Source organism: Rhinopithecus roxellana, chromosome 22 (assembly GCF_007565055.1).
Source record: "Rhinopithecus roxellana isolate Shanxi Qingling chromosome 22, ASM756505v1, whole genome shotgun sequence".
Lineage (NCBI taxonomy): Eukaryota > Metazoa > Chordata > Mammalia > Primates > Cercopithecidae > Rhinopithecus > Rhinopithecus roxellana.
In genome coordinates this window covers 14,432,269-14,576,447 of record NC_044570.1, presented here as the reverse complement: position 1 = coordinate 14,576,447, position 144,179 = coordinate 14,432,269, and the positions used below count along the sequence as shown (strand labels likewise).

Genomic DNA, 144,179 nt, shown 5'->3' with positions numbered 1-144,179 from the left:
AGGCTGAGGCAGGAGAATGGCGTAAACCCGGGAGGCGGAGCTTGCAGTGAGCTGAGCTGAGATCCGGCCACTGCACTCCAGCCCGGGAGACAGAGCAAGACTCTGTCCTCAAAAAAAAAAAAAAAAAAAAAAAAGAAAAGAAAAAGAATAAAGCACACTAAATGATTTTAGAAATTAATCTAACATTGCAATCCAGAGATGTGAAAATATCACGTGTAGAAAACATATACAAACATACATACAAACAGATCCAAATAGAGAACCCACGGCATCATTCTAAAATTGTAGGCACAAATCAGGCAGGAATACTGTGATGGTTAATTTAGGTGTTCACCTGTCAGGAATAAGGGGATACTCACATAGCTGGAAAAGTGCCATTTCTAGGTATATTTGTGAGGGTGTTTCTGGACATCTTTTAATAAGAACTTCCATTGATTTAGTTATCATTCTTTTCTTGGTACTGGGAGGGAGTCTCCATTAAAATGAAGATTTCCTTAGTAGATGTAAATTTTTCTTATAAAAGGGTAACTTCTACTCTGTTTCCAGAAATCCCCTTGTGTCTGCTGCTTCTGAAAATAATGACTTCAAAATAATCTTTATACCAAAGGAGCATATTTTGGGGGTAATGTATTATGATCTCCTATGGGCATATTTTGTGGTGACATGTTCTGGTCTTTTACACTGTCTTCAAAAATTTCCGTACCGAGGAGCATCCTCCTCTAGCAACTGATGAATTCCTGTTTTTCCTCCAAAAATCATTTGTCATGTTTTAAGAACAATTTAGCAGTTCTCACAAATATTAATGGGCCATGCTATCTCAGTGTTGCAATTTTCAGTCGCTTAATGTCATACAAGTTTGAATATCTTTTTATTTGCTTGCCATTGTGTATCTTCGTTGGTGAGTTGTCTGCCTAGTTCTTTAGCAATTTTTAATTTGGAACCTATTTTATTATTGAGTTTCAAGACTTCCTTGTATATTTTGAGTGCAATTTTTTGCTTCAATCTATATTTTGCAGATATTTCTTTTCAGTGTGTGGCTTGTCTTTCTATTTACTGAATAAAATTTTTCACAAAGTGTAAACTTTTAATTGAAGAAAGCTTACATTGTTAATTATTATTTCTGTTATGAATCGGCTTTGGTGTTATATGTTAAAACTCATGACCCAATCCAAGGTCACATAGTTTTCTCTCTGTGCTTACTTCTGGAATTTGTGTAGTTTTACATTTTAAGTCTCAAGACTATGTTAAGGAAATTTTTGTATAAGTTGTAAAGTTTCCATATGCATTCATTTCATTTTCTGTGGTTTCCAGTTAATGGTTTCTTCATTTCTGGAAAACAAAAATAAGCAAACAAAAACACACAGGAGGATAGGCTCCATTTCAGTTTGAGTTTCCAAAATGTATGGCTGCCGCACCATGACCACGTGGGTACTTCAGTTCCACCGGCGACCAGGAGGGGGCCCGCGAACCTGTCTTTTCAGACCCTGGGAGTGCGTCGTGTTCAGGGCCTGCAGCCTGAAAGGAGGAAAACTGCGTTCTCCTCTGCACAGACCCAAGCAACACCTCTGGCTCCTGCCCAGCTGGAGTAGACATAAGTAAAAACCTTCCTCTGACTGCTGAGGAACAAGATCCAGTTAGAATTTCTTGTGTGGAAATTTAGAAATAAAAAATCCCCACCGCTTGCTGTGGCTCAAGCCTGTAATTCCAGCAATTTGGGAGGCTGAGGCTGGCGGATCACGAAGTCAGAAAATCGAGAACATCCTGGCTAACCCGGTGAAACATGGTCTCTACTAAAAATCCAAAAAAAAAAAAAAAAGAAAGAAAGGAAAGAAAAAGAAAATTACCCGGGCGTGGTGGCAGGTGCCCCCAGTCCCAGCTACATAGGAGGCTGAGGCAGGAGAATGGCATGAACCCGGGAAATGGAGCTTACAGTGAGCCAGACTGTGCCATTGTACTCCAGCCCGGGCGACAGAGCGAGACTCTGTCTCCAGAAACAGCCAACCAACCAAACAAACAAAAACCCTTGGTTTCCAGTACTCCCCAAGGTCCTTGCCTACACTCAAGGCTTGGTGGCCACAATGCAAGGTCAACACCATGGCGTCCTGACACAAAAGTAACATTCTTCATAAAATCTTAACATCCATAATACAAATATAATATTGGTAAACTAATATAACACCCATAATACAGATGTAACAGCCATAATACATATGTAAAACCTGTGATACTAACCTATTATAATACAACTGCAACATTTGTAACAGCAATAAAACACTCATAATAACAGTGTATTACCTGCGGTACAAATGTAGCACTCACAATACCAATATATGATCCACAATACAAACAAAACATCCGTAAAACTGATGTTCTACCTGTAATGCTCTTCTGACACCTGTGATACAACTGCAATACTCATAATGCAAATATACCACTCATAATTCCAACATAACATCCAAATTCAATTATAACTACTGTAATACTGACATAATGTGTGTAAAACTGATGTAACTCCAGGTGAAACTAATGTAACACTCATAATACTAATATAACTTGTGTAATACAAATAGAACAACCATAACACTAATGTATCACTCATAATTACTGATGTAACACCCATCATAGAGATGTAATACCTGTAATAGTGACACAAAATTTCTACTCTTACCAATGAGCTTGGTTTGACAGGTTGCACTGAACTGGATTTCGGTTGCTTTTGGTCCCTATAGTGAAGTTTCTTGTTGTTGTTTCTGCATTAGTGACATGGCATTGACATGGTTATTATTATCAAAAATTAGTTTGCTTTCTAAAAATTTTGTAGTTCTAGGAAACTTGCAATAACAGTTAGTGTATTTGATCCTTTTTTCCAGATTTCCTAGTGGTTATTGTTGTGCCAGATTTGCATTTTCATGCAAAATCTCACAGTGTGTTTTACCAAAAGGGGGAACACTCTCCCACATTACCATCACGTAACTACCAAATCAGGAAATACACAGTTTCTGTATGAAAATCCAATCCACATACCTATTTCACTTTAATACCTATGTCAGTGAGGAGAGAAATGTCTTTCTATGCAGACCCAATTGTTATTTTCTGGAACTATACCTGAGAATCCATCTCAGTTTTTACAACCTTGACAGTTGTAAAGAGCAATGATAACTCTAAGCTGGGTCTGTCCAGCATTTTCTCCTGAACAGATACGTTCTTGACTGGAACACCAGTGCTTCTTGCTGTACTCCATTCAGTGCAACCAACCTAGAGGATTACAGACTCATCCTGCCACCACTGGTTATCTCAGTTGGTAATGGCAAAAGATTCATTTACAAACACAGATTTTATCCTGTCACTCTCCTGATTTAATTTTGCCAATGGTTTTCCACTGACCTTAGAACAAGGACCACGGTACTCACCATGACTGAAGACACCAAGCGCTCCTGCCTTTTGTTCTCTCCTATTCAGTCTACTCAACTGTCTGCAGTCTCTTTTGCTCCCACTTGGGAGGACACAGGCTCTTGGATATATCAGGGATTTCATGTGCATTTCCTCAATCCATTCACCCAGTGTCCACCCTTATCTAATTTTTCAAGGTTTTGTGTAGCTAAATTTTTAAAGTCACAGCAGTTGTGATATCTAATTGTAGAAAAGTTCATAGTGTGTTGTGACTAAAGATAAAGAAGTAGTTCATTATTTGTGAGATCATTGATCAGATCACTCTCAATTTACAAACCAAGGAACAACAGTAAATAAAATGAAAGTCCATGTTTTGAATAATTATTAAAGAAAATGTCTCAGAGCTGAAGACAAGTGGCACAATTGATTATTGATATTACACAAAAATTTATTGGACAGGCTATTTCCTCACTGTATTCTCTAACCATGTGTTATTAATTACAAGGTATTTTAGGTTTAACCACTCATATTTAGGTAGTCCACAAACCTTATTCTTCCTGGACATGGGACAAGAACTCAGAAATCACTTTAGAGCAAAACTATAAGATTAGTAACAAAAACAGATGTGAAACATACAAACACCCACTTGCCACATTTTTGGTTACTGGGATTTAAACAATAAAAAAGGATAGAAGAGGTTCAATCCTTAATGGGGCCCAGAGGTAAGCCTTTTCAAAGCCAGGGATGTGACACCATTTTGGGAGTTTTGCAGTTTCTGCCATTTTTAAGCTTCTGGATGCCACTGTATTCCCGAGTGGTGTGGAAAGAAAAGCTTTTGCTATGCCTGATTCAGGCAAAGGCCTGCAGGGAGATAGCAACTATGCTGTCACCAGGGCTTTCTCACCTTGTCATAGCCAATGCACCTAGCGGTGTGAAGTGGCTGGACTCAATGGTCACTCACTCAGGCAGTTCTCTCTACTCTGGTCCTGTCCCACCCATAGCAAAAATTGAATCTGAGCACATAGTTTGAGTTAATTGCAACCTGTCAAAATGAGAGATAAAATTGCCCAGCAGGCCCAAGAGAAATTTTGGCAAATGTGCCACCATCAACTGAGATTGATCACAAGGGACCAGTAGATTATTCATATTATTTGGATCAAGGAGAGGTAAAGCTGCATGTCTCCTTACATTGTGGTTGGCAGCATGCATCTGGCTGTGTTTCAATGTGTGGTGTTTTCCAGTCATTAGCATTTCTTGAAGCTGCACCATTTGAAGCACATGTTGCACATGTTTGGAAAATGAAACAATAACTGTTCACCACTGTCAGGACCTCCGTAAAAGAAACAGCAATCGGATCACAAGTCCTCCTGAGATTTGGAGAATGAGTTGATTTTTGTTTATTTACGACTATTGCCAGCCACTCCTGAAGTATTTGTAAGGCTGCACACCACTGCAGGAGTTGATGAGAATAAATAACTCCTGTTGATCGATGCTATAAAATTCATAGAATTTAATTGTTTACTCTACAAATCATCTTTTAAAGCCTTAAACCTTCAGACAGGCTCTAGAGTTCCAAACTTATTGGATCATAGTGATTCTGCCAGTGCACATATTGAATAATTGAAGGGATAATACATGGTGCCTTGTAGTCCATTGTCACACTTTTCCAAGAACCTGTATCATTTTACTTTCAATTTCTCTGTCTTTTCACCTGAAGTAACACTTGCAGGAAAATCATACAAGTGAACCCTTCTTTTTAAGGTGCGTTTACACCATTCTGTGACTTTTTAATGCAAGAGCTCACATTTAAAGGTATGACAAGTAAAAAACTATTCACTCTGACATTTAATTACTTGCTCTCCATATGTCGTTTATCTTATTTGATTGTTTAATTTCTCCTTTGATCTTCAAGAAAAATTTGTTAATTTCTCAAAACTTCCTTTTTCTGTATTTTTTTATGTTATAATTAGTTTTGGGGACCTCAATGAATATTCAAAACTTAAAGTAGCCTATTTTGTATAATATTAACTTGTTTAAATAATCTAAAGTTTAAGCTCAACGATATAAAACTACTCTGCTCCTGTACTTTCTATTCTTCTCAATGTATATTATTGTTTCAGATTATGTCTCTACACACTGAGTGTCCATTAAATTAGATGTGTGTATTTTTTGTGTAATAGCTGACTACAATAACTGTAATGGTAATAATTACCTTTGCTAGGTAATAGTAATAGCTTAGTAGCTTTGTTTTTTGGGGGGAGCGTTAGACACACATTTCTGTAGTTTCTTTTTATCTAGACTTTTTTTGTTTGCGTATTATTTTTAAAGTTGTAACTTTTCTTCATTTCTCCAAGGCGTTTTCTTCATTATTGATAGCTTAGTATCATTTCAATAACATTTTGTATAAGAGCAATATACAAGCTAGTATTAGAAAAATACTGAATATGTATTAACAGATTGTCAATTATATGATATAACTGCATTGTTTTCTCTCAGGACCTTAAATGTTTGTGATCAATGCCTGGCATTTTCAACCAAGAGTGACTTCTGAGTTTGGAAAACAGAAATAAATATAATTAATCAATTCATCATTTATCCTCTAGAAAGACTAGAATAAATACAATAAATTAGCACATAAGGGCTGTTTTACTCCTTCCAGAATTGGGAATCAGGTCCTCAACCTGAACATATGGATTTCAGTTTTGAAGGCTTCACCTGTGTCTGGGAGGCAGTATGGCAATTGAAACAATTTACAATTATAAAGTTGTCTCTCTTGATTAAGTGTTTGCTTGGTTGATATGAAATATTATTTTCCTGGCTGTATAGAATTTTTGATTGGTTTGAGGTCTCTTTGAATGCTTTGAGCCTGCCTGTTCTGCAATTTGGGGGTCAGTTTTATTTGTGAAGTGCTATTTTTTCTCCTCTCAGAGTTTACTTTTATTTAGGAGATCTACATTTTTGTCACATGAAAATGTTGCTTCAAATGCTGACATTAAATGTTACATTTTGAATTTCGGTTTATAGACATTACTTTTTCTTGTTTTAGTGGTTATAGCATAAAGTTTTTTGTTTTCTTTGTATTCATTGATACAGTCAATTTCATATAAAAATGAGACAAAATTCTCTATTGTGAGTACACCTTGGTTTCAAGTGAAACAAGCATACAATAATTTGTCTCCAAAGTGACTTTGAAGTAAATATCTAAATAAAACAATATGGGAATAATCATGTAAGCATGCATCAAGATCGACAAGTGTGGTGATCCCCACCAGAAGCCTGCTCAAATTGTTTGTTAAACATCCAGGTTACTGCAGCTAGAGCAGAGTGTGGAAGGGAAAGAGTTGTAGACAATGAGCTCATAGAGGTAACAGAAAGTCCATGTGACTGGCTAGGGTTTCTATAGTTCAGTAGTTTTTAACTAACTTTACCCTGGGCCTTGTTCATGACTGGAAGTGGAGTTGGTAAGGTTGTTACTAGCATCTAGCCCTGAGAGGCTAGAAATGCTGCTAAATATCTTAAAATCTAGAGTCTCAGTCCTCTCTTTGAGAAATTAACAGTGATAAACCATCTTTCCAGAAAAAAATTTACAAAAAATCCCACACTTTGATTTTATATATATATATATATATAATATATATTTATTATTATTATTATTATTATTATTATACTTTAAGTTCTAGGGTACAGGGGCCCAACGTGCAGGTTTGTTATGTATGTATACTTGTGCCATGTTGGTGTGTTGCACCTATCAACTCGTCAGCACCCATCAACTCGTCATTTACATCAGGTATAACTCCCAATACCATCCCTCCCCCCTCCCCGCTCCCCATAATAGGCTCCAGTGTGTGATGTTACCCTTCCAGAGTCCAAGTGATCTCATTTTTCAATTCCCACCTATGAGTGAGAACATGCGGTGTTTGGTTTTCTGTTCTTGTGATAGTTTGCTGAGAATGATGGTTTCCAGTTGCATCCAAGTCCCTGCAAATGATACAAACTCATCTTTTTTATGGTTGCATAGTATTCCACAGTGTGTATGTGCCACATTTTCTAAATCTCGTCTGTCACTGATGGACATTTGGGTTGATTCTAAGTCTTTGCTATTGTGATTTTATATTTTCAATATTACTTAAGTCAGTCTTTGGTTTCTGTAAATCAGAAGAATTTTAAGAACATTTTGTAAAGTTCAGTTGATTCCAGTTGTGGTGTGTGTTGGTAAAGTGAAGTCAGTTCAGTTAATTTATGATTAGAAAGTAAACCAAACATTTCTTTTTCTCTTCTATTCTTTCCCATTTCTTTTTAAATATTTCCATAAAACACTAACATCACAAAATAAAACACTGAGCAGCCTCTATTTTTGGAGTGCCAATAAAGAAAACTCAATGAATGGCTTTTGGAATAGAACTAAGCTTGACTACAGCAGGAAGGACATATAGAAAAGACTATGCGCACATGTGGATTGATGCACTACATTATGCATACACATTGGGCATAATATTTGTCCTAAGGCAAATATTAAATGTGTCTTATGACATAAAATTTGCTACGGCATTTTAATAAGCAAGCCAAATGAAAATAAAGATTTCAGGGATTATAGTCGGTGTTAGAGAAGTCTTACTTTTGCTAAAGTTGTTGAGTAGAATTAATACTCAAGTATCTTCTACTGTTTTAAAATTGTATTTGATAGAAGACTTTAGTAGTGGGAATCTTTGATCACAATTACTGATGCTCCGTCATGTTCTAAACTAACCAGAAATAAATACATTCACAAAAATTTACATTAGCCAATGAGAAAATAAAGCAAGTTAATGAGGAAGCAGCTGTAATAGAAAAATATATGTGGAAATGTTAAGATAAATCCAAAAAGGAGGGAATTCATACAGTGTCAAATCTTTCATATTTGATTAAAATATTCGTTTGTGAACTTTAGCAGCTAGCAACTACATGGTAGTTAACATTGGCTTGGAGGCTAGGCCCTTCCCACCAATTTACATTTTTCTGCCTGATTTATATTTGCTAAAAACTGAAAGATTGTGCCCACCAGATTAAGGTGAATCTGCCTTCCCCAGCTCACTGCTTGAAAGATTAATTGTTTTGGGGAAAATATCCAAGGTTAGTACCATGTATACTTCAAACAAATGAAGTCGACACTCAGTATTAACCATCACAAATCCACCCCTTGACAACTTCAACCTATACACATCTCTTAAGATCATACCTAATCTTCAAGTAAATACAATGATAACATCATAATTACACCTAATGTAATACAACTGTCTTTACTACAATCAGTAATTCACCAATCCAAAACCCAAACACTACTATGTGAAGTTAACAATACTCTAATACTGATTTGTCATCAGCAAATCTTATGTCACATGGTAAAGAAAAAGAAAGGATGAATATATTGTTACATGAGTATACACATACAAACTTTTTTTTTCACAAAAGTAGGAACTACTTAGGACAATTAAAGTCCTCATTTCTGTAGCTGGTCACGAGCCTGTAACTGGTGTTGACGTCTACCTTCTACCAAGCCTTGTGTGTTCCCTTTGCTTTCAGCAAGCACCTCAGCAAGGATTCCTGAATCCCTTTCCTTCCTTCCCTCCTTCTTTCTTCCTTCTTTCCTTCCTTCCTTCTTTTTCCTTCTTTTCCTTTTTTCCTTTTCATTTATTTCCTTTTTTAATTTCTTTCTCTTTTCTTTCTGTTCTTTTCATTTTCTCTTTTCTTCCTTTGTTCGTCTCTCTTTTTTCTGTCCTTTTCTTCTTCCTTCATTCCTCTCTTTTTTATTTTCTTTGCTTTCCTTTCCTTCTCATTTCTGTTCTTCCTTTTCTTCTTTCCTTCCTTCCTTCTAGTCTTCCTCTCTCTTTTCTTTCCTTTCCTTTTCTTTCTGTTCTTTTCTTTTTTCTTTCCTTCCTCACTCGGTACCTGGTCACATGGCTGTAACTGGTGTTGATGTCTGCCTTCTTCTATCAAGCTTTGTGTGTTCCTCTGCCTTCAACAAGCACCTCAGCAGGGATTTCTTATCCTTCCTTCCTTACATGCATCCTTCCTTCCTTTCTTTCCATTCCTTTCTTTTTCATTTATTTTCTTTCCTTCTTTTTTCTGTTGTTATTTTCCTCTATCCTTCCTTTCCTCTTTCTTTCTTTCCTTTTAATTTTTCTCTTTTCTTCTTTCATTACTTCCTTTATCCTTTCTCATTTATTTCATTTTCTCTTCTTTCTATTCTATCTCTTCTTCTTTCCTTCCTTTTATCCTCTCTCTTTTACTTCTTTTTCTTTTCTTTCTTTCCTTCTCACTTCTGTTCCTTCCTTTTCTTCTTTCTTTCTTCCCTCTATTCTTCCTCTCTTTTCTTTCCTTTTATTTTTTCTTTTTTTCTTTTTTCTTTCCTTCCTCACTCTCTCTTTCTTGTCTCTTCATTTCTCTTCTCTTTCCTTCTCTGCTCTTCTCTTCTCTTCTCTCTTTCCTTTCCTTGCTTTCCTTTCTTTCTTTCCTTCTCACTTCTGTTGTTTCCTTTTCTTCATTCCTTTCTTCCTTCTATACTTCCTCTCTTTTCTTTCCTTTTATTTTCTTTCTGTTCTTTTCTTTTTTCTTTCCTTCCTCACTCCCTCTTTTCTCTTCACTTTCTCTTCTCTTCTTTCTTTCCTTTCCTTTTATTTACTTTCTTTTCTTTTCTTACTTTCTTTTCTTTTCTTTTCTTTCGGTTATTTTCTTTCCCCCATCTCCTCTCCTCTTCTTCCTTCCTTCCTTTTCTCCCTTTCTTCTCTTTCTTTCTTTCTCTTTCTTTCTTTCTTTCTTTTCTTTCTTTCTTTCTTTCTTTCTTTCTTTCTTTCTTTCTTTCTTTCTTTCTTCTCTTCCTTGTCTTCTCTCTCTCTCTCTCTCTTTCCTTCCTTCCTCCCTCCCTTCCTTCCTTCCTTCTGTCCTTCCTTCCTTCCTCCTTTCTTTTCTGGAAGGGTAAACCAAAACTTAATTCCTGAAGAGTCTGGATAATTTACAGTCCTGCCAAATTAGGCTGTAGTAGTTTTCCACTGACTTTAATCTCAGGGCACTTAAAAACTGTCAGGGACCCTAATGGATCTCCTGTGTTCTATGCCTACTCTTCCATACCTCCATTTTGGAGTAGTAATCTGATTTTATCTTGATAACCCCAGGTGAATCACCACAGCCAACACTCACACACCCTTCTTAGCCTATTGCCTGAATGGTAGGAGTACACCAAAATGCCAAGGGGGCAATCTTCACTGTCACTTTAATGGATTTGTCATTATGTCTCCTGGTGGCAGCATTTCTCCCTCTGAAACTAAGACCTCTAAGCCAGGGGAACATAATGTCATGGAAACAGGAAGCAAACATTTTGCTAGTGGATCACTAGGGGTAATGATGGGTGAGGACATTTTCACTTGTACTACTTGACTTCTGTACCCATTAATTCTGGCTATGGCAGAAAGCACTATTTGATGGACATTGATTCAGAACATACGTTACCTTCTGGAGAACTTTGTCCCAGGTTTGCAAAGTCTTGTCACATAGTTGGTATTGTAATTGTAACTTCAAAAGGCCGTTTCACCATTCTATTAATCCAGTTGCTTTAGGATGATGGGAAACATGATAAGACCAGTGAATTCCATAAGCAAGTGCCCACTGCCACACTTCTTTATCCAAAAGGTGAGTGCCTTGGTCTGAGGGAATGCTGTGTGGAATGCTATGATGGTGGATGAGGTATCTAGTGAGTCCACAGATGACAGTCTTGTCAGAAACATTGCATGCAGGATAGGCGAACCCATATCCAGTGTAAGCGCCCTGAGAAATGGTGCCATATCGAAAGATCAGTGTTGGTCTCTGCTGCTGGCAAATTGGGCAGTCAGCAGTGGGCATAGCCAGGTTAGTCTTGGTGAGTAAAAGTCCATTTCACTGAAGTCATGCATATATGCATACCTGCCATAGTGGCCACTTTGATTATGGGTCCATTGGGCGATGACAGGAGTGAATCGAGAGAGAGGTTGAGTGGTATCCAGAGAATGGTTTATTCTATGCATTTGCTTATTGAATTTCTCCTCTTCTGGGGTCACCATTGTTGAGCACTCACAGGAAATATAAATATCCTCACAGTTTTTGACCACTCAGAGAGACCCATCTATATAAGTCTCCCTCAAACTACTTTGCCACCTATTTACTGATAATGCTTTTTCTGATTTCCTGATCATACAGCCAAACTACTGGCTATGGCCCACGAACAAGTATATCATCTCATGTCTTGCCATTTCCCCTTGAAGTTCTGTCCACGGAGAAGATGTCCTTTCACCGCTGTCCTTCAGGGATATCTCAGAAAAAAAGCTGTAGTACTGCAGCCATTCATTTTTGGGTGGTGGCTGCATATATTGTGCAGAACCATCTGGAGCCAGGCTATAGTCTTCTCTTATTCTGTCAACTGATCATAAGGAACCATCCAAGAGACCATCAGTGCAGGTTGGAGGGTAGAAGGCAAGGTGGCAGGATTGGAGACCATGGGCACTTGAGCCACTTACACATGTAACTTACTTGTGCCTTCAGGACTGGCTTGAGACTGGACACATATATACCACTTCCATTTCATGATGAACTACTGCTATGGACAACCCACTTTATGGCTAGGTGGGTCAGAAAGCACCCAGTTCATGGTAGGTATTTCAGTTTACTTGGTGACTTGATGACCTACAGACAAGTGTCCAGCTAAAACCAAACCCAGTAACAGGCCAAGAGCTGTCTCTCAAATGTGAGTGCTTATCTGCAGAAGATGGCAGGGCCTTGCTTCAAAATCCTAGAGATCTATGCTGTGATTCACCTGGGGTAACCTGGCATTAGACTCCAAAGAGCGCCCCATCTACCACTGACACCTCAATCACCATTAGATCTTCTGAGTCATATGGCCCAAGTGTCAGAGAAGGTTGCCTTGACCTGCTGCAGAACTTTCTCATGTTCTGGACACTACTGAAGTCTGGTAGCCTCTTAAGTCACTCAATATATGGGGGAGAGTAAAAACCTCACATAAGGACTGTGTTTTCCCCAATACCCAAAGAAACCCACTAGACATTGTCACCCATTTTTTGTTTGTATGAGGGGCCAAATACAGCAAATTTTTCTTTACATTAGAAGGAATATGTCAACAGGCTGAACTCCAAGAAATTTTACTGAAGTAGAAGGTCTCTGAATCTTAGTCAGATTTCTTTCCTATAATGTGGTATAAACATGCCTCACCAGTAAGTCCAGTGGGTTTGCTGCTTCTTGCTCACTGGATCAAATCTGCATAATATCATCAATGCAATGGACAATGGACAAGTGTGATGTCTTGCAGCAGCCAAAAGTGATCAAAGTCTCTCTGAATAATATTAAGACAAAAAGGTAGAGAGTTGGCATACTCTTGAGGTAGGAGAGTCAAGGTATATTGCCGGTGTTGTCAGGTGGAGGCAAATTGCCTCTGGTGGGTCTCATGGACAGGAATGAAGAAAAAGGTGTTTGCCAAGTCAATGGCTGCATACCAGATACCAGGAGAGATATTAATTTTCTCAAGCAATAAAACCACATTTGGTACAGCAGCTGCAATTCGAGTCACCACACGGTCAAGCTTACAAAAATCTCCTGTCATTCTCCAAGATCCACTTGTCTTCTGCACAGATTAAATGGGAGAGTTGCATTCAGATGTGCTGGTAATGACCAACTCTGTCTTTCAAGTCCTTAACTGTGCTAATAATCACTGAAGTCTCTCCGGGGCTGTGATATTGTTTTTGATCTACTGTATTTCCAGGTAGAGGCAGCTCAAATGGCTTCCATTTGACTTTTCCCATTATAGTAACTTCACCGTACAGGTCAGGAAGCAAATGTGCGGTTCTGCCAGCAGCCACCTGTGTCTATGTCAATAACACATTCTGGCAGGGGAAAATGACTTTAATTTGCCACCTATATTGCATTTCTGGTCCAGAGATATTTTTTGAATCTTCTTCCTCTTCTTCTTCTTCCTCCTCTCCCCCTCCTCCTCCTCCTCCTCCTCCTCCTCCTCCTCCTCCTTCTTCTCTTCTTCTCCTTCTCCTTCTCCTTCTCCTTCTCCTTCTCCTTCTCCTTCTCCTTCTCCTTCTCCTTCTCCTTCTCCTTCTCCTTCTCCTTCTCTTCTCCTTCTCCTTCTCCTTCTTCTTCTTCTTCTTCTTCTTCTTCCTTCTTCTTCTTCTTCTTGGTTGTTTGTTTTTACTTAGTCACACACCCATCAGTATATGGAGCTCTGTTTATTTCTGCTATTTTTCAGCTACATAACAGTTCGATGTGCTCTAATTTGTGCCATCCACATCTATGATGGATTGATGTGTAAGTTGTATTCAATTTCACAAAAGAGAGAAGCATTTACAGTTCTCACAGGTATTTTAAATACACTCTCTAAGTGACTTTATCTCACAATTAAATAAATATAAAACAATCATTAAAACTATTTAATGAGAAAAAAGATATTTATGTGAAGATTATACTTGTTAGGTTTCAGAACAATATTTCTTATGAAGTGTTCAATTTAAACTGAGAAAATGCTAATGCTCTCTTTATATAAATTTCTGATGACGGTGTATTGAACACACTTTTTTAAGTAAAAAGGTTTTTTAATCAGTAAACTCACAATGGTTAAAGTGAAGTGTGTGTTAGCCCATGAAAATTTAATACTTTACCATATTATATAACTTTTTCAAAGAAAACTGTTACAGAAGCAATTCCATTAAAAATGCTGACTTAAGGTATCTCTAGTTAATGACCTGTATATTGGATCACATTGCTGATGATATAAAAGTTTAAAGTGCTATTTCAAAATTGCTGTGTTAGCCTGATAAAATGAACTTCCCAGCCTGATTAGAAGAATAAGGGACAGAATCATCACTTTTGTAGCATAAGTGTATTTCTTCTTCTCTCAGGTTGAGAAACAGTCAGTTACTAGGAATATCTGCCCCCAATTAGACTCTGCCCACAAAAATGACTTGTGGGACTCAAAGAAGCTGGCACTACTAGTAACATAAATTGTGTGAGTGAGCAACTATACATAATCTGAGACATCAGAAACAGTATTTCTAACAATTGAAAACAACACGTGGTGATGTAGACAATGACTGCTCAAAGATGAGAAACAAAAAAGTGTGAGGTAACTTAATTATTTATTTGTTTTTAATATTCTGATACCGGCTACTGTTTTTCTTCCTGGCGTTACAGTACTTTCATGAGATTTTGTCAGGAATGCATTTCGATGATATGGTTAGAATATCTGAGATACTATGACTGGCACATTTGTCGTGCTCACTATCTAATAACTTGAAATTTTACTAGACAATGTTTACTATTTTTTCTTTGTTTTCAAATCACGTTTGTATGACATGGTAAATGCAATTCAGAATTTCAAGAGTAAGAAATATTTATTTCTTAATAAGTGCGTTCTTATCTTTTATGTAAAGTATGCCTTTTTTAAAAAACTTTTATCCTACCTGTGTTATACAAGTTGTGTATGCTTTTAGGATTATCTGGGTATTTTTCTCAAATTAGGCATTTTTCTGTTAAAGAAAAAAATTGTTTCCGGGTAATGTGACATAGACCTTTTATCTTAATTATTTCACAGTTACAATAACTCTGTTAAAGTTATAAAATCACCTGGTGGAAAATAAAAATTGTTTGGTTGATAATAAGACAGCAAAATGTTAAGCTTTATTGACAGATCACATATTAAAGATGTAGCAATTAAGTAAGTGAATATAGAAAACGAATTTTGGAAAATGTTTGTAGTCAAACTGTTTATCCTTCATTTACTTTTTTACATAGATATTGATAGATACTAAAGAAATAAATTAGAATATTTTAATTGTAGTAAACAGTTCTAAAATTTCTACATTTCTTTTCCTCAGTGGTGAGAAAGAATTTGGCTTTCAAACAGCATCTCAGCACTTATCATATGTAGTCCTATTCCTCCTCCTCCTCCTCCTCCTCCTCCTCCTCCTCCTCCTCCTCCTCCTCCTCCTCCTTCCTTCCTTCCTTCCTTCCTTCCTTCTTCTTCCTTCTTCTTCTGTGTGTCTGGATTTAGTAGATGACACCATGCAGGCATTACAATCTGGGTAGAGTTCCTTTTAGTAGAGTCTCCTTATGGGATGTCCACTCTTGGCTTCGATATCCAGTAGCGGTTTGGTTAAAAGCCACTACTAGACCAAAACCTAGAATTTAAGTCCTCATCCTGTAGCTGTTTTTTCTCCTAGGGTTTGGAACTTAAAACAGATAGAGATGGAGGATGGTACTGGCAAGAAGCAAATCAGGTAGACAAAACAGAACATTTCAGTTAAGGCCCCACCATTGTGCTTTGCTGCTTGTGCTTTATGTTGTCTCCGTCATTCACTGTGACACACATGTCTGCCTAGTTACTTTTTCTATGGGTGAACTTCATCAGGACATGAAGCAGATATTTTTTATCTCTGTATCAAAAACCTCAGATGCAAACCAAAGCATAGAAACATGTTGTATATACATAAAACAACTGTATTTTACTCTGTAGCTACAAGGAAATTGTGACATTTGGAGCTTCTGTGTATGCTCTCAATCCTTCAACAGCTACTCTTAATAGCTCTATTTATTGATTAGTAATAATTCTCAATACATCATATAATTATATCATATAAACTGCAAAAATGTATTATACAGACAAGAAAACACTGAATTCTACAAAAACAAATAAATTCGTTTTCGCATGGTATTTATGAAAGAGCATTGATTTCTTTCTTATCCTGTCTACTTGACAAGATTGTAATCTATTTTATTACCTGTGATGTATGTTGGTTTTTCATTATTTCTAATGATAACTTTTCTGTGTACTCTTCCTGTGAAATAAACACTAACGCTAAACATTAAAAACAATAAGTTCTTTGAAAACACTAGGAACAATTTCATATCATTTTATTAACTCAGTTTTGGCATAAATTTGATTCAACTATATTCATCATACTTTAAAGTTAGATGAATGCACCACTGTCTTTCGACCTCTAGAATAAGGCTCATCCTCACGATGATGTATTTTCATATTATCATAAATTTGAAGACAAACTAGCATCAAACAAGACAGAAGATTGAAAAGAGTACAATTATAGTATACTAAGACAATTTCACATCATCTTTTTGATTTAGCTGCTTTTTGACTACAGTTCTATGTGCCAAAAATTTTTGGAAAAAACTCAGGTAAGTTATGGGTGAGTTATCATTTCATTTTTATAAAATCATCTCTACACAAGCTAAAATTTTAAAATATATCTTAAAATCCATAATGAATTTGATGTTAAATATTTAAACAATAGTAATGTTATAATGGTCTTTCCTGGTAATTTCTACTATTCTTATCCCAATAGAAAGAGGCTAAAATTGTCACAACAAAGACAGGCCATGTATACTTTCATCTCTTAAGGCATAATTAACTTCTTATTATAAGAAAATTTATACTCTCTGTATAAACAGAACATGAAAATATGGCCATTTTCTTGATTTAACAGTTCTCTAATGAAGCAAATCTCAAGGATATCATTTTATTTGTATAAATGCTTCAATGTATCTCTAAAGTTTTTCCTTAAAAAGTTGACTATGGTGCTGTCATCACACATAATAAAAATCATTGTATAAGCTTGGGGAACATGGCAAAACCGTGTCTCCACAAAAAATGCAAAAACATATTCAAGTGTGGTGGTTTGAGCCTGTAGTGTCAGCCACTTGGTAAGGTAAAATGCCATTTTATTCAGTGACTTTCGGTATTCACTTAAAGTTCCTTCATTACAGTTTTCAAATTAGATTTCTCCATCAATGATGTCTTTTAGTTTCTAAAGTATTGTTTTCCATGAGATTATGTATAATAATCATCTCAAAGATCAGCATTACTCATCATCAAATAAGCGTCTTTTTTAACAAATGAACATTTTCTTCACTGACAAGAAAGTACCCCTTTCTAGCCATGAAAGAAAAAATATATATGAAATACGTATAGATGCATATATAGTGTATAACTTTATATATGTGTATTTGTATACATATGCATATATGTGTGCTTATATATAATATATATGTATATTTTCAAACTTGTAATCTTACAGGTATTCAGCATCATACAAAAGCCACCAACCACACTAGGACCTTCTTTAGATTTGAAAAATTCAATTAGGCCAGGCACTTTCCTTCACACTGGTAGTCTTAGCACTTTGGGGAGCCAAAACAGGCAGATTACTTGATTTCAGGAATTCAAAACCAGCCTGAGCAATATGGTGATATCTATTAGGATGCGCAAAGTCAGTCGAGTGTAATTGTCTGCACCAGTATTCCCTGCTACCTGGGACACTAAGGTGAAAACATTTCCTGAGCTGTGATTGTGTTGCTGTACTCCAACCTTAGCAGTGAAGAGAAGCGCTGACCCTCTCCACCCTTACACACACACACAGAATTTTTTGCGTTGTTATGCTCATTTTATCAAAGCCTAATTTGTGGCATGTATGAAAATAAAACACTGTCACACAACTTTTTACTATGTATTCTAGTATATAGCTCTTTCTAGTTCCTAAAACAAGCTGCACCCCCTCATAAGAATTTATTGTTCTTTCAAGAAGGTACCTCTTAGATATCTCAGAGGTAGAAAGAACACAAGATCTTCTGATTTCTGGGCTGCTTTGTGTTTCACTCATAGCAGCTCCCTTCCCTGTATTAGCGTATCACTTAGATTTCTTTTAAATATCTGTAGTACACCTGTAATGCAGACTGCCCATTATATCTCTCAGTACAAGTTTCTAGATTCCATAGCTAAACTGTAAACCTAGGCTTGTAAGTGTAACTTGCTTATGTAATTCTTATTTACCCATTTCAGTTCCACAGCCTTAAGGGTGACTAACGCTCCTTTTTCCTTGGTCAACAAGATAATTTCATTTCCTTGATCTACTCAAAACAATTTTGTTCCTGAAATCTAGTCATTTCTGTTCTTGTTCATTCAAATTCTTATAACACTATGAGTTTCTGTCTTGAATCTTTGGAACAGTATATCCAATGAAAGGGACAAATCTACATTGCTGTAAAATGTGATAGAAGGTATGCTTTGTTCAGTTTTCAGGAAAAAAAAGATGTCATTGAACAGAACCAGAAGACAATAGTGTTGTTTGTGCTCATCTGCAAAATGAACTTCTGGTTTCTCTTTACTGTTTCAATGGTAACAGACAGGTAGTCAAGATGATAACTGGTTTAAAGGAAAATAATATTGACAAAACATGTTGACTGACTTGAAGAAAAACAATTCTTGTTAAATGAATAATTTTGGATATAAACTATCTCACAAATTGTTTTCATCTCTCATCTAAAATAAATTTCAATTTAATGATTGAATATTGAAGAGTTGATAGAAGAAAAACTTACATGTTTTCTACTAGAGATGTCTGTTAAAGTAAAAAGTGCCTTCCTCGTTTGTGGCTACAACAGATTTTAACAACCACGTATAGTTTCACAAACAGATTTCATTCTTTAGGCCTACCCTTTCCACTTTGTCTCTTTGGAACTTGTTCGGGAGATGGAAAGATAAAATATCTTGGCCTTCATAAATTCTCACCTTCAAGCTACGTGTATTGTTGTGAACCTTGCTGCCATTTAGATTATGGTTTATTTAGAACATCATACTGTCTGCTATTGACATCTCTCAGAATTGGAACAATTTCTTTTCACCCTTTCTCTCACTCTTAATACACACCACTTAAAGTAACTATACATAGATCTTAACATTTTTCATAAGACACTGAGACTGGCCTGGTCAAAAGGGTGAAACCCCATCTCTACTAAAAATACAAAATTAGCCAGGCCTTGTGCCAGATGCCTGTAAAATTAGCTACTGGGGAGGTTGAGGCAGTTTAATTCCTTGAATCTGGGAGGCATAGTTTACAGTGAGCAGAGATCCTACCTAGTGTAAGCATTTACATTTGCTTCTTATGACAAGTAATTTCTCTTGGCTTGTAGGATTTTTTCTTACCAGGTATCAAATGTGTTTAACCTCTTTCTTCAGTCTTCTTCCTTTTTTGTAAAATCATAAGCTCTAATTTATATGAATGTGTTGCCTTTTTGGTTTAGTTGTTTCAAGGTAAAATATTGGTTTTTAATATATGGAAATATGGAAGAGCATTTATTTATTATATTACTATTTTTTATTCATGCAGTTTGAAATATGAGTTAGTGAAGTGTTGGGATAATCACAAAGATTTAGTCTTAACTAACATATACTTTATTAAGAACTTTTATAATGTGAATAGAGCTGTAATAGGCATACACATGCATGCGTCCTTGTAATGGAATGACTTTTTTTTGGGAGGGGGTTGGGGATCTATACACCCAGTAATGAAATTGCTGAGTCCAGTAGTATTTCTCATTCTAGATACTTGATGAATTGCCACACACTTTTCCACATTGACTGTACTAATTTACATTCCAAACAACAGTGAGAAAGCATTCCTATAAATTCACTACCTCACTACCATCTGTTGTTTTGTGGGTTTTTCGTAATCACCGTTTATACTGGCCCAGGATGGTATCTCATTACAGTTCAGATTTCTGTTTCCTTCATATTTAGGGATGTTGAACTTTTTGAGATGAAGATGGAAGACCTGTAACTCTTTTCTTACCCCAATTTGGCCTTTTTATACCAACTCTTAAATGCCCATTTCACCCGTGTTTCTACACTATCATGCAAGTAGAAAAAGTATTATGGGCTTAATCTATACGATAGAGATAGTCATCGATTTTGCTTCCACAAGACACAAACATATTTGGGTATTTCTTCCATGTAAAAAGGAGATACAATTCCACTTAATAGAAGAGCAGCCTAGATTGCTAATTAGCATAGATTTAATGCTCTAGGTTGTTTATACATCAGGAACATCAAAAAGAAGTTACCAAGGGTCTACCTGTCTGCTCTTTGGATACACTGGAAACCAGTTAAAACTTAATTCCTAAGAAGACATTTCCCACTGTGTTCAGATTTAAATGCTTGAAGAGTAATGCTCCTGGGCTCAAAATGAAAAAAGCTGGTCAACAGAGCAATACTGTGTGTCTCAAAAACAAACAAACCAAAACAAGGTAGACCTTACGGATCTTTCCCTGGGAGCCTACCATAGAGTGGTGGTTGCTACAAACAGCAGGGATGCGAGACAAACCATCTAAGCCCCTGAAATAGGAGTCTTGAAAATGGCTGTGGACAAGGAAAATCAGTGAAATAACAGTGACACCAGCACCCCACTCTCTCTAGGACTCTTAAAAGTTCTTAGACTCTTTTCCAATCCACTCCAGCCTTCTTTTTCTTTGAATTTGAAAATGAACTTTGAAATTTTAAAATAAGCAGTATACAAAATATGCACCCAAAATAAAAATATGCGAATTTTCCCTTGGTTGTATTTCTAGTAACACAATTTATCTTTTTTGAAACTGTATGAATTTCCTTTACTTTTGTGAGTGACCTTGCATACATTACATGCCCTAGTATATGATGAGTCATAATTCCAGTCATTATTTTAAATACTGTATGCCACAGAATAAGACACATTTCCTTATCAATTGTTATAGGATGCTCTCTCATTAGAATTTTTAACCATGATCACCTTACACCTTTTGTAATTTGCAGGTAGGTATTGTTTCAATGTCATGTGTTCCTGAGAGCTTCTCCATCTGCATTGGCTACAGGTCAGAATGTTTTTCTCCAACAAAGAACAGTCTCTGAGACCCAAGGAAACAACTATGGTGGGTCTTCTGGGTACAAGCATCTGATGTCAATGTTTAAATAACTTTAAGATGATGCCACGGAACTGAGTAATGACATCCATAACTCGAGTTGAGAAACTAATGGACTCATGAAACTGCTAACCCCAAATCAAGCAAGACTGAAATTGATTACATGGCACTGAATGAACTAATGAAGAATGAAAACTTTATGAATATTTCTCTGTCTCTCTCTCTTTTTTTTTTTTTCAATGTTATATTTTTCTGGATTTAATAAATTTCTTTTTTTTCTTTTATTGACAAGAAAATGTCACCGTGTTTATCTTCAGCTATTTAGGCATGGGCACTGGCCATCACCCCCGCTCATGGAATGCCATCTTTTTTTTAGTACTGGGTCGCCGTTGGCATTGTTAACTGAAGCACATGTTGTACATCCACGTATCTCCTTGGGAAGGAAATTAAAGGACCAATTGAAGGAAGAATTAGAAACACTGATCCACAGAAACGCAGCCACACTCTGTAATTAATTTTTGAAGAAAAGAAAATGAAGTGCTTGCCAATGGTGAACCTCTCCAGCATGTTCATTAGATATTTGCATTTTCTGCCAATTCCATTAAAAGTACCTCTAATCAGACAGTCAATCAAAAGTACTTATCCAGACATCTTCTTTTTAGAGCTTGAATCATTCCACGTTCTGTGACATTTTATACTCATATAATTTCTTTTATGAGAAGCTTTGACTGGGCATTGCAGGATGATGAGCAGCATTTCAGGCCTCTTCCATTAGGTTGACTATCATAACAGTTTGTTTGTTTGTTTGTTTGTTTGTTTTTTCTTTTCTTTTTTTTTTTTTTTTTTTTGAGACGAAGTATCGCTCTGTCACCCAGGCTGGAGTGCAGTGGCCGGATCTCAGCTCACTGCAAGCTCCACCTCCCGGGTTTATGCCATTCTTCTGCCTCAGCCTCCTGAGTAGCTGGGACTACAGGCGCCCGCCACCTCGCCCGGCTAGTTTTCTGTATTTTTTAGTAGCGACGGGGTTTCACCATGTTAGCCAGGATGGTCTCGATCTCCTGACCTCGTGATCCGCCCGTCTCGGCCTCCCAGAGTGCCAGGATTACAGGCTTGAGCCACCGCGCCCGGCCTCATAACCGTTTAATAGAGTGTGTATTAGTAAACAAGTAAAACCCTTGTAATCAAAAAATAAAATTTAAACTCCCTCCCACCCACCCACCACAGCCATCTAAATGGACCCCTACTTTGGTAAAAGAGCATTACAAAGTTGGTTTCCGTCCTGCTAAGAAAGAGATCTATACATGCTTCGTTACACAATCTTCACTTTTGAAATTGAGAAAAATTGACCACCATTAACAGCATCACATACCTTAAGTCTGATGGCAAATCATCTATTCTCTCTGAAACCTGCTACGAGGAGGCTTCATCATTATCGTAAAACTTTGGTTTTTGCACTCCTTATTATGAACTGGAACTCAGTCATTCCTAGATAGGAATGACTAGATTTCTACAAAAGTGATATTGTTTCCAGGTGTTTAGATACTATCTCTTTCAACCACTGCCAATCACAATGTATTTAAATCTACCTATAACTTAAAAGTCCGGCCCTGCACCACTGCTACCTTTATGTTGCCCCCCTTTCTGGACCAAACCAATGTACATCTTACATGTACATGATTGGTGTCTCATGTCTCCCTCAAATGCACAAATGTAGTCTGTATCCAGACCATCTGGGGCACATGTTCTTGGGATCTCCTGAGAATGGTTGTGTCATGGCTTATTTGTCATTCATATTTGGCTTAGAATCAAACTTTTTCAAGATTTTACAGTTTGAGTCTTTTCATGAGCGCATTTACCATTTATTGTCCCTGTCTATTCCTCCAGAATTTAGAATCCCTTATGTTAATTTTTATGCCAATATTGTTATTTGTAAAAGTTCAATAAACGTTCGTACACCTTGAAATAGGACATACTTGGGAAACTGGTTTATATTATCAAGACTTTAACTAGAAGTTACATCTGAACCACACGGACTCATAGCTGAGCACTAAGTGAAATTTAACAGGTTCTAATTGTACTTAAAATCATGAAAAATGAGAGAAATATTGGGCAATTAGTATATCTCAGTTAATATAAGATGTCAGTCTTTATTTAACAGACATAATTTACAGTACCACTATAAAGACACTCACAATTAAACTCTGACTGTTTCAATAAATGAAGAAAATGTTGCTAAAAGACATCCTTCACGTTTAAACTTAAACAATGATTCAAGTTCTAACATGCCTACTTAAAATTTTTCTATACTGTTTCAACTACTTTGGTGTTGCATGAAAAATGAGTCATTAAAGCAAGCATCAAAGTTTTGATGGAGGGTGTGGTATCTTTCCTTGTCTCGGCCTGTTATGGTGGCTCTTATCAACGCCTCTCCTTTGTCTATCCTAGAATCTCCCCCAGAAACAAACCCAGATCATCTGCAAACCACGCTTTCGTAGCTGTGATGATTCATTGTCACTACCTCACTCAAGGGACCCTTTTGTAAAGTCAGCTTTGAAGGCCAGGGCTGGGAAGTAAGGATCAGGGCAGCTGCCTTCCTCACTATGGGGTGCTGCAAACATGGCATCTTTTCTTCACGTTTCCTCACCTGGTCATCAGCTGTCCTAATGCCACGCCCTCTCCTAGGAGGGTTTGGAGGATAAGGCTCATCATGTGTCCCTTAGAGATGTCCTCTCCTGGGCGGGTCCTGAAGAGAAGGAGGCTTCCTCCTTATTGTGGATGTCACCCTGGTGTCCAGAAGCCACAACTTCCTCTGGGTGTGTCTTGAGGAGACGCAGGCTTAGTCCTCCCCGTGGACACATGGTCCCAGGTGTCCTCAGGAGACCGAGAGGTACCCTGAAGCCACGGCCCACTCCTGGGTGTGTCTTGAAGAGAAAGAAGCATTGTCAGAAGCACTGGGAGGCTGCCTTGCTCCTGAGATAGGCGGTTCGCGGGCGCGGGGCTGAAGCTCCAGTATGCCCTCTTGCGGTTGACCTGGAGACTCTCTGGAATTGAGGCTGGATTCATCCCAGCAGTAATCTCAGGAAGTAGAAGACAAAGAGAACCCATCTGCCCATACCATGATGAGAATGGAGATAAGAAGAAGCAAAGAACAGTGTCAAAAGACAAAACTCAATTGATTTTCTCTACATTGGCAATAATGAATAGAAATAATTGGAATTGGATATATTAAAACACCATTCACTGAGTACCCCAAAAATTGAATCCATTAACTATAAATGTAACAAAATACACAAAATGCTTTCCGAAAACAATGATTCGCCGTTGAGAGAAGTCAAAACAAATACCAGCAAATGCAGAGAGCTCAGACACGGTAGAACATGCCTATAATCCCAGCATTTGGGAAGGCTGTGGCATGGGTTTGGGGAGGCTTGATCCCATGGGTTGGAAACCAACCTGGTGAAATCTCCTCTCTACCAAAAATACAAAAAATAAGCCAAACGGGGTGGTGTGCATCTGTAATCTCAGCTACTCTGAGCTTTGAAATGGGAGAATCCCCACGAAATGAGATCTTGCGGCTGCACTTCAACCTGAGTGACACAGTGAGTCTCTTTCTCAATAAATAAGCAAAGGCAGGGATGTTTCCTGTTAAGCAGAAGTACACTCATTATTATTTCAGCCAAATCCCAATCAAATTCCAGGCAAAGATATTAACAAACTCTTCTTAGACCTAGGATAGATGAACTAAAACTGAAAAAAACAAAGCTAAAGGACTTACACATCTGAATGTGAATGCTTCCACTAAAGCGAGTGTAATGGAGTGTGGCTTTCATGCTTTAATAGACAGGTAGTAAGTGGAACAGAATAGGCAGCCCCCAAACAGACGAAAGTCAACCAATTTTGTCCAAGGCACAAACACTAATCTTTAGAAATGATAATTCTGTTCCACATGCAGCAAGAGAAAAACTGGATATTAAATATAAAATATATATATATGACATATATAACATACTTCATCGATTTACAAACAAATAACTAGTCAAAAATATTGATACCTTGAAGTTTTCCAATACAAAATTGTAACAGGAGAATATCTTCATGGTTTGGGATTGATTCACAGCATTCCTCGATAAAAAAAAAAAAAAAAAAAAAAAATGTTAATTCTATCAAAAGAATGCCCACAACAGAAAGCACTTTCTCAGAAAGTGGCTAGGTAGTTTTTCTCTGAAAATATGTTTTCTCACGAAAGCATCAATGTGCTACCCTGTATTCTCACACACTTTCCACAAAAAGAGGGTTTCCAAACTGCTCAATCAAAAGAAAGGTTTAACTCAGCCAGGTGAGTGCATACATCACAAGGCAGTTTCTCAGAAAGATTCTTTACAGTTTAATCTAAAGATATTTCCTTTTTCACCATGGGGCTCAATGCACTCCCAAACACGAATTCCCAAAATAAGGAGCTTCACAGATTCATTTTACAAAAGCAGTGTTTGCAAACTGCTCACATAAAAGTTTAACTCTATGAGGTGAAAAAGCGATTTCCTAGATAATTCTTGGTAGTTTTCATCTGAAAATATTTCCTTTGTGACTGTAGGAATCAATACGCTCCACCATATCCATTAACAGATTCTACAAAAGCACAGTTTCAAGGGTAAAAAATCAAAAGAAAAGTTTAACACTGTGAGACGAAAGCCCACTTCACAAAGCAGTTTCTCACAGAGCTTCCTTCTAGCCTTTGTTCTGAAGATATTGCTCCTCTTTCACCATAGGCCTCAATGCACTCCCAACTCATCCCTCTGCATAGTCTAGAAAACAGTTTCTCCAAACTCCTCCATCCAAAGAGAGGTTTAACTCAGTCCGAGGAGTCACAAGGCAGTTTCTCAGAAAGATTCTTTCTAGTTTTCATCTGAAGATGTTTTCCTTTCCACCACAGGCTTCAATACGGCCCAAATAGCCCTTTGTAGACTCGACAGAAACACTGTTTCCAAACTGCTCAACCAAAGAACGGTTTCTCTGGGAGATGAAGGCACGCATCACAAAACAGTTCCTCAGAAAGCTTGTTTCTCATACTGTGAGAGGAAGGTACACGTCACGAAAGAGCTTCCCGCAAAACTTGCTTCCAGTTTCCATCTGAAGGTAACTCCTTTGCCACAACAGGCGTGATAGTGCGCTCCCTCATGTCCCATCGCAAACTCTCCCAAAACAGTGATTCCAAACTGCTGAACCAAGAGAAAGGTTTCAGTCGGCGAGATGAACGCTAACGTCACGAACAAGTGTCTCAGAAGGCTTCTTTCTAGTTTCTTTCTGAGGATATTCCCGTTTCCCCCACAGGCCTCAATGCGCTCCCAAATATCCCTCTGGAGGTACTACGAAAACAGCATTTCCAATCTGCTCTGCTCAAGAATAAGAAAATTGTACCTCTGTGAGATTGAATGCACAGTTCACAAAGCAGTTTCTCAGAAAGTATCTTTGCAATTCTTCTACGAAGATATTTCCTTTTTCACCATAGGCCTCTATGCTCTCCCAAGTATCCCTTCGCAGAGTCCACAAAAAGAGCATTTCCAAACTCCTGGATCAAAAAGCCGGATAAACTCAGTGTGGCGAATGCACACCTCTGAAAGCAATTTCTCTGAAAGCTTCTTTCAAGTTCTTCTCGGAAGCGATTTCCCTTTCCGCCGCAGGCCTCAGTGCGATCTCTAATACCCCTCCGCAGACTCCACGAAAGCAGATTTTCCAAACTGCTCACTCAATCAATCCAAAAAAAAGTTTAACTCTGTGACTAGAAGAGGTTTTCCCTGAACCTATTCTATTTCACCATAGGCCTCAGTGCTCTCCCAGATATGCCTTCGCATATTTACAAACACAGTGTTTCCAAACGGATGTATCAAAGAAAGGTTTCTGTCTCTCAGGTGAATGCACTCATCACAATCACTTCCTCAAAAGTCGGTTTGTAGCTTTTCTCTGAAGACATCTCCTTGTTCTCCGTAGACCTCCATGCATGCCCAAACATCCCTTCGCAGATTCTACAAAAACAGTGTTTCCAAGCTTCTCAATCACAGAGACTTTCATCAAACTGTCTTCCATAGTGGCTACACCATTTTAACTTCTCACCAGCAAAGTAGGAGAATTCTAATTCTAATTCTAATGTCTCCACATTCTTGCCAATAATTCCTTTCCTTCTTTGTAAAAACAATTATCAGAATTCTAGTGATGCTTTGAGGATTTAAACGTTGCTCAGGCCTGGCATGGTGGCTCACACCTGTTATCCCAACAACTTTGGGAGGCCGCATGGGTGGATCACCTGAGGTTAGGAGTTCAAGACCACCCTGGCCAACATGTGAAAGCCTGTCTCTACTAAAAATACAAAAAATTACCCAGGTGTGGTGTCACATGCCTATAATCCCAGCTGCTCGGGAGGCTGAGGTGGGAGAATCACTTGAACCTGGGAGGCAGAGGTTACAATGAGCTGAGATCGCACCATTGCACCCAGCCTGGGTGACAAGAGCAAAACTCCATCTCAAAAGCAAACAAACAAACAAACAAAAACATCGTTCAGAACTCTGGTTCTGTGCATTCAGGAGTGTGGGCAACAAAGGCTCAGGTTGTCTTATTTTTAGTCCCATTATAAGAACTGAAAATACAGAACTGTGGACAGGTAGTCAAACATATGTTTCTATCTTGGTAATCTGAAATCTAAACCACTTGAAGGGCACATACAGAATCTGCTGCCCTGGGTTTGCACAGTTAACTCTGCAGAAAAGCTATTTTGAACACAAGAGTCTATAGTCACAGACCCCATAGTTAGCAATTTACGTATTATCAGCCTTTATTTATTTATTTATTTATTTATTTATTTATTTATTTATTTTTTTGAGGTGGAGTCTCACTCTGTCACCCGGGCTGGAGTGCAGTGGCCGGATCTCAGCTCACTGCAAGCTCTGCCTCCCGGATTTACGCCATTCTCCTGCCTCAGCCTCCCCAGTAGCTGGGACTACAGGCGCCCCCCACCTCGCCGGGCTAGTTTTTGCATTTTTTAGTAGAGACGAGGTTTCACCGTGTTAGCCAGGATGGTCTCGATCTCCTGACCTCGTGATCCGCCCGTCTCGGCCTCCCAAAGTGCTGGGATTACAGGCTTGAGCCACCGCGCCCGGCCAACCTTTATTTATTTGTTCATTGATTTTATGAACTTATTTATTGATGTATTTATTGATGTATTTATTGATGTATTAATTAATTAATTAATTAATTTATTTATTTATTTATTTATTTATTTATTTTTGAGATGGAGTTTCCCTCTTGTTGCCCAGGCTGGAGTGCAATGGCACGATCCTGGCTCACCGTAACCTCTGCCTCCCTGGTTCATGTGATTCACCTGTCTCAGCCTCCCCAGTAGCTGGGATTACAGGCATCCACCACCACGCCTGGCTAATTTTGTACTTTTAGTAGAGACGGGGTTTCTCCATGTTGGTCAGGCTCAATTCGAGACCTCAGGTGATCCGCCTGCCTTGGCCTCCCAAAGTGCTGGAATTACAGGTGTGAGCCACCACGCCCAGCCTTATCAGCCTTTTATAATCAACTCAGTGTGTGGTGCATCCATCAAAAATAAAGTGAAGTAGGAGAGGCCAACAGCCAGGATATGTCTGTGCCATCATTATCCACCTGCATCATGTGACCTGCCACAGCAGGCACCACGGGGGGGGAAAGCACACACACGGACCCCCAAACACTGGAGTCTCCTTGTCCTTCTGCAGCCCCCTGGACCAGCAAGAGGAAAATACACCTTGTCATCCACCAGAGATGAAAAAGGATCCCCAGCCAGGAGAGGTGGCTCACGCCTGTCACCCCAGCACTTTGGGAGGCTGAAGCAGGTGGATCACTTGAAGTCAGGAGTTCAAGACAAACCTGGCCAACATGGTGAAACCCCATCTCTACTAAAACTACAAAAATTAGTCGGCGTGGTGGCGGGCACCTGTAATCCCAGCTACTCGGGAGGCTGAGGCAGGAGAATGGCGTGAACCAGGGAGGTGGAGGTGGCAGTGAGCCGAGATCACACCACTGCACTCCAGCCTGGGCAACAGAGTTAGATTCCATCTCAAAATAAAAAGAGAGAGAGAAAGAAGATGGGGGAGGGGGTATGGCAGGAGTTTCCTTGAAGAGACCAGCATCATTAGTTTGTTCTCACATTGCTATAAAGAAATAACTAAGACTGGATAATATAAAGAAAAGAGACTCCGTCTCAAAGAAAAAAAAAAAATAAGAAAATGAAAAAGGAGCCCCAAAGCTTCAGGAGATCCAGAGTATGAAACTGCAAATCCACTGGGCAAGGAAGATGATGCCTCAGTATCCCAATTCTTCAGATCCTCTTCTTCTTTTTTTCTTTTTGTTTGAGATACAGTCTCGCTCTGTCACCCAGGCTGGAGTGCAATGACACGATCTCAGCTCAATGCAACCTCCACCTCCCGGGTTCAAGTGAAACTCCTGCCTCAGCCTCCCGAGTAGCTGGGATTACAGGTGTGTGCCACCATGGCCAGCTAATTTTTGTATTTTTAGTAGAATACTAAAATTTTTGTATTTTACTATTTTCACCATGTTGGCCAGGATGGTCTCGATCTCCTGACTGATCCACCTGCCTCAGCCTCCAAAAGTGCTGGGATTACAGGCGTGAGCCACCGCACCCGACCTAGACCTTCCTCTTATCAGTCACCAACTCAGCTTCCCCTGGGACCGGTTCAAAAATCTGCTGTTCATGAGCCCCAGTGCCAAATGCCTGGCTTCTGAGAGATACATGAAGACCCTGATTCCTCTTTTCATGGGGAAGACGTCTCTGTCCACCCAGTGGAGGGCACAGACAGCTCCTAGCACCAGAATGGCAGGGCAAGGGTAAGAGCGTGCCCAGTGGGGAGGCGGGAATGTATACACGTGCTTCCAGACAGGATGTACAAGACAAAGAATTTGAATGACTTTTTGAAACAATGTCATACGGTCACCTATGCCAAGCCAATTCCCATAGAGGAGACAGCACCTACTCAGCGTGCTGGAACAAGCATCCCTGTGTGAAGAAGTGACTGCTGCTGGCAGGGGCAGCTCACTTGGCAGAGAGGAGAGGCTGGAATGAAGGCTGAAGGAATTTTCAGGGTGTGGACTCCCATCAGTGACTTTTACAGAGGAACCCTGAGCCCAATCTGGGGTCTGGAGTGGGGGCTAAAGGGACAGAGGGGAGGCAGGAAGGGGCTCTCTGGGAGACTTGGTGGATGACACAGAACCACAGACACAGAAAAGGCAAAGCCTTGAAGCTACCGTTTGAAAATCAAGGTTAGGGAGACCCAACACAGGAGAGGATTTGGTAAAGGTGACCCAGGACAGGAGGATTTGGTAAAGGTGACCCAGGACAGGAGGATTTGGTAAAGGTGACCCAGGCAGTGCTCCCTCATCAGAGCTCTCTAAACCTGCATTTCTCTTTGTCCTGGTCACCAGAAGAGAGAAAAGAGAGCCTCCGCCTGATGTCAATGAAAGATGTCTCTGTGGGTAAGGATTTAGTTTTCCCCTGATTACCTAAGGAGAAAAATTCTCTCTTTCTTTTTTTTTTTCTTTTGAGATGGAGTCTCGCTCTGTTGCTCAGAATGGAGTGCAGTGGCGCAATCTCGGCTGTGTCTCCTGGGTTCACGCCATTCTCCTGCCTCAGCCTCCCGAGTGGCTGGGACTACCCGCCACCACGCCTGGCTAATTTTTTTGTATTTTTAGTAGAGATGGGGTTTCACCGTGTTAGCCAGGATGGTCTCGATCTCCTGACCTCGTGATCCGCCCGCCTCGGACTGCCAAAGTGCTGGGATTACAGGCATGAGCCATCACGCCCAGCACAAAATTCTTTTTTCGTCATAAATCTACCCTTCTCTTTGCATTCACCTTTGCATCTATCTACATATCTAGCCAGCCACCCACATTCATCTATGCATCCATCCATCCATCCATCCACCCACCCACCCACCTATCCACTCATCCACCCATCCATGAACCTGTTTATTCATGTATCCATCCATCCATTCAATCATTCACTTATCTACCTATCCATCTATTCATCCATCCATTCATCCACCCATCTACTCATTCACTCATCCACCTAACCATCCATCCGTCCATCTACCCATCCATCCACTCATCTACCAAACTAATCATTCATCCCTCCATCTATACATCCACCTATTCAATACATCTATTCACTCATCCATCTGTCCATCTACCCATCCATCCACCCATGAAACTGTCTATCCATCCCCCTTTCCACCTACACATCCACCCAAACACCTGTCTATCCATGTATGCATCTATTCATCCATCAAACACTCATCCATCTCTCCATTCATCCACCTGTCTACCCATCCACTCATCCATCCATCCATCCATCCACCCATCTACCCATCCACCCAAATATCCATCCAAACATCCATCTATCCCTCCATTTTACCCACCAATTCACCATCCATTCATGCAACTATCTATTCGTTCACCTTTCCATCCATTTATCTATCCATCCCTTGACCTATCCCTCCCTCCCTCTTTCTCACTTTCCCTCAGTTCCTGGATATGGACACCTAGACATGTCTAGACATCCATGTAGCCATGAGCCCACTTGTAACATCATTCATGCCCAGCCTTGCCTGCTGTTTTGTAGCCAGATGATCGCGACTATGGGTGGCAGAATATCAATAGCAGGGTGCGAAACCTGGGGCCACTGAAATTGGGCATATCTGAAAATGTCCCTGGAGTCTTTCCTTTTTGTCTCATTTCTTAGAGGACTCAGAAATTGCAGCACTTGTGTTATTTATTAAGTTTCTCTACTGCTGGCCTCTGCTCAAGTGAGTTAGGACAAATGGCAGGAGGGAGTCTATGAAAGCCCTTACCGCAGAGCCCCACACAGATCTGGTCTTAAGACACTGGTCTTAATTGAGACCTCAAATAATAATTATTATGTGAAAATAGATCAAAGCAATATCTCTGCCCTGCAAAATATTGAGAGGGGAAAAATCACATATTACAGATGTTGCAAAGATACAAACACTATTTTCCAGTGGGTAAAATAAAGTATAGAAAGCAAGGCCAAGTCTAAAGTCTACTTCAAAGAGCCAGATAATGTTGTAAGATTTATTTGCCTGAAAGAGGGTCCCAGAAAATCTTGTTTTTCTGTTTACACTGTTCCCCGCTATACTGGACAATAATAATTCCAATGTACTACTTGCTGGGGGTCCAGGAAGGGCAACTGAAACTGATTCACCCCTAGGATATCAGGGCCATAATCTAGTTGCAAGCAGAGACTTTTGAGGACAAATGTCTTAATATTTGAATTTCACTTCTGCTGTTTATTAGCAGTGCATTGGTGACCACGTCACCAATCTGATCTTTGACTTGTAGAATGAGAGCGATCATTCTTACTATAAGGTTTGGTGCAGATCTTCTGAAAGTGTTTGCAAAGCAGCTGCCATCTAGAAAGGGCTCCATCAAGCAGCATGGCTGTTGTTATAAATTTCATTCCAAAAAAGGGAATTCTTGACAAGACATCCGCAGCCCATGACTTGTGGATTGAGCCTGCTGATGTTCAGTCAGTGGTGGAAAATGAGACCTGCTAATGGGACCCTGTATCAGCACCAAGGTGCTGAGCCGTTGGGAAGAACAGGAAGGAGAAGTCAGACAAGGTCTGGTAAGCCAGCGGACTCACCATGAAAAAGATCTACAAAGAGCTCTCATGTACTTGAACTAAATTCTGAACCTACGCATGAGTTAAAAAGAAAACCAGGCTGGGCACAGTGGCTCACACCTGTAATCCCAGCACTTTGGGAGGCCGACGCGGGTGGATCACGAGGTCAAGAGTTCAAGACTAGCCTGGCAAAGATGCTGAAACCCCATCTCTACTAAAAATACAAAAATTAGCCAGGCGTGGTGGTGGATGCCTATAATCCCAGCTACTCGGGAGGCTGAGGCAGGGAACTGCTTGAACCCGGGAGGCAGAGGTCGCAGTGAGCTGAGATTGTGCCACTGCATTCCAGCCTGGACGACAGAGTGAGACTCCGTCTCAAAACAAACAAACAAAAAATATGCTAGTGGAGATAACTGCATACTCCTTGTACCCATAAAAATAAGCTATACAAGCTCATGTTTGCCCATATCTGTGCAGAAACAATAGACCTTGTTGGATCATTTAAAATTTTGCTAAGATTTCTGCATGATTTCTTCAGCCATGGAGTATTTTTTTTTCTTGGTTAGCAAGTGTTCATTGGTTTTGTTTTATAGCATTTTGAATTTATCAGCCTACTGCCTTCTGACTTCCAAAGTTTCCGAAGGGAAGTCTGATGATAACCTTCTTTAGGACCCCTCAGATGGGATCAGCCACTTCTGTCTTGTGGTTTTCAACAGTTGAATCATACTGTGCTTCAGGGGGGGTCTCTGACTTCATCCTACCTGAAGTTTGCTGACTTTCTTGGATGTTTATGTTAAATAGTTACACTGACAGGTCTAAGAATTTCCCCTGTACCGTGGTGAGCGAAATGGATGATGACGCCCATGAGAGTACTCAGATCTTCCAACCACCCAACACCTGTGGGTTGTGCTCCATTTCCTCTTCCTACAACCCTTTTCCTTCCTAACGAAAACAACTGCGTCACCTCCCAATGTAATCACATGACTGAATCTGGTCACACATCCTATGCTTGGCACCGGTCACATCTACTTTGCCCCCAGCCTTTGGGGTCCCTACTCTTGATGTCCTGAACATTCATAGAGAACAGATCTCATTCGGCACAGGAGAGGGGCAGAAAGGATTTGCAAGATGAAGTAGGCCAAGTCTTGTAACACCTGTTGTAGGTAGAAGCAATAATGCGCCCCAAAGATATCCATGTCCTGATTCCCAGAACCTGTGCATATATTGCCTTCCACAGCAAGGGAAATAAAGGTTGCGGATGGAATGAAGGTTGCTGATCAGCTGAGCTTGAGATGAGAAGACATTACTGGATTACCCAGGTAGGACCAATGTTATCACGTGGGTCTTTATCATTGAAAAAGAGAAGCAAGAGGGTCAGAGTTAGAGAGAGATTAGGAGATGCTACACTGCTGGCTTTGAAGATGGAGGCAGCAGCCACATAACAAGATGTGCAGGCAGCCTCTAGAAGCTGGAAATGTCAAGCAAACCCTTTCTCTCCTAGAGCCTCCGGAAGGGAGCCAGCCCTGGTGACACCTTGATGGGAGCCCCAGGAAACTAATTTCAGACTTCTTACCTCCAGAACTGAAAGCAAAGAAATGTGCATTGTTTTAAGCTGCAAAGTCTGTGACGCTTTGTCCTAGAAGCAAGAGGAAACTGAGCTAACCCCCTTAAGCAGCTGAAGGAAATCAAGTCAACAGCAACTGAAGTCATTAGAGTGACTCAGATTCCCATGGGGGATATTTTTCCTTGCTCTTGGTTTTGCTCAAGACCTAGGATCTGATTTTGGTTGGTGCAAAAGCCACTAAAGTTACCAAGATTAGGGGGAATGGGATTCAGGCTGAGGGGGGATGTACGAAGCCCAGAGCAGGAGCTGAAGAGCAAACAGATATTGATTTGAAACACAGCACATTCTTAGCAACGGGGGATGTACCTGCAACTGAAGGATCAGATGGTGTGTGTTTTCCATGTCTTTTTCAACATCTTAAAGGCAAAATCACAATAGCGCGTAAGGGTGACCGCACAGCAAAACTATTCTTCTAGAATCATCTTGCACCACAGCAGCAGCTGCAGGGATTGTGCACCGCGACGCATCCCTGTGTTCAGGAAAGGCTCCCAGGATGACTGGGAGCTGAACGAGGTGGTAAATGACGGTGCTGGTGCTGGAGAGAAGTACAGGGTAGGCATTCCAGGTGACAGGAAGGAAATAAGGAAGTCAAGCAGTGTGGTGGTGAGAATAAGCACAGGTTCACCCGTGTGTGTGGACCTCTGCTTCTTCACACCCAGGTCACCAGCTTTGAACACGACAGAATGTCCAGGAACCCAGCCAGTCCTGGAGGTGCACAGATGAGCAAACCATGGCCACTCACTCACTTTCATGTTGTTTAGCGTCTAACCGAGGAAAGCAGACATTTAAACAAAACTGCCCACAGGACATAAAAGTAGTGCTGTGGTCAGAGCAGCAGTAAGAAGGTGAGACTTGTGGATGCTTACAATGTGGTCAGCTTGGGTCAGGCAGGGACACAGATGTGAACTTTTTAATTTTTTTTTTTTTATATTTTTGAGACAGTCTTGCTGTGTCACCTAGGATGGAGTGCAGTGGCGCAATCTCCACTCACTGCAACCTCTGCCTCCTGTGTTCAAGCGATTCTCCTGCCTCAGCCTCCTGAGTAGCTGGGATCACAGGCATATGCCACTAAAACCAGCTAATTTTTTTGTGTTTTTAGTAGAGCTGGGGTTTCACCGTGTTAGGCAGGATGGTCTCGACCCCCTGACCTCGTGATCTGCCTGCCTTGGCCTCCCAAAGTGCTGGGATTACAGGAGTAAGCCACAGCGCCCAGCCACAGATGTGAACTTTTAAGGGGAAGTGACAGTGGAGCTGACAGTGGAGCTGACAACTCAAGAATGAAGATGGCACAAGATACAGGCAGAAGGGAGTTTTGTGTAGCAAGTGTGGTAAGTGCAAAGGACCTGTGGTCAATGGAACTGAGGATCCCGTGGGGCTCAGTGAGGAGGGAAAGAGGAGTTCAGGTATAGCGTGGCATGGAGGGGAACACAGTGAGGCCACAGTCAGTCCTCAACCTTGAAAATGGCCCTTTGACCGTCCTCACGGGCTAGTCTTGCTTGCCATGTTCATTGTGCCTGGCACCCTCTGCTTGCTCCCAGAGAGCTCTCTCCTGCCTCCCAGCTCTGCGTCTCTCAGATTCTGGCTCTGATCCCACACTGCTGTTGCTTCCACTCACGTACCCATTGCTAACGGCATCATTTCTTGGAGTAATTCATTGCAAAGTTCATATCCCACTATAAACGCTGTCTGTGCTCATTATAGTCAACAGGGTGGCCCAACACAGTTCAATTAAAGGAAAAAAAAATCAAATTTTACCTTGAAAAGAAGCCAGTGATATGGCTTGGGTCCACCTCCCTGAGGTTCTCTGTTAGTGTAAGTTGCTTTTAGGCCTAGTCCTGCTGCATATACAAGGTGTGTCTTTCTCTTTTTTTCCCCCCCTTTTTGAGATGGAGTCTCACTGTTAACCAGTCTGCAGTGCAGTGGCGTGAGCTTGGGTCACTGCAACTTCCGCCTCCCGAGTTTAAGCAATTCTCATGCCTCAGCCTCCCAAGTAGCTGGGATTGCAGGCGTGTGCCACCACACCCAGCTAGTTTTGTTTTTGTTTTGTTTTGAATACTGAGCCTCAGTTTATTGCCCGGGCTGGAGGGCAGTGGCGTGACCTTGGCTCACTGCAACCTCCACCTTCTGGGTTCAAGCAATTCTCCTGCCTCAGCCTCCCAAGTAACTGGGATTACAGGCACCCGCCACCAAGCCTGGCTAATTTTTGTATTTTTGGTAGAGATGGGGTGGCGCCATGTTGGCCAGGCTGTTCTCGAACTCCTGACGTCCGCTGGTCTCGAACTCCTGACCTCAGGTGATCTACCCGCCTCACCTTCCCAAAGTGCTGGGATTACAGGCAGGAGCCACTGCACCCAGCCTATCTTTCTATGTAGATGGTGCCCTCTGCTGGTGGGAGGCTCTCAGTGCCTGGCTCCAAATTCATGACGCTAGAGGTGGAGAGGTCCCCAGCTGCCCCCCTTACTTCTCCCAAGCTGGAGCCTAGGGAATCACCAACTTCCTGTGACCAACTGTTCTAGCTACTTGGTTCACTTTGACCCAGCCCCTCAGGGGTGACACCCTCCCTCATCAGGCTCCCAGATCCCATCAAGTGTTGAAACCCTATGTGGCAGGTACAATCCTGGTCCCCAGAGATCCCCATATCCTAATTCTTAGAATGTGTGGCCTTTTAGGACAAAGAGGAATGTGCAGATAGGATTCAGGTACGGATCTTAAGATGGGGACATTTTTTGAATGATCCATGTAATCACAGTGGGGTCCCAGGGCTTTTATAAGAGAGAGGAAGTGAGATATTTAACCACAGAAAAAGGGATGTGAGGATGGAAGCAGAGGTCGGAGTGATGTGCTTTGAAGATGGGGTAACGGCTAATGAGCCAAGGATGGCAGGTGGCTTCTAAAAACTAGAGAAAGCAAGGAATCAATTCTCTCCTAGAGATTCTGGAGGGACCGCAAGCCTCCCAACACCTTGATTTTAAAATAGTGAAATCCATTTCAGACTCCAGACCTACAGAAATGTAAGAAAATAAACGTGTTGTTTTCAGTGTTGGCAGTTCGTTACCACAGCAACAAGAAAGTAATGCACGCACTTCCTCAATTCATCTTTCTTCAACTGCCCACTCAGGAATAAGGCTCCGTCTCTTCTAAATGGCATTTGTTTGCAGTGTATGAGGAGTGTAAATACAGGCGCCATGATTTTTTTATTTTTCTTATTTTTTGTTTGTTTCTTTGTTTTGTTTTTTTTAGAGATGGGGTGTCACTATGTTGCTCGGGCTGGCCTTGAATTTCTGGTCTCAAGCAATCCTCCTGCCTTAACCTCCCAAAGTGCTAGGATTACAGGCATGAGCAACTGTGCTCAACCTATATCTTTTTTTTTTGTTTGTTTGTTTGTTTTTTGAGACAGAGTATCACTCTGTTGCCCAGGCTGGAGTGCAATGCTGCGATCTCAGGTCACTGCAACTTCCGCCTCCTGGGTTCAAGCAATTTTCCTGCTTCAGCCTCCCAAGTAGCTGGGATTACAGGTGCCCACCAGCCTACCCAGCCATGTTTTGTATTTTTGGTAGAGACAGAATTTCACCATGTTGCCCAGGCTGATCTCAAACTCCTGGTCTCAGGTGATCCTCGTCTCTCACCCTCTTGAGTAGCTGGGGTTAGTGACATAAGCCACTGCATCTGGCCTTTGAATCCTTTTGAGAATTAAGTCAATGGTCTGTTTCCGCAATTCTACTCACTTATTTCCCCACAGCCCTTCTCCTCCTCTTTCGCTTTTTCCACCTCCCACATGCTTCGCCCCTCACATGCCCTTCCTATGAGCCTTGCACCAAAGCGTGAGAGACATGGGGTCAGTCTTGGATGGAAAAGGAGCTCCCTTCTACACTTTCCTGAGCTCCTGGAGCTGATGTTACTGGTGTCCCGTCCTCCCTTTCAATCACCTTTGCCTTCTGCCAGCCCTCGGCCCCACCTCCTTTACCACTTCTGTGCACGCCTCCAGCCCTGTGCTCATTGCTTCTCACGCTCTATACCTGCAATCTTTGACCGTCGCCCTTGAATTGCTGGATTTGCTCTTTCCTGTGATCTGAAAAAGCTGGAAAAGCACAGGGGTTTTCCTTCCTCCCCTTTGCTGTGGCGTGAACCCCCGCTCCCTTGCCACGCAGGCCTGGAGGGTCTGCCTCAGTAAACCATTTGCATGATTGCATGCCAGAGTTGCATACTGTCGTGAGTCATAAAAAGATATGTGGGGCCGGGCGCGGTGGCTCACGCCTGTAATCCCAGCACTTTGTGAGGCTGCAGCGGACAGATCACGAGGTCAGGAGTTCGAGACCAGCCTGACCAACATGACAGAACCCCATCTCTACTAAAAATACAAAAATTAGTGTGGTGGTGGATGCCTGTAATCCCAGACTACTCGGGAGGCTGAGGCAGGAGAATCGATTGAACCCAGGAAGCGGAGGCTGCAGTGAGCCGAGATCATGCCATTGCACTCCAGCTTGGGTGACAACAGCAAGACTCCATCTCAAACAACAACAACAAAAAAAAGTGTATCATGTCCTCGCCCTCAAAATGTAGACATAGGATCTTATTTAGAAATAGGATCCTTGTAGATGGGCCCTAAATCTAATTAGTAGTGTATCTGCAAGGAGAGAGAGATTTGGAGACACAGAGGAGGAGGCCAAGTGGTGATGGAGGCAGGGACTAGTGATGTAGCCACAAGCCCAGGGACAGCTGGAGACCCCAGGAGGTGAGAGGCAAGAAGAATCCTCCACTAGAGCCTCCAGGAGGAACGCAGCGCTGCTCACACCTAGATCTCAGACTTCTGGTCTTTGGAATGGTGACGTCAATTTCCTTTGTCTCAAGTCACCGAGTGAGTGGTGATCAGCTGTGGTAATGTGATAAATTCTCATCTCAGAAGGCATCAGAATGGGCCCATCTGGGTCAAGGTATCCTGAGGTCTGTATGGCATTTCTTCTAATCATACCCGTGAATGAGCAGGCGTGAAAAGCTTCTGTAGTTTGCCCTCCCTAAAATGATAATTTCTTCCCTTGTGAAACTCTCCAGGGTATCTCATAGTGTGGTATCCGTTGTGGCATCTCCTCTTTTCTTAATTAGGATGTTTGAGCCCAAAAATGTGATCATTAGTATTAAGTGTTTTTTGCTTTTTTGTTTCTTTTCTGAAATGGAGTCTTGCTCTGTTGCCAGGCTGGAGCACGGTGGCATGATCTCGGCTCACCGCAACCTCTGCCTCCTGGGCTCAAGTGATTCTTCTGCCTCAACCTCCTGAGTAGCTGGAACTACAGGTGCCCGCCACCACACCTGGCTAATTTTTTGTGTTTTTTTACTAGAGATGGGATTTCGCCATGTTGGCCAGGATGGTCTCGATCTCCTGACCTCAGGATCTGCCAGCCTTGGCCTCCCAAAGTGCTGGGATTACAGGCGTGAGCCACAGGGCCCAGCCAGCATTCGGCGTTTTTAATAAATAAAACTGCAGAAGCATTACTGTAGCTACAGGATACTAAGAAAAAGTTCATTCTTGAGCTGAGAAAAAAAAAAAAAAAAACCTGGCTGTGCATGGTGGCTCAAGCCTGTAATCCCAGCACTTTTGGAGGCTGAGGCAGGCAGATCACCTGAGGTCAGTGGTTCAAGACCAGCCTGGCCAACATGGTAAAGCCCTGTCTCTACAAAATACAAAAATTAGTCAGACGTGATGGCAGGTGCCTGTAATCTCAGCTACTCAGGAGGCTGAGGCGGGCGAATCACTTGAACCTGGGAGGCAGAGGTTGCAATGAGCCGAGATCATGCCACTGCACTCCAGCCTGAGGGACAGAGAGAGACTCCATCTCCAAAACAAAACAAAACAAAATCCTGACACAATTGTGTTGTCAAGTAAATTAGAGGATGCTGGGACAGTGACATTCCTTCCCTCTCTCCTGGACCCTGGCAGTAAAGCACTAGAGGGGTTCAGATGCACCTGAATCATGGGGCGTGTGACCCAGGGGCCGCTTTTTCACCCAAGGACATTTCCAACCTCACAATGGCACTCTGGTTAGAACTTCATCAAGAAGAGACACGCGTAACACCAAGGAACGCGGCACAATTCAGCAGTCCCGAATACAGCAGCATGAATGGTGCCTTCTAAGAGCCTTCAGAGCAGCTAACAAGCAAGAGATGATGGCTGGGATTTCTCAATGAACAACTGCAGTATATTAGCCTTCGTACATCAATCAATATTTTTCAACATCTCCTGGTAAGAAACTTAGCTAATGCCTAATAAGAACACACATGCCATCACAGAATCAGTTCTTCCATTTGTTTCTTTCAGGCAGGGATGTTTTCTGCTCTTGGAACTGACCCGACCCCAGAGTTCTAGCAGAGGCCTCATTAAGTGGGGTGGGATGGAGAATTGGTAAGAAACACTAATGACCAAGGCATGTATTTTCACATTTGTATTTGTTCTCTCTGGAGCTACTAGACACTCACTGCAACAAAACCCGCCCAACTCTGTGGAAAGGAAGGGAAATGTATTAGCCACATGCCCGTACCTCCAGGATTCTGTAGCTGCCTGAATTCCAAAGTAAAAGCTGCAGTTAGGACAGGAGCAGTGGCTCACGCCTGTAATCCCAGCACTTTGGGAGGCCGAGACAGGTGGATCACCTGAGGTTGGGAGTTCGAGACCAGCCTGACCAACATGGAGAAACCCCATCTCTACTCAAAATACAAAATTAGCTGGGTGGTGCATGCCTGTAATCCCAACTACTCAGGAGGCTGAGGCAGGAGAATCACTTGAACCCAAGAGGCGGGGGTTGCAGTGAGCCAAGATCACGCCACTGCACTCCAGCCTGGGCAACAAGAGCGAAATTCCATCTCACAAAGAAAAAAAAGAAAAAGAAAAAGAAAAAGAGTTGCAGTCACTCAGATCTTCTGTCCTTACTCGGTTGCATGTTTCTCCAAGTTATGTGGTTCCATAGATGTTGAGATGTTTGTGACATCCATGTCCCCTTCGATTTTGGTCCTCTGTTTCTGATAGGGACTGTATGGTTGACTCCAATGAACAATCATCGAATTTCCTTTACGCTAAATTTGCCTGTGCATGTGTGTGTGCGTGTACAACTATATGTGAGTATGTACATGTGTATGTAGGTATTTGTGTGCATGTGCATATCTCTGTGTATGTGTGTTTGTGTATATGTGTTCGTGTATGTGTGTAGGTATAAGTATGCATGTATATTTGGTATGTATGTACATGTGTATCTGTGTGTATGTGTCTGTGTGTATGTATTTGTGTTCATGTGCATATGTGTATATCTTTGTGTGTTTCTGTATGTGTGTGTATAGGTGTAAGTATGAATGTATGTTTGGTATATATGAATATGCATATCTGTGTGTACATGTGTATATCTGCAGGCTTGTGGATATCTGTGTGCATGCATGTGTACATGTGTATATGTGTGTAGGCACATATCTGTGTATATGTTTGTATGTATACCTGTGTATGTATGTTATATATGTGTATATCTGTGTTTGGTTTATGTGCATAGGTATATATGTGTATCTGTGTATGTCTGCATACATGTGCATGAGAATGTATCTGTGTATGTATGTCTGTATATTTGTGCATGTGTGTGTTTATATCTGCATATACATGTGCAGTATGTATTTGTAAGATGTGTCTAACTGTGTGTATGCACGTGTATGTGTGATATATGTGTGTGTTACTGTGTACACACAAGGGTTTAAAAGTTAGTGCAATAGAACCTTTGTGACTAACCACAGGAAAACACAATTGTGCTTCCTATTGGTACAGGAGAGCAAGAGGAAGAACATTTTATAAAACTCTCTTTTGTTAGTTTTAATCGTATAATGGTAGGAAGAAGTATGGCTTGGAGGAGAGTTTTGTACATACTGCAGGAATTTCTACCCATCCAGGAGAAAGCTGGGACCACATAAATCTCAAAGATAACCAAGGAAATATCTGACTCATATTTTAGACCCATATTTAGACATATTTTGGTCATATTCTGACCAAAGAAGAAAAACTTCAATTTTATAAGCTCTTCAATGTACCTCTAGTGTACATTAATGCTTTTTATGCTTATATGCCTGATAACAAAAACTATCATAAGAGATTGCAAAAATCTCACCCTTGCAAAAAAAATAATTCCACAAGGACATCTGCCCAACAACTGGCTGTCCAACTCAGACTGCTGTCACCATGTTATTGATCTTTTTAGCCAAGGATAATCATTTCAAAATAATTATGGAATCCTCTTCATTATTTCCTTTAAAATCCTTTTTCCCCTTGATCTCCCTGAATATGTACATATTTTAAAATGGCACATCTATTCTCATGGCACTACTATACTCCCAAATAAACATCTTTTCTATTACAGAGTATATTAGTCAGTCCTTACACTGCTATAAAGACATACCTGAGACAGGGTAATTTATAAAGAAAAAGAGGTTTAATTGGCTCACAGTTCCACAGGTAGTACAGGAAGCATGGCTGGGGAGGCCTCAGGAAACTTAAAATCAGGGCAGAAGGCAAAGGGGAAACAGGCACGTTTTCCATGGCCAGAGCAGGAGCAGGACGGGGGTGGGGAAGCTGTTGCACACTTTTAAACAACCAGATTGGATGATAACTCACTCTCACCACAACAGCACCATGGGGAATGGTGGTAAACCAGCCAACGGAAACCACCCCCATAATGCAGTCATCTCCCAACAGGCCCCACCTCCAAACTGGGGATTCCAACTCAACCTAAGATTTGGTGGGGAACCAGATCCAAACCATCTCTGTGTTTACTTAGGTTGACACCATACTCTGTATCTGTACCTGTTTCACCCAGTTTTATTCTCTTTCATAAAAGCAATGCAGTAAAGACGCAACTAAATGTGGACCCTGGGAACAAGGAGTCCAGAGGTCGCCCAAAGAGTTGCAAAGTGAATCCGGAAACCTGAATGTGAAGATAGGTGACTGAGAGCCTGATGCCAGCCTCCTCTTGGGTCCTGATTGAAATCTTATATTGGGGACTGTGCCGGGGGTGGTGGAGAACTGAACAGACACAAGAGACAAAGACAAACAGAGAACATGGCGGCCACGCCTAGAGCCTCCGCCTCACTTTATTTATACTCCATAAATCCCACATCAGCAAAAATAACACAACGCAAAACAAACTTTCTGCACCCAGATATAACCTTCTGCTTAGTTCCTTGTCTCTAAGTTCTTTCTTATTTTGTCTGCCTTCTTGGAGCCTAGTAGAGTTCATTAAAAGTTCAACTAGAGATACTGTCCTTGACTACTGGAGTTCATTGAAAGTGCAACTAGCTAGAGATACTGTCCTTGAGTCTTATCTATTCTTAGCATATTATTTTCAATGGCCCCTGCAATAGGGACATTATAACACTACCTGGTTCATACGGATAATTGTAGCACTTCCTGGTTCATAGGGAAATTGTGACACTTTCTGGTTCATAGTGACATTGGCACACTTCCTGGTTCATATGGATAATTGTATCACTTCCTGGTTCATAGGGAGATAGCCACACTTCCTGGTTCATCTGGATAATTGTAGTACTTCCTGGTTCATAGAGACATTGTGATACTTTCTGGTTCATAGTGACATTGCCACACTTCCTGGTTCATATGGATAATTGTAGCACTTCCAGGGTTCACATGGATAATAGCACTTTCTGGTTCCTTTGAATAATTGTAGAACTTCCTGGTTTGCAGGGACATTAGCACACTTTCTGGTTCATATGGGTAAATGTAAGCACTTCCTGGTTTATAGGGACATTGTAACATTTCCTGTTTCATACAGATAATGGTAGCACTTCCAGGCTCATAAAGACATTTGCAAACCTCTGGTTCATAGGAATAATTAGCTACTTCCTGGTTCACAGGAATATTGCTACACTTCCTGGTTCGTTGGGATAATTGTAGCACTTCCTGGTTCATAGGGAAAGTGTGACACTTTCTGGTTCACAGTGACATTGCCACACTTCCTGATTCATGTTGATAATTGTATCACTTACTGGTTCATAGGAACATTGCCACACTTCCTGGTACATCGGATAGTTGTAGCGCTTCATGGTTCACAGGGACATTGCTACACTTCCTGGTTCATCTGGATAATTGTAGCACTTCCTGGTTCATAGGAAAAGACTGACACTTTCTGGTTCATAGTGACATTGCCGCACTTCCTAATTCATGTGGATAATTTTACACATCCTGGTTCATAGGGACATTGTAACAGTTCAAGGTTCATACGCATAATTGAAGCACTTCCTGGTTCATAGGGACATTGTAACACTTCCTGGTTCATCCGGATATTTGTAGCACTTCCTGGTTCATGGGGACATTACACTCCCTGGTTCGTGTGGATAATTGTAATACTTCCTGGTTTGCAGGGACATTGTGACGCTGTCTGGTTCATAGTGACACTACAACACTTTCTGGTTCATATGGATAATTATAGAACTTCCTGGTTCATAAAGACATTTGCAACCTCTGGTTCATAGGAATAATTGTAGCACTTCCTGGTTTGTAGGGACATTGCCACACTTCCTTGTTCATCTGGATAATTGTATCACCTCCTGGTACACAGGGACATTGCCACACTTCCTGGTTCATCTGAATAATTGTAGCACTTCCTGGTTCATAGGGAGATAGTGAAACTTCCAGCTTCATAGTGGCATTGCCACACTTCCTGATTCATATGGATAATTGTATCACCTCCTGGTTTTTAGGGACATTGCCACACTTCCTGGTTCATCTCAATAATTGTATCACTTCCTGCTTCATAGGGAAATTGTGACACTTTCGACTTCATAGTGGCATTGCCACACTTCCTGATTCATATGGATAATTGTATCACCTCCTGGTTCATAGGAACATTGACACACTTCCTGGATCATCTGAATAATTGTAGCACTTCCTGGTTCATAGGGAAATTGTGACACTTTCTGGTTCATAGTGACATTGGCACACTTCCTGATTCATGTGGATAATTGTATCACTTCCTGGTTCATAGGGAGATAGCCACACTTCCTGGTTCATCTGGATAATTGTAGTACTTCCTGGTTCATAGAGACATTGTGATACTTTCTGGTTCATAGTAACATTGCCACACTTCCTGGTTTATATGGATAATTGTAGCACTTCCTGCTTCATATGGATAATAGCACTTTCTGGTTCCTTTGAATAATTGTAGAACATCCTGGTTAGCAGGGACATTGTCATACTTCCTGGTTCATATGGGTAAATGTAGCACTTCCTGGTTTATAGGGACATTGTAACATTTCCTGGTTCATACAGATAATGGTAGCACTTCCAGGCTCATAAAGACATTTGCAACCCTCTGGTTCATAGGAATAATTAGCACTTCCTGGTTCACAGGAATATTGCTACACTTCCTGGTTCATCTGGATAATTGTAGCACTTCCTGGTTCATAGGGAAAGTGTGACTCTTTCTGGTTCATAGTGACATTGCCACACTTCCTGATTCATGTTGATAATTGTATCACTTACTAGTTCATAGGAACATTGCCACACTTCCTGGTACATCTGGATAGTTGTAGCACTTCCTGGTTCACAGAGACATTGCTACACTTCCTGGTTCATCTGGATAATTGTAGCACTTCCTGGTTCACAGGGATAGTGTGACACTTTCTGGTTCATAGTGACATTGCTGCACTTCCTGATTCATGTGGATAATTTTAACACTTCCTGGTTCATAGGGACATTGTAACAGTTCAAGGTTCATATGGATAATTGTAGCACTTCCTGGTTCATAGGGACGTTGTAACACTTCCTGGTTCTTCTGGATATTTGTAGCACTTCCTGGTTCATAGGGACATTGTAACACTTCCTGGTTCATGTGGATAATTGTAGTACTTCCTGGTTTGCAGGGACATTGTGACACTTCCTGATTCATAGTGACACTACAACACTTTCTGGTTCATATGGATAATTATAGAACTTCCTGGTTCATAAAGACATTTGCAACCCTCTGGTTCATAGGAATAATTGTAGCACTTCCTGGTTCATAAAGACATTTGCAACACTCTGGTTCATAGGAATAATTGTAGCACTTCCTGGTTCATAAAGACATTTGCAACCCTCTGGTTCATGGGAATAATTGTAGCACTTCCTGGTTCATAGGGATATTGCCACACTTCCTGGTTCATCTGGATAATTGTAGCACTTCCTGGTTCATAGGGAAAGTGTGACACTTTCTGGTTCATAATGACATTGTCATACTTCCTGATTCATATGGATGATTGTATCACTTTCTGGTTCATTGTGACATTGCCACACTTCCTGATTCATATGGATAATTGTATCACTTACTGGTTCACAGGGACATTGCCACACTTCCTGGTTCATCCGGATAGTCGTAGCACTTCCTGGTTCATAGGGATATTGCAACGCTTTCTGGTTCATCTGGATAATTGTAGCACTTCCTGGTTCATATGGATAATAGTAGCACTTCCTGGTTTACAGGGACTTTGCAACATTTCCTCGTTCATCCGGATAGTTGTAGCACTTCCTGGTTCACAGGGATATTGCTACACTTCCTGGTTCATCTGGATAATTGTAGCACTTCCTGGTTCATAGGGAAAGTGTGACATTTTCTGGTTCATGGTGACATTGCCACACTTCCTGATTCATGTGGATAATTGTATCAGTTACTGGTTCATAGGGACATTGCCACTCTTCCTGATTCATCCGGATAGTTGTAGCACTTCCTGGTTCACAGGGATATTGCTACACTTCCTGGTTCATCTGGATAATTGTAGCACTTCCTGGTTCATAGGGAAAGTGTGACATTTTCTGGTTCATGGTGACATTGCCACACTTCCTGATTCATGTGGATAATTGTATCAGTTACTGGTTCATAGGGACATTGCCACTCTTCCTGATTCATCCGGATAGTTGTAGCACTTCCTGGTTCATAGGGACATTGTAACACTTCCTGGTTCATACGGATAATTGTAGTACTTCATAGTTTGCAGGGACATTGTGATGCTTCCTGGGTCATAGTGACACTGTAACACTTTCTGGTTCATATGGATATTTGTAGAACTTCCTGGTTTATAGAGACATTTGCAACCCTCTGGTCCATGGGAATAATTGTAGCACTTCCTGGTTCATAGGGACATTGCCACCCTTCCTGATTCATATGGATAACTGTATCACTTACTGGTTCATAGGGACATTGCCATACTTCCTGGTTCATCAGGATAGTTCTAGCACTTCCTGGTTCATAAGCATATTGCAACACTGTATCTACCAGATATAGAGCTCAGGACAAAGGACAGAGCTGTGAAGACAATGCCTGGAGGATCTAATTCCTCTCAGCATGGCCAAGAGACACAGCTAGACTAGGGAGGATGGGTCCCAGATATACCCAGGTCTCACCGTGGCCACTTGTCTAGACGTCAAAATCTAAAGGCTCAAATCCAAAGACATTAGCTCACAGAGAAATTAAGCAAGTATTAAAAGTAATATAGTGATGAAACCATGTTGGTGAAATCCTGTGTCTTCTAAAAATACAAAAACTAGCTGGGCATGGTGGTGTGTGCCTGTAATCCCAGCTACTCCGGAGGGTGAGGCAGGAGAATTGCTTAAACCCGGGAGGTGGAGGTTGCAGTACACCAAGATCACGCCACTGCACCCCAGCCTGGGTGAGAGTCCACAAAAAGAGCATTTCCAAACTCCTGGATCAAAAAGCCGGATAAACTCAGTGTGGTGAATGCACACCTCTGAAATCAATTTCTCCGAAAGCTTCTTCTTTCAAGTTCTTCTCGGAAGCGATTTCCCTTTCCGCCTCAGGCCTCAGTGCGATCTCTAATATCCCTCCGCAGACTCCACGAAAGCAGATTTTCCAAACTGCTCACTCAATCAATCCAAAAAAATTGTTTAACTCTGACTAGAAGAGGTTTTCCCTGAACCTATTCTATTTCACCATAGGCCTCAGTGCTCTCTCAGATATGCCTTCGCATATTTACAAACACAGTGTCTCCAAACGGATGTATCAAAGAAAGGTTTCTGTCTCTCAGGTGAATGCACTCATCACAATCACTTCCTCAAAAGTCGGTTTGTAGCTTTTCTCTGAAGACATCTCCTTGTTCTCCGTAGACCTCCATGCATGCCCAAACATCCCTTCGCAGATTCTACAAAAACAGTGTTTCCAAGCTTCTCAATCACAGAGACTTTCAACAAGGAGAGTCGAAGGCACACATCAAAAATCAGTTTCTCCGAGATATTCTTTCTACCTTCTATCTGAGGGTATGTCCTTTTCCACCGTAGATCTCAACGTGTTCTCGAGTATCCATCCACAGATTCTACAAACAGTTTTTCCAACTACTCAATGCAAAGAAAGGTTTCCCTCTGTCAGATGAATGCACACATCACGAATTCAGCAGGAAATCCAACAGGGCTTAGTCTTTCCAGCAGAAATCTTCCCTTAATTCCTCTGGAGAATGGAATCCTCAAGCCACAGGAAGCAAAAGCATGAAATGTCCAGGAAGCCTTACTGAAGAACTTCACAGGGTAGGGGTATAAAGTTTTATGTCTCACTTCACAGTTTCCTTTCTTCAAATTCATGTCATATTTTCTGAACTCATATCTTTCAGTCCCAACAGTATCCTTTCTCCCTTCCCTGCTTTAAAAACATTGTCTGCCCTGTGGATAAGTGTTACTGACACCCTATTCTCTTTGAGATTTTTGACTCAAAATTCTCAAAATTAAGAATTGATAAATTCTTAATGCATAAGAATTTATAAGCTGGCTTTCAAGACACCACAGGAACATTGCACAATTTTGTACACATTGCTTTGTCCTACTAGAATAAAAACATAAGTGTACAATAGTTAAAGGAAAGGGTTTAAGTGATAACAATTGATTTTCTGTTAAGTGTTTTCTTAGAACACCCTTCACAGAACAGCAGGGGTCCCCTCACTTCCCAAGTGTTCTCAGAACTGTTCTTTTATCTTGCAAGTGGAGGCATCAAGTCACATGGGAGAGATGTGGGGCTCAGCCCCAACCTTCACCATCTATTGCAGGAGGACAGTGGACCACTCTCTAAAAGTTGCCTGAACCTAGCTTTAATGGCACATAGCAGCAGCATTTAGTCAGATAAAGTGTACCTGATTATTTCCTTCAATTGAGTAGCTAGGTGAAAAATGACCGATCAAAAGCCTTGTCATGTAGCTTCTTCATTAGGACAGGTTTCAGAGATGCCTGCTGCAGGAGGGAAGGCCCCTGGAGGATATAGCGTATGCCAGTAATGATTTCTGGATCCTCTCGTTAACAATTGAAAAGACGCTGGGGAAATGTGACAAATGACTTTCTTCCTAAGAAAAGCCATTCGTTTTCAAAAAATTAAAGCTGAAGGAACAATACTTTAGCATTTTCCAATGGACCCTTGAACAACACAGGGGTTAGGAGGGCCCAACTCCCACCCACTTGAAAATTGATTTAGCACTTCTTCTCCCCCCAAAACCTTACTGAGAGCATATTGTTGACTGGAAGCCTTATTGGTAACAAACACAGTAATTAACACATTTTTAATGTTATATGTATCATATACTGTATCCTTATATTAATAATAGAGAGAAAATAAAAATGTTAGCTAAAAATCATAAAAAATATTTTAGATACTATTCATTAAGTGGAAGTCAATCATCTTTATTCTGATAATCTTCATACTGAGTAGGCTAAGGAGAGAAGGAAGAGGAGGAGTTGGTCTTGCTGCCTCAGTGGTGGCAGAAATGAATAAATGGAGGTGGTCAAAGGGGAGGCAAGAGAGGCAGGCATACTTGGTATAGCTTCATAGAAATTTATTGTAATTTCTGTCTGACTTTTTGCTTTTCAATTTCTCTAAAAATGTTTCCATAGAGTACCAATACTTCTACTGTTTGCTTTAGTTTCAGTGCCCATACCTTAGAAAGGTCATAAGAGAAATTGAAAGGAGTCATGAATAATTGGAACCCTTCTGCCACAAGGTCTAAGGTCAGTTTGTTTTCTGGCTAATATGGGTTGGATGTGTGTCCCCACAAAATCTCAGGTTGAATTGTAATCTCCAGTGTTGAAGGTAGACCCTGGTGAGAGGTGTTTGAGTCATGGGGCAGTTCCCTCATGGCTTGGCTCTGTCTTCATGATAGTTAGTGAGTTTTCATGAGATCCAATCATTTCAAAGCATATGACACCTCCTGCCCAGCTCTCTCTCTCTCTCACTTGCTTCTGCTTTCACCATGTGACATGCTGTTCCCTTTTTATGTTCTGCCATGATTGTATGCTTTCTAAGGCCTCCCTACAAGCTGACCAGCTCCCAGCATCATGCTTCCAATACAGCCTGCAGAACCATGACCAAACCTCTTTTCTTTATAAATTAACTAGTCTCCAGTATTTCTTTATAGCAATGCAAGAATGGCCTAAAACAGAAAATTGGTACTGAGAATGGGGTATTACTATAAAGATATCAGAAAATGTGGAAATGGCTTTGGAACTCATTAACGGGCAGAGGCTGGAAGAGTTTATAGGAATCAGAAGAAGACTGAAGATGAGGGAAAGTTTGGAACATTTTAGAGATGGTTAAATGGTTGTAAGCAAAATACTCGGCCTCCCAGGCTCAAGCAATCTTCCCATCTCAGCCTCTCAAATAGGTGGGACTACAGGCATACATCACCATGCCTGGGAAATTTTTTGTATTTTTTTTTTAGAGAGATGAGGCCTCACTGTGTTTGTGTTGCCACAGCTGGTCGCAAACTCCTGGGCTTAAGCAATTCTCTTGCCTCAGCCTCCGAAAGTGCTGGGATTACAGGCAGAAGCCACTGCACCTGTAGCTCCTGCCTCTTAATATGGTAGCATTTGGGATTAAATTTAACATAAATTTTAGGGGACACAAACATTCAATCCACAGTGTCTCTAAGACACAAAGATATAAAGACAAATCTGAAGAATCAGGCCTTGCTAAAATCCCCCAGTTTATGATTTAGAGCAAACTCTTCTCCTCTAATCACATTTCACAGCAACTGTCCACTCTTCATCAAATCTAAGCACAAAAATACATAAGTTTACCTGTTTGTTTCAGTCTTCATTTTCTTATATAGGCTCCTGTGTCAGATAGAATGTCAATTAAATAAATGTGTATGCTTTTCTCTTATGAATCTGTCTTTTGTTATAGGGACCTTAGCCATGAATATAGTGATGGGTGAGAAAAAGTGTTTATTTTCCCCTACACATGCCACCAGCCTGATCCAAGATATCCCCTCTCCACTTGGGATTCAGAAGACTCGTTTTAATATGGTAATTTAGATCAGCCTGTCTTACTTTAAAAACCTCTGATATCTCCCTATTTCTCATTGACTAAAAACCAAAACCCTGTAAAACTAAATATAATCTGCCTCTCCTTCCCTGTAAACTTTCAGATCTCATTTCCACACTCATTCCCTTACTCACTCTGCTCAACCACATTGGCCTTTTGCTGTTCCTTGGCTATGCCAGGCACACCCCTGCTTAAAGTCCTGTGCCCTTGTGGACACTCGTACTTTAGGTAATCAAATCACTCCCTCCCTCCCCTCCTTTAAAACCTGCTCAAAGACCCTTTGCTAAGGGTTGCCTTCTCTGATCAATTTATTTAATCCTACACTCTATCTCCAGTCTATTTATCACTCCACATTCCTGGTCCTTCCTCTCTTGATCTACTTCTTTCCCATAGCCCTGTAACACTCTTCCTCCAGATATCTCACTCCCTCGCCTAGACATGGTACATAGGAGACAATACATATCAGGAATTAATGAAATATCATTCTGCAAAATGAAATAGACAAGCTTACAAAATGAAGCAAAATTTTCAACAGTTAAAAATATTTATTGAACATACCTTATGACACAATCCACAGGAAACTTACGGGCAATTTTATGCAGTGTTCATGAATTCATTATGGCAAAATGCAGGACTAGTTCTACACAAATTTATGAAATTGATAAAATTCCTATTTTTTACCTTCCCATTTGGTCTTTCACACTGTGCCCACCTCTCTTTTATTTTCTATTCTGTGCTTCTCCTACTCCAATTTAGGCCAGTTACCATGAATGCAACAGAACAGTGATGAACGTGTGTTTTATCTTCACTGTTTAGTATTGTAGCCACCAGCCACATGTGATTTTTGACCCTTCACAATTATAGGATTTGATTATAAAGACTTTGTAAGGCTCTGTCTCTAGTGCTAGAGCCTGAAGTTTTTTTAGATGGAGTGGCCAGGCCAGAGTACAGGGGCAGTATTTCGACTGAATTCAAACTCTGCCTCCTGTGTTCAAGCTGTTCCTCAGCCATGGCCTCCGAAGAAGCTGGGACTGTGTATATATTCATTCTTTTGTAGAGACTGGGTTTCACCATGTTGGTCAAGATGGTCTTGATCCTCTGACCTTATGACCTGCACACTTTGGGCTCTCAAAGTGCTATGATAACAGACTTGAGTCACTGTGCCCAGCTGATGTTATCTCTTAATGTTGCTTTTTGAAACGTACTGGCTTCCAGGTCATGTCTCACACTATCTAAAAGAGAATTTCTAGAACGTGGAAACGGAATCTATATCCTTAAGGGATCCCAATTATTTGTTTTTCTTGCCAGGTTTCAAAAGGACTTTCATGAGGAACTTAGCGTGTATGTATGTTTTCTTTCACTTAAATAAAGGAAAAGATAGTTAGCGATAATGTAAATAAATAATTAAATAATTCACTTAAATTTTTTGGTGATGTTAGCATAAATTAAGAAATGCAATTTTCAAAAAAGGGGCGGAGCAAGATGGCCGAATAGGAACAGCTCCAGTCTCCAACTCCCAGCACGAGCGACACAGAAGACCGGTGATTTCTGCATTTTCAACTGAGGTACTGGGGTCATCTCACTAGGGAGTGCCGGACAATCGGTGCTGGTCAGCTGCTGCAGCCCGACCAGCGAGAGCTGAACCAGGGCGAGGCATCGCCTCACCTGGGAAGCGCAAGGGGGAAAGGAATCCCTTTTCCTAGCCAGGGGAACTGAGACACACAACACCTGGAAAATCAGGTAACTCCCACCCCAATACCGCGCTTTAAGCAAACGGGCACACCAGAAGAATATCTCCCTCACCTGGCCGGGAGGGTCCCACGCCCATGGAGCCTCCCTCATTGCTAACACAGCAGTCTGCGGCGATCTAACTGCAAGGTACCAGTGAGGCGGGGGAGGGGCACCCGCCATTGCTGAGGCTTAAGTAGGTAAACAAAGCTGCTGGGAAGTTCGAACTGGGTGGAGCTTACACAGCTCAAGGAAACCTGCCTGTCTCTATAGACTCCACCTCTGGGGGAGGGCTCAGCTAAAAAACAACAGGGGAAGCAGCAGAGGCCTGTGCAGATGTGAACGACTCTGTCTGACAGCTTTGAAGAGAGCAGTGGATCTCCCAACACGGAGGTTGAGATCTGAGAAGGGACAGACTGTCTGCTCAAGTGGGTCACTGACCCCTGAGTAGCCTAACTGGGAGACATTCCCCACTAGGGGCCGTCTGACACCCCACACCTCACAGGGTGGAGTACACCCCTGAGAGGAAGCTTCCAAAGTAAGAATCAGACAGGTACACTCGCCGTTCAGCAATATTCTATCTTCTGCAACCTCTGCTGCTGATACCCAGGCAAACAGGGTCTGGAGTGGATCTCAAGCAATCTCCAACAGACCTATAAATGAGGGTCCTGACTGTCAGAAGGAAAACTATCAAACAGGAAGGACACCTATACCAAAACCCCATCAGTACGTCACCATCGTCAAAGACCAGAGACAGATAAAACCACAAAGATGGGGAAAAAGCATGGCAGAAAAGCTGGAAATTCAAAAAATAAGAGCGCATCTCCCCCTGCAAAGGAGCACAGCCCATCGCCAGCAATGGATCAAAGCTGGTCAGAGAATGACTTTGACGAGATGAGAGAAGAAGGCTTCATTCCATCAAACTTCTCAGAGCTAAAGGAGGAATTACATACCCAGCACAAAGAAACTAAAAATCTTGAAAAAAGAGTGGAAGAATTGACAGCTAGACTAATTAATGCAGAGAAGGTCATAAACAAAATGACAGAGATGAAAACCATGACACGAGAAATACGTGACAAATGCACAAGCTTCAGTAACCGACTCCATCAACTGGAAGAAAGAGTATCAGCGATTGGGGATCAAATGAATGAAATGAAGTGAGAAGAGAAACCAAAAGAAAAAAGAAGAAAAAGAAATGAACAAAGCCTGCAAGAAGTATGGGATTATGTAAAAAGACCAAATCTACGTCTGATTGGGGTGCCTGAAAGTGAGGGGGAAAATGGAACCAAGTTGGAAAACACTCTTCAGGATATCATCCAGGAGAACTTCCCCAACCTAGTAGGGCAGGCCAACATTCAAATTCAGGAAATACAGAGAATGCCACAAAGATACTCCTCCAGAAGAGCAACTCCAAGACACATAATTGCCAGATTCACCAAAGTTGAAATGAAGGAAAAAATCTTAAGGGCAGCCAGAGAGAAAGGTCGGGTTACCCACAGAGGGAAGCCCATCAGACTAACAGCAGATCTCTCAGCAGAAACTTTACAAGCCAGAAGAGAGTGGGGGCCAATATTCAACGTTCTTAAAGAAAAGAATTTTCAACCCAGAATTTCATATCCAGCCAAACTAAGTTTCATAAGTGAAGGAGAAATAAAATCCTTTACAGATAAGCAAATGCTTAGATATTTTGTCACCACCAGGCCTGCCTTACAAGAGACCCTGAAGGAAGCCCTAAACATGGAAAGGAACAACCGGTACCAGCCATTGGAAAAACATGCCAAAATGTAAAGACCATCGAGGCTAGGAAGAAACTGCATCAACTAATGAGCAAAATCACCAGTTAATATCGTAATGGCAGGATCAAGTTCACACATAACAATATTAACCTTAAATGTAAATGGACAAAATGCTCCAATTAAAAGACACAGACAGGCAAACTGGATAAAGAGTCAAGACCCATCAGTCTGCTGTATTCAGGAGACCCATCTCACATGCAGAGACATACATAGGCTCAAAATAAAGGGATGGAGGAAGATTTACCAAGCAAATGGAGAACAAAAAATAGCAGGGGTTGCAATCCTAGTCTCTGATAAAACAGACTTTAAACCATCAAAGATCAAAAGAAACAAAGAAGGCCATTACATAATGGTAAAGAGATCAATGCAACAGGAAGAGCTAACTCTCTTAATATATATGCACCCAATACAGGAGCACCCAGATTCATAAAGCAAGTCCTTAGAGACTTACAAAGAGACTTAGACTCCCATACAAGAATAATGGGAGACTTCAACACTCAACTGTCAACATTAGACAGATCAACGAGACAGAAAGTTAACAAGGATATCCAGGAATTGAACTCATCTCCGCATCAAGTGGACCTAATAGACATCTATAGAACTCTCCATCCCAAATCAACAGAACATACACTCTTCTCAGCACCACATCGCACTTATTCCAAAATTGACCACATAATTGGAAGTAAAGCACTCCTCAGCAAATGTAAAAGAACAGAAATTATAACAAACTGTCTCTCAGACCACAGTGCAATCAAACTAGAACTCAGGACTAAGAAACTCAATCAAAACCGCTCAACTACATGGAAACTGAACAACCTGCTCCTGAATGACTACTCGGTACATAACGAAATGAAAGCAGAAATAAAGATGTTCTTTGAAACCAATGAGAACAAGGATACAACATACCAGAATCTCTGCGACACATGTAAAACAGTGTGCAGAGGGAAATTTATAGCACTAAATGCCCACAAGAGAAAGCTGGAAAGATCTAAAATTGACACTCTAACATCACAATTAAAAGAACTAGACAGGCAAGAGCAAACACATTCAAAAGCTAGCAGAAGGCAAGAAATAACTAAGATCAGAGCAGAACTGAAGGAGATAGAGACACAAAAAACCCTCCAAAAAAATCAATGAATCCAGGAGTTGGTTTTTTGAAAAGATCAACAAAATTGACAGACCGCTAGCAAGACTAATAAAGAAGAAAAGAGAGAGGAATCAAATAGATACAATAAAAAATGATAAAGGGGATATCACCACCGACCCCACAGAAATACAAACTACCATCAGAGAATACTATAAACACCTCTACGCAAATCAACTAGAAAATCTAGAAGAAATGGCTAATTTCCTGGACACTTACACTCTCCCAAGACTAAACCAGGAAGAAGTTGAATCCCTGAATAGACCAATAGCAGGCTCTGAAATTGAGGCAATAATTAATAGCCTACCCATCAAAAAAAATTCCAGGACCAGATGAATTCACAGCTGAATTCTACCAGCTGGTACCATTCCTTCTGAAACTATTCCAATCAATAGAAAAAGAGGGAATCCTCCCTAACACATTTTATGAGGCCAACATCATCCTGATACCAAAGCCTGGCAGAGACACAACAAAAAGAGAGAATTGTAGACCAATATCCCTGATGAACATCGATGCAAAAATCCTCAATAAAATACTGGCAAACCGGATTCAGCAGCACATCTAAAAGCTTTTCCACCATGATCAAGTGGACTTCATCCCTGGGATGCAAGGCTGCTTCAACATTTGCAAATCGATAAACGTAATCCAGCATATAAAAAGAACCAAAGACAAGAACCACATGATTATCTCAACAGATGCAGAAAAGGCTTTTGACAAAATTCAACAGCCCTTCATGCTAAAAACGCTCAATAAATTCAGTATTGATGGAACGTACCTCAAAATAATAAGAGCTATTTATGACAAACCCACAGCCAATATCATACTTAATGGGCAAAAACTGGATAAATTCCCTTTGAAAACTGGCACAAGACAGGGATGCCCTCTCTCACCACTCCTATTCAACATAGTGTTGGAAGTTCTGGCTAGGGCAATCAGGCAAGAGAAAGAAATCAACGGTATTCAGTTAGGAAAAGAAGAAGTCAAATTGTCCCTGTTTGCAGATGACATGATTGTATATTTAGAAAACCCCATTGTCTCAGCCCAAAATCTCCTTAAGCTGATAAGCAACTTCAGCAAAGTCTCAGGATACAAAATCAATGTGCAAAAATCACAAGCATTCTTATACACCAGTAACAGACAAGCAGAGAGCCATATCATGAATGAACTTCCATTCACAATTGCTTCAAAGAGAATAAAATACCTAGGAATCCAACTTACAAGAGATGTAAAGGACCTCTTCAAGGACAACTACAAACCACTGCTCAGTGAACTCAAAGAGGACACAAACAAATGGAAGAACATACCATGCTCATGGATAGGAAGAATAAATATTGTGAAAATGGCCATACTGCCCAAGGTTATTTATAGATTCAATGCCATCCCCATCAAGCTACCAATGAGTTTCTTCACAGAATTGGAAAAAAACTGCTTTAAAGTTCATATGGAACCAAAAAAGAGCCCGCATTGTCAAGACAATCCTAAGTCAAAAGGACAAAGCTGGAGGCATCACGCTACCTGACTTCAAACTGTACTACAAGGCTACAGTAACCAAAACAGCATGGTACTGGCACCAAAACAGAGATATAGACCAATGGAACAGAACAGAGTCCTCAGAAATAATACCACACATCTACAGCCATCTGATCTTTGACAAACCTGAGAGAAACAAGACATGGGGAAAGGATTCCCTATTTAATAAATGGTGCTGGGAAAATTGGCTAGCCATAAGTAGAAAGCTGAAACTGGATCCTTTCCTTACTCTTTATATGAAGGTTAATTCAAGGTGGATTAGAGACTTAAATGTTAGACCAAATACCATAAAAACCCTAGAAGAAAATCTAGGTAGTACCATTCAGGACATAGGCATGGGCAAGGACTTCATGTCTAAAACACCAAAAGCAATGGCAGCAAAAGCCAAAATTGACAAATGGCATCTAATTAAACTAAAGAGCTTCTGCCCAGCAAAAGAAACTACCAGCAGAGTGAACAGGCAACCTACAGAATGGGAGAAAATTTTTGCAATCTACTCATCTGACAAAGGGCTAATATCCAGAATCTATAAAGAACTCAAACAAATATACAAGAAAAAAACAACCCCATCAAAAAGTGGGCAAAGGATATGAACAGACATTTCTCAAAAGAAGACATTCATACAGCCAACAGACACATGAAAAAATGCTCATCATCACTGGCCATCAGGGAAATGCAAATCAAAACCACAATGAGATACCATCTCACACCAGTTAGAATGGCAATCATTAAAAAGTCAGGAAACAACAGGTATTGGAGAGGATGTGGAGAAATAGGAACACTTTTACACTGTTGGTGGGATTGTAAACTAGTTCAACCATTGTGGAAAACAGTATGGCAATTCCTCAAGGATCTAGAACTAGATGTGCCATATGACCCAGCCATCCCACTACTGGGTATATACCCAAAGGATTATAAATTATTCTACTACAAAGACACATGCACACGTATGTTTATTGCGGCACTATTCACAATAGCAAAGACTTGGAATCAACCCAAATGTCCATCTGTGACAGAGTGGATTAAGAAAATGTGGCACATGTACACCATGGAATACTATGCAGCCATAAAAAAGGATGAGTTTGCGTCCTTTGTAGGGACATGGATGCAGCTGGAAACCATCATTCTTAGCAAACTATCAGAAGAACAGAAAACCAAACACCGCATGTTCTCACTCATAGGTGGGAACTGAACAATGAGATCACTTGGACTCGGGAAGGGGAACATCACACACTGGGGCCTATCATGGGGAGGGGAGAGGGGGGAGGGATTGCATTGGGAGTTATAATGATATAAATGATGATATAATGATATCATTATATGATATCATTTATCATTATATGATATCATTTATCATTATATGATATCATTTATCATTATATGATATCATTATATGATATCATTATATGATATCATATATCATCATTTAATGATATAAATGATGAATTGATGGGTAAAAAAAAAAAAAAAAAAAAAAAAAAAAAAAGATTATTCCAAAGTCATTAGGCCTAAGACCCAAAAAGATTCAATGTTTCCATGAGATGAAGGCAGGAAGAGACCAGTGTCCCAGCTTGAAGGCAGGCAGAAGAAATTCTCTCTTAATCAGCCTTTTTGTTCTATTGGATGAGATACACCCACATTAGGGAGAGCAACCTGCTTTATTCAGTCTTCCTATTCAAATGTTAATCTCACCAGAGATTTCCTTACAGACACGCCAGAAAAATGTTTCATCAAATATCTGGGGATACTAAGGCACAATCAAATTGACACATACAATTAACCATAACAGGTAGCTTAAAGCATTTCTTAGGCTGTATTTCAGCAACCTTAAGAAGCTGGAATAATGGTCACTCTCTTCAGACCTTCTGTAGAACCTTGAGTGTGCTCTGTTATACTATGTACTGACTTTTTCACACTGTCTTTCACCTCATCCAACTGTTATCAGACCTACTTTTATTCAGTTTTATATCTTTGGCTCCTAGCTAAGGGCTTGGCACATAGTAGTACCCAATTAATACAAGCTAAATGAGCACAGGATTTTAACATGGAAAAACCCCAAGCTAAACTGTAAATAATAATTCATTTCAGATGAATTCAGTCCACACAAAAAATATTTGTTTTAGAATTTATGTTTTTCAGTCTTCTGAGAAGCCTGTTTTTCTAGTTTGCTAATACCAGCAATTTCAAAGACTTCCCCTGGGATATTCCAGCAATGACCTGCTAGAATGCTTTGTTAAAGTAAAAAAAACAAATTGGTCTTTCTCTTGGTAAAAATAAACTAAGGCAGAAATAAAAACATTAAGAGCAAGTACTTCAAGTATAACAGACACTTCAAAATGATTTTTCCCATTCAAAACATCTGATTAAGCAACGAAAGAGTAAATTTTAAAATTTGAAATAAGAATTGACAGGAGGAAAAAAAGAGCAGCAGACAACCCCTGTTTTTAATCTAATCACAACAGATCACTGTGTTCAACTAGAGCAAGAGAAGCTTAGAGAGATCAACAATCCCAGGAAAACAAAACTCATTGCTTCCCTGCTTTTTAATTTTTGTTTGTTTGTTTTTGTTTTAAAATGGAGTTTCGAATGCCTGACCTCAGGTGTGTCGCTTCCCTGCTTTTTATAAATGAAAAAAATAAAACTCTTCTGAACTTCATTGGTCACCAAGAAAAGAACATTATCTAACGGAGTTTTTTTTTTTTTTAATTGTATTATATTACATGGGTTAAAGGATCAAAACTTCCATTTCTAAAAACTTTACTTTTCTATAATATTAGTAATTTCTGAAATTGTTCTGCACCTTGAAACCAGAAGGTCATTTGGCATTCCTGAGGTTCTAGATGGGCTTATTTCAGGACCTATTAGCTAGTACCTTTTATAAAGAAATTACTACCGAGGAGGAATGTTTTCAAATCTGAATTAGAGACATGGATAGAAAAACACTGCAATCTCTATTAAGATGGCATCTTTCATAAGACTTACCAGGTGTAACAGGGAAAAGCCTTGACTATTAAGTCAGTTTCAAAATAATGTGAGATGCCTCTGGTTTTAGGGAAAGAGCTCAAGATCTAGAGTTGGAAAACTTTAATTTAATATTTGGCTTTGCTGCAAGGATGTATTAGTCCATTTTTACATCACCACAAAGACATACCTTAGACTGGGTAATTTACAAAGAAAAGAAGTTTAATTGACCCACAGTTCTGCATGGCTAGGTAGGCCTCTGGAAACTTACAATCATGGTAGAAGGGGAAGAGGCCTGTGTTACACAGCAGCAGGCAAAAGAGAGAAGAGGGAGTAGAGAAGGGTCAAGAGACCCTTGTAAAATGATCAGATTTCATGAGAACTCCCTCACCATCATGAGAACAGCATGGGGGAAACTGCCTCCATGAACCCCAATCACATCCTACCTGAACACATAGGGATTATGGGGATTACGACTCAAGATGAGGTATGGGTGGGGACACAGCCAAACCATATCAAAGAAGGAGTGCTATGTACAGAATTATGACTTCCCAAAATCTTATGTTGAAGCCTCAACGCCTAACATAATGGTATTTGAAGGTGGGTCTTTGAGTGATATTCAGATTCACACAAGGTCATGAGGATGATACCCTCATGATAGGATTAATATACTTATAAGAAGAGACATCAGAGAACTTGTGCACTCTCTCTCTCTCTCTCTCTCTCTCTCTCTGACATATAGGAACACAGTAAGAAAGCAGCCATCTGCAACCTGAAAGACGGCCTTCACCAGAACCCTATCATGCTGACATCCTGATCATACACTTCCAGCCTTCAGAGCTCTGAAAAAATAAATTTATCTTGTGTAAACCACCCAGTCTATCATATTTTGTATGGCAGTCTAAGCTCACTGATACATGAAAGCATTAATCTTCTCTGTGCTTCAGTTCCCTGTTTGTAAAATGATAATAATAATGATAAAAGGATAATGATACCTAAGCTATAGGGGTGCTGAGAAATTCAGTGAAACGATGTAATATAGTCCTGCAAAGAATAAAACAAATGTAAAGTCTTGTTCCAGGATGACTTGTAAAACAATAATTAATATTTAATAGCACTTACAGTTTATAATATACTTCTAAGCAATTTAATATAATGACCTAAAAAGTTGTGCTAAGTATACAAAACAGTGCTCATCTTGTTAGTGAGGAATTGAAAGCCACAATTTGAAAACTAGATCTTCTGACTCCAAATCAGCAGGATTTCCATGCTGTTCTTAAAAGGAGTTCTGGTCGACTTCAACAAGACACTGACAAATGTCTGCAATGAAGGCTCAGTTGATGATACAGCTCTACATGAACCTAAGATGTTTTCTCAAGAGCTGTTGCCCATAGATAAAAGTACTACATACAGCATGTCCCTCCATTCAGAGTTCACTAGGTCAGGTGGTAGTGATAATTTTCTGGCACCAGTAAGAAGTGTGGGCACTTAGAATAATAAAGATACTGAAAGAAGGTCCTTGAATGACTATAGTGGTTCCAAGACATCTGGAAATTTGGCAGGTGAAACAGAATGTTTTAAAAGGGAAATGTAGAGTACAGCTAATGACAGAGGTTTGTGATCCTAATCTCAGATTTGACATTTATAAATCATGTACTTTTGGGTAGGTTAACTTGAACAAAGCCTCTGTTTCCTTATTTGTATATGAGAATAATAACAAACCTATCATAGGGTTACCTTAATGATTAAATGAGTTGATTTATGCAACGTGCTTTGGACAGCTTTTGAGCACATAGTGCTCAATTTATGTGGCATTATGAGCAAAGGACAGTTGCAAGAAAAAAATAGGTGACAAGATAACAGTGAGGATTCATACCTTTTTCCTGCCTTCTAAAAAGGGAAAAGCCTGTTTCCTTTAGCTTACTACCAGTGTTGGGGCCTGGATTTGCTAGTGAGGCCATAGGTGGAGAGATCATATAATTGACACCTTTTGAGGGTAAAAGTGGGAAAAATTCAAATTAGATAACTCTGTGAAACATTTTAAGTGACTATTTTATTATATTGATAGTAATATAGTACTATATATCTAATATAATCTATATATACTATATATCTAATATAAACTATATGTCTAATATAAATATAGAACTTTAAAATAGTTCAAAAACTATTTTCAAAAATAAATTAATTTCAAAAAATAAAAGTAACATTCTGTATACATTAAAGCAATATTTAAAACTGCTTTATTTTGATTATCTGAGTATTAAAATATAACCCAAGTAAAATAATTATTTTGGATACATGTTCATGCATTTAAATCTGTTTCTTAACTGTATCTGTCTCTAACACCATCAGTGATATTTCTCAATGCATTTTGATGTGGTCTTATCCTTTACATAAAATAACCTGTAATCTTCTTCATAGGTTTATGTTATGGTTAATAATTTAAAAATTGTTGAACCCCTCAGTGACTTTTTTCTGTATACTACACTATTCTTGATTGAGAAAGTATTCTTTCTATTGGTGCTGAGATACCTGGTAAATTCACACTCAACTCTGTTAAATGGAAGACAGTCTCAAGTCTAATATTTTAATCCAAATATGTAAGTCTTTCAGCCCAAACATTTTTCCCATACATTGTTTTAATGTCTCCATTCAGGAAACCTTTATTTAACAAATGGGTTTACAAGACAAAACTTGTCAAATAAATTTTCTCAATTTATTATCACCTTAGATACTAAAAAAAATACTGATCTTAATTTCATTGATTTCTAATAATGAATATAAATTTCTCCTTTTAAAAATGGAAGCTAAGAAATAGTCAGAAAGGAGCTCCCTCCTAAGTGTCAGTCCCCCTTCCCCTGAATAATCCTCATTGCCCCTCAGATCTCAGCTTCACCATCTTCCCTTCACCCAGCCACCATGCATTTCCCTCCTCTCAAAGTACTTAAAGCCCATTTTTATGTCTTTCTTCTCCAACCTGGTGATGTTCAATTTGATGTTTTCTCCCACTAGATTCCACGAGGGTGAGGACCCTATCTATCACTTTCATGGCCATTTCCAGCACAATGCCTGACACAGAGTAAGTCCTCAGTAAGGTAATAACTGAATGACTGAATGAGAAATTCATTTTAAAGACAAATGAATAATCAGATCAATCAGTAAGAACCTAATAAGATCCCATGAAACTGTGATTTCAAACCATTTTTTTTCCTAATAGTAACTTCACATTGCAGAAACTTGGTAGGCCTATTTTGGCCATGTAATCAAAATTAGTATTACCAATAATAAGATACGTTGACACCATGTATCCATTGATGAGATGTGCCAAGAAGACATCATCACTTCAGTGGTATTCTTGCCAAAAATCTATAATCTCAGTCTGATCCTAAGAAAACACCAGACAAACCCAAATTGAGGAATATTCTACAAAATAACTAGTGTAGACTCTCCAAAAGTGTCAAGGTCATGAAAGACAAAGAAAAACTGAGAAAATGTCTCCCTGTGGAGAACACTAAGGAGACATAATCACTACATGCAAAGTGGAATCTTCAACTGGATCCTAGACCAGTAAAACAACAGAGAGTAGTGGGAAAACTGGAGGAATTTGAATAATATCTGCAAATTATTTAATTACATTTTACCAGTGCTAATTTGCTGGGTTTGATAATAGTATTATGATATGTGATATATTATTGGGGAAGCTGCATGAAAAGTAAATGGCAAATCTCTGTACTATGTTTGCAACTTTCCTCTAGGTTTACTTCAAAATAAAAAATTAAATATTTTTCCTAGTTACTTGTTCAAAGACCAAAAACAAATATTCTCTAAATAGCTACCTCAAACACCACATTTACAGTGTTTCTCTTGCCTGGGTACCTTTTATTTTCTCATTGTTGATTTATCAAGCCTGTCTACTTCTGCCTGATCATCAAGGCACCCTTCAACCTGTCCACCCATGGGAGAAGATCCTTACCACTCATTAGCATAGCACCTCAGCATTCTCTTCTTGTCTTTGCACTCTCCAGGTCTCCAAGTGCTGATGTCTTCCTCTCTGCTACTTCTGCCAAAGGTATGATCCTTCTCCATCTTTAACATGGCTCAAAGGTCACCTCTAGAAGGCTTCTGGAATTTTCCCTTCTCAGAGCTGATGATTCCTTCTCCTCTCATGTCTTGGATGATTATGTGCTCCTATGCATGGCTCTGAGATGTGCTGTTAAATCTTCCTTCACATGCATGATGTGATTCCCATTAGGGAATCTTCTGATGCCCATGACCCCTAAGGGTTTCTTCAGGCCCTAATATTATAACAAGTATTGTCTGTAATAAATAGTTTATAAAATGAGTACCATAATGGCCCAGAGAGGCTAAGTGACTTACACAAGACGCTACTGCATGTGAGTGGTGGGGCCCAGAACATCCAGCTCTCCTGAGTGGCTGTGCAATGCTAAGTACATGTCTCAGGATTTTCTGGGTGGGATGCCATGGGTGTGTGTGTGTGTGTGTGTGTGTGTGTGTGTGTGTGTTCGTGTGTGTGTGCTATAAGCATAAAATACACACCAGATTTCAAAGACTTAGTAGAGAAAAAAAATAAAATATGTAAATAATTTTGGTATGACTATATGTTAAAATATTTTCCACAATTCACTTAAATAAAATGCACTGTTAAAATTAATCTGGCCTGCTTCTTTTTCACAGTTTTAATAGTGATACTAGTAAGTTGGAAGTTACCTTTGTGACTCTCTCACAGTTCTGTTGGACAATGGCTATACTAGAGGATAGACATTAGGGCCATTCACTAGTTGTGTTATCTTCCTTTCAGATACATAGGATTACATGTCCCTGTCCCCTTTGAAATAAGGTGTGGTCACATAGTTTGCTTTGGCTAATGACATATAAGTGGAAGAGGCATGCTGATTCTGGGCAGTGTATGTAGTTGCCCACACACAACATTGCAATGCCCTCCAAGAAAATGGCTGAGGTGAATGTGGAGATAGAACTGCTGTCATGCTGACAGCATGCTAAGGTGCTGACTCACCTGAGATATGCAAACTGAGCTCCTTTTTAAAAATAAGCAATTGAAATTTGTGGATTGTAAATTCCTTTAGCCAGGTAGCACACTTCCAGGTAAAGCTTTCTGATGTAAATACGTGCAAAGAACTATGCCACAGCAGCATTTACCAAACTTGCTTGACCATAGAACACTTTGAACGTGGAATTTATTAACAGGACATTAATGAGAGCCCATGACGTATAATGTATACTTAGATTAGATTAATGAAGACAGAAAAAATAGTCACAATGATGAGTTTGTTGAGCCAGTGATCAACATTTAATTTGCATGTCTCATTTTTTACAGCACAAGGCAAAAAAGTCATTTTATGTTAAGAAGAAATTAGGTCAAGAACATTATTTTTACTTTTTAAAATAAATTATGCTTCACCAACATTTTTTCGTGAGAATAGTGTTTTGTGACTTTTTAGAAATCATGAGCCTAATATTAGAAATAATTCTATTTATCAAGGACAGTATTTAGTCTATTCCTAAAGTTCATCTTTACTGTGTTATAATCTGAAAAAAATAATATTTCTCCCAAGTTGTAAAACAATATGATCAATGTACTCTGGGGACTAGTGAAGCAGGCTTCTCCAAAATTCAATTGTTTCATCCTAAATAGCTCACTTTCTTTTTTTTAAGCAAACAAATCTGTGATTTTTTATTTTCATTTTGAAGCATTCATTTCTTTTTCTTGTTTAAGACAGACACAGTTTGTGCACTATCAAGACTCTGCTTTTTAATCAAAATTTTCAATATCAGATCCACAAGGGTCAAGTTCAGGTACTACAAATATTTTTACATTCAATGAAAACTAAATATTACTAGTTGATATTTATTGAAATATAATGTACCACAACCTTTTTTTTATTTCTAAAAATGGTTTTATTGAGATATAGTTGATAGACAATAAACTTCCCAAAGTATACAATTTAATACGTATTTTCATATGTATACATCAGCAAAACCATCACCACACTAAAGATAGTGAACATATCCATCATTCCCAAAAGGTTTTTCCCATTGTAATTCCTCCCTCTTGCCACTTCTGAATCCCCATTCCCAGGCAACCACTGATCTGTCTGCCGTGATAGACTATTTTAAATTTTTTTTCTTTCTTTTTTTTTTTTTTTATATATACTTTAAGTTCTAGGGTACATGTCCATAACATGCAGGTTTGTTACATATGTATACTTATGCCATGTTGGTGTGCTGCACCCACCAACTCGTCAGCACCCATCAAATCATCATTTATATCATGTATAACTCCCCAATGCAATCCCTCCCTCATCCCCCCTCCCCATGATAGGCCCCAGTGTGTGATGATCCCCTTCCCGAGTCGAAGTGATCTCATTGTTCAGTTCCCACCTATGAGTGAGAACACGCGGTGTTTGATTTTCTCTTCTTGTGATAGTTTGCTAAGAATGATGGTTTCCAGCTGCATCCATGTCCCTACAAAGGACACAAACTCATCCTTTTTTATGGCTGCATAGTATTCCATGGTGTATATGTGCCACATTTTCTTAATCCAGTCTGTCACAGATGGACATTTGGGTTGATTCCAAGTCTTTGCTATTGTGAATAGTGCCGCAGTAAACATACGCGTACATGTGTCTTTATAGCAGCATGATTTATAATCCTTTGCGTATATACCCAGTAATGGAATGGCTGGGTCATATGGTACATCTAGTTCTAGATCCTTGAGGAATCGCCATACTGTTTTCCATAATGGTTGAACTAGTTTACAATCCCACCAACGGTGTAAAAGCGTTCCTATTTCTCCACATCCTCTCCAATACCTGTTGTTTCCTGACTTCTTAATGATTGCCATTCTAACTGGTGTGAGATGGTATCTCATTGTGGTTTTGATTTGCATTTCTCTGATGGCGAGTGATGATGAGCATTTTTTCATGTGTCTGTTGGCTGTATGAATGTCTTCTTTTGAGAAATGTCTGTTCATATCCTTTCCCCACTTTTTGATGGGGTTGTTTGCTTTTTTCTTGTATATTTGTTTGATTTCTTTGTAGATTCTGGATATTAGCCCTCTGTCAGATGAGTAGGTTGCAAAAGTTTTCTCCCATTCTGTAGGTTGCCTGTTCACTCTGCTGGTAGTTTCTTTTGCTGTGCAAAAGCTCTTTAGTTTAATTAGATCCCATTTGTCAATTTTGGCTTTGGTGCTGTTGCTTTTGGTGTTTTAGACATGAAGTCCTTGCCCATGCCTATGTCCTGAATGGTACTACCTAGATTTTCTTCTAGGGTTTTTACGGTATTAGGTCTAACATTTAAGTCTCTAATCCATCTTGAATTAATCTTCGTATAAGGGGTAAGGAAAGGATCCAGTTTCAGCTTTCTACTTATGGCTAGCCAATTTTCCCAGCACCATTTATTAAATAGGGAATCCTTTCCCTATTTCTTGTTTCTCTCAGGTTTGTCAAAGATCAGATGGCTGTAGATGTATGGTATTATTTGTGAGGACTCTGTTCTGTTCCATTGGTCTATATCTCTGTTTTGGTACCAGTACCATGCTGTTTTGGTTACTGTAGCCTTGTAGTATAGTTTGAAGTCAGGTAGTGTGACGCCTCCAGCTTTGTCCTTTTGACTTAGGATTGTCTTGGCAATGCGGGCTCTTTTTTGGTTCCATATGAACTTTAAAGCAGGTTTTTCCAATTCTGTGAAGAAACTCATTGGTAGCTTGATGGGGATGGCATTGAATCTATAAATAACCTTGGGCAGTATGGCCATTTTCACGATATTGATTCTTCCTATCCATGAGCATGGTATGTTCTTCCATTTGTTAGTGTCCTCTTTGATTTCACTGAGCAGTGGTTTGTAGTTCTCCTTGAAGAGGTCCTTTACATCCCTTGTAAGCTGGATTCCTAGGTATTTGATTCTCTTTGAAGCAATTGTGAATGGAAGTTCATTCCTGATTTGTCTCTCTGCTTGTCTGTTACTGGTGTATAAGAATGCTTGTGATTTTTGCACATTAATTTTGTATCCTGAGACTTTGCTGAAGTTGCTTATCAGCTTAAGGAGATTTTGGGCTGAGACGATGGGGTTTTCTAAATATACAATCATGTCATCTGCAAACAGGGACAATTTGACTTCTTCTTTTCCTAACTGGATACCCTTGATTTCTTTCTCTTGCCTGATTGCCCTAGCCAGAACTTCCAACACTATGTTGAATAGGAGTGGTGAGAGAGGGCATCCCTGTCTTGTGCCAGTTTTCAAAGGGAATTTTTCCAGTTTTTGCCCATTCAGAATGATATTAGCTGTGAGTTTGTCATAAATAGCTCTTATCATTTTGAGGTACGTTCCATCAATACAGAATTTATTGAGCGTTTTTAGCAAGAAGGGCTGTTGAATTTTGTCAAAAGCCTTTTCTGCATCTATTGAGATAATCATGTGGTTCTTGTCTTTGGTTCTTTTTATATGCTGGATTACGTTTATTGATTTGCGAATGTTGAACCAGCCTTGCATCCTGGGGATAAAGCCCACTTGATCATGGTGGATAAGCTTTTTGATGTGCTGCTGAATCTGGTTTGCCAGTATTTTATTGAGAATTTTTGCATCGATGTTCATCAGGGATATTGGTCTACAATTCTCTCTTTTTGTTGTGTCTCTGCCAGGCTTTGGTATCAGGATGATGTTGGCCTCATAAAATGAGTTAGGGAGGATTCCCTCTTTTTCTATTGATTGGAATAGTTTCAGAAGGAATGGTACCAGCTGGTAGAATTCAGCTGTGAATTCATCTGGTCCTGGAATTTTTTTGATGGGTAGGCTATTAATTATTGCCTCAATTTCAGAGCCTGCTATTTGTCTATTCAGGGATTCAACTTCTTCCTGGTTTAGTCTTGGGAGAGTGTAAGTGTCCAGGAAATTAGCCATTTCTTCTAGATTTTCTAGTTGATTTGCGTAGAGGTGTTTATAGTATTCTCTGATGGTAGTTTGTATTTCTGTGGGGTCGGTGGTAATATCCCCTTTATCATTTTTTATTGTGTCTATTTGATTCCTCTCTATTTTCTTCTTTATTAGTCTTGCTAGCGGTCTGTCAATTTTGTTGATCTTTTCAAAAAACCAACTCCTGGATTCATTGATTTGTTGGAGGGTTTTTTGTGTCTCTATCTCCTTCAGTTCTGCTCTGATCTTAGTTATTTCTTGCCTTCTGCTAGCTTTTGAATGTGTTTGCTCTTGCCTGTCTAGTTCTTTTAATTGTGATGTTAGAGTGTCAATTTTAGATCTTTCCAGCTTTCTCTTGTGGGCATTTAGTGCTATAAATTTCCCTCTACACACTGCTTTAAATGTGTCGCAGAGATTCTGGTATGTTGTATCTTTGTTCTCATTGGTTTCAAAGAACATCTTTATTTCTGCTTTCATTTCGTTATGTACTGAGTAGTCATTCAGGAGCAGGTTGTTCAGTTTCCAGTTTCTTCCTAGCCTCGATGGTCTTTACATTTTGGCATGTTTTTCCAATGGCTGGTACCAGGTTGTTCCTTTCCATGTTTAGGGCTTCCTTCAGGGTCTCTTGTAAGGCAGGCCTGGTGGTGACAAAATCTCTAAGCATTTGCTTATCTGTAAAGGATTTTATTTCTCCTTCACTTATGAAACTTAGTTTGGCTGGATATGAAATTCTGGGTTGAAAATTCTTTTCTTTAAGAACGTTGAATATTGGCCCCCACTCTCTTCTGGCTTGTAGAGTTTCTGCCGAGAGATCTGCTGGTAGTCTAATGGGCTTCCCTTTGTGGGTAACCCAACCTTTCTCTCTGGCTGCCCTTAAGATTTTTTCCTTCATTTCAACTTTGGTGAATCTGGCAATTATGTGTCTTGGAGTTGCTCTTCTGGAGGAGTATCTTTGTGGCGTTCTCTGTATTTCCTGAATTTGAATGTTGGCCTGCCCTACTAGGTACCACAACCTTTTAATGTGGTTTTCAGTATAATCACAAGTCATGCAACTATCAGTACTAGTTTCAGAATATTTATATCACCCCCAAAAGAAATCCCATTCCCATTAGTAGTCACTCCCCATTTACCTGTCTCTCCAACTTTTGGCAACCACCAATTTTTCTGTCTCTATGAATTTGCCTTTTCTGGACATTTCTTATAAATGAAATTATACACGATGAGTCCTTTAGTCCCAGTTTATTTCACTTCACTTGGTGTTTTCAAGTTTCTTCCAAGCTATAGGATGAATCAATACTTCACTCCTTTTTATTGCTGAATAATATCCCATTGTATGGAGGATATACTACATTTTCTTTATCCATTCATTAGCTGATGGTCATATGGGTTGCTTCCATTTTTGGCTGTTAGGAAATATGCTGCTATGAGAATTTATTAATATATATAAGTATTTGTGTGAAAATATGTTTCAACTTTGGGGATTGAAGTAAAATTTTAAGACAAAAAAAAGTTTTAATGCAAAATTCTTAGCATAGACTTGGATAAATGCTGTCTGTGTAACAAAGTGCAGATTAAACATCTTGTCTCTGTATCAGGCATGGTTTGACTTCCTGGGGAACAGGGAGAACTGGGAGATTTCCAGATGGCTTTGTTTTCATCCCAATTTGGTCCAGGCAGGAGCTGTCCCTTCAAGCCATAATCATCACCACCAAGTATCCATGCCCTACTCTGCATTTCAGGGGGGGCTGCTGAGCATCCTCACTCATGGTTGAGGTGCTCGTCACTTGTGCTGGATAATTGATGACAATTGTGCTGACAGGAGTCTATTGGAAGCCCTCTCTGGACTGCTACTGGAAGCACAGAAGGCCCATACTTAACTTTTGTAAGACTTTGGGGATTGGTACCACATTGTGCTGATTCTGTGGGAGCTTACAGTCTCTTGTTGGTATGCTGCACCCCTTTCAAATGATTCCTCCCAATTCTTTCCCATATACACCTTTTCATTTCATGAGTTCTGCCTTTAACTACTTCTGTAATTTTTGACATATGCCAGTTAAAGACTCAAAGACAACACCTTTATTTTCTTGTCTTCTGTGCCCCTATCCATCTGGTGGAGAGGGTGCTTGGATTGGGGGGAAGAAGACATGAAAGGTCCAGTACCACCTTTCTTAATCTGTTCAGGCTCTTATAATAAAAATATCTGAACCTGGGTGGCTTATAAACAATACACATTTGTATCTCACAGTTCTGGAGACTGGCAATTTCAAGATCAGGATGTCAGCATGGTGAGGTTCTGGTGAGGAACTTTTCTGGGGTGCAGACTGCCAACTTCTTGCTGTATTCTTACATGGTAGAAGGAGTAACTAACCTCCCACCGTCCTCTTTTCTAAGGGCATCAATACCATTCACCACAGCTCTGCCCTCATGAACTAATCATATCCCAAATGTTCCACTTCCTAATATCATCATCTCAGGGACTAGAGTTTCAACATATGAATAGGTGAGGGGTTGAGAAGGCAAAACTTTCAGACTACAGTGTTGTTTGGGGCTTAGATTTGTGGTTTGGCTTCTTTGGTTACTTTCATGAGAAGAAGAGATTTAATACTTAACTTTGTTTCACTATATTACCCCTTTCTTCCTCCATGTAGTTTGCTAATATAGCATAATGGTTGAGAACTCAGACTTTAAAGTCTGACTGGGTTTAAATTACAGTTCTGATACCTACCAACTACGATCTCAGGCAAGTTATACAACCTCTGCGTATCTCTGCTTCCTTCATTGATGTTGTGTAGGTTGCCTGTCCAAGCTGTAGCTGCAAGAAAGGTTGAGAAAGTAGACTCTTTATTTCTAAATAAAGAAAGATTCTCAAATATAGGGAAGCAAATTGTTTATGAGAAGTGCCTTCTATGGCAATGTTTCTTGACCTTCATTTTGCACATGAGCCATTTGGAGATCTTGTTAAAATGCAGATTCTGATTCAGTAGGTTTAGCACGGAACCTGAGATTTGACAGTACCCAAGGGATGTGAAGCTGCTGATCTGAGGATCATACTTTGAGTGGCAAGTCTCCATAGCACCAATTTTCAAATTTGGCTGCATATTGGAGTAACTAGAGAAACATTTCCTTAAAAAATTTACTGACTTCTGAACCCTGCACTCAGCCGATTTAATTGGTTTGGGGTAAGGCATGGACATATCAATTTTTTACAGTTCCCTAGATGATTCTAATGTACTCAGATACCTTTTACTGCATGCTCCAACTTTTTTCTTTTTGCAAGGTTATTTTAATTTCATTTTTCTGAGAGAGAGTCTCACTGTGTTACCAAGGCTGGAATGCAGTAGGGGCAATCTTGGCTCACTGCAACCACCACTTCCCAAGCTCAAATGATCCTCCCACCTCAGCCTCCTGAGGAGCAGGGATCACAGGTGCACATCACCATACCCAGCTAATTTTTGGTATTTTTGGTAGAGACAGGGTTTTGCCATGTTGCCCAGACTGGTCTCAAACTCCTGAATTCAGGTCATGTATCAGCCTCAGCCTCCCAAAGTGTTAGGATTACAGGTGTGAGCAAGCAAGCCAACCTGCAAGGTTACTTCTTTCCTCCAGCTTCCAAAACTTCTACTTTCCCTGCCTTGTTTGGTTTCTCCCCTTGTAATTTGATTTTTCTCATTTATTAGGTAGAACAATTTGAAATTCTACTTTTTAGTCCCGTGGGCCAAACTTTGGGTATCTAAAGCTCCAGAGAGTTCTGCAGATCCAGTGTTTCCCAAAACTGTTACCTGTTGCCCTGGCAGAATGTGGTATGAAGTGATGCATAAACAAATATTGCTTTAAATTCAAATCGTTCTGTATTTATTTTAACGTCATTGTTCAAAATGTAGCTAAAACAGTACATCTGATATTGCAAATATTATTGTTAAGGACAAGAAGTTAATTTTTAAAACAGGTAAATAATAATAGAGGCTCAGGGCAGATATAACAAAAATCTTGAAATGATTTGCAAGTGATTGAAATTCAAGTGTGCCTATAAAAACATAGCCTTCTTTCCAAAGCCATAGACTTTAGAAGCACAGAAGAACTGGCAGAAGTGTTCAAAGACACCAGCATTTTTTCTTCTTCCCCAACATATAGGTATCAATATAAAAATTTATTTCTGAGCTCATATGAACTTATGCCACTAATCTTACTCAACACATTGACATGGATACAATCAGTTTTGATCACCATATTTTTTTATTAAGAGATTTCACAAGATTTCAAGACAATAGCACCAACCTTTGAAAAATTCATGATCTAAAGAAAAGTAAATTGTAAGAATCACTCATGAAATATAAAATACAAAAAATGTTTGATCTCTTAACCAGCTAAACCTTAACAAGAAAATGGGTCACACTGTTCAGAATTGTTAAGAACTAATGCACAAATCCAGAAAGTGTTAAAACTCTGAAGCAGGAGAAATTTTTTAAAACTCCACACCTACTTCCATAATTTTGAAAGTTCAGAACACCAAAGAAAAATTGATCTTAAACAGCAAAAAGACTGACAGCAGATTTCTCAGTAGCAATAGAAAACTAGAAGATAACAGAGTAAAATGCTCAATATTCTGACTGGGAAAATACTTGTAAATCTAGAATTAGATATTCAGTAGAATTATCATGAAACAAAAGGGCAAAACCAAAATATTTCAGGCAGAAAAAAACCCAAGAGTACCACATCACACTGTCACACAAATCATAAGTAATTTGCTACAGGAACAAGGAAAATGATTCAGAAAGAATATTTGAGATATGCAAAGAAATGGTAAGCAAAATGTTATTACACATTTGTGAGTGGGTTTAAAAAATGATGTCTACTTTATATGATGAAAACATGATAGAGCTAAAGTAGTGAATAACTTATAAACTGAGAGACGGGAGGGTGTGTAGAGCTAAATCAACTTAAAGGCCTTTGTATTATTAGCTTTATATTTTAAGTTTACATTTTAAAATAGTAAAACAAACACTTAAATGCACTTAGAATGCATTACTCCAAATAGAGGAAAAAAATAACGTGAGAAAAAAATAACATTAAAAAAAAACAAAAAAAAAAATATACACACAATCCAAAAGAAGCTTCTTCTGTAAGTCTTCTTCTGAGTATATTACTACTATCTTCTAGTTTCTCTTGCTACTGAGAACCTTCTTCTGTAAGTTTTAACTTTATTTTTTGTAAGCCATTCTTATTCAAGGTAAGTAGCGTGTATAATTTCTTATTGTGAGCATATCCTTAAAGAATCATTTTCTCATGAGAATCGCTTTCAGCCTAGGTTGTAGAAGCATTCATCCAAGTTGGTTTTATATTTGCTTCTGCCAGGAATTCTAGATGCCCCATGTCTAGGATCTCTTCAGGCAGGAGACAGGGTGATGGTGTAGGAGGATCAATTTCTTGGTTTGCGGATTTCAGTAATTTGTTATAGATTTAAACTACGAACTTTGATGACATGCAGATCTAGGGTTTCAAATTTTATTCAGAGTTAAATACGTATTTTCTTCATCCAGAGATAGGACAAGCTTCCTCATATGCTCGTTCATGGGTGATTTACATTTTTCTTACTCCACCCTTTTCTTAAGGATTTTAGGGACAATGGCTTTTTGCACAGTACTCATTTCCAGGTCCCACCTCGAACCCTTACCTCCTGCTCCTAAACATCCACACCTCAAGTTAGAAGGAGTAACTACATTTTGCCCACATCTGGGAGGACCAATCTTCCTGGTTTCCTTAGGGACGTTGTAATTTCTCAGTGCTAAAACCTGTAAGTTCTGGGCAAATTAGTATGACTGGCTGCCCTACATCCCAGCCCCGATATCCAGGGCGGAAGAAAAATCAGTTGAACAAGTCATTGTTCTTGTTTTCAGTTTATTTTTGGTACTTGGAATTTCCCTTCTTTTTTTATGCATTTAGCTGCCTATTGAATATAAAACTTTTTTTTTTTTTATCCCGCATTAGTAGGTGTTAGTAATGAGACACTTCTCACGTTATAGAAGTCCACCATTTTGCCAGTACAAAAAGTAACACTTCAATGCTTTCAGTCAGTACAGAAGTGAAGTCTGAGGATAAAGGTCATAGCCACGTAGCCCTGTGTGTACAACAAGGTGCTGCAGTGGTCCCTAAAGTTATGTGACTGGCTCCACCAACTGCCCCACAGCTTGATGCTGCTCTAGGCCCTTGCTCTGACCTTGAGAATGTTTCAGAATTCTCTAGGAAGGCCTAGCATCTTCCTGTAAGGCCTAGATTTTAAAATGTAAAATCCCTGAGCAAAGAGATATTCTTTTATTCTGTTCACACCTGCATCTGCAGTACCTTGTAATCACAGGCACTCAGTAACTATTTCTTGAAAGCACAAACATTCTGAATGTCAAAACTGGCATGTCCTCCCATCCAACCGCTTCTATCTCAAACTTGACAGAAAGTAGTCCAAGCTTCTGGCTCATCGATATCTCCTTCCGTTTTCCACAGGCTTGCTTGTTTATTTCTGTAGGTATTTTAAAAGATGTGGGGGTGAGTGTGAAACTTAACAGTGATTGTGCTAACCCTGTGCATTCCAGAAGCCGACTTGAAACTACAGACTGGACACATTAGATTAGCATTTTTCAAAACCATCCCATATATTTCAGTATGCATACTTATTTCAAGGAAGTTTTGGAGATGATGTGTGCGTGTATCTGTCCCTGTGAGGGCGGTGCCTCCCTGGGACCCCAGGCACCGGCCCTGCACACACGCACTGCGTACCCTGCGTACCGTACACAACCACAGCGAGGGGGACGCCGTCGTCCCCCGCAGGCCCCCACCTAACGCCAGCAGGGGGCGGGGGCGCTGCCACCCATTGGCTGAGGCGGATACCACGCGCCCCGATACCCGATCCTGGAGGCACCTCCCAGAATCCCGCGGTCCACGCCTCAGTGCGCCTGCGTTCCTCAGCCTGGCAGGTTCACCTTTAGAGGCTCTTTAGCTTTGTCGCCTGCCCTTGGTTTAACTTACACCTTCGCCTTTGGTGCCTTTGACCACTCGAAGGCCCGCAGCGGGTTCCAGCGGATTTCACCAGCAGACCCAGAAGTGGTGCGTGAAGCACAGCGTCTGTTCCTCCTTGAGCCTGTGAGGAACTGCTGCCTGCCGCCATCATGGTGAGTTGAGGGAGAAGCCTGAGGGGCAAGGCCTGTGGGGTCTTCACCGGTGGGTGAAACCAGGCTCCGCCTCACTCTCGGTTTTCCCATTTTGGGGACACCCGCCTAGACGCACTATGAGTAGTGGCCCACAGGGTGGGAAGAGGCGGCCTGGCAGTGGTGCGGCCTACAGAGAACAGCAGGCCCAGAAGTGGCGGGACACTGAGCATGGCGTGATAGTGGGCCCCGGAGAAGCACTGCCTCACAGGCCAGTTGCAAGGGCCACAGCCTTGGTGCGGCACCCATTTCCTGCCCTGGGTTCTCTGCTGGCAGCGGTTTTGGGCGCGGGTTCCCCATTCCCACGCGCCCCAACCCCCGCCAACCTCACTTCCTGCTTTCTCCAGGTGGCTCCGCAAGATGGTGGCGGGCCTCCTGAGAGACTTGTCGTCTTGAACTGGGAGGGCCGGAACTTCTTCGGGAGTGGTTCTCTCCTGGTCCTTATACGGGGTGGGGTGCAGTGCGGTGCGGTGGAGTGCGGTGCTTTGCGGTTGGGTTTGTGGGGGCTTTAGCGAGTCATGTGGGGTGTCCTGAAGGCACGTCCAGCTAGCTGGGAAGGCTGGGTGGGACCTACCTCTGGTGGAAGTGGTTCTCTCCTGGTCCTTGTATGGGGTAGGGTGGAGTTTGTGGGGACCTTAGCGAGGCATGTGGGGCGTCCTGCAGGCACGGCCCGGTAGCTGAGGAGTCTGGGCGGGAAGTGCCTCTGGTCCCCTGGTGCCTCCCAGCTGCTGGGTACTTGCTGATGGCGGTTCCCTCCTTGCAGTGGCGACAGGCACAAAATCTCGCCTGATACCATCTTTGCGGCCTGAAGTCGCCTTCAATAGTTGCCGTTGATATTTTTAGAATCTTTAAACTCCAGGCACAATTTTTCCCCTCTAGATAAACCAGGAATCTTTGACAGAATGTCCATGTGGTAGATAATGTTGGCTGTGCATTTCCGTGAGTTTGGTAAATGCCCAGCGTTGGTTGGCAGCCACAGCAGATGCGGCTCTGAATACGCTAACCAACCACTGAGTCACAAACGCGAATTACATGCTGTATGTGTGTGTGTCTGCTTTGATAATTCTGTCTCTTCATTTTTAGAGATAAAAGGAGGAGATTTGTACACAGTTTATATTACCAAGTATAAACATTAAAATAAAAATATATAATTAAGCACCTATTATGTGTAATAAGTGTACTACATGTAGTCATACGAACTGATAGAAATAATCGCTTTGAGTTATAAGTAATAAATATTTACAATAATACTGTTCATTTTTAGAAGTAAAGGGAAGAAATGCTAATAGTTTCATCAATTTTTTTTTGATTATAGAAGTATGTTTACTCATTTGAAAACAATCACACTAAGAAAATAGTAATCCATCTAATCCCTTTCATCAGTTTTTTTCTGATTATAAAAGTAGTATGTTTATTCATTTGAAAACAATCACACTAAGAAAATAGTAGTCGATCTTAATCCCAACGCATATAACCACACTTAATTTTTGATACATGAATGCCTTTCCAGCTTATTTTTATTCATGTATTACAATTGCATATAGATAGGCCAACTTTTAGAAAGGTTACATCATGCTGCTTTAATACTGTTTTACAACTTGCATCTTTCAATTAATGTGGACATTATTCTGAAGATAACTTTAATTTTCAATATATGTTAAAAATTTTGTTATTATTTTACGAAATTACCTTATGATGAATACTTTTCCAGTGTTAAAACTGTCACAGGCTGGGCGCAGTGGCTCACGCCTGTCATCCCAACACTTTGGGAGGACTGAGGCGAGTGGACCACTTGAGGTCAGGAGTTCAAGAACACTGATGAAACCCTATCTCTACTAAAAATACAAAAAATTAGCCAGGCATGGTGGCATGCGCTTGTAATCCCAGCTACTCAGGAGGCTGAGGCAGGAGAATCATTTGAGCCTGAGAAGCAGGTTGCAGTGAACTCAGATAGTGCCACTGCACTCCAGCCTAGGGAATAAAGTGAGACTCAGTCTCAAAAAAAAAAAAAAAAATGCTATGAATATCCTTGTGTAAATATCTTAGCACGCTTGTACTATTTACTCCTTGAGGTGGATTTCTGTCAGTGGCATCGTTGGGTGAAACCGCTTTGCCCTTTTATAACAATATTAAATTATGCTCCACATGAGTATAGTGGTGAGTATCCCCATATATCAAAATATGATACACCTTTTCCAAGGTACTCTTGGTAAAACATGTATCAGTATTTTCCCACTGACAGTGTGTAGAGTGATCTCTGTTCCACACCCTTTCCAGTGGAAGGTATTAAGATTTTTTAAATTGTCAACCTAATAGCTGGAAAATATTACACTATGTTGATGTGCAGTTTTAAAAATCATCAATGAGTTTAATCATGTATCATTAGCTTTTTAATTTCCCTTTTTAATTTTCTTTTTCTTACTGATGCATCAGAACTCTATTACTATTCATCTTTGTCATACATAGTGGCAAAGTATATGTAGTACTAATAAGGAGGTGCCCTGGTACCCTTAACTTACCCCTATTTTCAATGGAGATGGCTCTAGTATTTCACTTTAAGCTTAATGATAGGACAGTATTAGATTGATAGAAAATGAGATTCCTCTCTTTCTATTTTATTTAGGTTTTTAAAAAATTTAAAAATGAATGCTGTATTTTATTAAATACTTTCTCAATGGTGAATTAAAGTAACATGTCCTGAGAATGGAGTATTCTTGCTTTGCCAATAAAAACGATGTTCTTTACTCCTGGAATTTTGCAATTGTGTTGAGGGGAGGGATGGACCATCTTGATTAGGTTTTGTTACTTGTATGCTGTTAGCTTTGTAAAATGCATTAAGAAATACTTTTTTCCTCTTTGAAAATTGAAGAGAAGTGTTTAAATTCCTTGATATCTTCTTTTGTGTTTTGTATTTTTATTTCAGGTTTCTGGTGTGTGTGCACACCTCTCTCTGACACACACACATACACCCAAGATATCTATTTCTTTCCAAGTTGAAAAAACTCCCAGGGAAACTGAGCCAGATGACATTGGGTCTTCTTTTTAAGACTGTTTGGTAAAAATTAAAATTTCTCTATGAGTTTACCATGTCGTTGATTTCCAAATTTATTTGTATAGAGTTTGTGCGTAGCATTCTTTTATGATCTGTGGCCACAACCCATTTTTCAAGTCTCATATATACTTTTGCTGTCTTGCTTTTTCTTGCTTACTTTTGCCAGGATTGTTTATTGCTTGAATTTCAACCTCGCCACCCACCACTCCCCGAGAATGTACTCTTCGATTTACCTCTGATTTTCACGTCATATTTTCTTAAATTTAGCATTCTCTATATTTACTCTTCTTCTTATTGCTGTGAATGTAACTTTGATGGCTGATGAATATAACTTTGATGACTACAAATGATAGGCTTTTTCAAGGTCAGTTTATGTAAATACCAGTTTGCTTACGTGTTCACATAGTAATTGAAGTAGATTATACTGGCAAAGGAGCGGACATCCCAGGAGTTTAAATGATATTTTTTTCCAGCTTTTAACTGTCTTTGTCACTGGATTGTCTACAGTAAAACAAGGAATATATTGTTATAAATAGCAATGAGAGTTGTGTATATGACGGTCTAAAAGCTAACGCCTGCTTACTATTCCAACATTTCTCATTTCAGAATTCACCAACTCACTAGAAGGTGTCATTAAAAAAATTACTTTAATGCAGTTTGTTTTCAGGATGCTATCGATGGTTATGATGTTGCTTACTTGAAAATTAAACTTTTGCTTATCCTAAGCATTCATTTATATTTTGGGCCATAGTTTAAAACTAATCAAAGGCTGTCTATTGATAGTGGATTTTTTATATACTTTACATAATTATGTATGAATACACACACAGTAGGAACTGAAAAATCACTGCCAATCAAACCATGGTAAAAATGGAGTACATTGCTTACTTCAATGTAAGTAAAGCCACCTGCTGCTGGAGGACAAGGACATGATGGTGACTTCCTTAATTTAAAATGTTATGACACTATTAAAGTGATTCAGTGAATTTTGTATGTATGCTTCCAGTTAAGCAGAGACAGCCAGTTTGTAAGATCCAAACTGAAATCAAACTTGTCATAACATCAAATGACTTTTTTCCTCTTTACCAAACTACTGTTGTTTCAAGTATCTGTGTTATTATCGTATAGAGTATGAGAATCAGAAGAGACACAAGACATGTTTTCCAACAATTCGTTTTCAAGCAAGGAAACTTAAACTGAAGTCATGAAAAGATTTACATTACTGACCAATGACAATCAGGTTCTTTCCAAACAATAATTTTCCTCTTCAATTCTTGTGGCACTGTCACAAGGTTTCTTAACCCACACCCTTTTCAAATTTGGGACCAAATAATTTCTTATTGTAGGAGGCTGTCTTTACATTGTAGGATGTGCAGTAGTATCCTGGCCTTCAGCCCATCAGATTCCAGGAATACATCTCAGTTGTAACAGCCCATCTCTAAACATCACTAAATGCTGCTGGGGCTCAAAAATCTTCCTCAGTTGGGAATCAATGCATTTCCCTAACCACTAATAATCTGACATAGTTTTCTGCCAGATCTTACACCTCTGAATTAAAATGTATCCAACACTATGATGCAGAGACAATACCGTAATATAGCTTGTTAATCAAAGAAAAACATATCTGAAGTTCATACGCAAATCAAGGGGGAATTGAAAAGGAGAGAAATAAATTACAGGAGTTTTAGAATTCCTTTTGTTTTGTTTTATTCTGTTTGTGATTTCTGAATGAACTGAGAAGGGATTGGTAAATTGTCTATAAGGAAGGGAAATCTAATCAGGTTCCCAACAGTTCGAGATAATGCAGCTTAATGTTATCTAGAAAAACAATGATATAAAACATTTTTAGAAAGGAAGAACTTTAGATATAGTTTTTAAAATTTTTCTTTCACATCGTTGTCATGAAATAGCCGTATTAAAGGAAAGAATTAGGAGTTAGTTACAAACCGAAAATAGCAAGTATAAGCACAAAAGAATAGAGAAAAGCAATAAACTCAGCTTCAGATGATTTGGGAATTTAGAGATCATCTCTACCAAAGCTGTGTAGAATCAGTAACTTCTAACATCTTATTAACAAAGCAGGAACTCTACTTTCTTATTAACTTCTGTGACATCACTGTGCTTTGCAACAAGACGTATAGTTTCTTTCTCTTGTCTTTTGTTTTCTTTCAAACAGGTATACATGTAGTAGCTTTCTCTTTTGCAGCCTTTTGTACTTACCTTTTGTAGTCAACAGGCACTTCACCAAAGATTTTTAAATTAGCAATGTGCCATAGTTTTGTGGTGTTTCAATTAGTTCTTAATTAAAATTTCTCCAAAATAACAACTAAAATAGTAAAGCCAAAAAGAAACTTGAAAAAAATTTACTAAAAATAAATTCAAATAACAGGACACTAACTTACATTGGCATACCAGTTTTACCACTTTATACATGCAAAGTGAATTCACAGATGTTATCTCATTTCATTCTCAAAGCAGTTTGCCCAGAGATACACAGCTGGCAAGTAAGTGGCTTATAACCACTTACCAGTAAGGGACATAAACCTGGATCTCTTGACTAGATTAATTTTTGTTTCACTATGCTAGATTGTTTCTCCAACATATGAATACTACTTCAGAAAATTTTACATTAACCTTAGAGTTTACTGTGGAAAGAATAAAGACCGTTCTAATCAGAATTGAGAAAATTAATAAGTTACATGTATGCATTTTTTTTTCTTTTATTATACTTTAAGTTCTAGGGTACATGTGCATAATGTGCAGGTTTGTTATATATGTATACTTATGCCATGTTGGTGTGCTGCATCTGAAAATAAAGATGGTACCATATATATCTGTTAGCCCACTTGAAAATTAAAATTACCAATCAGTCTGATTTGGTGTTACTCAGGAAAAAATGTGATTTCAAAAGATGCTTTGAACACCCTACCATGAGGGAAGAGGATTATAACCTGTTTTTTAGAAGGAGCTGTGACATGCGAACAATACTATTTGCATGAGCCATTTCTAAAGTAAAGCAGGTACCCTAATACAGGGAGTGTTAACATTGTGAAAACTCATGTTAATTATGTTGAAAAAGGCAAAGCAAGACAAATTGGTTTAAAACTTTGAGGCTTGTTTTCTTTTTGATGCGGCTTATTTTTTTTTAAGGTTTATCCTTAGTATAATCAGTAAAGTGAAAAGTTTATGAATATAGAACAGGATGATTTTAATAACTTTATATAAATCTGAACTTTCTAGTTTTGGATTTTTTTAAACTAATTTGCATAGTATTTTCACAAATACTAAATAAGTATTCTTTCATAGCATTGTACAAGACTGGGTGATGAGCAACACTGGGTTTAAGAAAGTACTAGGCCGGGCGCGGTGACTCAAGCCTGTAATCCCAGCACTTTGGGAGGCCGAGATGGGCGGATCACGAGGTCAGGAGATCGAGACCATCCTGGCTAATACGGAGAAACCCTGTCTCTACTTAAAAATACAAAAAACTAGCCGGGCGACGAGGCGGGCGCCTGTAGTCCCAGCTACTGGGGAGGCTGAGGCAGGAGAATGGCGTAAACCCGGGAGGCGGAGCTTGCAGTGAGCTGAGATCCGGCCACTGCACTCCAGCCTGGGTGGCAGAGCAAGACTCCGTCTCAAAAAAAAAAAAAAAAAAAAAAAAAAAAAACAGAAAGTACTATATTGTTTGGTTAAAATTCCATACGGATATACTCTGATTAGTTTAGATCCTGAACCTGAACTAAGCTGCAGTGGTGACTAATTTACAATGAAAATACTTTTTCAAAATATCTTACACTTAAAACACAAAAATTATATCTCACATTATGTATGGGTTTTGCCTGTATATCTAATTATGATGTCTACTTTCCAAATTACAGCCTGCTGCAAATCCTGCGACTCCAAACTCAACCATCTCCAGAGAAACCAGCACCCAGTCTTCATCTGCTGCAGCTAGCCAAGGCTATGTTGTACCAGAAGGCAGAATCATGCCAAACACTGTTTTTGTTGGTGGAATTGATGACAAGGTATTGTATTCATACCTCATTTTTGCCTTAAAGTACATTATGAGCAATGTGATTTGGGCCCTGTTACAAACGTAATTTTTCTTTTTTTTGTACTTCATGGAGGTTTAGAAATAGGTACTAAAAGTATCTTTGACAAAGAGCTACCGGTCATTTAGGTAAAACTGAGGGAGAAATTTTCACCTCGTTGTAGTGATATTGTAGTAAAATTGAAATTTTTGAATGCTGAATTTTTACCCTGAAAGTTCAATTCTTTTCTCTAGATGGCTGAAGCTGAGATTAAAAGCTTCTTTGGTAGATATGGTTCAGTGAAAGAAGTGAAGATAATCACGGATCAAACTGGTGTCTCCAAAGGGTGAGTAATTTTATCAAAAATATCTGAATTCTAGTCACCTGTAGAGTATCAAAGAAGACTTCAAAAGTGATACTCTGACACATGTTTAAATGAAATTTTTTGCTGTGTTAGTTTCTTTCATGCAGGGGATAAAAGGTTATTGCCAGCTCTTCTATTTAATCATTTTTCTAATGTTTATTTTTAAATGTCTCCAATTCCTATTTCATACAAATGAGTTATCAGTTTTCTCAAATAATTGTTTTCTTCATACACTGCACAATATCTTAAATTTTAACCATCTTGTCTTCTTAGATAGTAAGTTAATTTCAGGTTCACAGAACGAATTCTTTGTTAATCAATAAAGTTTTCACACTGTCCTAATCTTAGCACATTTTGACAGTTCCGATTACGAAAAAGAGGTATATTTGTAGAGGATCTGTAATGTACATCTTAACAAGTAGTTATCATGGTATATTATTTATCTTTTGTCATGATCACTTCTGTATATAGAATAGCAGAAGTTCTGAACCGTGTACTGCCTGATGGTGATTTTATGCTTCATTTATCTGCCTTTATAGCTATGGATTTGTTTCATTTTTTAATGACGTGGATGTCCAGAAGATAGTAGAAGTAAGTAATCTAATAGAAAAATCTATTATTTATTTTATTGATATAACATTTACTGTTAGTGATACACTAAGTCTTGTGTAAAATTTGGAGAAAGATACACTTTCTGTTCAAAATCCAAACTTAGAGTAACCACATAATTTGTTAGATCCTGTTTATTTTTGACTGGACGCCTAGGTTCATGAACTACAGGCAGGAAGAGTTGTAGAAAGGGTGATGAAAAGTTTTTGATCACCATTCACTTGATGCCTCTTGACACTGATTAGAGTAGTAAGGGTAAGTAAGGTAACTTCATGATGACAAATTTTAATTTGGTGTGTAGTTATCACTGATCTTCTATAATAGTAGAAACTTCAGAAGACTGTATGTGTTCACCCAAGTCTTGGAAGTCAAGACTTGAAAATTGAGTCTAGTTTTGTTACCGTTTTATTTTCAGTCACAGGTCCATATCCAGGGTAAAAAACTGAAGCTGGGCCCTGCAATCAGAAAACAAAATTTATGTGAGTAGGAAAAGACATTGTTCTTTTTGACACGTGTAGATTTTCAAATAACTAAAAATAGGCTTTTTCCTTTTTGCTTTTTAAAAAGGTGCTTATCATGTGCAGCCACGTCGTTTGGTATTTAATCCTCCTCCTCCACCACAGTTTTGGAATGTCTGGAGTAATCCAAATGCTGAAATGTATCTTCAGCCCCGCGTCACACTGAATCCTATAACTCAGTACGTTCAGGTAAGAACTGCTTACGTTCCTATTGTCTTATTTTAGTCATCATTTTTTCTGTGCAATTGTATCTATACTTCCCGTAGTAGGTGGCAGTAGAATCCCTGTTTGAATACCTTGAGTGATGGGAAATTTATTATTTCTGTTAGAAATTTCTTCTTCTTAGTGTTTGTTATATGAGCTAAAAATCTTCTACATACTTTGTCATTAGAAATGACCTCTGTAGACACATGAACAAATCTCTTCTTATCTCTTCCTTTTTCACCCCACGTAACTGATTCCTAAAGTATTTGGAAGCAGCTCTCCTCATGTACCTGCCTAGTTTATTTTTCTGTAAGGTTAGGAATTCATCTAGGTATTCTTTACTTGAGATGATTTCCAAATGCCTCCTCATATAAATTGCTGACTTCTGGGTATATTCTGGTTCTGGAATGGGTAGATTTCTGATCTGTATTACTGTTTTCTATAAATCCCATGAATTTCTGGCATCTAATTTCTCTCATCCTGGTTATTTTGATATTTAAAGTAGGATTTAACATGCTCTATCACTTACTGTTGATAAATAATGTTTATTTTCTTCTTGGTTCATTTTATTTATGTGTTAGTGAAAAGACATTTTCTTTGATGGAAAATTGAAGTAAGAAAATAGTAGTGAAATAGTTCTTCAGTATCTCTCATTTGTTAGCATTTTCCGTGTACTTGAAACATGTAGGGACTTCTTCTTTTTCCTTCTCTGAACAATGTCTAGGAAAAAAGCCCAACTTGTTTGTATCATTTACTGTGAACCGTTGCTGAATCTGAGTGTATTCTTTTGTGCTGCTACCTGTATGTATTTAATTAGTATTTATTGAAACAGCAGATATTAGTGTCTCTTTTCCAGTTGTGGATTATATACTGCCCTTAGTTTTTTGAAATAAAGTACAGAGAAAGCCATAACATCTGTAGAAGAACTACAGTATTACCCTGTAATATTGTCAGATACAAAACAATCTAGAAGTATTTAGCCACGAAAATAATAAATGTATTAATTTAACTTACGCTGAAATCTGTCTTAGTAGAGCCTTATTACCAGTATAAGAAATAACTGCTGGTTGGGCGTAAGTACACAGTATAAGTAAGGTAAACTTTGAATGGTGAAGTAGTCAGTTCTTTTGTCATTTGTCTCTTCCCCCTCCCCACCCACAGCATAGCACTTGACACAGAATATTTCTTTCTTCCTAAAGTCAGTCATTCATTTAGAATTCTGCATTGTTGTATATAGAAAAATAATTAGTATTTTAAAGTTTTTCATTTTTTTGTTATATTGGGAATGATACTTCTTTCTTATTTTTTAAAAAAATGTTTTACCATAGTTAATCATTCTTTCTGTAAACTTTATTTTCAGCCATATCCTTCTTATCCAAATTCACCAGGTCACGGCATCATTGGATATCAGTTGCCGGTGTATAATTATCAGGTATTTGAAGAGGGAGTAACATGATTTACTTTCGTATATTATTGAGGGTTTTAACTTGTTTATACAAATTGCCTGAATAGTCAGTCATTTTAAACTAGTGAAATGTAGCTTAAATTGAAGAAAATACTTAGAATTGATCAGAATGAAGACCTCTGTATTATTTTGAAGTAATGGAATAACATTTTGACAGGAATACAGTTAGCAGGAACTTTTCTGTAAAGCAGATTTTTGAGATTTGGTGTCTCCCTCTATATTGCAGCATGTATTTTTTTTTTTTTATCTTTGCTATTAAAGAGTTGAAACATCCAGACTGACTTCCATAATTTTGTAGAGATGTAGAGTGAAATAAAATTATTACCCAAATCTTAGATCACAGAATTGCAATTGGATTTTGATTTTAGCTTGCTGCTTCATGATGTTAGTTCTCTGGGTCTCTTTTCCTAGATATGACTATATCTATGACCCATTCTCATATCAATCATAATAAATTCAAAGAGCTAGTATCTTTGAGAGTTCCACAATGCTGTCTCTAGAAAATTTGGAAAACAGTTGAGGCTTTATATGTAGAAGTAACAACAAGAACTGCAGGACTTAGTAACCTAAAGTACTGCTTTTTTCTATTCTGTTCCTTTTATTATAATAGCAAAGGAGCCAGCATGATAGGTACTTCAATATTGTGTATCTGATGTGTTTTTGAAAATGTCTAGGAGTATTTGAATAATTTTGGTTTCCATTTTGTTTTTTCAATATGCCACCACAGTGGCCTATTGGGGAGCCAAGGAGTTATGCTGTACCTCTGGTAAAGTCAATTAGCCAAACATGTACTCCCCGTTCTTTCCTGATTTTTTTCTGTGTCATATATGCCTATAAATATTTTTAAATTGTTCTTTATATTGATGTGTTATGTTTTGTTACTTTCTTTTTAATGCAATTATAAACTCTGGGAGCAATAGTGCCTTTTTCTCTCTCAGATTTTGTGTGCCTAAGCAATGGTTGGTCCACATAATGATCAATGTTCAGTTACTTGTTGATAGACTGTATAATCCCAGAAAGGTAGTATTAATGTGGCTTTAGAATGAGCATGTATCTGCCTGGAATCTACCTTTGGCTTTACCGTCCTTAAAAAAAAATATTGAAGAGAAACAGAAATGTTTTGCTGTTAATTACTCTTAAATAAGTGTAGGAACAAAAAAGAGTATTATTTCTTAAACACCCAAACTGCTTTCCCCCAATATAATGAGTTCATGAAAATGTTTGATAGCAACTGTCTATATGTGTCTGCCTAGTTTATTCTTCTCTAAGGTTAGCAATTCATCCAGCTATTCCTTACTTGGAATGATTTCCAGATGCCTCCTCATATAGATTGCTAGCTTATGGATATATTCTGGTTCTGAATTGGGTAGATTTCTGATGTGTTTACTGTATCTGTAAATCCCGTGAGTTTCTGGCATCTAATGTCTCTCCTCCTGGTTACTTCGATATTTGAAGTAGGATTTGACGTACTCTTATCACTTACTGGTGATAAGTAACATTTATTTTCTTTTTAGTTTGTTTCAATTTTGTCTTAGTTTAAAAGACATTTTCTTTGATGGAAAATAAAGTAACAATATAGTATTGAAGTAGTTCTTCAGTGTCTCTCATTTGTTCACATTTTCCATGCATTTGAAACATGTAGGGTATACCTCTGCTGCTTTTTCGTTATGTGAACAAAGGCTAGAAAACAAGTCCTACTTGTTTCTAACATTTACTTTGAGCCATAACTGAATCTGGTTGTATTCATGTATGATGCTACCTATATGTTTTCAACCTGTAAGTATTTACTGAAACATAGGAGACATTATACTGTCTCTTTTCCAGTTGTGGATTATATACTGTGCTTAGTTTTTCAAAATGAAGTACAGCAAAAACCCTAACTAATATTGGCAAATACTAAACACTTCATAATAGTTAACATAGAAATAGCAAACGTATTAATTTAACTTACATTCAAACCTGTTTGCATTCAAACCTGTCTTACTAGAGCCCTATCACCAGTGTAAGAAATAACATCGGGGTGGGCATAAGTATACAGTATAGATAAAGTAAACTTATCTAGTGAAATAGTCACTTATTTTGTCATTTGTCTGTTCCCCCTCCCCACCCAAAGTGTAGCACTTAACAGAATATTTATTTCTTGGTAAAATCAGTCATTCATTTAGAATGCTGCAATGCTATATATAGAAAAATAATGAATGTTTTAAAGTTTTTCATATTTTTAATATTTGGAATATTTCTAATTAAAAAATGTTTCTCTGTATTCATTTATTCTTACTGTAATCTTTATTTTCAGGCATATCCTACTTATCCAGATTCACCAGGACAAGTCATCACTGGATATCATTTACCTGTATATAATTATCAGGTAATTTAAGAGGGAGTAAAATGATTTACTTTCAGATATTATTGATGCCTTTGTTTATACAAATTGCTTTAATAGTTTATCATTTTAAACTAGTGAAATGTACCTAAAATTTAAGAAAAACCTTAGAATGTGTCTAGAATGAAGAACTCTGTATTATTTAGAAGTAATTGAGTAATATTTTGAAAGGATTGTACTTTGCAATAACTTTACTGTAGAACAGTTTTTTGAGATTTGGTGTCCCCTTCTGTATTGTAGCATATTTCGTTTTCATATTTACTGCCAAATAGCTGAAACATCCAGACTGATTTTTATCAATTTTTTAGAGAGACAGAGTGAAATAAAATTATTACTCAATTTTTAGAGCACAGAATTCAAATTATATATATATTTTTTAGCTGACTGCTTCACGATAGTAGTTCTCTGGGTCTCCTTTCATAGATATGACTGTATGTATGACCCATGATCATATCTATAGTAATAAGTTCAAAGAACTAATATGTTTGAGATTTCCACAATACCAACCCCAGAAAATTGGGGAAAAGTTGAGGTTTTAGGTATAGAAGTAACAACAAGAACGTCAGAGATTAGAAACCTAAAGTACTTTTTTTTCCGTTCTGTTTCTTTTATTGTAATAACAAAGGAACTAGCATATAAGTACTTCAATATTGTGTATCTCATGTGTGTTTGAAAATGTGAAGGAATGTTTGAATGATTTTTGTTTCCTGTCTCTACTAATAATACAAAATAAATTAGCCAGGCGTGTTGGCGCACACTTGTAATCCCAACTACTTGGAAGGCTGAGGCAGCAGAATCACTTGATCCTGGAAAGCAGATTGCCTTGAACTGTGATCATGTCACTGCACTCCAGCCTAGGCAACAAAGGGAGACTCAGTCTAAAAAAAAATAATAATAATGCTATGAATATTTTTGTGTAAATATCTTGGCATGCTTGTACTATTAATTTCTTGAGATTAATTACTGTAAGTGTAATTGCTGGGTGAAAGCACTTTGCACCTTTTATAACAATTTTTTAAACCAATTCTCCTAATTAGTATAGTGGTGAGTATCCCCGCCTATCAAATTATGATAAACCTTTTCCAAGGTACTCTTGGTAAATCATGTATTAGTATTTTTCTCACTGATGGTGTGTAGAGTGCTTTCTTTTCCACACCCATGCTAAGGAAAGTTACTAGGATTTTTAAAATTGTCAACGTAATAGCTGAAAAATATTACATTATGTTGATCTGTGCTTTTTTAAGTCATCCATGAAGCTGATCATTGATCGTTAGCTTTTTAAATTTCCTTTTAAATTTTATTTTTCTTATTGATTCATAAAAACTTTGTATTAATATTCAGTTTTGTCATACATAGTGGAAAAAATATTCAGTAATAATAAGGAGGTTCCCTGGGACCCTTCCCTTATTCCTGATTTCAAAGGAGTTGACTCTAGTATTTCACTTGTAAGTTTGATGATAGAGTAGAATTAGATTGATGGAAAATAAGAGTCCTCTATTTCTGTTTTACTTTGGTTTTTAAAAAATTTAAAAATGAATGGTGTATTTTATCAAATGCTTTTACAATGATGAATTAAAGTAACGTATCCTGTGAGTGGAGTATTCTTGCATTCCCAGTATAAACTTAAAACTCTATATATTGCTGGAATTTTGTGTTTGTGTTGAGGGCAGGGATGGGTCATCTGGATGAGGCTTTGTTACTTAACATGCTTTTAACTTTGTAAAATACATTGAAAAATACTGTTTTCCTGTTTGAAAATGGAGTTTGCGCATAGCTTTCTTTTATTATTTGTGGCCACAACGCATTTTTCAGGTCTCATATACTTCTGCTTTCTTGCATTTTCTTCCTTAGTTTTGCTAGGATTATTTATTGCTTGAATTTGATCCTCCCTACCCACAACTTCCCTAGAATCTGCTCTTGGATTTACTTGAAGTTTTGATTCAGATTTTCATGTCCTATTTTCTTAATTTTAATATTCTCTTTATTTGCTCTTCTTCCTATTGCTGTGAATGTAACTTTGATGACTACAAATGATAGGCTCTTTCCTGGTCAGTTTATATAAATACTAATTTGCTTACATGTTCACGTAGTAATTGAAATAGGTAATACTGGCAAAGAAGCTGACATCCCAGGAGTTTAAATAATGATAAATTATTCCAGCTTTTAGCTGTCCTTGTCACTTGGTTGTCCACATATAACAGGGAATGTATTTGCTATAAATAGCAATGAGAGTTGTGTATGTGATGGTCTTGACGCTCACCCCTGTTTACTGTTCCAACATTTCTCATTTCAAAATTCACCAACTCACTTAAAAGTATGATTAAGAAAATTACTTCTTTAATGCAGTTTGTTTTCAGGATGCTATTGATGGTTATGATGGTACTTACTTTAAAATTAACTTTTGCTTATCCTAAGCATTCATTGATATTTTTGTCCATAGTTTAAAACTAATCACAGGTTATCTATTGATTGTGGATTTTTATATGTACATTATATAATTATGTATAACTACACACACAGTAGGAATTGAGCAATCACTGCTAATCAAGGCATGTTAAGTATGAAATACATTGCTTACTTCAATGTAAGTAAAGCCACCTCCTGGCTGAGGACAAGGACATCATGATGACTTCCTTAATTTAAAATGTTATGACACTATTAAAGTGATTCAGTGAATTTATATGTATGATTCCAGTTAAGCAGAGACAGCCAGTTTGTAAGATCCAAGCTAAAGTCCAACTTCTCATAATATCAAATGCCTTTTTTATTCTTTACCAAACTACCATTGTTTCAGGTATCCGTTTTACTATTGTATAGAGTATGAGAATCAGAAGAGACATCAGAGATCTTTTCCAACCATTTGTTTTCAAGCACAGAATCTGAATCTGAAGTCACGAAAAGATATACTTTACTGACCGATGAAAATCAGGTTCTTCCCAAACAATAATTTTCCTCTTCAATTCTTCTGGCACTGTCATGAGGTTTCTTAACCCACACCCTTTTCACATTTGAGACCAAATAATTCCTTATTGTAGGAGGCTGTCTTTACATTGTAGAATGTGCAATAGTATCCCTAGCCTTAAGCCCATCAGATTCCAGGAATACATCTCAGTTGTAACAGCCCATCTCTAAACATCACTAAATGCTGCTGGGGCTCAAAATTCTTCCCCAGTTGCGAATCAATGCATTTCCCTAACCACTAATAATCTGACATAGTTTTCTGCCAGATCTTACACCTCTAAATTAAAATACATCAAAAAACATGCAAAGTTCATCCAGAAATCAAGGGGGAATTGAAAAGGAGAAAAAGAAGCTACAGGAGTTTCAGAATTCCTTTTGTTTTTTTTTTATTCTGTTTGTGATTTTTGAATGAACTGAGAAGGGATTGGTAAATTGTCTATAGGGAAGGGAAATCTAATCAGGTTCCCAATAGTTCAAGATAATGCAGCTTAATGTCATCTAGAAAAACAACGATGTAAAACATTTTTAGAAAGGAAGAACTTCAGATACAGTTTTTAAGATTTTTCTTTCACATCGTTGTCATGAAATAGCCGTATTAAAGGAAAGAATTAGGAGTTAGTTACAAACCCAAAATAGCAAGTATAAGCACAAAAGAATAGAGAAAAGCAATAAACTCAGCTTCAGATGATTTGAGAATTTAGAGATCATCTCTACCAAAGCTGTGTAGAATCAGTAACTTCTAACATCTTATTAACAAAGCAGGAACTCTACTTTCTTAATAACTTCTGTGACATCATTGTGCTTTGCAACAAGACGTATAGTTTCTTTCTCTTGTCTTTTGTTTTCTTTCAAACAGGTATATATGTAGTAGCTTTCTCTTTTGCAGCTTTTTGTACTTGCCTTTTGTAGTCAACAGGCACTTCACCACAGATTTTTAAATTAACGATGTGTAATATTTTCTTGGTGTTTCAGTTTTTAATTAAAATTTCTCCAAAATAACTCAGCTGAAATAGTAAAGCCAAAAAGAAACTTGAAAAAAATCTACTGAAAATAAAATCAAATAACAGGACACTAACTTACATAGGCATACTACTTTTACCACTTTATACATACAAAATGAATTCACAGATGTTACCACATTTCGTTCTCAAAGCAATTTGCCCAGAGATACACAGCTGGCAAGTAAGTGGCTTATAACCACTTACCGGTAAGGGACATAAACCTGGATCTCCTGACTAGATTAATTTTTGTTTTACTATGCTAGATTGTTTCTCCATGCTAGATTGTTTCTCTAACACACATAGACACACACACACACATATGTGTGTGTGTGTATGTGTGTGTGTGTGTACATATATATATATGTTTTCCATTAACCCTAGAGTCTACTGTGGAAGGAATAAAGACAGTTCTGATCAGAAAATTAGTGAGTTATATGTATATGATTTTTTATCTGAAAATAAAGATGGTATCATTTGTATCTATCAGCCCACTGTGAAAATTAGAATTGTCAGTTGGACTGATGTGGTGTTACCCAGGAGAAAAATGTTATTTCAAAAGAAGCTTTGAACACCCTAGCATGAGGGAAGAGGATTATAACCCGTTTTTTAGAAGGAGCTGTGACATGTGAGCAATACTGTTTGCATGAGCCATTTCTAAAGTGATGCAGGCATAGTAATACAGGGAGTGTTAACACTGTAAAAACTCATGTTAATTTTGTTGAAAAAGGCAAAGCGAGACAAATTGGTTTAAAACTTTGAGGCTTAATTTCTTTTTGGTGCGGCTTTTTTTTTTTTTTTTTTTTTTTTTTTTTTTAAGTTTTATCCGTAGTATTCTCAGTAAAGTGTAAAATTTATGAGTATAGAACAGGATGATTTTATTAACTTTAATTTATATAAATCTGAACTTTCTGGGTTTGGATTTTTTTAAACTAATTCGCATGGTATTTTCACAAATACTAAAGTATTCTTTCGCAGCATTGTACAAGACTCAGTGATGAGCAACACTCGGTTAAGAAAGTAAAATACCCTTTGGTTAAAGTTCCATGCCATGTACTCTGATTAGTTTAAATCCTGAACCTGAACTAAGCTGCTGTGCTGACTCATTTACAATGAAAATAATTTATATAAAATATTTTATACTTAAAACACAGACATTATATTTCACATTATGTATAGGTTTTGCCTGTTTATCTAATTATGATGTCTACTTTCCAAATTACAGTCTGCTGCAAATCCTGTGACTCCAAACACGGTCATCTCCAGAGAGACCAACACCCAGTCTTCATCAGCTGCAACTAGCCAAGGCTGTGTTTTACCAGAAGGCAGAATCATGCCAAACACTGTTTTTGTTGGTGGAATTGATGATAGGGTATTGTATTCATAACTCATTTTTGCCTTAAAATACATAATGAACAATGGGACTTGGGCCCTGTTACAAACTCAATGTCTTTTTTTTTTGTACTTCATGGAAGTTTAGAATTGGTTTTACTTTTGACCCATTAGTACTAAAAATACCTTTGACAGAGCTACTGGTCATTTAGGTAAAAATGGGGAAGAAATTTTTACCTCATTATAGTAAAATTGTAGTAAAATTGAAATTTTTGAGTGCTGAATTTTTACTCTTGAAATTCAATTCTTTTCCATAGATGGATGAAACTGAGATTAAAAGCTTCTTTGGTAGATATGGTTCAGTGAAAGAAGTGAAGATAATCACGGATCAAACTGGTGTCTCCAAAGGGTGAGTAATTTTATCAAAAATATCTGAATTCTAGTCACCTGTAGAGTATCAAAGAAGACTTCAAAAGTGATACTCTGACACGTTTAAATGAAATTTTTTGCTGTGTTAGTTTCTTTCATGCAGGGGATAAAAGGTTATTGCCAGCTCTTCTATTTAATCGTTTTTCTAATGTTTATTTTTAAATGTCTCCAATTCCTATTTCATACAAATGAGTTATCAGTTTTCTCAAATAATTGTTTTCTTCATACACTGCACAATATCTTAAATTTTAACCATCTTGTCTTAGATAGTAAGTTAATTTCAGGTTCACAGATACGAATTCTTTGTTAATCAATAAAGTTTTCACACTGTCCTAATCTTAGCACATTTTGACAGTTCCGATTACGAAAAAGAGATGTATTTGTAGAGGATCTGTCATGTACGTCTTAACAAGTAGTTATCATGGTATATTATTTATCTTTTGTCATGATCACTTCTGTATCTAGAATAGCAGAAGTTCTGAACCGTGTACTGCCTGATGGTGATTTTATACCTCATTTATCTGCCTTTATAGCTATGGATTTGTTTCATTTTTTAATGACGTGAATGTCCAGAAGATAGTAGAAGTAAGTAATCTAATAGAAAAATCTATTATTTATTTTATTGATATAACATTTACTGTTAGTGATATACTAAGTCTTGTGTAAAATTTGGAGAAAGATACACTTTCTGTTCAAAATCCAAACTTAGAGTAACCACATAATTTGTTAGATCCTGTTTATTTTTGACTGTACGCCTAGGTTCATGAACTACAGGCAGGAAGAGTTGTAGAAAGGGTGATAAAAAGTTTTTGATCACCTTTCACTTGATGCCTCTTGACACTGATTAGAGTAGTAAGGGTAAGTAAGGTAGCTTCATGGTGACAAATTTTAATTTGGTGTGTAGTTATCACTGATCTTCTATAATAATAGAAACTTCAGAAGACTGTGTATTTACCCAAGACTTGGAAGTCAAGACTTGAAAATTGAGTCTAGTTTTGTTACTGTTTTATTTTCAGTCACAGGTCCATATCCAGGGTAAAAAACTGAAGCTGGGCCCTGCAATCAGAAAACAAAATTTACGTGAGTAGGAAAAGACAAGACATTGTTCTTTTTGACACGTGTAGATTTTCAAATAACTAAAAATAGGCTTTTTCCTTTTTGCTTTTTAAAAAGGTGCTTATCATGTGCAGCCACGTCGTTTGGTATTTAATCCTCCTCCTCCACCACAGTTTCGGAATGTCTGGAGTAACCCAAATGCTGAAACATATCGTCAGCCCCGAGTAACGCTGAATCCTATAACTCAGTACGTTCAGGTAAGAACTGCTTACGTTCCTATTGTCTTATTTTAGTCATCATTTTTTCTGTGCAATTGTATCTATACTTCCCGTAGTAGGTGGCAATAGAATCCCTGTTTGAATACCTTGAGTGATGGGAAATTTATTATTTCTGTTAGAAATTTCTTCTTCTTAGTATTTGTTATATGTGCTAAAAATCTTCTACATACTTTGTAAGTCTTTCCATTAGAAATGACCACTGTAGACACATGAACAAATATCTTCTTATCTCTTCCTATTCACCCTACGTAAATATTTCCTAAAGTATTTGGAAGCAGCTCTCCTTATGTGCCTGCCTAGTTTATTTTCCTGTAAGGTTAGGAATTCATCTAGGTATTCTTTACTAGAGATGATTTCCAGATGCCTCCTCATATAAATTGCTGACTTCTGGGTATATTCTGGTTCTGGAATGGGTAGATTTCTGATCTGTATTACTGTTGTCTGTAAATCCGGTGAATTTCTGATGTCTAATTTCTCTCACCCTGGTTACTTTGATGTTTAAAGTAGGATTTGACATACTCTATCACTTACTGTTGATAAATAGTTTATTTTCTTCTTAGCTTATTTTATTTATGTGTTAGTTTAAAACATATTTTCTCTGATGCAAAATAAAGTAAGAAAATAGTAGTGAAGTATTTCTTCAGTGTCTCTCATTTGTTAACATTTTCCATGTACTTGAAACATGTATGGTGTACCTCTTCTTTTTCCTTCTCTGAACAAGGGCTAGAAAAAAGCCCTACTTGTTTCTAACGTTTACGGTGAGCCATTACTGAATCTAGGTGTATTCTTGCATGCTGCTACCCATATATTTTCAATCAGAAAGTATTTAGTGAAACATAGAAGATGTTATAGTGTCTCTTTTCCAGTTGTGGACTATATACTGCCCTTAGTTTTTTGAAACAAAGTACAGAGAAGGCCATAACATCTGTAAAACAACTATAGTATTACCCTGTAATATTATCGAATACAAAACAATCTAGAAGTATTTTGACAAAAAAATAGTAAATGTGTTAATTTAACCTACATTGAAATCTACCTTAATAGAGCCTTATCACCAGTTTGAGAACTTCTGGGTGGGCAGAGGTACACAGTAGGAATAAGATAAACTTTGCCTGGTGTAATAGGCACTTCTTATGTCATTTGTTCTCCCTCTCCTCCCAAAGGGTAGCTATTGAGAGGGAATGTTTCTTTCTTATTAAAGACAGCCATTCATTTAGAATTCTTCATAGTTTATACAGAAAAAGAATTAATATTTTAAAGTTTTTCATATTTTTGTTATATTGGGAATGATATTTCTTTCTAATTAAAAGAATATTTTACCATATTCATTCATTCTTTCTGTGAAATTTATTTTCAGGCATATCCTGCTTATCCAAATTCACCATGTCAGGTCATCACTGGATATCGGGTTCCTGTATATTATTATCAGGTAATTGAAGAGGGAGTAAAATGTTTTACTTTCCAATACTATGTAGGCTTTTAACTTGTTCATACAAATTGCCTGAATATTTTGTCATTTTAAACTAGTGAAATGTACATAAATTTAAGAAAACACTTAGAATTGGTCTAGAATGAAGACTTCTGTATTTTGAAGCAATGGAATAAATTATGACAGGAATATATGAAGCAATATCATTTCTGTAGTACAGTTTTCGGAGATTTGGTGTCCGCTTATATATTCAACATGTATTTATTTTTTCATCCTTGCCGTCAAAGAGCTGAAACATCCAGAGTGACTTCCATGGATTTTGTGGAGATACAGAGTGAAGTAAAGTTATTACCCAATTCTTAGACCACAGAATTCCAATTATATTTTTATTTTACCTTGCTGCTTCGTGATAGTAGTTCTCTGGGTCTCTTTCCATAGATGTGACAATATCTATGACCCATTACCATATCTATCGTAATAAATTCAAAGAACTAGTATCTTTGAGGTTTCCACAAAGACATCTACAGAAAATTTGGGTAAAGGGTGAGGTATTATATGTAGAAATAACAACAGAAACTTCAGGGATTGGAAACCTAAAGTACTTCTGTTTTCTATTGTGGTTCTTTTATTATAATAACAATGGAGCCAGCATGATAAGTACCTCAATATTGTGTATCTCATGTGTATTTGAAAATGTATAGGAATATTTGAATAATTTCGGTTTCCTTTTTGTTTTTTCAAGATACCACCGCAGTGGCCTGTTGGGGAGCCCAGGAGTTACGCTGTACCTCTGGTAAAGTGAATGAGCCAAAAAGATACTCCCTGTTCTTTCTTGATTTTTTTCCGCATCATATATGCCCTACATATGTTTTTAAATCTTTAGGTGGACAGATCACAAGGTCAGGAGATTGAGACCTTCCTGGCTAACATGGTGAAATGCCATCGCTTCTAAAAATACAAACGCTAATTTAGCTGGGCGTTGTGGTGGGCGTCTGTAGTTCCAGCTACTTGGGAGGCTGAGGTGGAAGAATGGTGTGAACACAGGAGGCACAGCGTACAGTGAGCCAAGATGGCATGACTGCACTCCAGTCTGGCTGAAACAGTGAGATTCGGTCTCAAAAAAAAAAAAAAAAAAAAAAAAATCCTTCTTTATATTAATGTGTTTTGTTTTTTTTTTTTTTCTTTGTTTTTAACTCAATTATAGTCTCCCATGAGAGAAACAGTGCCTTTTTCTCTCTCTGGCTTTTGGGTGCTTCAGCAATGGCTGGTCCACATAATGATCAGTGTTGAGTTACTTGCTGAAAGACTATATAATCCAGGAAAGGTGGTATTAATGTGGCTTCAGAAAGAGCATGTATCTGCCTGGAATCTGCCTCTGACATTACCAGCCATAAAAAACCATTAATTGTTAAAGAGACACAGGTATGTTTTGTTGCTAATGACTCTTAAAAAAGAATAGGAACAAAAAAAGGTACTACTTCTCATATATCTGAACTGCTTTGCCCCTGAGTAGCTAGTTCCAAGAATATTTTAAAGCAGTTGTCCTTCTGTGTCTGCCTAGTTTTATTCTTCTCTGAGGTTAACAATTCACCTAGCTATTCTATACTTTAGATGATTTCCAGATGCCTCCTCATATAGATTGCTGAACTCTGGATATATTGTGGTTCTGGAGTGGGTAGATTTCCGATGTGTTTGCTATATCTATCAATTCCAGGAGTTTCTGGCATCTGATTTCTCTCATCTTGGCTACATTGATATTTAAAGAAGGATTTGACATACTCTATCACTTACTGGTGACAAATAACATTATTTTCATCTTAGTTGATTTTACTTATGTCTTAGTTTAAAATACATTTTCTTTGATGGAAAATAAGTAACAAAATAGTAGTGAAATAGTTCCTCAGTGTCTCATTTGTTGACATTTTCCATGTACTTGAATAATGTAGGATATACCTCTGCTTTTTTTGCCTTCTCTGAACAATGACTAGAAAAAGAGCCCTAGTTGTTGCTAACATTCCATGTGAGCCATTACTGAATCTAGGTGTATTCATGTATGCTGCTACCTATATGTTTTCAATCATTAAGTATTTATTGAAACATAGAAGACATTATACTGTCTCTTTTCCAGTTTTGAATTATGTACTGCCCTTAGTTTTTCAAAATGAAGTACAGAAAAAGCCATAACATCTGTAGGAGAACTTCATATTATTATCCTATAATATTGTCAAATACAAAACTGTCTAGAAGTATTTTGACAAAGAAAGAGCAAATGTATTAATATAACTTACATTGAAATCTGTCTTAATAGAGCCTTATCACCAGTACAAGAAGTAAGTTCTGGGTGGGCAGAGGTACACACTATGAATAAGGTAAACTTTGCCTGGTGTGATAGTCACTTCTTATGTCATTTGTTCTCCCACGACTCCAAAAGGGTAGCAATTGACAGGGAATGTTTCTTTCTTCTTAAAGACAGTCATTCCTTTAGAATTCTTCATGGTTGTATGTAGAAAAATAGTTATTTTAAAGTTGTTCATATTTTTGTTATATTGGGAATGATATTTCTTTCTAATTAAAAAAATATTGTACAGTATTCATTGATTCATTCTGTGAAATTTATTTTCAGGCACATCCTACTTACCGAAATTCACCATGTCAGGTCATCACTGGATACCAGTTGCCTGTATATAATTATCAGGTAACTGAAGAGGGAGCAAAATGTTTTACTTTCACGTACTATGTAGTCCTTTAATTTGTCTGTACAGATTGCCTGAGTATTTTGTCATTTTAAACTAGTAAAATGTACATAATTTTAAGAAAACACTTAGTATTGCTCTAGAATGAAGACTTCTCTATTATTTTGAAGCAATGGAATGAATTTTCACAGGAATATATGAAGCAATATCATTTCTGTAGAACATTTTTCAGAGATTTGGTGCCCGCTTCTGTATTGCAGCACGTATGTTTTTTTTCATCTTTGCCGTCAAAGAGCTGAAACATCCAAAGTGACTTCCATGAATTTTATAGAGTAAAATAAAATTATTTCCCAATTCTTAGACCACAGAATTCCAATTACATTTTTATTTTAGCTTGCTGCTTCGTGATAGTAGTTCTGTGGGTCTCTTTTCATAGATATAACTGTATCTATGATCCATTAGCATATCTATCATACTAAATTCAAGGAACTAGTATCTTTGAGATTTCCACCTCTAGAAAATTTGGGTAAAAGTTGACGTATTATATGGAGAAAGAACAACAAGAATTTCGGGGATTCGAAACCTAAAGTACTTCTTTTTTCTATTGTGTTTCTTTTATTATAATAAAGAGGAGCCAGCATAAGTACCTCAATGTTGTATATATCATCTGTTTTTCCAAATGTATGGGAATATTTGAATAATTTTAGTTTCCTTTCTTTTTTTTTAAGATGCCACCACAGTGGCCTGTTGGGGAGCCCAGGAGTTATGCGGTACCTCTGGTAAAGTGAATGATCCAAACGTATACTCCCTGTTCTTTCTTGATTTTTTCCATGTCATATATGCCCTACAAATATTTTAAATCATTCTTTAGGTGGGCCAATGAGAAGGTCAGGAGATCGAGACCTTCCTGACTAACACGGTGAAACCCCATCTCTACTAAAAATATGAACACAAATTTAGCTGGGTGTTATGGTGGGCACCTGTAGTACCAGCTACTAGGGAGGCTGAGGCCAGAGAATGGTGTGAACCCAGGAGGCACAGCTTACAGTGAGCCAAGATGGCATGACTGCACTGCAGTCTGGGTGACAGAGTGAGATTCTGTCTCAAAACAACAGCAACAGCAACAAAAATCCTTCGTTATATTACTGTATTATGTTTTTCTGCTTTGTTTTTAACCTGATTTTAAACTCCTATGGGAGCAACAGTGCCTTTTTCTCTCTCTGGGTTTTGGGTGCTTCAGCAATGGCTGGTCCACATAATGATCAGCGTTCAGTAACTTGTTGATAGACTATATAATCCAGGGAAGGCAGTATTAATGTAGCATTAGAATGAGTATGTATCTGCCTGGAACCTGCCTCTGACTTTACCAGCTGTAAAAAAAAATTTCTTGAAGAGAAACAGAAATGTTTTGTTGTTAGTTACTCTTAAAGAATAGGATCAAAAAAAAAAGGTACTACTTCTAATACATCTGTACTGCTTTTCCCCCACGTAGCTAGTTCCAAAAATATTTGAAAGCAGCTGTCCTTATGTGTCTGCCTAGTTTATTCTTCTCTGAGGTTGGCAATTCACCCAGCTATTCTTTACTTGAAATGATTTCCAGGTGCCTGCACATGTGGGTTGCTGAATTCTGGATATATTGTGGTTCTGGAATGAGTAGATTTCTAATGTGTTTTACTATATGTATAAATGCCATGAGTTTCTGGCATCTGATTTCTCCTGGCTACATTGATATTTAAAGAAGGATTTGACATACTTTATCACTTATACTCTATCACTTACTGGTGATAAACAACATTTATTTTCGTCTTAGTTCATTTTACTTACATCTTAGTTTAAAATACATTTTCTATAATCGAAAATAAGTAACAAAATAGTAGTGAAATAGTTTCTCATTGTCTCATTTGTTGACATTTTCCATGTACTTGAATAATTTAGGGGTATACATCTGCTTTTTTTGCCGCCTCTGAACAATGCCTAGAAAAAGAGCCCTAGTTGTTGCTAACGTTCCGTGTGAGCCGTTACTGACTCTACGTGTATTCATGTATGATGCTACCTATATGTTTTCAATCATTAAGTATTTATTGAAACATAGAAGACATTATACTGTCTCTTTTCCAGTTTTGAATTATATACTGCCTTTAGTTTTTCAAAACGAAGTACAGAAAAAGCTGTAACATCTGTAGGAGATCTTTGTATTATTACCCTATAATATTGTCAAATACAAAACAGTCCAGAAGTATTTTGACAAAGAAATAGCATTAGGTCTAACATTTAAGTCTCTAATCCACCTTGAATTAATCTTCATATAAGGAGTAAGGAAAGGATCCAGGGTGGATTAGAGACTTAAATGTTAGACCTAATACCATAAAAACCCTAGAAGAAAATCTAGGTAGTACCATTCAGGACATAGGCATGGGCAAGGACTTCATGTCTAAAACACCAAAAGCAACGGCAGCAAAAGCCAAAATTGACAAATGGGATCTAATTAAACTACAGAGCTTCTGCACAGCAAAAGAAACTACCACCAGAGTGAACAGGCAAACTACAGAATGGGAGAAAATTTTTGCAATCTACTCATCTGACAAAGGGCTAATATCCAGAATCTACAAAGAACTCAAACAAATATACAAGAAAAAAACAACCCCATCAAAAAATGGGCAAAGGATATGAACAGACATTTCTCAAAAGAAGACATTCATACAGCCAACAGACACATGAAAAAATGCTCATCATCACTGGCCATCAGAGAAATGCAAATCAAAACCACAATGAGATACCATCTCACACCAGTTAGAATGGCAATCATTAAAAAGTCAGGAAACAACAGGTGTTGGAGAGGATGTGGAGAAATAGGAACACTTTTACACTGTTGGTGGGTTTGTAAACTAGTTCAACCATTATGGAAAAGAGTATGGCAATTCCTCAAGGATCTAGAACTAGATGTACCATATGACCCAGCCATCCCACTACTGGGTATATACCCAAAGGATTATAAATTATTCTACTACAAAGACACATGCACACGTATGTTTATTGCGGCACTATTCACAATAGCAAAGACTTGGAATCAACCCAAATGTCCATCTGTGACAGAGTGGATTAAGAAAATGTGGCACATGTACACCATGGAATACTATGCAGCCATAAAAAAGGATGAGTTTGCGTCCTTTGTAGGGACATGGATGCAGCTGGAAACCATCATTCTTAGCAAACTATCAGAAGAACAGAAAACCAAACACCGCATATTCTCACTCATAGGTGGGAACTGAATAATGAGATCACTTGGACTCGGGAAGGGGAACATCACACACTGGGGCCTATCATGGGGAGGGGGGAGAGGGGAGGGATTGCATTGGGAGTTATACCTGATATAAATGATGAATTGATGGGTGCTGACGAGTTGATGGGTGCAGCACACCAACATGGCACAAGTATACATATGTAACAAACCTGCACGTTAGGCACACGTACCCTAGAACTTAAAGTATAAAAAAAAAAAAAAAAAAAAAAAAGAAATAGCAAATGTATTAATGTAACTTACATTGAAATCTGTCTTAATAGAGCCTTTTCAGCAGTATAAGAAATAACTTCTGGGTGGTCAGAGGTATGCACTATGAATAAGGTGAACATTGCCTGGTGTGACTTCTTATGTCATTTGTTCTCCCACCGCTTCCAAAGGGTAGCAATTGACAGAGAATGTTTCTTTCTTCTAAAGACAGTCATTCCTTTAGAATTCTTCATAGTTGTACATAGAAAAGTAATTAATAAATCAAAGTTGTTCATATTTTTGTTATATTGGGAATGATATTTCTTTCTAATTAAAACATTATTTTACCGTATTCATTCATTCTTTCTGTGAAATTTATTTTCAGGCATATCCTACTTCCCGAAATTCACCATATCAGGTCATCACTGGATATCAATTGCCTGTATATAATTATCAGGTAACTGAAGAGGGAGCAAAATGTTTTACTTTCACGTACTATGTAGTCCTTTAATTTGTCTGTACAGATTGCCTGAGTATTTTGTCGTTTTAAACTAGTAAAATGTACATAATTTTAAGAAAACACTTAGTATTGCTCTAGGATGAAGAGCTCTGTATTATTTTGAAGCAATGAAATGTATTTTGACAGGAATATATGAAGCAATATCATTTCTGTAGAACATTTTTTAGAGATTTGGTGCCCGCTTCTGTATTGCAGCACGTATGTTTTTTTCATCTTTGCCGTCAAAGAGCTGAAACATCCAAAGTGACTTCCATGAATTTTATAGAGTGAAATAACATTATTTCCCAATTCTTAGACCACGGAATTCCAATTATATTTTTATTTTTGCTTGCTGCTTCATGATAGTAGTTGTCTCGCTCTCTTTTCATGGATATGACTATATTTATGACCCTTTACCCTATCTATCGTAATAAATTCAAAGAACTAGTATCTTTGAGATTTCCACAATGACATCTCCAGAAAATTTGAGTGAAAGGTGAGGTATTATATGTAGAAATAACAAGAACTTCGGGGATTTGAAACCTAAAGTACTTCTTTTGTCTATTGTGTTTCTTTTATTGTGATAACAAAGGATCCGGTATGATAAGTACCTCAATATTGTGTATCTCGCGTGTTTTTGAAAATGTATAGGAATATTTGAATAATTTTGGTTTCCTCTGTTTTTTCGAGATGCCACCACAGTGGCCTGTTGGGGAGCCCAGGAGTTATGCTGTACCTCTGGTAAAGTGAATGAGCCAACATTCTTTCTTGATTTTTTCCACATCATATATGCCCTACATAGGTTTTTAAATCTTTAAGTGGGCAGATCACAAGGTCAGGAGATCGAGACCTTCCTGATTAGCACAGTGAAACGCCATCTCTCCTAAAAATACAAATACCAGTTTAGCTGGACATTGTGGTGGGCATCTGTAGTCCCAGCTACTTGAGAGGCTGAGGTGGGAGAATCGTGTGAATCCAGGAGGCATAGCTTACGATGAGCCAAGATGGCATGTCTGCACTCCAGTCTGGTTGAGAGAGTGAGACTCTGTCTCAAAAAGAAAAAAATTCTTTATATTAAAGTGTTACGTTTTTAACCCGATTATAATCATCTATGGGAGCAACAGTGCGTTTTTCTCTCTCTGGCTTTTGGGTGCTTCAGCAATGGCCGGTCCACATAATGATCAGCGTTCAGTTACTTGTTGATAGACTCTATAATCCAGGAAAGGTAGTATGAATGTGGTTTTAGAATGAGCATGTATCTACCTGGAAACTGCCTCTGACTTTACCAGCCTAAAAAACATTTCTTGAAGAGAAACAGAAATGTTTTGTTGTTAATTATTCTTAAAAAAAATAGGAACAAAAAAAGAAGTATTACTTCTAATACTTCTGTACTGCTTTACCCCCATGTAGCTAGTTCCAAAAATATTTGAAAGCAGCTGTCCTTATGTGTCTGCCTAGTTTAGTCTTCTCTGAGGTGAGCAATTCACCTAGCTATTCTTTACTTGAGATGATTTCCAGATGCCTCCTCATATAGGTTGCTGAATACTTGATATATTCTGGTTCTGGAATGGGTAGATTTCTGATGTGTTTTACTGTACCTATAAATCCCATGAGCTTCTGGCATCTAATTTCTCTCATCCTGGCTACTTTGATATTTAAAGAAGGATTTGACATACTCTATCACTTACTGGTGGTAAATAACATTTATTTTCATCAGTTCATTTTACTCATGTCTTAGTATAAAAGACATTTTCTTTTATGGAAAATAAATAAAAAAATAGTAGTGAAATAGTTCCTCAGTGTCTCATTTGTTGACATTTTCCATGTGCTTGAAAAATGTAGGGGTATACCTCTGCTTTTCTTGCCTTCTCTGAATGATGACTAGAAGATGGCCCTAGTTGTTGCTAACATTCCGTGTGAGCCATTACTGAATCTGGGTGTATCATGTATGCTGCTACCTATATGTTTTCAATCATTAAGTATTTATTGAAACATAGAAGGCATTATACTGTCTCTTTTCCAGTTTTGGATTATATACTGCCCTTAGGTTTTCAAAATGAAGTACAGAAAAAGCCATAACATCTGTAGGAGAACTTCGTATTACCCTATAATATAAACTGTCTAGAAGTATCGTTGACAAAGAAATAGCAAATGTATTAATTTAACTTACACTGAAATCTGTCTTAATAGAGCCTTTTCAGCAGTATAAGAAATAACTTCTGGGTGGGCAGTATGTATAAGTTAAACTTTGCCTGGTGTAGTCGTCATCTCTTATGTCATTTGTTTTCCCTCCCCTCCGAAAGGGTAGCAATTGACAGGGAATGTGTCTTTCTTCTTCAAGACATTCAGTTAGAACCCTTCATTGTTGTATATCGAAAAATAATTAATATTTTAAAGTTTTTCATATTTTTGTTATATTGGGAATGACATTTCTTTCTAATTAAAAGAATGTTTTACCATGTTCATTCATTCTTTCTGTGAAATTTATTTTCAGGCATATCCTGCTTACCGAAATTCACCATATCAGGTCATCACTGGATATCAGTTGCCTGTATATAATTATCAGGTAATTGAAGAGAGAGCAAAATGTTTTACTTTCCGATACTACGTAGGCCTTTAAATTGTTTATACAAATTGCCTGAATATTTTGTCAGTTTAAAGTAGTGAAATGTACGTAAAATGTAAGAAAACACTTAGAATTGGTCTAGAGTGAAGACCTCTGTATGATTTTGAAGCAATGGAATAAATTTTGACTGGAATGTACGAAGCAATATCATTTCTGTAGAACAGTTTTCAGAGATTTGGTGTCCGCTTCTCTATGGCAGCATGTCTTTTTTTTTTTTTTTTTTTTTTCCTTTTTCCTTGCCGTCGAAGAACTGTAACATCCAGACTGACTTCCATGAATTTTGTAGAGGTATAGGGTGAAATAAAATTATTACCCTGTTCTTAGATCACAGAATTCCAATTATATTTTTATTTTAGCTTGCTGTTTCATGATAGTAATTATTTAGGTGTCTTTTCATAGATATAACTGTATCTATGTTCCATTACCATATCTATCATACTAAATTCAAGGAACTAGTATCTTTGAGATTTCCACCTCCAGAAAATTTGAGTAAAAGTTGACGTGTTATATGTAGAAAGAACAACAGGAATTTCGGGGACTGGAAACCTAAAGTACTTCTTTTGTCTATTGTGTTTCTTTTATTATAATAACAAAGGAGCCAGCATAAGTACCTCAATGTTGTGTGTATCATCTGTTTTTCCAAATGTAGGGGAATATTTGAATAATTTTGGTTTCCTTTCTTTTTTTTCAAGATGTCACCACAGTGGGCTGTTCGGGAGCCCGGGAGTTATGCTGTACCTCTGGTAAAGTGAATGAGCCAAAGATACACTTCTTGTCCTTTCTTGATTTTTTCCATGTCATACATGCCGTACAAAAATTTTTAAATCATTCTTTAGGTGGGCAAATCACAAGGTCAGGAGATCGAGACCTTCCTGGCTAACACAATGAAATCCCATCTCTACTAAAAATATGAACACAAATTTAGCTGGGCGTTGTGGTGGGCACCTGTAGTCCCAGCTACTAAGGAGGCTGAGGCCAGAGAATGGTGTGAACCCAGGAGGCACAGCTTACAGTGAGCCAAGATGGCATGACTGCACTGCAGTCTGGGTGACAGAGTGAGACTCTGTCTCAAGAAACAACAACAACAAAAATCCTTCATTATGTTACTGTATTATGTTTTGTTACTTTGTTTTTAACCCAATTATAAACCCCATGGGAGCAACAGTGCCTTTTCCTCTCTCTGGTTTTTGGGTGCTTCAGCAATGGTTGGTCCACATAATGATCAGTGTTGAGTTACTTGTTGATAGACTATATAATCCAGGAAAGGGAGTATTACTGTGGCTTTAGAATGACCATGTATCTGCCTGGAATCTGCCTCTGACTTTACCAGCCGTAAAAGAAATTTCTTGAAGAGAAACAGAAATGTTTTGTTGTTAATTACTCTAAAAAAAGAATAGGAACAAAAAAAAGGTATTACTTCTAATACATCTGAACTGCTTTTCCTCCATGTAGCTAGTTCTAAAAATATTTGAAAGTAGTTGTCCTTACGTGTCTGCCTAGTTTATTCTCTGAGGTTAGCAATTCACCTAGCTATTCTTTACTTGAGATGATTTCCAGATGCCTCCTCATGTAGGTTGCTGACTTCTGGATATATTGTGGTTCTGGAATGGGTGGATTTCCGATGTGTTTTACTATATCTGTAAATCCCATGAGTTTCTGGCATCTAATTTTCACTCATCCTGGCACTTTGATATTTAAAGAAGGATTTGACATACTCTATCACTTACTGGTGATAGGTAACATTTATTTTCATCTTAGTTCATTTTGCTTATGTCTTAGTTTGAAATACATTTTCTTTGATGGAAAATAAGTAACAAAATAGTAGTGAAATAGTCCCTCAGTGTCTCATTTGTTGACATTTTCCATGTACTTGAATAATGTAGGATATACCTCTGCTTTTTTTTGCCTTCTCTGAACAATGATTAGAAAAAGAGCCCTAGTTGTTGCTAACATTCCGTGTGAGCCATTACTGAATCTGGGTGTATCATGTATGCTGCTACCTATATGTTTTCAATCATTAAGTATTTATTGAAACATAGAAGGCATTATACTGTCTCTTTTCCAGTTTTGGATTATATACTGCCCTTAGGTTTTCAAAATGAAGTACAGAAAAAGCCATAACATCTGTAGGAGAACTTCGTATTACCTTATAATATAAACTGTCTAGAAGTATCGTTGACAAAGAAATAGCAAATGTATTAATTTAACTTACACTGAAATCTGTCTTAATAGAGCCTTTTCAGCAGTATAAGAAATAACTTCTGGGTGGGCAGTATGTATAAGTTAAACTTTGCCTGGTGTAGTAGTCATCTCTTATGTCATTTGTTTTCCCTCCCCTCCGAAAGGGTAGCAATTGACAGGGAATGTGTCTTTCTTCTTCAAGACATTCATTTAGAACCCTTCATTGTTGTATATCGAAAAATAATTAATATTTTAAAGTTTTTCATATTTTTGTTATATTGGGAATGACATTTCTTTCTAATTAAAGGAATGTCTTACCATGTTCATTCATTCTTTCTGTGAAATTTATTTTCAGGCATATCCTACTTACCGAAATTCACTATATCAGGTCATCACTGGATATCAGTTGCCTGTATATAATTATCAGGTAATTGAAGAGGGAGCAAAATGTTTTACTTTCCGATACTATGTAGGTGTTTAAATTGTTTGTACAAATTGCCTGAATATTTTGTCAGTTTAAAGTAGTGAAATGTACGTAAAATGTAAGAAAACACTTAGAATTGGTCTAGAGTGAAGACCTCTGTATGATTTTGAAGCAATGGAATAAATTTTGACTGGAATGTACGAAGCAATATCATTTCTGTAGAACAGTTTTCGGAGATTTGGTGTCCGCTTCTCTATGGCAGCATGTGTTTTTTTTTTTTTTTTTTTCCTTATCCTTGCCGTCGAAGAACTGTAACATCCAGACTGACTTCCATGAATTTTGTAGAGGTATAGGGTGAAATAAAATTATTACCCTATTCTTAGATCACAGAATTCCAATTATATTTTTATTTTAGCTTGCTGTTTCATGATAGTAATTATTTAGGTGTCTTTTCATAGATATAACTGTATCTATGTTCCATTACCATACCTATCATACTAAATTCAAGGAACTAGTATCTTTGAGATTTCCACCTCCAGAAAATATGCTAAAAGGTGATGTATTATATGTAGAAATAACAATAAGAACTTCGAGGATTGGAAACCTAAAGTACTTCTTTTGTTTATTGTATTTCTTTTATTATAATAACAAAGGAGCCGGCATGAGTACCTCAATATTGTGTGTATCATCTGTTGTTGCCAGTGTATTGGAGTATTTGAATAATTTTGGTTTCCTTTCTGTTTTTCAAGATGCCACCACAGTGGCCTGTTGGGGAGCCCAGGAGTTATGCTGTACCTCTGGTAAAGTGAATGAGCCAAACATATACTCCCTGTTCTTTCTTGATTTTTCCCATGTCATATATGCCTACAAATATTTTAAAATCATTTTTTAGGTGGGCATATCACAAGGTTAGGAGATTGAGACCTTCCTGGCTAACCCTGTGAATCCCATCTCTACTAAAAATATGAACACAAATTTAGCTGGGCTTTGAGGTGCGCACCTGTAGTCCCAGCTGCTCGGGAGGCTGAGACGGGAGAATGGTGTGAACCCAGGAGGCACAGCTTACAGTGAGCAAGATGGCACCACTGCACTCCAACCTGGGTTGCAGAGTGAGACTGTCTCAAAAAAAAGAAAAAAAAAAAAAGCCTTCGTTATTTTAATGTGTTATGCTTTGTTATTTTGTTTTTAACCCAATTATAAACTTCCACGGGAACAACAGTGCCTTTTTGTCTCTCTGGCTTTTGGGTGCTTCAGCAATGGCCGGTCCACATAATGATCAGCGTTCAGTTACTTGTTGATAGACTATATAATCCAAGAAAGGTAATATTCATCTGGCTTTAGAATGAGCGTGTAGCTGCCTGAAATCTGCCTCTGCCTTTACCAGCTGTAAAAAAAAAATTCTTGAAGAGAATCGGAAATGTTTTGTTGTTAAATACTCTTAAATAAGAATAGGAAGAATAAAAAGAGTATTACTTCTAAAATATCTATACTGCTTTGCGCCCATGTAGCTAGTTCCAAAAATATTTGAAAGCAGTTGTCCTTCTGTATGTGCCTAGTTTATTCTTCTGTGAGGTTAGCAATTCACCTAGCTGTTTTTTACTTGAGATGATTTCCAGATGCCTCCTCATATAGGTTAGTGAATTCTGGATATATTCTGGTTCTGGAATGGGTAAATTTCTGATGTGTTTTACTGTATCTATAAATCCCTTGAGTTTTTGGCATCTAATTTCTCTCATCCTGGCTACTTTGATATTTAAAGAAGGATTTGACATACTCTATCACTTACTGGTGGTAAATAACATATATTTTCTTCTTAGTTCATTTTATTTATGTCTTAGTTTAAAAGACATTTTCTTTGATGGAAAGTAAGTAACAAAATAGTAGTGAAATAATTCTTCAGTGTCTCATTGGTTGACATTTTCCATGTACTTGAATAATGTAGTGGTATACCTCTGCTTTTGTTTCCTTCTCTGAATAATGACTAGAAAAACAGCCCTACTTGTTGCTCACATTCCGTGTGAGCCATTAATGAATGTGGGTGTATTCAAGTATTCTGCTACCTATATGTTTTCAATAATTAAATATTTATTGAAGCATAGAGGACATTACACTGTCTCTTTGCAGTTTTGGATTATATACTACCCTTAGTTTTTCCAAATGAAGTACAGAAAGCGCCATTACATCTGTAGAAGAACTTCATATTACCCTGTAATACTGTCAAATACAAAACAGTCTAGAAGTATTATGACAAAGAAATAGGAAATGTATTACTTTAACTTACATTGAAATTGTCTTAATAAAGCCTTATCACCAGTGTAAGAAATAACTTCTGAGTGGGCAATGGTACACTGTATGAATAAGGTAAACTTTGCCTGGCGTAGTAGTCACTTCTTATGTCCGTTGTCTCCCTCCCCTCCCAAAGGGTAGTAATTGACAGAGAATGTTTCTTTCTTCTTTAAGACAGTCATTCATTTAGAATTCTTCGTAGTTGTGTGTAGAAAAATAATTAAATATTTTAGAATTGTTCATATTTTTGTTATAAGGGAATGATATTTCTTTCTAATTAAAAGAATGTTGTACTATATTCATTCATTCTTTCTGTGAAATTTATTTTCAGGCATATCCTCCTTACCGAAATTCACCATATCAGGTCATCACTGGATATCACTTTCCTGTATATTATTATCCGGTAATTGAAGAGAGAGTAAAATCTTTTACTTTCAGATACTATGTAGGCCTTTAAATTGTTTATACAAATTGCCTGAATATTTTGTCATTTTAAACTAGTGAAATGTACATACATTTAAGAAAACACTTAGAATTGGTCTTCAATGAAGACTTCTGTATTATTTTGAAGCAATGCAATGAATTTTGACATAAATATACAAAGCAATATCATTTCTGTAGAACAGTTTTTGGAGATTTGGTCTCCACTTGTGTACTGCAGCATGTATTTTTTTTTATCTTTGCCATCAGAGAGCTGAAATATCCAGAGTGACTTCCATGAATTTTGTAGAGGTATAGCGTGAAATAAAATTATTACCCAATTCTTAGATCACAGAATTCCAATTATGTTTTTATTTTAGCTTGCTGCTTCATGATAGTATTTCTCTGGGTCTCTTTTCATAGATACGACTATATCTGTGACCCATTACCATATGTATTGTAATAAATTGAAATAACTAGTGTCTTTGAGATTTACACAATGCCATCTCCAGAAAATTTAGGTAAAATGTGAGGTATTACATGTAGAAATAACAACAAGAACTTCGGGGATTTGAAACCTAAAGTACTTCTTTTTTCTATTGTGTTCCTTTTATTATGATAACAAACGATCTGACATGATAAGTACCTCAATATTGTGTATCTCATGTGTATTTAAAAATGTATAGGAATATTTGAATAACTTTGGTTTCCTTTTTATTTTTTCAAGATGCCACCACAGTGGCCTGTTGGGGAGCCCAGGAATTATGCTGTACCTCTGGTAAAGTGAATTAGCCAGACATATACTCCCTGTTCTTACTTGATTTTTTTTCCGTGTCATATATGCCTTACATATGTTTTTAAATCGTTAGGTGGGCAGATTACAAGGTCGGGAGATCGAGACCTTCCTGGCTAACACTGTGAATCCCCATCTTTACTAAAAATACAAACACCAATTAAGTGCGTGTGGTGGTGGGCTCCTGTAGTCCCAGCTACTCCAGAGGCTGAGGTGGGAGAATGGTGTGAACCCAGGAGGCACAGCTTACAGTGAGCCAAGATGGCACCACTGCACTCCAGTCTGGGTTGCAGAGTGAGACTCTGTCTCAAAAAAAAAAAAAAAAAATCCTTCTTTATATTACTGTGTTATGTTTTGTTACTTTGTTTTTAACCCAATTATAAACTTCCATGGGAGCAACAGTGCCTTTTTGTCTCTCTGGCTTTTGGGTGCTTCAGCAGTGGCTGGTCCACATAATGATCAGTGTTGAGTTACTTGTTGATAGACTATATAATCCAGGGAAGGCAGTATTAATGTGGCTTTAGAATGAATATGTATCTGCCTGGAATCTGTCTCTGACTTTACCAGCCTTAAAAAAAAAAATTCTTGAAGAGAAACAGAAATGTTTTGTTAGTTACTGTTAAAGAATAGGAACAAAAAAAAAAGGTACTACCTCTTAATACATCTGTACTGCTTTTCCCCCATGTAGCTAGTTTCAAAAATATTTGAAAGCAGCTGTCCTTATTCATCTGCCTAGTTTATTCTTTTCTGAGGTTACATGTTCATCTGGGTATTCTTTACTTGAAATGATTTCCAGATGCCTCCTCATATAGAGTGCTGAATTCTGGATATATTCTGATTCTGGAATGGGTAGATTTCTGATGTGTTTTACTGTATCTATAAATCCCGTGAATTTCTGGCATCTAATTTCTCTCATCCTGGCTACTTTGATATTTACAGAAGGATTTGCCTTCTTTATATAGTTGATGGACTATATAATCCAAGAAAGTATCTATCACTTACGGGTGATAAATAACATTTATTTTCTTCTTGGTTCATTTTATTTATGTCTTAGTTTAAAAGACATTTTCTTTGATGGAAAATAAGTAACAAAATAGTAGTGAAATAGTTCCTCAGTATCTCATTTGTTGACATTTTCCATGTACTTGAATAATGCAAGGGTATACCTCTGCTTTTGTTGCCTTCTCTGAACGATGACTAGAAAAAAGCCCTACTTGTTGTTCACATTCCATGTGAGTCATTACTGATTCTGAGTGTATTCATGTATGCTGCTACCTGTATGATAGCAATCAATAAGTAGTTATTGAAATGTAGAAGACATTGTACTGTCTCTTTTCAGTTTTGGATTACATACTGCCGTTAGTTTTTCAAAATGAATTACAGAAAATGCCGTAACATCTGTAGGAGAACTTCATATTACCCTATAATATTGTCAAATACAAAACAGTCTAGAAGTATTTTGACAAAGAAATAGCAAATGTATTAATGTAACTTACATTGAAATCTGTCTTAATAGAGCCTTATCACCAGTATAAGAAATAACTTCTGGGTGGGCAGAGGTACACAGTATGAATAAGGTAAACTCTGCCTGGTGTAGTAGTCACTTCTTTTTTCATTTGTTCTCCCTCTCTTCCCAAAGGACAGCAATTGAAAGAGAACGTTTCTTTCTTCTTAACCACAGTCATTGTTTTAGAATTCTTCATAGTTGTGTATAGAGAAATAATTAATATTTTAAAGTTGTTCATATTTTTGTTATAAGGGAATGATATTTCTTTCTAATTAAAAGAATGTTTTACCATATTCATTCATTCTTTCTGTGAAATTTATTTTCAGACGTATCCTACTTACCAAAATTCACCATGGCAGGTCATCACTGGATATCAGTTGCCTGTATATAATTATCAGGTAATTGAAGAGGGAGCAAAATGTTTTACTTTCCGATGCTATGTAGGCCTTTAACTTGTTTATACAAATTGCCTGAATATTTTGTCATTTTAAACTAGTGAAATGTACATAAATTTAAGAAAACACTTAGAATTGGTCTTTAATGAAAACTTCTGTATTGTTTGAAGCAATGGAATGAATTTTGACATAAATACATGAAGCAATATCATTTCTGTAGAACATTTTTTGGAAATTTAATGTCCGCTTCTGTACTACAGCATGTGTATTTTTTTTTTCATCTTTGCCGTCAAAGAGCTGAAACATCCAGAGTGACTTCAATTAATTTTGTAGAGATATAGAGTGAAATAAAATTATTACCCAATTCTTAGATCATAGAATTCCAATTATGTTTTTATTTTAGCTTGCTGCTTCGTGATAGTAGTTCCCTGAGTCTCTTTTCGTAGATATGACTATATCTGTGTCCCATTTCCATATCTATTATAATAAATTCAAAGAACTAGTATCTTTGAGATTTCCACAATGACATCTCCAGAAAATTTAGTTCAAAGGTGAGGTATTATATGTAGAAATAACAACAAGAACTTCGGGGATTCGAAACCCTAAAGTACTTCTTTTTTCTATTGTGTTCCTTTTATTATGATAACAAACGATCTAGCATGATAAGAACCTCAATATTGTGTATCTCGTGTGTTTTTGAAAATGTATAGAAATATTTGAATAATTTTGGTTTCTTTTTTGTTTTATCAAGATGCCACCACAGTGGCCTGTTGGGGAGCCCAGGAGTTACACTGTACCTCTGGTAAGGTGAATTAGCCAGACATATATCCCTATTCCTTCTTGATTTTTTTCCACATCATATATGCCCTACCAATGTTTATAAATCATTAGTTGGGTAGATCACAGGTTCAGAAAATCAAGACCTTCCTGGCTAACTCTGTGAATCCCTATCTGTACTAAGTGGGCGTGGTGGTGGGCACCTGTAGTCTCAGCTACTCCAGAGGCTGAAGTGGGAGTATGGTGTGAACCCAGGAGGCACAGCTTACAGTGAGCGGAGATGGCACCACTGCACTCCAGTCTGGGTGATAGAGTGAGAATCTGTCAAAAAAAAAAAAAAAAATCCTTCTTTATATTAATGAGTTATGTTTTGTTACTTTGTTTTTAACCCAATTATAAACTCCCATGGGAGCAACAGTGCCTTTTTCTCTCTCTGGCTTTGGGATGCTTCAGCAATGGCTAGTCCACATAATGATCAGTGTTCAGTTACTTGTTGATGGATTATATAATCCAAGAAAGATAGTATTAATGTGGCTTTAGAATGAGCACGTATCTGCCTGGGATCTCCCTCTGACTTTACGAGCTGTAAAAAAAATTTGTTGAAGTGAAACAGAAATGTTTTGTTGTTAATTACTCTTAAATAAGAATAGGGCCGGGCGTGGTGGCTCAAGCCTGTAATCCCAGCACTTTGGGAGGCCGAGATGGGCGGATCACGAGGTCAGGAGATCGAGACCATCCTGGCTAACACGGTGAAACCCCGTCTCTACTAAAAATACAAAAAATTAGCCGGGCGAGGTGGCGGCGCCTGTAGTCCCAGCTACTTGGGAGGCTGAGGCAGGAGAATTGCGTGAACCCAGGAGGCGGAGCTTGCAGTGAGCTGAGGTCTTGCCACTGCACTCCAGCCTGGGTGACAGAGCAAGACTCCGTCTCAAAAAAAAAAAAAAAAAAAAAGAATAGGAACAAAAAATAAGAGTATGACCTCTAAAACATCTGAACTGCTTTCCTTCCATGTAGCTAATTCCAAAAGTATTAGAAAGCAGCTGTCCTTATGCGTCTACCTAGTTTATTCTTCTCTGAGGTTACAGTTCACCTAGCTATTCTTTACTTGAGATGATTTCCAGATGCCTCCTCATATAGTTTGCTGAATTCTGGATATATTCTGGTTCTGGAATGGGTAGGTTTCTGATTTACTGTATCTATAAATCCCATGAATTTCTGGCATCTAATTTCTCTCATCCTGGCTACTTTGATATTTAAAGAAGGATTTGACATACTGTATCACTTACTGGTGGTAAATAACATTTATTTTCTTCTTAATTTATTTTATTATGTCTTAGTTTAAAAGACATTTTCTTTGATGGAAAATAAGTAACAAAATAGTAGTGAAATAGTTCTTCAGTGTCTTATTTGTTGACATTTCCAATGTACTTGAATAATGTAGGGGTATACCTCTACTTTTCTTGCCTTCTCTGAACAGTGACTAGAAAAAAAGCCCTAATTGTTTCTCACATTCCACGTGAACGATTAATGAATCTGGGTGTATTCATGTATGGTGCTACCTATATGTTTTCAATCAATAAGTATTTATTGAAACATAGAAGACATTATACTGTCTCTTTTCAGTTTTGGATTATATACTGCCTTTAGTTTTTCAAAATGAAATACAGAAAACTGCCGTGACATCTGTAGGAGAACTTCATATTACCCTATAATATTGTCAAATACAAAACAGTCTAGAAGTATTTTGACAAAGAAGTAGCAAATGTATTAATTTAAGTTACATTGAAATTGTGTTAATAGGGCCTTATCACCAGTATAAGAAATAACTTCTGAGTGGGCTGAGGTACACAGTATGAATAAGGTAAACTTTGCCTGGTGTAGTAGTCACTTCTATATCATTTGTTCTACCTCGCCTCCCAAAGGGTAGCAATTGAGAGAGAGTGTTTCTTTCTTCTTAATGACATTCATTCATTTAGAATTCTTCCTAGTTGTTAATAGAAAAATTAATTAATATTTTAAAGTTCATATTTTTGTTATATTGGGAATGATATTTCTTTCTAATTAAAAGAATGTTTTACCATATTCATTCATTCTTTCTGTGAAATTTATTTTCAGGCATATCCTATTTACCGAAATTCATCATGGCAGGTCATCACTGGATATCAGTTGCCTGTATATAATTATCAGGTAATTGAAGAGGGTGCAAAATGTTTTACTTTAGATACTATGTAGGCCTTCAAATTGTTTATACAAATTGCCTGAATATTTTGTCATTTTAAACTAGTGAAATATACTTGAAATGTAAGAAAACACTTTGAACAAGTGTAATGAAGATGTCTGTATTATGTAGAAGTAAAGAAATAATATTTTGACAGGAATATACTTGGCAATAACTTCTCCATAGAACAGTTTTCTGAGATTTGGTATTCCACTCTTTATTTCAGCATGTATTTTTTCATCTTTTCTGTCAAAGGGCTGAAACATTCAGACTGATTTTCTTCAGTTTTTTAGGGAGATACAGTGAAATCAAGTTTATTACCTAATTCTTATAGCACATAATTATAATCATATTTTTATTTTAACTTACTGCTTCATGATAGTAGTTCTCTGGGTCTCTTTTCAATGGTAAAAATATATCTATGACGTACACTCATGTATGTGGTAATAAATTCACAGAACTCATATCTTTGAGAGTTCCATAGTGTCGTCTCCAGAAAATTTGGAAAAACAGCGAGGTTTTATTTATAGAAGTGACAAGGATGTCAGGGTTAGAAACCTAAAGTACTTCTTTTTTCCATTCTATTTCTTTTCTTATAATAACAAAGGAGCCATCATGATAAGTACTTGAATATTATGTATCTCATGTGTTTTTGAAAATGTGTAGGAATATTTGAATAACTTTGGTTTCCTTTTTTTTTTTTTTTTTTTTTTTGAGATTCCACTACATTGGCCTGTTGGGGAGCAAAGGAGTTACGTTGTACCTCTGGTAAAGCAAATTAGTGAAATGTATACTTCCTCTTCTTTTTTGATTTTTTTTCCATATTATATATGCCTATTAATTTTTTAAAATAGTTCTTTATATTAATGTGTTACAATGGCAACCCAACTGTAAACTCCCATGGGAGCAACAGTGCCTTATTCTTTCTCAGGATTTTGTGTGCTTAAGCAAGGGCTTATCCACATAATGATAAATGTTCAGTTACTTGTTGATAGACTATATAATCAAAGAAAGGTAGACCTCATGTGGTTTTATCAAAGAAAGGTAGTATTAATTTGGCTTTAGAATAACATGTATCTGATTAGAATCTGCATCTGGATTTACCAGCCATAAAAAATTTGATAAAGAGAAACAGCAATGTTTTTCTGTTAATTACTCTTAAATAAGGATTAAAAAGTGTATTACCTCTGTAACACCGGCGTTGCTTTCCCCCATGTAACTAGTTCCTAAAGTATTTGAAAGCAGGTCTCCTTATGGTCTGCCTATCTTATTCTTCTCTAAGTTTAGCAATTCATCTAGCTATTCTTTATGTGAAATGGTTTCCAGATGCTTCCTAATATAAATTGCTGACTTCTGGATATATTCTGATTCTGGAATGGGTAGATATCTGATATGGTTTAATGTATGTATAAATTCCATGAGTTTCTGGCATCTAATTTCTCTGATTCCTATTACTTTGCTATTTAAAGAAGGATTTAACATATTCTTATCACTTACTGGTGATAAAGTTTATTTTCTTCTTAGTTCATTTTATTTACGTCCTAGTTTAGAAGACATTTTCTGTGATGGAAAATAAAGAACACAATAGCAGTGAAATAGTTCTTCAGTGTGTCTCATTTGTTGACAGTTCATGTACTTGAAACGTGTAGGGTATACCTCTTCTTCTTTTTCTTTCTCTGAACAATGGATAGAAAAGAAGCCCTACTTGTTTCTAACATTTACTATGAGCCATTTTTGAATCTGGGTGTATTCATGTGTGCTGCTACCTGCTACCTATATGTTTTCAAACAGTAAGTATTTATTAAAACATAGAGGACATTATACTGTCTCTTTTCCAGTATTAGATTGTGTACTGCACTTAGTTTTTTTTTTTTTTCTTTTTTTTTTTTTTTGAGACGGAGTTTTGCTCTGTCGCCCGGGCTGGAGTACAGTGGCCGGATCTCAGCTCACTGCAAGCTCTGCCTCCCGGGTTTACGCCATTCTCCTGCCTCAGCCTCCCGAGTAGCTGGGACTACAGGCACCCGCCACCTCGCCTGGCTAGTTTTTTGTATTTTTTAGTAGAGACGGGGTTTCACCATGTTAGCCTGGATGGTCTTGATCTCCTGACCTCGTGATCCGCCCGTCTCGGCCTCCCAAAGTGCTGGGATTACAGGCTTGAGCCACCACGCCCGGCCTAGTTTTTCGAAATGAAGTACAGAAAAAGCTGTAACATCTCTAGAACTACATATTACCCTATAATATTGTCAAATGCAAAACAGTCTAGAAGTATTTTTACAGGCAAATAGCTAATGTATTAATTTAACTTAAACTGAAATCTGTCTTATTGCAGCCTCATCATCAGTGTAAGAAATAATTTCTGAGTAGACATAAGTACACAGTATAAGTAAAGCAAATTTACTCTGGTGAAATACTCAGTTCTTTTGTCATTTGTCTGTTCTCCCTCCACATCCAAGGGTAGGACTTGACAGAAAATATTTCTTTCTTCATCAGTCAGTCATTTACCATTCTGCATTGTTGTACATAGGAAAATAATTAGTATTTCAAATTTTTCATATTTTTGTTATATTGGGATTGATATTTCTTTCTAATTTTAAAAAAATGGTTTACCATGTTAGTTCATTCTTTCTGTGTAATTTATTTTCAGGCATATTCTACTTATCCAGATTCACCAGTTCAGGTCATCACTGGACATCAGTTGCCTGTATATAATTTTCAGGTAATGTAAGAGGGAGTAAAATGATTTGCTTTCAGATATTATTGAGGCCTTTAACTTGTTTATACAAATTGCCTGAATAGTTGGTCATTTTAAACTAGTGAAGTGTGCATAAAATTTAAGAAACACTTGGAATTAGTCTGGAATGAAGACCGCTGTATTATTTAGAAGTGATGGAGTAATATTTTGACAGGAATATACTTGGCAATAACTTTTCTGTAGAACAGTTTTCTGAGATTTGGTGTCCCCTTCTTTATATCAGAATGTAGTTTTCAGCATTACTGTCAAATAGCTGGATGAAATATCCATACTGACTTTCATGAATTTTTTTAGGGAGATAGAATGAAATGAAGTTACCACCCACTTTTTGGAGCACAGCATTCTAATTATATTTTTATTTTAGTTGGCTGTTTCATGATAGTAGTTCTCTGGATCTCTTTTCATAGATATGACTATCTATGACCCATAATTATATCTGTGGTAATTAAGTGAAAGAACTAGTATCTTTGAGATTTCTACAACGCCAACTCCAGAAAATTGGGAAAAATGGGAGATTTCATATATGTGAGTTACAAGAACGTCAGGGACTAGAAACATAAAGTACTTAACGTTTTTCAATTCTGTTACTTTTTTAAAAAAAAGAGATAGCAGAATAAGTACTTCAATATTGTATGTCTCATGTGTTTTTGAAAATGTGTAGGAATACTTTAATAGTTTTGATTTCCCTTTTTTTTAAAAAAATGCCACCACAGTGGCCTGTTGGGGAGCAAAGGGGTTACGTTGTACTTGAGGTTAAGTGAATTAGCCAAACACACTCCCTGTTCATTCTTGCTTTTTTTCCATGTCATATATGCCTATAAATATTTTTAAGTGGTTCTTCATATTATTGTTTTATTTTATTTTATTTTTTTACTTTCTTGTTAACCCAATTATAAACTCTAGAGGGAGCAACGGTGCCTTTTTCTCTCTCAGGTTTTTGTGTAGTTAAGCAATGGCTGGTCCACATAATGATAGACTATGTAATCTAAGAAAGGTAGTATTAATGTGGCTTGAGAATTAGTATGTATCCCTCTAGAATCTCCCTCTGGCTTTACCAGCAAGAGAAAATTTCTTGAAGAGAAACAGAAATGTTTTGCTGTTAATTACTTTTTTTATGTACAACAATATTTATTTATATTATCAAAACCTTTCAAATATCTAAAAGAATATCAATAAATGACTAGTTAATTAACTTATGGTAAATTTATACAAGAGAGCTAAGAGTAGGAATAAACAAGAGTATTACCTCTAAATCACCTGAGCTGCTTTCCCTCCATATAACTAGTTCCTAAAGTGAATAAAAGCAGCTCCCCTTTTGTGTCTGCCTACTTTATTCTTCTCTAAGGTTAGCAGTTCATCTAGATATCCTTTATTTTAAGTGATTTCGAGATGCCTCCTCATATAAATTGCTGACTTCTGGGTATATTCTGGTTCTGGAATGGGTAGACTTCTGATGTGGTTTAGTATGTATCTGTAAATCCTGTAAGTTTCTGGCATCTAATTTCTCTGATCCTGGTTACATTGATATTTAAAGTAGGATTTGACATACTCTGTCACTTATTGGTGATAAATAACATTTATATTCTTCTTAGTTCATTTTATTTATGTCTTAGTTTAAAAGATACTTTCTTTGATGGAGAATACAGTCACCAAATAATAGTGAAATAGTTCTTCGGCATCTCTTATTTGTTGACGTTTTCCATGTACTTGAAATGTGTAGGGTATACCTCTGCTGTGTTTTCGTTCTGTGAACGAAGGCTAGAAAAAAAAAGCCCTACTTGTTTCTAACATTTACTGTGAGCTATTACTGAATCTGGGTGTATTCATGTATGCTACTACCTACATATTTTCAAACAAGAAGTATCTATTGAAACATACACTATACTATGTCTACTGTGGTTATGGATTATATACTGCACTTAGTTTTTCGAAATGAAGTACAGAAAAAGCTATAACATCTGTAAAACTACATATTACCCCATAGTATTGTCTAATACAAAACAGTCTAGAAGTATCTTTACAGGGAAACAGCAAATGTATTAATCTAACTTACATTGAAATCTGTCTTAATGGAGCATTATTGCCAGTGAAAGAAATAACTTCTGGGTGTGAATTAGTACACAGTATAAATAAACTTGGCCTGGTGAAATAGTCACTACTTTATCATTTGTTCCCGTTTCACACCCAAAATGTAGCACTTGACAGAGAGTATTTTTCTTCATGAAGTCAGTCATTCCTTTAGAATTCTGCATTGTTGTATATAGAAAAACAATATTTTAAAGTTTTTCATATTTTTGTGATATTGGGAATGATATTTCTAATTTTAAAAAATAGCTTATCTTATTCATTCTTTCTATAAATTTTATTTTCAGACATTTCCTACTTATCCATATTCACCAGTGCAGGTCACCACTGGATATCAGTTACCTGTATATAATTATCAAGTAATATAGGAAGGAGTAAAGTGATTTGCTTTCAGATATTGTTGAGGCCTCTAACTTGTTTATGCAGATTTCCTGAATAGTTTGTCATTTTAAACTCATGAAATATACCTATAATTTAGGAAAACATTTAGAATTAGTCTAGAATGAAGACCTCTGTATTACTTAGCAGTAATGGAGTATTTTGACAGGAATATACTTGGCAGTAACTTTTCTGTAGAACAGTCTTTTGAGATTTGGTGTCCTTCTATATTTCAGCATGTAGTTTTCACCTTTCCTGTCAAATAGCTGAATGAAATATCCAGCCCGACTTTCATGAAGTTTTTAGGGATATAGAGTGAATAAAATTATTACCCAATTCTTAGAGCACAGAATTCAAATTATATTTATTTTCATTTTAGCGGACTGCTTCATGATAGTTGTTCTCTGGTTCTCTTTTCATAGATATGACTGTGTCTGTGACCAATAATCATATCCATCGTAATAAATTCAAAAAACTAACATATTTGAGATTTCCGCAATGCCAAAATCAAAAAAATCGAGGAAATGGGTTTTATATGTGGAAATAGCAACAAGAATGTCAGAGATTAGAACCATAAAGTACTTCTTTTTTCCATTCTGTTTCTTTTATTATAATAATAATAAAGGAGTCAGCATAAGTACCTCAATGTTATGTATCTCATGTGTTTTTGAAAATATGTAGGAATATTTGAATAATTTTGGTTTCCTTTTTTTGTTTTTAAGATGCCACCACAGTGGCCTGTTGGAGGTCAAAGGAGGTAAGTTGCACCTCTAGTAAAGTGAAGTAGCCTACCGTATACTTCCTATTGTTTCTTGATTATCTTCCATAACATATATGCCTATAAATATTTTAAGTGATGCTTTATATTAATGTTTTGTTACTTTCTTTTTAACCCAATTATAATCTCCCATGGGCACCACCGTGCCTTTTTCCCTCTCAGGTTTTTGTGTGCTTAAGCAGTGGCTGGTCCACATAACAAGTGTTCAGTTACTTGTTGATAGAGTGAGTAATCTAAGAAAGATAGTATTAATATTACTTTAGAATTAGCATGTATCTTTCTAGAATCTGCCTCTGGCTTTACCAGCCACAAAAAAAAAAAAAAAAAAAAATGTGGAAGAGAAGTAGAAATGTTTTGCTGTTAATTGTTCTTAAATAAGAATACAAATAAAAAGGAGTATTACCTCTAAAACACCCAAGCTTCTTTCCCCACTTGTAACTAGTTGCAAAAATATTTGAAAGCAACTGTTCTTAGGTTTCTGCCTAGTTTATTGTTCCCTAAGGTTAGCAGTTCATCTAGCTCTTCTTTACTTGCTGTGATTTCCAGATGACTGCTCATATAAACTGCTGGAAAAATTCTGGTTCTGAAATGTGTAGATTTCTGATGTGTTTTACTATACCTATAAATCCTGTGAATTTCTGGCATCTGATTTCTCTGATCCTGGTAATTTGGTAATTAAAGTAGGATTTGACATACTCTATCACTTACTGGTGATAAATAATATTTATTTTCTTCTTAGTTCATCTTATTTATGTCTTAGTTTAAAAGATATTTTCCTTGATGGAAAATAAAGTAACAAAGTAGTAGTGATAGTTCTTCAGTGTCTCTCATTTGTTGACATTTTCCATGTACTTGAAACATGTAGGGTATACCTCTTCTTCTTTTTCCTTCTCTGAGCAATGGCTAGAAAAACAGCCCTACTTTTTTCTAACATTCACGATGAGCCAATACATGGTGAATCTGGGTGTATTCATGTATGCTGCTACCTATATGTTTTCAAACAATAAATATTTATTGAAATATGAAGACATTGTACTGCCTCTTCTGCAGTTTTGGATTATATACTCCCCTTAGTTTTTAAAAATGAAGTACAGAAAATACCATAATATCTGTAGGAGAACTACATATTAACCTATAATACTGTTAAACACAAAACTGTCTGGAAGTATATTGACAAATAAATGGCAAATGTATTAACTTACACTGAAATCTGTCTTAATGGAGCCTTATCACCAGTCTAAGAAATAACTTTTGGTTGGGAATAAGTACCCAGTAAGGTAAACTTTGCCTGGTGAAATAGTCACTTCTTTGTAATTTGTCTGTTCCCCCGCGCCACGCAAAGGGACTTAGCACTTGACAGAGAATATTTCTTTTTCCCTGAAGTCATTCATTTAGAATTCTGCATTGTTGTATATAGAAAAGTAAGAAATATTTTCAAGTTTTTCTTTTTTTTTTTATATTGGGATTAATATTTCTTTCTAATTTAAAAAAATGTTTTACCGTATTCATTCATTCTTTCTGTAAACTTACTTTTAGGCGTATCCTACTTATCCAAGTTCACCAGGTCAGGTCATCACTGGATACCAGTTGCCTGTATATAATCACCAGGTAATTAGAGAGGGAGTAAATGTTTTACTTTCAGATATTATTGAGGCCTTTAACTTGTTTATACAAATTGCCTGAATAGTCATTTTAATCTAGAGGAATGTACCTAAAATTTAAGAAAACACTTAGAATTGGTCTGTAGTGAAGCCCTCTGTATTATTTAGAAGTAATAGAGTAATATCTTGATAGTAATATACATAGCAATAACTTTTCTGTAGAACAGTTTTCTGAGATTTGGTGTGTCCATCTGTATTTCAGCATTTTTTTTTTTTTTTTTTTTTTTTGCGTTTGCTATCAAATAGCTGAAACATCCAAACTGAGTTTCATAGTTTTTTTTTTTAGGGAGATAGAATGAAATAAAATTATTACCCCATTCTTAGAGCACAGAATTACAATTTTTTGTTATTTTAACTGGCTGCTTGAGGATAATAGTTCTCTGGGCCTCTTTTTATAGATATGAGTGTATCTGTGATCCATAATCATATCTATGGTAATAAATAATAAATTGAAAGAACTAGTATCTTTTGAGATTTCCGCAGTGCCAACTCCAGAAAATTGAGAAAGCAGTGAGGTTTTATATATAGAAGTAACAACAAAAACGTCAGGGAATAGAAACATAAAGTACTTCTTTTTCCTACTCTTCGCTTCTTTCATTTTAATAACAAAGGAGCCAACATGATAAGTGCTTCAGTATTGTATATCTCATGTGTTTTTGAAAACGTGTAGGAATATATGAATAATTTTGTTTTTCTTTTTTTTTTTTTTTAAGATGCCTTCACAGTGGCCTGTTGAATAGCGAAAGGGGTTATTGAGTAAAGTGAATTAGTGAAACATACTTCATCTTTCTTGATTTTTTTTCCATTTCATATATGCCTATAGATATTTTTAATTGGTGCCTTATATTAATGTTTACATTTTGTTACCTTGTTTTTAACCCAGTTGTAAACTCCCATGGAGCAACAGTGCCTTTTTCTCTCTCAGGTTTTTGTGTGCTGAAACAATGGCTGGTCCACATATCTGATAAGTGTTCAGTTACTTGTTGATAGATGATATAATCCAGGAATAGTAGTGTTAATGTGGCTTTAGAATTGGCATGTATCTGCCTAGAATACGCCTCTGGCTTTACCAGCCATAAAAAATTTGTTGAAGAGAAACAGAAATGTTTTGCTGCTAATTACCCATAAGAATAGTAATAAAACCAAAAGTATTACCTCTAACACACCAGAGCTGCTGTCTTGCATCACAATTGGATATTTGAAGGATATAATAAGTGCTAAAGTTCTCAAACACTCCCTTACTGCGTTCGTTTCTTAGAGTCCTTCTACTTCTGATTATGTTGATTTCTGGAAGCCATTTTAAAACAAAAGGCTGCCTTAATGTATTTCAACTTTTCATTTAAAACAAGATTTCTGAAGTAATACAATTGAATTTCAACACAGCCTACATTGAAACTTTTGATACCAGCTCACCTTTTTGAAGAATAAATACATGGCTTTTAAAAGTATCGTGTATCTGTTTAATTATATTTCATTATTTTAAATATAGGCTTATTCAGCTATTTATTACCACTGTGGTAAAGTTGATACAGGAGGTGATGTTGTGCCAAATGAGTGCTCAATTCATGAAACTACTTCAACTTCTGGAAATGGCCCACAAAAGGCAAACATCTAATTTTGTTTTTCTTAAATATATAGTTTGTATTTTTTTCTAGTTTTAATAATTTTTTTTTGAGAAGCAAACATTTTTGCCCAAATTTAAAGATGTTAGCCATAAATCATGGAGCTTAAATAATAGACTCTTATTCAGAAGTTAATGTAAAGGTTGTTGAAATTGGATACCCCAGATTTTTAATATATACATAAAAGTTTCTGATTCAGCAGTCCTTTCCTATATTTCAGTTCCACTAATTTTGAAAAACCATTCTTTAATAAATACTGTATTAATATGATTTTGCAGAATTCTGTGGGAGGGCTTCCTCTAGAATTCTACTCCTCAAACTAGAATTAGTATGAATTATATTTCCCTTTTCTTTTACAACAATTTTCATCTTAAGCAGTGGAAAATATTTATGGCATTCTCTCCATAACATGTGGCAGAAGTTCCCAACAGTGAAGTCAGTAGTAATTATTCAAATATTGAAATAGACAGGGTTGTTTTTTCATTTTATCATTACTGCAAATTTCTGTAGTAACAATACTGTCACTCTTGCATCACATAAGTTCTGTTAAATAGGTGAGAGTGTGGAAGTAGTTGATGTGCTGTTAATAGGTATAATACTGAAGAAGTCCCAATGGAATGTAAATTCCTTGATTTGATACCCGATTTAAAAATGCAAATAAATATTAAAACATAATGTTACAGTATAATTGTCAGGTTTTGTCCTGAGTATTTTTTCTTGAAACATTGGAGTTCAATTAGGGATTTAACAAATTGAGCTTTTTAAACCAGTATTCTATCACTAAAGTTCTAAGATAATTCTTTAATTTGTCAGAAAACTACACACTGAGTGATATGTGGTAAGAACTGTGAATCTCATTTTTATGAATTTCCTTCTTTTTTTTTTTTGAGATGGAATCTCACAGTGTTTCCCAGGCTGAAAGTGCAGTGGTGTGATCTCGGATCACTGCGACTTCTGTCTCCTGCGTTCAAGCAGTTCTCCCTGCCTCAGCCTCCTGAGTAGGTGGGATTACAGATGTCTGCCAACACACCCAGCTAATTTTTAGTAGAGATGGGGTTTAGTAGAGACAGAGTTTTCGCCATGTTGGCCAGGCTGGTCTTGAACTCCTGATCTCAAGTGATCAGTCCTCCTTGACCTCACAAAGTTCTGGGATTACAGACATGAGCCACTGCTCAGAGCCTCTTTTAGCTTTTTTTTTTTTTTTTTTTTTTTTTTTTTTTTTTTTTGCATTTCTTTAGAAATAAACTAATATGTTCATTAAACCATCAAAAAAATAAAAGTGATTGAAAGAAAGAGTTGTCTTTATATTACTGAAAACTTCTGTGTTTCAGAAATCTGTGGACCAAAGCATACAAACGGTATCTTGTCTGTTTAATCAAGAGAACAGACTGATAAATTCTGTTGTTACTCAAGATGACTACTTCAAGGTATGAAGGGAATGGTATGCATAATTTAAAAGCGCTTGTTAGCTTTAAACTGTTTTCCTGTGGTGTATGTATTTTGAGATTTCTTAGAGCATTTAATTGAACTGTTGGCATTTGACTGTAACCCAGTAAACCAGAGTGGGTTTTACCTGGAGTGTATTTTCTGCTGCCGAACCTTGTGACATTTAGGGAAGAATCTTGCAGCAGAAATTTGTAGCTGCAAGGGTTTACTAGAGAAGAGAGTTAATTGACTGCCTTGACCAAATAGTAAAAGAAAATTTTAGATGCAGAAAGCAGATCTCGTCCACATGCAGCCTGTAATCCCAGCACTTTCGGGGGCTGAGGTGGGTGGATTGCTTGAGCTCAGGAGTTCAAGACCACCCTGGGTAACATGGCAAAACCCCATCTCTACAAAAAATACAAAAATTAGCCAGGTGTGATGATGCATACCTGTAGTCCCAACTACTCCAGAGGAGGCTGAGATAGGAGGATCACTTGAGCCTGGGAAGTTGAGGCTGCATTGAGCCATGATTGTGCTGTTGTACTCCAGCCTGGGCAACATAGTGAGAGACTTTGTCTCAAAAAAAAAAAAAAAAGAAGAAGAAGAAGAAGTAGAACTTAATGCATTCATATTAAACTAAAGAGAAGGAAAGAAATGGTTTACTCAGATGATACACCTGAACAGCGTGAAAGGGTAAAGTGAAGCAGTAAAAAGTTGAATAAAAAGAAGTACAGGTTGATTCAGAGTTGGTGAAGTGGAAGAGAATGTGGCTAGTTGAATTCCAGAAAGATCTGATTTCTGATCCCACTTTCTATGTTGGATAGATAAATCTTATTAAACCTCCAGTTTTTACAAGTCTAAAATGAGAAGGTACAGGACTAAAGGTTTCTGGGTACTTGTAGTTCTAAGTCTATGAATATGAAAAGGAACTAACTTGGTCAGTCCAATGGGAGAGAAATATTCTGGTTAATAAAGGGAAGGTGTTTTTTAAATAATAGGTGTATTGAAATAATACGAGTAATACAGTTTACCTAAAGTGTGCCCTTCACTGTTTTTTCATATATTCAAAGTTGTGCAGCCATGACCACAATCATTTTCAGAATATTTAAATCACCCCAAAAATCACACCCCTACCTTAGCAGTCACCTGCCATTTTCCTGGAACTCGTGTATCCCTAGGCAACCACTAATTTACTTTCTTTCTCTAAGGATTATCCTCTCCTGGACATTCATGTATATGGAATCATATATAATGTGGCCTTTTGTGACTGGATTTTTTCACTCAGCATAATGTTTTCAGTGTTCACCAATATTCTAGCATGTATCAGAACTTCACTTCTTTATTTATAGATACTCCTCATTCTGTTCATCCATTCATCTGTTAAAGACATTTAGATTATTTCCACTTTTTAGCTGTTACATATAATGCTGTGAACATTCATGTACAAGTTATTGTGTGGACATCTGTTCTTATTTCTCTTGCATATACACTTGGGAATGGAATTGCTAAGTCATGCTTAACCTTTAGTGGAACTGCCAGATTTGTCAAAACTGGCTACACACTTTACATTCAAAAGGAAATGTTTAACCATTACTTTGTGGCTTAAAACAGAACTAGCTTTTTTTTTTTTTTTTTTTCGTCTGTGACTGGATATAGGATGACGCTAAGCCTTTTTAAAGGGTTATATTATTGATCCCCTGTATAATGTAGAAGAGTAGAGCCATATGGCAGCATGAAGTTCTTAACATCATTGCAACAGGGAGTAAACTTATTTAAAGTTGACATTTGTTCTCTTGTTGCTTCATTCGACATAAATAGTACAATTTAGAGAAGAAAGAACTGGAATTGTACATCAGCTTATCTTGCCCAAAGTTCTGATGATTACATTGGTGTCGACAGTAGTACTTAAATGATTTTCAAAGCAGAAGATAATCTTTTTTTTTTTTTTTTTTGAGGTGACCTCGTTTGGTCACCTTGGCTGGAGTGCAGTGTCACAATCACGGCTTACTACAACCTCAGTCTCCTTCACTCAAGGGATCCTTCTGCCTCAGCCTCCGAAACAGTTAGGACTACAGACGTGCACCACCACAATTGGCTAGTTAATTTTTTTTTTTTTTTTTTTGAGACGGCACCATCTTGGCTCACTGCAAGCTCCACCTCCTGGGTTCATGCCTTTCTCCTGCCTCCACCTTCCCCGTAGCTGGGACTACGAGCACGTGACAGCACACCTGGCTAATTTTTTGTATTTTTATTAGAGACAGGGTTTCACCTTGTTAGCCAGGATGGTCTCGATCTCCTGACCTTGTAATCCTCCTGCCTCGGCCTCCCAAAGTGCTGGGATTACCGGCATGAGCCACCACGCCCAGCCAAAAGATTTTTTTTTTTTAAGAGAGAGCATCTTACTATATTTCCCTGGCTTGTCATGGACTCCAGGGCTCAAGTGATCCTCCTGCCTCAGCCGCCCAAAGTGCTGGGATTATAGGTGTGAGCCACCATGCCTAGTCCAGAAAATATTTTTAAACTTGAGTTCTCACCTGGTGTTAGACAGAAGACTCCCTTTAAAACTTCAGCATTTTCTGCTCATTTGGGAGAGGAATCAGAAGTTAGCATCCTGCAATTGTCTGACATCTAGACCTACTTTGACTACATGTTGTTGCACTGAATTAGAATGCCCGAGGTATTTTTTAATGTACTTAAAATTTCCATAACTAATTTCACTCTTAGTTTTCTTAATTCTCTAGCCCCTTCACAATCTTGTTTCCTACGTGACCTCTGAAATACATGTTGGTGACCAGTTTTCTAGATTTTAATCTAAATAGGATATCAGTGTTCTGTCAGATGAGGTAACTTCCAGAAGCCACTTTTATTTATATGACAGTGAAACTGAAGTCTTAGAAAAAGGGCACAGTTAGTTGTAGAAAAGGAAATACAATTCTGTTATTACTCATTCACTCATTCCCATTCCTCCATGTAAGGCCTCTCACTTCTCTCTGCACTGTAGGCAGCACAGAGTGAAAAGAAAGTTTTGCATGTATTTTAAATTTTTATCTTCATTTCTAAAGAACGATATACCTTCATAGGTTAATGATATGTCTTCAAATGCCAAAAACGTACATATTTTAACCTAAAAACATGAAATTTCAGATTGAGAGCTGTTTGCAAGCTGTGGTTCCTATTAGATGCAGTTTAGTTAGTGAAAACAGTATTTTTTACAATTTCATTTTCTACAGCTGTCTTTGGGACATTACTGCAAAATTATTAACTAAGAAGTACAAAAAATGATACTGAGTCTAAGTAGTGTTATTCCTGAGTTTACTGGGATTTATTATTGTTTTCTTTTTTAACTAAACTGTTTAATAAAATTAGCCATCTTGGTACATTTATCCCAGTGTTCAAAAATCCTTCTCAAAAAGAATCATCTTTTTATCTCATTATTTATAATGTTTAAACCCAAAACAAATGGTTTAAGTTTTGACAACGTTCAGATCCATGGTAGTCATCATAAATTTTCGGTAAAATAAAATTACTATTTCTGTGTTTTCCAGGTTAAAAGAGTGCATCGTTTTAGAAGAAGTTGGGCAGTATTTAAATCTGTTTGATCTTCTCGGCTATCTAGTTTCATGAGAAGTTGCTGGTTTTGAATATTAAGCTAAAAGTTTTCCACTATTATAGAAGTTCTGAATTTAAGTAAATCACACTGAAACTTTCTGTATAAGTTGTATTATTCAAATCTAGTTTTATCTTACATTGAAACTGTTCTTCATTAGATATTTATTTAGAACCTGGTTCTGTGTTGAATATATTGCAGAAAGGAAAATAATTGAGACTGAAAGTAAGTTAAGATTTATCTGCAAAGATTTTTAAAAAGTTGAAATTTGCACTTTAAGTGTTAAAAAGGAAATACTGATTTTCAAAAAAAAATTTTTTTTTAAATCAAATTTGAAAGACAAGAATTTTGATAGTCTGAATACAAGCATTTCATTTTCCGAGTACCTGTGAACAGTACAGTATTTACAGTATTGAGTTATGCATTTATGATTTATCTAGAAATTTACCACAAAAGCAGAATTTTTAAAATAGTATTTTTAATCAGTGGAACTCAATATATAGTTAGCTTTATTGAAGTTTTCTTATCTAAACCCAGTAAAACAGACTCCAAGCAAACAGTCCAATCAGTGAGTCATACATATGTTTATTAAAAATATTTTATCTTTTATCTAGAATCTACACATATGTATCCAATTTGATTGAGATAGTAATTAAGATAACTAAAATTCTGGGCCCAATTTTTTAAAGAATCCAAGACAAACTAAACTTTACTAACAAACTAAACTCTTTCTCAAGGAGTTACCATTCTTTTTTGTAAAAACATTGTTCTTTGAAATGCTAAACTTAATGACTGTATGTCAAATTGTGCAAAAACAGGTATTAAAGAATGCTGTAACTTTTTTATGTCACTCAAAGGTTAATTAGAGTATCCGAAAGAAATTGTTTTTATAAAAACATTGAAGTATTAGTTACTTGCTATAGATTTTTATTTTTTAACCTGTTATATTTCCTTTTGTAAAGTAAAATATGTCCAGAAGAGTCAAAGTAGGTAGTTTTAATATTTCTAAACCACGCAAGTTGTTTAGTTATATATAACTGTAACTGTATATGAGGTTGTTTAGTAAGTATATCTTAAGAACATGCTAGAATTCTTAACTGAGTAAGTTAACGTTGTTTCTAGATTAGCAGGTGTCCTCATTTTACATTGTGACACACAGCTGGAGCCCCAGAGCTCTTTTGCTATACCCACAGTCTTTTTTTCCCCACCTTTTTTACTAATCTTTTAGGAGGTGTGCTCTTAGAACTGGTGATCTAGAGAATAGAAGTAGCTGTATGAGCAGTTCAAGGGCCAAGCCCTGGAACGGTAGGAATGGGATATAATACCTTTCTAAAGGAAACAGTTGTGTCTATATCATTTGATCTGCCATGGACATGAGTTTTAAGTGGCTTTCTGGCCCTTCTTTCAATGGCTTCATCCCTAAAACATGGAGACTCTAAATTAATGTAGTTACTATGGGCCATATTACTAGTGCCCACTGGGGTCTATGATTTCTCAAAATTTTCATTCTGAATCTGAAGGAAAGAGTCTTTTAACTTTAGAATTCCCAAGAGGGCTTTATTACACCTGAGAAATTGAAAGCACTATTTGTCTATTAAAAAATTACCTGTAGCTTTTTAGTGCTTTGACATTCTGACATATATCATTCTGTGATTGTCTCCAGATTTCTATAAATGATACCTATATTCTAAAGAGCTAGTTGTAATTATTCCAATACGACCTTAAGGAAAAGTTAGGGAATAAATGTTTGCCTTTGTTGGAGTGAGGTATTTAAAAGAGAAAGGTAAAAGTGATAAAGTCCTGAACCTTTAAAAATAGAAAATTAATTCTAAACTTAGATATTTCTTACATATTTGTTTCTGTTACCTATTGCTGATACTGTCTTTGCATAAATGAATAAAAATAAACTTTTTTTTTCAAAAGTATTTTTAACTTTCTTATGTAATAATCAGAAATGGTGGGGAGTTGGGTGGGAACTGTAACAGGGTTTAGATTTGTGTAACAAGGTTTAGATTCTTAAAATGCAAAAGGGTAAAAGTTCAGTTTACTAATATGGCAGAGTTAGCTTGTAAAAGCAAATTTAGGTACAAAGATAAATTTAAGAGGTTCCTCAATAGCAGTGTGGAGTAGGAATGTTGACACATACATCTGACTCTGCTATCTCACAGCTGTGGTCCCTCTCATTTTTGACCCTGTGAAACATGTTGTGTTTTTGTGCAGTTAGGGCCTAGTCCCTGTATTTGCTTAATAGCGCTGAAATGTTTTATATTGCATGTACTTCACGTGGATACAATCAAAAAAATCAATACCACCTCTTATAACTCTAGTTCTAATACTCAGTTCTGTAAGCTGAGTCCAGTGGAGAGGAAACTCTCCTCAGAAACTCCTGTATTTCATTAGTTCGTAAGCTTACTGATTCATAACCATAAATGTGACTCCAAAGTGCTGCAGGATACCAACCAGTGCTTTCTCCATAACCAAAGGTTAAACTGTGAAGTTTAGTGTCCAATAATAGGCTAAAAGTTTGTAATTCTTTTATGTGAATATGTGTATATATTTATATATGTGTGTGTCTGTATATGCATGTGTCTGTGGTTACATATATAATCATTATTCAGAATATTTGATTCTAGCTGATCAAGCTGAATAAGTTTATAGTAATTTCAGACCCCAAAACTAGACTACATACGGGTTAAGATAGTTGCTTTACACCAGTTTGTTATCTCAAGCATGTTTGTATAGTTTAGTATTAAATTATTAACATGAAATCAAATCTTTGGAATTGAAAAATACAATTCAACACTTTTTTGTAAAAAGTTCAAGTTACAGCAAAATCAAGCAACTCTAAAAAGATTGGTCACTTCTGTAAGTGTATTCTACATGTTGTTTTTTTCTTTTTCTAAAATCAGATTACCTTTAATTCAAAATAACTTCAAAATTGATAGTAACTGTCTTGCAAGGAAGTCATTGACTTTTAAAAATAAATACTCCACAGCACTTTCCTCTCATGATAAAGTACCTCTAGCCCCTCTTCACTGAAATTTTCTTGGCTTTAAACATAAACTAATAAAAAGATGTTGTCACATTGCTTAATCACCTTGCCTGCATTCATTACTGTCAATTGAGGGTGATTAGAGAACAGGAATGATAAGACAGCATGCCACTCTGCTTTCACAAAGATGGCAATAGAGAAGGTGGGGAAACATATGGGAGAGAAAAGGAGCAGTATTTTCCATTGACCAAGTCTTGCAAGTGGGACCAGCTGTTGAGTATGATCATTTGGAATTCCTAGATGAGGATTGTTACTGGACATATTTTGATAACTGTAATATATCACTTCCCAATGTTATTTGTAGTATGTCTCTGTATGTAACTGATGGTTCTGAGCAATTCCTTACCACTTATCAAAGACAGAATTTTCCATCTGTAAACAGTACATTTTGTAGTAGAAAACAATAGACATAAGAAGTTCAAACTATAAATGGGTGTTTTTGAATGTTCGTGAAAATATTCAATCTGCATAGCAAAGAAATGATAGGTAATTCTACATTGCATTTAGAGTTAAAAACATCTGTCCAATATGGCTGTAGCTGTGGGCCAATCACAAAAAAGTGGAAAAAAAATTATCTCTTGATACAGAAGTTGAAACTACCAGTGTACAATTAAACTCTATGGTAGCATATATTTTACATTTTAACCAGTCTGAAACAAAATTATCTAGTTAAGTCTCTAGTTCATTTTTCCAAGAGAAGGCTTTGTATCTTATGTACACCTTCGTTAAGGCCGCATGCCAGGAATATGCCTTTTTCCACATGTAAAACTTCCAGATACCAGTTCACTAGATATTTAACTATAGAACAAATGCTTGCATAACTGGGATATTCAGGTCATGCACAGTCTTTATAAATGTGAAGCGGTAGCAACATTTTAAGCAGTTTGGAAAGTTTTATAATCCTTAATTAGCTCTTTTTATGGAAAATCTAGCAAAATTACACTAAGGTTCTAATTATATCTGTTGTATTTATCAAAATAAAATGGATAGAGACACCCTCTATTCTGGCTCAATCTTAGGATGAAACTCTACTGTAGAATAAAGGCAGTTGATACTGATACAACCAGTCCAGCTGTTTAAATGGGCATGTTTCCTCTCCCCTTCTACATTTGTTTAAAATTTTTGACGTGACTCTTCGCGCCTCCACACACTCCATAAATCTGACTGGGCCAATAAAATGGAGAGAGGTAATTCAATAGGCGGAGGACACTTTCTCTTTGTTTTTACTCTCTCTATGCTGATCCGCTACCTAGCGTTGGAGCAGCATCACTGTGTGAGTAAAATCTGAACAGTGTTTAAGCAGTAAACCCGCTATATGAGAAAAGCTTGACCTTGCACTTTTTTTTTTTCCCCTGGACATAACTTGGTTGCTGCTCATCATTCTAGTTGGTGATGTGTCTTCTTTCTTTGACAAACCTATATGCTCACCATCCAATGTTGTGTCCATGATTAGAACAGCACCGTATTTTGTAGGGCAGGTTTCCTCGATACCAATTTTACAGGGAAATGAAGCAGCATCAGAACTATCATCAGGGATGTTTTTCAGAGAGGTCAAATCCTGGGCCCCATTCTCAGATGCTCCTATTTTAATGCTCTGTATGGGCCCAGTAATCTGCATTTTTAGCATGTGCCCCAGGTGATTCTGATGATTGTAACACATACTTTGAGAAATATGGCCTCAGTTGGGGAGCTCTCATATCATCTCAAACTACCGCTGAATTTAGGATAGAAACAGCCCTGTCAGGTCCATTATGACTTTCATAAAGGATTTCATTGGCTTAATTTATCGACTTCGTCTTTCCCTGCCTAGCTTGTGCCTGGAAATGCCAGCTATCCACAGGCAAGAGTGACTCATGAATGGGCCAAACCAGATTGAATAAAAAGGCTGAAAACCAAGACTTGTGGCCAGAAATCAGTGACAGGAGGGAGTGACTACAGAGGCAAAGCTGGATTCCAAGGCCAAGAGCAGGCAACCCAAGGGTGAGAGACTAGGCTCAAATGGGAGGGGCAGAGTGGATATCATGGGATTAGACACTGCTTGCCTCCTGGAGTGAAGAACTGTGCCTTTGACCCATTTGACGGATTTTGCAAACAGTATTACCAATGGTTTTTAGAAAAGTATGGCCTGTCATTGCTCCTTTTCCTGCTGTGGAATTAACTAACACCTCTTACATCTTTAAGCAAGAATGATAACAAATCAATATCAAAAATATGTTGAGATTCAAGTTCCAGAGACAGCCTTAGTATCTGATATCCATATTCTTTTCATATGTGTGTGTGTGTTTTAAAAATTATAAAAATATTTATGTAAAGAATAATAAACACCCAAGTTAACTTGAGAAATAGAACATTTGATTAATTAAAACAAGGCCCTCCCTGATCACACCTTCTTCCTCCCCAAGAAGAAGAAACCACTAAATTGAATTTTGGTTTAATCATCTGCTGAATAAAGTGTTTCTTTTCACATGATTTTGAACTTTAAAGGAACATATACTGAAACTTTTTTTTTTTTTTAATGAAGTCTCGCTGTGTTGCCCAGGCTGGAGTGCAGTGGTGTGATCTCAGCTCACTGCAAGCTCCACCTCCTGGGTTCATGCCATTCTCCTGCCTCAGCCTCCCAAGTAGCTGGGACTACAAGCTCATACTACCACACCTGAATAATTTTTTGTATTTTTGGTAGGGATAGAGTTTCACCATGTTAGCCAAGATGGTCTCCATCTCCTGACCTTGTGATCCACCCTCCTTGGCCTCCCAAAGTGCTGAGATTACAGGCATGAGCCACTATGCCAGGCCAACTTTTTTTTTTTTCTTTTTTCTTTTTGGCACATTGTTAGACTCATGCATGTTGACTGGGAGATTGTATTTATTTTCACTGCTTTTTAGTTGTATCAGTTGAAAATTGTATGGTTTATTATTTCCCTTGCTGGGAGGGACAGTTGGATTTTCTGTTTCTTTTTAAAATTTTTTAAATGTTTAAATTGTATTGATTGGTTGATTGCTGTTACAAACCATGCTACTACAAACATTCTTAAATGCCTCTGATCACTTAGATACTATAATGTCATAAAAAACAGTGAACTTTACATCTTAGCCCCAAGTACTTCCTGGGTAAGCTTAGACAAGTTTCTCACTGACTCTGTTTCCTCCTTTGTAAAACAACAGTACTAATATCTACTTTATAATTTACTGCGAGATTAAATTGGGCAACACATCAATGCGGTTAGCTTCCCATCCACCAGTCTGCCCACCTGCCTCCCTCTCAAACCCACCTAAGTTTTATCTAGCCTTTACATTTCAGTAACTAGAACTTCACAAGTGGTCTGTGTACAGAGCAGCCATGGTTTGGTAAATGACTGTATCCTGAAATGTAGTATTTTGTGTATGTTCTTTGGTAATAGGAAGTAGCTCATTATGCTAGGCTCTTCAAGATATGTTCTAGAATGATTCCCTTTTTCCAAAAGGACCTTGAATGAGTAGAACACTAATAAATGAGTGAAATAATTGTACATAGTCCAGCATTCCCTGAGCATAATTTTTGTTTTTCCTTCATGAAATGCTGGAGGTGGCAGGGAGGATTTCATATCCCATTCTTATTACATTAGCCTACTCCCTGATATTTGTATAGAATTTTAGGGTTTTCAGAGCTACTTCATATTCATGATTTTTTTTGAAATTATACTTTTAAGTTCTAGGGTACATGTGCACAACATGCAGGTTTGTTACATGTGTATACATGTGCCATGTTGGTGTGCTGCACCCATTAACTGGTCATTTATGTTAGGTATATCTCCTAATGATATCTTTCCCCACTGCCCCCACCCCACAACAGGTCCTGATGTGTGATGTTCCCCTTCCTGTGTCCAGATGATCTCATTATTGAATTCCCACCTATGAGTGAGAACATGCAGTGTTTGTTTTTTTTTTTTTTTTGTCCTTGCAATAGTTTGCTCAGAATGATGTTTTCCAGCTTCATCTATGTTCCTACAAAGGACATGAACTCATCCTTTTTTATGGCTGCATCATGTTCCATGGTGTATATGTGCCACATTTTATTAATCCAGTCTATCACTGATGGACATTTGGGTTGGTTCCAAGTCTTTGCCATTGTGAATAGGGCCACAATAAACATACGTGTGCATGTGTCTTTATAGCAGCATGATTTATAATCCTTTGGGTATATACCCAGTAATGGGATGGCTGGGTCAAATGTTATTTCTAGTTCTAGATCCTTGAGAAATTGCCACACTCTTTCCCACAATGGTTGAACTAGTTTACAGTCCCACCAACATTGTAAAAGTGCCCCTATTTCTCCACATCCTCTCTGGCACCTGTTGTTCCCTGACTTTAATCATGGCCGTTCTAACTGGTGTGAGATGGTATCTCATTGTGGTTTTGATTTGCATTTCTCTGATGGCCACTGATAATGAGCATTTTTCATGTGTCTATTGGCTACATAAATGTCTTCTTTTGAGAAGTGTCTGCTCATATACTTTGCCCACTTTTTGATGAGGTTGTTTGTTTTTATCTTGTAAATTTGTTTGAATTCTTTGTAGATTCTGGATATTAGCCCTTTGTCAGATGAGCAGATTGCAAAAATTTTCTCCCATTCTGTAGGTTGCCTGTTCACTCTGATGGTAGTTTCTTTTGCTGTGCAGAAGCTCTTTGTTTTAATTAGATCCCATTTGTCAATTTTGGCTTTTGTTGCCATTGCTTTTGGTGTTTTAGTTATGAAGTCCTTGCCCATTCCTATGTCCTAACTAGTATTGCTTAGGTTTTCTTTCAGGGTTTTTATGGTTTTAGGTCTAACATTTAAGTCTTTCATCCATCTTGAATTGTTTTCTGTATAAGGTGTAAGGAAGGGATCCAGTTTCAGCTTCCTACATATGGGTAGCCAGTTTTCCCTCCACCATTTATTAAATAGGGAATCCTTTCCCCATTTCCTGTTTTTGTCAGGTTTATCAAAGATCAGATGGTTGTACATGTGTGGAATTATTTCTTAGGGCTCTGTCTCAATATATCTGTATTGGTACCAGTACCATGCTGTTTTGCTTTCTGTAGCCTGGTAGTATAGTTTGAAGTCAAGTAGCGTGATGCCTCCAGGTTTGTTCTTTTGGCTTAAGATTGACTTGGCAATTTGGGGTCTTTTTTGGTTCCATGTCAACTTTAGTGTTTTTTCAAATTCTGTAAAGAAAGTCATTGGTAGCTTGATGGGGGTGGCATTGAATCTGTAAATTACCTTGGGCAGTATGGCCATTTTCACGATTTTGATTCTTCTTATCCATGAGCACGGACTGTTCTTCCATTTGTTTGTGTCCTCTTTTATTTCATTGAGCAGTGGTTTGTGGGTTCTCCTTGAAGAGGTACTTTGCATCTGTTGTAAGATAATTTCTAGGTGTTTTCTCTCTGAAGCAGTTGTGAATGGGATTTCACTCATGATTTGGCTCTCTGTTTGTCTGTTATTGGTGTATAAGAATGCTTGTGATTTTTGCACATTGATTTTGTATCCTGAGACTTTGCTGAAGTTGCTTATCAGATTAAGGAGATTTTGGGGCTGAGATGATGGGATTTTTCTAGATATACAATCATGTCATCTGCAAACAGGGACAGTTTGACTTCCTCATTTCCTAATTGAATACCCTTTATTTCTTTCTCCTGCCTGATTGCTTGGCCAGAACTTCCAACACTATGTTGAATAGCAGTGGTGAGAGAGGGCATTCCTGTCTTGTGCTAGTTTTCAAAGGGAATGCTTCCAGTTTTTGCCCATTCAGTATGATATTGGCTGTGGGTTTGTCATATATATGATTTCATTTGGTCTTCATCAACTCCTTTTGAAGGTGCTAGGCTTGTCTAGGTTTTAGGTGTAATTTTCTTAAATTTATACACCTTGAGATTCAGATAAATGAGAAACAGACTTTACATCTGGGCCATTGCTCTTTATACTATCTCATAGATAGCAGACTCTACAAATCAAAATACAGAAATTTTTTTACTGATACATAATAATACATATTTATGGGATACATGTGAGAATTTGATACTTCTCTACAATGTGTGCCAATCAAAACGTAGTAATTGGGATATCCATCACCTCAAACATTTATCATTGTTTGTGTGGGGAGCATTCCTAATTTTCTACCTATTTGGAACTGCACAATACATTATTGTTAATTACTGTCACGCTACTGTGCCATCAATCACTAGAACTTAACTCCTTCTAACTGTATTTTTGTATCCAGTAAACAACCTCCCTTAATCCCCAGCCCCAGCCCCAACACTCACTCTCTATAGCCTCAGTTAACTACTGTTCTACTCTTTACCTCCATGAGATCAGTTATTTTGGCTCTCACATATAAGTGAGAATAAAAGCATTTGTCTTTCTGTGCCTGGTTCATTTCATTTAATATAACGTCCTTAGTTCCATCCATGTTTTTGCAAAAGACAGGATCTCATCCTTTTTAATGGCTCAGTAGTACTCCATTGTGTAGATGTATCACATTTTCTTTATCCAATCATCTGTTGATGGATACTCAGGTTGGTTCCAAATCTTGAATACTGTGAATAGTACTGCAATAAACATGAGAGTGCAGAGATCAGTCCAATATGCCATGCCATGCTGTTTTGGTTACTGTTGCTTTGCAGTTTGAAATTCACTAGTGTGATGCCTTCAGCTTTATTCTTTTTGCTCAGGATTGCTTTCACTACTTGGGAGTCTTTAGTGGTTTCACAGAATTTTAGGATTTTTTTTTTTTTCTAATTTCTATGAAGATGTCTTCGGCATTTCACAGGGACTGCAAGAAATCTGTAGATAACTTTTGGCAGAATGGTAATTTTAACCATATTAGTTCTTCCAATCCTTGAACATGGGGTGTCTTTCTGCTTCTTTGTGTCCTCTTTAATTTATTTCATAAGTTTTTTAATAGTTTTCCTTCTGGAGGTCTTTTACCTCATTGGTTAAATTTATTCCTGGATACTTTGTTTTAGTTTTTGTACATATTGTAAATGGGATTGCTTTCTTGATTATTTTTTCCTGCTGGCTGCTTGTTGGTACACATAAATTCTACTGGTTTTCATATATTAATCTTGTGTACTGCAAATTTACTGCATTCATTTTACTTCTAAAAGTTTTTTGGTGGCGATTTTAGGGATTATATATATATATATATATATATGATAATGTTATCTGCAAACAGGGTCAATTTGAATTCTTCCTTTCCAGTGTGGATGCTCTTTACTTTTATATCTTGCCCAGTTGTGACTAGGGCTTCGGGTACTATGCTGAATAAAAGTTGTGAAAGTGGGTATCATTGTCTATTCCAGATCTTACAGGAAAAGTTTTGAAACTTTCCTTGTTCGGTATGATGTTGCCTGTGGGTTTGTTATGTGTGGCCTTTATTGTGTTCAGATATGTTCCTTTTACATGACTTGTAGAGTTTTTATCATGAAACCCTATTGCATTTTATCGAATGTTTTTTCTGTATCTATTGAGATGATCAAATAGTGTTTGTTCTTCACTCTGTCAATGTGATGCATTGTATTTAAGTTGGTTTGCTTTGTTGAACCATCCTGTCATTTTGTTAATTATTTTCTGGTTGTTTTGTATAACCTTTGTTGATTTTTTTCTGTCGTAGTGTTTCTCATTGCCATTTAGTATTTTCTTATAGTGATGAAGTTTGATTCTTTTTCCTTTCTCCATTGTATATCTGCTCTACCAAGATGAATCCCTTGCATCCCACTTGGTCATGGGGAATCATCTTTTTAATGTGCTGTTGGTTTTAGTTTCTTAGTATTTGATTGAGGTTTTTTGTGTTTATGTTCATCAGAGATACTGTTGTTTAGTTTTCTTTCTTTCTTGTGTCATTGTCTGGATTTGTTATCAGAGTAATGCTGATCTCAATGAGTGAACTTTGTAGAATTCTCACTTCTTCAATTTTCTGAAAGAGTGTGAGAATAATTGCTATTATTTATTTAAACTTGTGGTATAATTCAGCATTGAAGCCCACAGTTCCTCAGTTCTTTGATGGGTGGCTTTTTATTGCAGATTCAGTCTTGTTACTGATAATTGGTCTGTTCAGTTGTCTATTTCTTATTGGTTCAATCCTGGTAAGTTTTATGTGTCCAGGGATTTATCTGTTTCTTTCTGCGAGGTTTTCCAATTTTTCGGTGTATGGTTGTTCAGAATAATAGCTAATGATCCTTTATCTTTCTGTAGTAGGAGTTATAATGTCTCCTATTTGATTTCTGATTTTATTTATTTGGACCATTTTCTCTTTTATTCTTGGTTTTTGTAGCTAACCGTTTGCCAATTTTATTTATCTTTTC

At 37.6% G+C, this 144,179-nt stretch overlaps 1 protein-coding gene across 1 annotated transcript; it reads left to right on the top strand.

Moving 5' to 3' along the window:
- Positions 1-77,165: 77,165 nt before the first annotated feature.
- On the top strand, positions 77,166-129,168 carry LOC104676879 (deleted in azoospermia protein 4-like). The gene is made up of 34 exons (XM_030926339.1): positions 77,166-77,540; positions 84,016-84,162; positions 84,423-84,514; positions 85,072-85,123; positions 85,557-85,620; positions 85,709-85,848; positions 87,224-87,295; positions 88,044-88,094; positions 89,625-89,681; positions 94,896-95,042; positions 95,320-95,411; positions 95,965-96,016; positions 96,448-96,511; positions 96,605-96,744; positions 98,123-98,194; positions 98,937-98,987; positions 100,818-100,889; positions 101,616-101,666; positions 104,760-104,831; positions 105,564-105,614; positions 107,368-107,439; positions 108,192-108,242; positions 110,036-110,107; positions 110,854-110,904; positions 112,722-112,793; positions 113,538-113,588; positions 115,437-115,508; positions 116,257-116,307; positions 118,398-118,469; positions 119,218-119,268; positions 121,145-121,216; positions 124,438-124,472; positions 126,030-126,101; positions 129,108-129,168. The coding sequence occupies exons 1-34, from the start codon at positions 77,166-77,168 to the stop codon at positions 129,166-129,168; spliced, it is 2,769 nt and encodes a 922-aa protein (XP_030782199.1).
- The last annotated feature ends 15,011 nt before the right edge of the window (positions 129,169-144,179 follow it).

Bases quoted from the DNA above. Each gene is read 5' to 3' on its own strand.
- LOC104676879 (XM_030926339.1), top strand. From the start codon at position 77,166: ATGAGTAGTGGCCCACAGGGTGGGAAGAGGCGGCCTGGCAGTGGTGCG. The intron at 84,515-85,071 runs GTGAGTAATTTT...CTGCCTTTATAG, and splicing joins CAAACTGGTGTCTCCAAAGG to CTATGGATTTGTTTCATTTT. The intron at 119,269-121,144 runs GTAAAGCAAATT...ATTTATTTTCAG, and splicing joins GGAGTTACGTTGTACCTCTG to GCATATTCTACTTATCCAGA.